At 36.4% G+C, this 144,179-nt stretch overlaps 5 protein-coding genes across 5 annotated transcripts; 2 read left to right on the top strand and 3 right to left on the bottom strand.

The window, feature by feature from the left end:
* The first annotated feature begins 33,535 nt into the window (after positions 1 to 33,535).
* On the top strand, positions 33,536 to 38,188 carry LOC114258307 (GDSL esterase/lipase At5g33370). Its single transcript, XM_082870500.1, has 5 exons — positions 33,536 to 33,898; positions 34,538 to 34,665; positions 34,985 to 35,227; positions 35,799 to 36,051; positions 37,713 to 38,188. Exons 1-5 carry the CDS (start codon positions 33,643 to 33,645, stop codon positions 37,949 to 37,951), a joined length of 1,119 nt encoding a protein of 372 aa, XP_082726626.1. The 5' UTR covers positions 33,536 to 33,642; the 3' UTR covers positions 37,952 to 38,188.
* Positions 38,189 to 39,678: 1,490 nt separating this feature from the next.
* On the bottom strand, positions 39,679 to 97,844 carry PIR121 (transcription activator). Its single transcript, XM_082870496.1, has 30 exons — positions 97,512 to 97,844; positions 96,531 to 96,603; positions 95,770 to 95,834; positions 95,446 to 95,523; positions 93,762 to 93,881; positions 93,600 to 93,670; positions 69,507 to 69,599; positions 68,681 to 68,750; positions 68,463 to 68,527; positions 68,023 to 68,218; positions 67,778 to 67,929; positions 66,639 to 66,732; positions 65,266 to 65,481; positions 64,068 to 64,279; positions 63,453 to 63,600; positions 59,678 to 59,846; positions 59,050 to 59,126; positions 57,097 to 57,267; positions 48,044 to 48,120; positions 47,840 to 47,942; positions 47,073 to 47,192; positions 46,837 to 46,980; positions 45,911 to 46,060; positions 44,531 to 44,674; positions 43,778 to 43,865; positions 43,565 to 43,692; positions 42,797 to 43,004; positions 42,242 to 42,414; positions 41,081 to 41,287; positions 39,679 to 40,068 (listed from the first exon to the last, which is right to left on the bottom strand). The coding sequence occupies exons 1-30, from the start codon at positions 97,563 to 97,565 to the stop codon at positions 39,874 to 39,876; spliced, it is 3,861 nt and encodes a 1,286-aa protein (XP_082726622.1). The 5' UTR covers positions 97,566 to 97,844; the 3' UTR covers positions 39,679 to 39,873.
* Positions 97,845 to 99,811: 1,967 nt separating this feature from the next.
* LOC114258247 (PKS-NRPS hybrid synthetase cheA-like) lies at positions 99,812 to 101,350 on the bottom strand. The gene is made up of 3 exons (XM_082902979.1): positions 101,287 to 101,350; positions 100,573 to 100,815; positions 99,812 to 100,476 (listed from the first exon to the last, which is right to left on the bottom strand). Exons 1-3 carry the CDS (start codon positions 101,348 to 101,350, stop codon positions 99,812 to 99,814), a joined length of 972 nt encoding a protein of 323 aa, XP_082759105.1.
* A 3,493-nt stretch (positions 101,351 to 104,843) lies between these two features.
* Positions 104,844 to 110,014, bottom strand: LOC114258308 (nascent polypeptide-associated complex subunit beta). The gene is made up of 6 exons (XM_028198261.2): positions 109,851 to 110,014; positions 109,302 to 109,369; positions 106,926 to 107,074; positions 106,769 to 106,825; positions 105,280 to 105,318; positions 104,844 to 105,161 (listed from the first exon to the last, which is right to left on the bottom strand). The coding sequence occupies exons 2-6, from the start codon at positions 109,367 to 109,369 to the stop codon at positions 104,998 to 105,000; spliced, it is 477 nt and encodes a 158-aa protein (XP_028054062.1). The 5' UTR covers positions 109,851 to 110,014; the 3' UTR covers positions 104,844 to 104,997.
* Positions 110,015 to 111,484: 1,470 nt separating this feature from the next.
* On the top strand, positions 111,485 to 112,564 carry LOC114258325 (F-box/kelch-repeat protein At3g06240-like). The gene has a single exon (XM_028198278.2). The coding sequence runs from the start codon at positions 111,485 to 111,487 to the stop codon at positions 112,562 to 112,564; it is 1,080 nt and encodes a 359-aa protein (XP_028054079.2).
* The last annotated feature ends 31,615 nt before the right edge of the window (positions 112,565 to 144,179 follow it).

Genomic DNA, 144,179 nt, shown 5'->3' with positions numbered 1-144,179 from the left:
CGAGGCTTTGTGTGCTCGAGCGAGGATTCTTTGTGTGTGGTCGCTCGAGCGACCACTCCTTCGCTCGAGCGAGCTTGGTGTATTTCAGTTCGCAGCAGCTTCTCCTTCTTCACTTTTTCTCCATCTCTTTTGATTCAAACCCTAGAACTGGCTCCCTCTCTCTCTACACACACCTTCTCTCTAGGGTTTCATCTATTTCTCTCTAAGGTCACCTCTCTCCAACTTGTGCCCTAACACAGACATCTATGCATTTTGGGATCTATTCCATCCATCTGAGAGGGCTAACAGGATTGTTGTTCAACAGATCTTGACTGGCTCCACCAACTACATATACCCTATGAACCTCAGCACCATCCTTGCCTTGGACTCCGCCACCTAAAATACCTAGTCTTTTTCTCGGGATTTTCTGCTCCAAATTTCTCAGTCCCCATGTCTCAAAATATTTGCATTGAATTATGTTTCAATATTCTCGCACCTTAGAATTCTCATATGACTCAATTGTTGAGAGTGTTAGGGGTAAGAGACAGAAAATTTAGGAATAGAGGATCCCTGACCCTAATTTTCTATCTTTTGTTTGAATTGTTAGTATAATGTCATAAGTGCTTATATGTGATATTTTAAATAGTGATGTTTGTTTGTTTGTTTGTCGGTCTAAAAGTGATGAAAGTAGAGTGTGATATTTCAATTTTTATGTCTATTTAGTAATTAATTGTTCAATGAGAGTAAGCAATTTGTCATTTTCGAGCCAATAATATATTGATCAGTTTAGTTGTTTTTGACGTTGTGAGTGGACTTGTTTGGCACTATTGATTAAGAATGTGTTTGTGATGGATGATGCATTTTTTAATGAGAAAATTGTCCCATTACTATTCAAGATCGGTATGCATCTCTTTTATTTATTGATGATATCAAGATTATAAATAAAACATCTTAATGTGCATAAATATCTTAATGTGAAAATAAAATCTAATTACGTAACTCAACATAACTCTCTCATATAGGATGTAACTACATGTTGCCCTCCCTTCTAAAACAACAAGTTTATTAAAAAAAAATAAAAAATTACCTAATTATTCTCACTCGCTACTCTCATCTCTTTTCCATTTCCTCTCTAATTCTCTTTCTCTTCTATGCTTCTTGTTCCTTTTCTCTCCTCCGTCTATTTTCCCACTCCACAAAGCTACCGCCTTCTCTCTTCCCCCATTGCACAACAAGGTCCCCATCTTTTTTCCACCATCTCCCTCTCTCTTTTCCCCTCCTTGCAACTCTCATTTTCCTCAAATAGGCCTATATATGAATGGGAAATTGATATGTACCATGAAATCTTATTTTAAAATTTAAAATAAAGTGTATAGTGTAAATTTAAAATTGATAAGATGCCCATATCCCATAATGATTGTGATCGATAGATATATATATATATATATTTTTGAATAATTATTGTTAATATAGATATGATTGGCACTGTTTGATTATTCTAACTACAACAGTAATGGAGAGCTCTAATTTTAGAGCTCTAAAGAGAGTTTTAATGATGTGGTAAGAGAAAAAAAAAAAAAATAGGCACACACATCACATCACATGTGGGCCCCATTTCTTAAAATATCATTAGAATTCCTTTTAAAATTTCAAAATTAAAACTCTCAATCTTTATTCTTCTGACTAGGTACAGACATGATAGGAAAATAAATAATAATGACATATGGTTGAGTTATCGCCATCGTTTTTCAGCCATGTAAAGTGTAGTGAATTTCTGTCTCCAGACAGTTGGAATTTCAATTGCGGAGCCTGAAAATATAGTTGAATGAGTGAGTGAGGTACGGTTGAACAGTTCTTTGCCTACCAAAAAAGTTGTTACTTTATGTCGAGAAGAGAGTCGAATCTAATTTAATATTTATAAAGTAGTTGGTGTTATTATTTTATACAGCTCTTTTATTTATTTTCACTTGCTTTTGCAACATATTAAAAAAAATCGAGGGAAATTGCAATTCCTTTGATTCCTGCAAACCAACAAAAATAATGTAAAACTATTTGATTCTTGAAATTGACAGCAACTATTCAGTGAACTCATACTTTTTTTAAATGCTGTAAATTTGCTTTGGTTTTTAACCGATGAGGATCTTTTGTTATAGATCTCTCCGTAATGATTATTGTTATGATAATTCAGTTGTCTATGTCTTGAATTGATGTAAAATTCTATCATTTTAGGCCATGAGGTTTAAAAAAATACTTAATGTTTTAATATTATTTTACTTTGTTTTAAGCTCAAATCATTGGATTATTTGTTTTGTTGATCTACCTTGCTATGAAAAAAAAAACACAGAAAAATTCATTGCGAAAAAATCATGACAAAAAAATTCTTATCCTAATATATATATATATATATATAGTGGGATTCAATTTTTAATGCTTAGTATAGTTACAAATAAGCCTCCTCCTCCAAAATAAAAAAAAAAAAATACAATTACTTAAGAGACATTATTAGTTAATTCAAAATTTATAATATTTTCCATCAAATTAATTAAAAACAAAGTGCTATTATTTGTTCCACAGTTCGTATGTTAGGACCGAACAAACTTGTTTTTTGTATTGTTCACAAAAAACAAAAACAAAAACAAAAAAAAATAAAAATCATAAAATAATTATTATTTATATTGAAATGTATGTCTGCCATGGGTGGTATGGTATCCTCTCCTTCATAGATTCGCCACTGCCGCCTCTCCTTCAAAATTTAAAATTTGAAGGGTTTGGAAACACTTAAAAAATTTATTTCATTTTTTATTTTTAGTGATTTTTTTTTTTAAATTATGCCAAAATTTTTATTTTTGCATTTTACCTTGGGTAAACGAATTTAAAAAGTAATTTTTTTATAATCCTAAAACAATTGAAAAAGCTAAAAAAACTCCACTATTTTGGGCTTATTTTGTCTTTTCTGATCTTTTTTTAAAAAAAATTCAATTCATCTTATCAAGCTGAATTTAGAAGACTAAAACTCTTTGAAAAATTTATAAAAAAAATCCACTAAAGACAAAAATAAGCATAAAAAAAATTACCCCCAAATACCCACAAAATATTGAGAAAAATTATCTATTTTTTTACCCATAATTGAAATATACAGACAAAAATCTACATTATATTCTTTATTTTTGGATAAAATTTTGATTAATTTTTCATGATAATTAAAATATAGAGAAGCAGTAAAGGATTTGGGGACGCTGCTGCGCGGGGTGCGCAGCAGCATCTGCTGTGCACGGAAATGGGCCCATTTTGATAATCCGAGCCGTTCATATTTTAGAATACACCAAGTAAAACATGCCTGTAAAAAATTAAGTTAATCGGATATCGTTTACCCATTCATCTACTCACATTTCTATCTACAAAAATAAATAATAATTGTGATTTAAAGTATTAAAATAAATATAAATGTGAGTGGATGAATAGGTAAATGATATCCAATTAACTTGATTTTTTGCAGGCATATTCTACTTGATGTATTCTAAAATGTGAACGGTTCGGATTATCAAAATGGACCCTGAAATAATCTCATTTCCGCGCACAGCAGATGCTGCTGCACACCCCGCGCAGCAGCGTCCCCAAATAAACTTAAAAATTAGAACAAGTTTTGAATTATGAGGGTAGAGAGAGAGGGGAGGAAGGGTAGAGAGAGAGAGAGGAGGAGGAGGAAAAAGAAGAAAATTTTGAAGTTTTTAAATGGGCGTAATGTAAAAATAAAATTATTTGTAACCTCTGTACATAAAGCACCAACTTTTTACATAGAAATGTATGAGTTTCAGTATGATCATGCATAGATCAGCAAAAATGAATTAATTACCTTCAACAATTGGCAAAGAATTGTTTTTAAGTAGTTGGCATTGTTAACACACTCATTTATGTTGGTCACATGGCACTTTATTATCAATGCATGATTAACCCTTCCATTTAAGAGACGAACCTAAAATCCATGCAACTTTTATGAATATCAAAGCTTTATTTTAATGGTTAGTGGTTGGCTGTTACACATTTCTTTCTTGTTCAAATTCATATTGGATATACCTGCACCATATGTATTAGCAAAAAACAACAATAATAAATAAATAAATAATTAGTAAAGTCCTTTCATTTAAATTAAAACTAAAATAAGTTGTATTGTAAAGCAAGGTCTTCACAGTAAAAACATTTTTGAGAGATCATCCTTTTAAATGACCATTCCTTTTTTTTTTTTTTTTTTTCCTTTGACATTTTAGGCATTTTTTCCTTCAAACTTTATAAATAAAATCATATTTTTAGAATGTTTTAGTCGAGTTTTATCGAACAAGATTATTATTGAATATGAAAATTATGTATAAACAAAGATTGAGAAAGTTCTTAATTGGGATACTTATTTATAAATTCCTTTTCACCTATTTATATTTCACTTAGTTTAAATTATTTTTTTTATGTTTAAATAAGTCTTATGAGTGTCATACTTACTAAAGTACTCCTAATAATAATATTCACATTAACAGTGTAAATATTCCGTGATGTGAACATTCACACCGTCAATGTGAACATTCACATTGTAAAATATGAATATTTACATCACCAAGTTGCTAAACGTTTAAAAAGTATTTGTAAGGATAAAATTATCCATAAAACACCTTAAATATGATAATTAGAATTTGGTGGATCAAAAGTCTAAATAATAGGATTTATTAAAATATAAATACTAGTAGGCGGCCCGTGCGATGCACATGAATTTATTTTAAAAATACAAAATTAATTTTGAGTCTTAATACTTTATGTGTAAAAAGTTTTAAAAATTCAAAGTCAAATAAAACAGATTTGCTAATGGTTGATGAAAATTTTTGTCATTATATGTGATGTTATGCAAAAGGCACATAATAACAATTTGGATAAATTACAAATACACGCCGTGAGATTTATTTAAATTACAAATTACCTCATGTGGTTCTAGAAATTACATTATGCCCTCTAATGTTTCTAATTTCATAATAAATAGGTCTTTTTATTAATAGATCATCAAGTTAATTAATAGTTTTTAATAATATTAAAATTTTATTTCAATTAATAATTCAGATAATTTTATTATTATATAGGTGAATAGTTAGAAATTTTACTTTTTCAATTAATTTTTTTAAAATAAAAAATTCTGACAGGGAGATATTTATAATTTTCCAAACTATAAAGAACAATTCGTATTTTAAACAAATCTCAAAAATGTATTTGTAACTTACACCATATACTACAATGATAACAAAGTGGGGACTTTTTAAGACCCCTTTATACAATCATAATTTTGAACCACCTAAGTTTGCAATAATCATGGAGGCAATTTTGATGCATTGATCACATGATAATATCATAGGTCGATGATTTCACCCCCCAAAATCAGCACATGATAATATCTGTTGGCTACATATTTTGTATAAGCCAATTACAATTTAACACGTGGCAGGTTAAGGGTAATACGGGAAGACAATTCAAACCTTCGATCGTGATCGTACACGTGGCAATTAATATTGGGTTTCATAAGATCTGCGTAGTACTAGATCAGTAAAGAGATGCAAAGTGATGTGACTTCAAACGGTTACTCACATTTAAATTCAAAATCAGGAGGGAAGCCTAACTGTAGGTATTGGCATAGTGGAGCTAACTATAAGGCAACATGATCAGGGATTATGGAGGAGCAGTTCGACAGTTAGAAGTGCCGTTCGATGGTTATCCTTGAGAAATATAAATAGCAGAGAAGGCCCTAGAAAAAATCTCAGACTCAGATCAAAAAAACCAATTTTATTCTACTTTATTTCCTTTCCAGTTTTACATTTCATGTTCTTTATATTTCTGTACTTTAAAATTCCTGCACTGCACTTTGTTCATAGAAGTAGTTTCAAGTAAATTGTTACTGTAAACCTCTACGAGGCTGAATTGGATCATTGTAAGTCTTTCGTTTTACTTAATGAAATACTGCAATTGTTCTTCATTTAATCATTGTCAGTTTATTCCTCCTAAGTAAAGCCACCAGTAAAAGTCCTCTTCATTGAGGCTGAAATAACTAAAACACAATCGTCTGATAATTGGTTGGCAATTAAATTTCTGTAAGGACTGATTGATCCTTGCTGGCACGCTCAAAATTACTGTAATAACCTTGGAAAGCCAAAAAAGTCAACATATATTTTTGGCACGCCCGGTGGGACCCATTGAAATGGCTAAACGTAGGCGACAAGGAGAAAATGAATGCTTGAAAGAAGGCGTGGAAGGAGAGGTAGAAATGCCTAATCTAGAGGATAATGTGATAACACATCCTGTGGAAACAACTATTTTATCAGAACCTATGGTCGAACAGACTAGTACTTCGGAACAAGTACCACATGTTCATAATATTAGACAAGGCCATGGAATTGGACTATCCACTGTTCCATCTACTCAGCCAATGAATCCATGGGGTGGCCTAGTAGATGCCATGGGACAGCAGTTAATGAACACAATGGAAATGTGGGCAACATCCTTTTTGGATCGAACGAATACCCACCAACGAACAAACACAAGACACGTGGAGGAAATTTCAAATGTCCCTTAGCAAAAATTGGCTAGAAATAAACAGCCTATGCAGAGTAATGGGCATACAAATGGTCAAACTAGTAACTAAAACCATGAAAGACCACCACCTCAGTCTTGGTATGAGCCTCTTTCGATGCTTATGGCAAATCAAAATGCTTCATTATTCAACAATGAAACCATGCAAATTGGTGGGTCTGGCCTAACAAAGGATAATGGTGTAAAGATGGTTCAAAATCCCATGTTCGAAGCCATACCTGGCACGAGGGGGTTCATTAATCTTTTGTTCGAATTTATACCCGGGGGGTTGGAAGGTTTTCCTACAACTGGAAGAGACATAACACCTGTTCCAGCACCTTTCGCAGGTCCTTTTGTAGGACAAGCTCAGAGGGGTCACCCATATCCCCAACAGTAGCCAGCACCACAGGGACAACCAGTCCCAAACATACCACCCTATGGACTAAGAGGACCCCAGGCATAAGGTTGTCTACCCAATCCTGTGTTTGTTCCTCCGGTAATAGTTTAACAAGCACAAAATATGGTCCTTAGGGACCAAATTGTTGATATTATTAGAGAGATATGTGGACCAATGGCTCGGGGGGTTTAAACTCCTGTGTGCATAAAGCCATATCCAGAATGGGTAGATAGGGTACATGAATAGCCAAGGGGGTTTAGAATACCCGACTTTGCTCTTTTTTATAGGAATGGAAACCAGTCAACGGTGGAACATATTGCTAGGTTCGCTGCTCAATTTGGTGAATTTACTAACAACGACTATATGCAGTTAAGATTGTTCCTAAATTCTTTAACTGGGGCGGCCTTCGTATGGTATATTAACCTTACACCTGGCTCTATCCAAACTTGGTAACAAATGGAAGAGGCATTTCATGCCCAATTCTTCTAAATAGAGCCAGAGGTTTCCATGGCTGACTTGGCAAGATTGAGTCAAAGGCCTGATGAGAAGGCTACTCAGTTTATTTCTAGATTTAAAAGAGCACGAAATAAATGTAGGATCATCTTACCAGAGCCTGAATTTGTGAGATTGGCTTAAAATGGTCTAGAGCTTAGGCTTCGAAAGAAGTTTGACTCAACTGAGTTTAGAGACTTAGTGGAATTAACCTATAAGGTGTCCAGGTATGAAGCATTACTAAAAGAAGAACAATATCGAAGTAATGCATTATACAAGACGTATTATAGAGATCCTAATTATGAGATTGATGCAATAGAGATTGTAGGGAAATGACATGTGATCTGTGAAGCATTAATTCATAAAGACACAACAATTGACCAGCAGTTTAAAAAAGAAAGACCTTCATAGGAAATACTCTTTCGATTTAACAAAGGCAGATGACATTTTTAATCGTTTGCTTGCTACGAATTTCCTGAAGTTACCAAAAGGAGTTAAAATTCCATCTCCAGAGGAACTTAAAGGAAAAGTGTATTGTAAATGACATAATTCTTGGTCTCACTCAACTAAAAACTGCATTGTTTTTTGAGACATGATCCAAGAGCAGATTCAAAAAGGGAGTTTAAAATTCCCAGCTAAAGCAGAAAAGACCATGGGGATTGATACTAATCCATTTCCAGAAATTGGAGAGGTGGTAGCCAATGTTATTATGCCAAACTTCCAGAACTTATCTTTGAAAGAATTAGAAGAAGTCAATGTGCAGATGCCTGTTGCCAGCCAGCCAGCTTTCAAGAAAGACACTGGAAATCTACCACCTATTAGACAAGGTTTCTTAGACCAGAGGGAAGACTCTGATGAAAAAACACTGGATGGTGATTCTTTAGAAGCAGCTGTCATGCAAAGAATGTGTCCCAAATGCAGGCTGAGATACAAGTGGTTGAAAGGGCTTCTAATTGATGGGAAACAATATTACAAGGATGTGCAGAGGCGTCCTAAACCAACCAGTGCTTATAACGAAAAGCCATATCCAATTGGTACAAAGCAGCAGCCATTAATGGCTGAGCCAACAGTCACTAGGATGCACTTCAAAGGCAAGAGACCTCTGCATGAATCTAGGTCATCTAACTATTACAGAATTGAAGGCAATCATCTTGAAAGAAGATTTGAAAGGGGTTCAAGTTACGGGATCAAAGCTAAGGATTGGCATCTTAGACTAGTCTTACACAGGACAGAAGGTGGCCATCTTTATCGAAGGCCTGAATTGGGCCCAAAACAGGAAGTCAGGGCCAAGCCGTGGCCTTCACAGCCAGCTTCGAAGATGGCTTCGAAGAAAGAAAGAAACAATTCAACAGCTGGGTCAGTAGGTTCGTGGGTACCTGGAGTTCCAGATTGGTTTGTCATGCAGAACAAACCTAGGGAGATGTCTACCCAAAGAAATGTTGTTAGAAACCAAGGTAGGATGGTCAAACCTCCTTTGGTAGCTCCAAACAATTGGGTATTGCTTAAGCACCCAAAAACAAAATAACCAAATATGGTTCCAGTGATTTCTAGATCCCAAAGAAGGAAGATCCAACGAAGGTACACTCAGTACCAGAAGGATCTGAAAGAAGGTGGAGAAAGCTCTTCATTGGTTTAGCCAAAGAGCCAGACAGAAGGAGAAGAAGATTCAAAGTGAGACCATAATTTAAAATCGACTCTTCTAGACAAAAGGAGTTGTAGCAGGGAGCAGTTGGCCAAAGTTCATTCCAAACTAAAGGCCAAGGAAAGATCCAGCCTGGCAGGATTGGAAAAGGCTTTGATGGAAAGTGATAGTGAGATAGAAGATGAAGTCGTCCCAAGCCAAAGGAAGGGGATGGTTGATGAAAAAATGTTTGAAGCCTTCATGGCTGAACAGACATTTTTGGTCAGGAAAACAACAGAAACAGACCATTCGAAGGAACTTACTTATACAGAAGTGCCAGAATGCAGCATGGAGGACGCTTCTGAAGTAACTGAACAAGTTGACCAAGAGGAAAAGCAGGTACAGCTAGTCGTTCAATTTGGCTCGTTTCCTCCGGTGTCAGTGAATATGGTGCTTATATTACCACAAGAGTTTCAAATTGAAGATGAAAACCAAGGTCAGGAGATTGACCCAATTCTAGTCTCCAGTGAAGACTCCCAAGTAAGTATGGTGCAAGACGAATCCGAAGTAGCCACACCAATGGAAACTGAAGACAAGAGTGAGGAAGAGGTAAGTATTAACCTCTCATACCCTTTTGAGTATCCCACAACGTCTATGACACAGCATGTCAAGCCCTTGTATATCAAGGCCTTCTTCGATGGAATACAGATGAATCGGGTACTGGTGGATAACGGGGCAACAGTAAATCTGCTTCCAAAATCTTCGTTAAAGAAACTAGGAAAGAAGAACCCCAGACTAATCCCAACCAGTACAGCCATTGCTGGTTTCGCTGGAGACAAACAGATGGCCTAAGGTATTTTCCCATCAACCTGAGTGTGGGAACCAGGGACTGCATGACAGCATTCTTCGTTATCGACAGCAATGTTAAGTATAATGCTTTACTTGAAAGAGATTGGATTCACACCAACAAATATGTGCCTTCCTCTTTACATCAAAAAATAATGATGGCTTTGTGCAATGGAGAGACAGAGGAGATCAATGCAAATCCCCAACCCTTCATAGCTTATGCAGATTTTGCAGAAGCCAAATTTTATACTGAAAGAGTAGCACCATTTAGTATACCGAGAAAGCCTGATGGATCAGCCGAAGTGACGGATGAGGAAGAATTAGCACACCTGAAGCACTTAGTCCAGGAAAGTGCTGATGAAGAGTTTGTTGTTAAAGATGACAATGATGCCTAGTTATAGGCAAAGAGATGGAACCCAGAAGGCCAAATCTTTGGCTTTAATTAAGTTTTCAGCATTGAACATACAGTCAATAGTCCAGAAAGTACAAGAACAAGAGAAAGAAGCCATAATAATTGGTTAGAAGCAGGAACAGTAACAGGTCAGATATTTGGCCTTGGATAAATACTATGCTTTGGATATTGAAATAAAAGTCCAAGAGATACAGGAGGAGGATGCCTTGTGGATAGACTTTGTCTATGAGGAGGAGGGCAAGGATGTCGAACCAAAGAAACTGGGAGCATAACAAATCAAGGAGATTGCTTTGAAGTCAGAAAGAATCAAAGAAGGAGCATTAGTAAGTTCTCAGATACAAGACCCCTTGGAAGAAGTGGACTTAGGGGAAGGTTCCATACAGCAGCCCACCTATATAAGTGCTTGTTTGAATGCTCTTGACAGGGACCAATTGTTGGTGGTTTTAAAGAGATACAAAGATTGTTTTGTATGGTTTTATAATGAACTACCAGGGCTGGATAGATCATTAGTGGAACATAGGCTCCCTATGTGGCCTAATTTAAAGCCATACAAGCAAAAACCAAGAAGAATGAGTCCAGAAGTGATTCAGAAAGTTAAGGAGGAAATTCTTAGACTCCTCAGGCCAGCCTTTATCAGAACAGCTAGGTGCGTTGAATGGCTATCCAATATTGTGCCTGTAGTTAAGAAGAATGGTAAAATGAGGGTATGCATTGATTTCAGAAACTTGAATTTAGCAACCCCAAAAGATGAATATCCTATGCCTATAGTGGATTGTTGGTAGACAGTTCAGCAGGGCATCGGGTTTTATCAATGATGGATGGGCATTCGGGTTATAATCAAATCTATATTGCAGAGAAGGATATCCACAAGACAGCATTCAGATGTCTTGGGAATATTAGCACCTTCGAATGGGTTAAAATGCCATTTGGTTTAAAGAATGCTGGGGCTACATATTAAAAGGCTATGAATACTATTTTTCATGACCTTATTGGAGGATATTTAGAGTGTTATATTGATGATATTGTAGTAAAGTCCCAATCCATGAAAGAACATTTATTTCACTTGGAGTGTCACGACCCAAACCTGCCCCTATAGGTTTAGCACCGTAACCGGCCAGTAATCCGTCATTACCGAAGGCCTGCTTAACAGTAATAACAGTAATACAGAGTACAGGGGCTGCTGGAAGCCAAAACAGTAATAAAAGATGTCCAATGAGCTGTGACAGTCTGTATGCAAAAAAAAAAGACTTTTCATACATATTCACATTCAGAACCAAAACAGTATATACATACATATACAATTATCCAGGATAGGGACCTAATCCCTGTTAGAACAGTATAGTATAGGTATAGTCAGTCTATACAAAAACAGAGACAGAAAGGATGAATCTAAAACACCCCAAAAAGCCCTAGCTTGAAGGACTTGAAACCTCTCAGTGAGGCACAGTGGTTGGCTTGACAAAAAGAGAGTTAAACCAAACGCTCCTAGCTTTGATCCGGTGCTTGGACATCTACATGTATATATATAAACAGTGAACTAAAGCTTAGTGAATAACATATGCGTAAAGAGGTTAAGGATGAATGTCCTTTCAGTATTTAAAACAGTCAGTTATAACAGTATATCAGTCATTCAGTCATAGCAGTCATATGTGGTACATCCCATAGCAATAGCAGTAAATTGCTATGGATGCCACGAATACAGTTCGCAAATAGGACAAACATTCATTTAGAAAACAGTACAGTAGGTCTTAACAGACCGAACAGTCAGTTGATGGCCATCATATCAGTAAACAGTAGTGGTTCTAACATGGGAACCGACAGAGATCTCTGTAACAGTAGCAGTAACAGTACAATAGCAGTAAATTGCTATGGATGCCACGAATACAGTTCGCAAATAGGACAAACATTCATTCAGTAAGAAATATCATTTCAGAAAGCAGTATAGTTGGTCATTTAGAAAATATTCATGATTGAATATATCTTTACAACATTGTTACTCACAGAGTTTTGGGCTACAGATAGGCTAGTGAGCGTCCTCGGATGCCAACCCTACACAGTTACAGGATGAACACACACTAAGTTGCACGTTTGGGAAACAATAACTTAGTCCCTATCTTGACTCGGTGTGGTTCTATAGCATTATCCTCATTAAGATGCCTTAAACTAGGCTTAGGAATGCCTAGGATGGAATGAGGATGCAAAGATGCACTTTAAAACACTTTTCAAATTTTTGCTGAAACAGGGGTCCCGCTCGAGCGTGGTTTTATCCGCTTGAGCGAACATGCAGACAAAAGAGCTACGCTCGAGCGTGACTTTCCTCGCTCGAGCGGACTACAAAAGTACTGGATGCATGAAATTCACGCTCGACAGGCGCTCGACCCCCGCTCGAGCGTGCATTCCCTCACTCCAGCGGACTGTAAACACATGCAAAGTACTAGATACACGCATTTCACGATCGAGTGTTACTTTCCCCGCTCGAGCGGACTGCATGAACTCAGAGTGTACGCTCGAGCGTGGATCCAAAATCTAGAATTTTCAGATTTGTCTCCAAGTATGAAACTCAACATTTAAAGCATCAAATTCGATCTTTTTGGGCTAATTTTCTGGAAAACACTTTAAAACTTATTATATGACCTGCTTCAAAGATCAATTTGCAAAATCAAAGCCCAAAGGTAGTTCAATTGAACCCATTTCCAAACAAAACTTCAAGAACATGATGTACACGCAACATGCATGAATTTAATCAACTTCAAAGCTTCTAATACAAGACCAAATGAGTCAATCCTTCCAAAAACATGCTGAATTCATGGACCAAAGCTAGAATATGGACATGCATGTGAGGATTTCCATGAAAACAACCTCAAAACTCACCAATGTGTACCAGCATGCATGAATTCCTACTGAATTCAACATATTAAGCTAATTCATGCCTTAAATCACTAACCTTACCATGAATCATGCAACAACAACTCAAACTCACAATTAAAAGGGTGAGTCACCTACCTCAAGTCTCCAATTCAAGGTATAAAAGCTCAAATTTTGCAAGTTCCTTCAAATCTTCCAATTCTCCAAGTAATCTCTTAGTTGAAACCAATTCTCCCTATTCTCGCTCTCTCTCTCGAAATGGCCTCAATACGGCTGAAGAGTGATGTGTGATCAAGTGTAATAAAGCTTCAACATTGTCTTAGGTAGTGGCCCACTAAGTGACAAAATGATAAATAAGTCTAACTAATGTAATTTAGCTTATTTAATCCAATTTAATCATACCAAATCAAATTTCAACTAAATTTACCATAAAATCACATTAATTCTAATTAACACAAAACACTAATCAGTTCCGGATTCGGCCGCCGATAAGGCCTTCAATTTGTAGTTTAAAACATGAACAGATCATTAGCAGTCAAATAGATAGACACGCATTCAAACTAATATACTCAAGCAATCAGTCACAATTTCAGTCAATCGGTCACTTAACATGCTTAATCATAGATTAGCATTAATCAGTGGTGAGGGTTGTCACAGTCTCCCCTCCTTACAAAGAGTTTGGTCCTCCAAACTTGAATTACCTTCATTTTGGAAGAACACTGAATCCAGAGGGAACAGTTCAGGATATCTCTTGATCATATCGTCTTCCCTTTCCCAAGTGGCATATACGCTACCATTGTTTTGCCAATCAACTTTCACTAATGGAATCTCTTTGCTCCTCAACTTCTTGATCCGTCTGTTTACAATCTGAATAGGCCATTCTTCATAAGTGTAGTCATCACTTAGCACTACATGGGTAGGCTCAATAACATGAAAGGGATCCCGAAGATAATCCCTCAACATTGAAATATAGAAGACATTATGCATATGGAGGAAGCGCTACTTGATACGCCACCGGATTGATTTTCTCAATAATCTCATACGGTCTGACATATCTCGGCGCTAGCTTGCCCTTGACTCCAAAACGAGTTTGGCCTTTCATCGGTGTCACTTTAACAAAAACATGATCACCTACTTCATATTCTCTGTCTCGCCTTCGGACATCCGCATGACTTTTCTGCCAGCTCTGTGCGGTTTTCAATCTCTGTTGAATCAGTTTCACTTTTTCAGTAGTTTCATGTACAATCTCGGGCCCAAGCAAAGGCCCATCTCTAACTTTTGCCCAGCAAATTGGAGATCGACATTTCCTGCCATACAATGCCTCGAAAGGCGCCATACCAATGCTTGAATGAAAACTGCTGTTGTAGGCGAATTCAGCCAACGGTAAGTGGCTTTCCCAATTTTCCTAAAAATCAAGGACACACATTCTCAGTAAATCCTCCAGAGTCTGGATGGTTCTTTCTGACTGGCCATCTGTCTGAGGATGGTATGCACTACTCAGTCTCAGTTCAGTACCAAATGCTGTCTATAGGCTTTGCCAGAATCTCGATGTAAACTTCGAGTCCCTATCAGAAACAATGGACACAGGCACTCCATGCAATCTAACAATCTCATCGATATAGAGTATAGCCAATTTGTTCGCATTATAAATTGTTTTGACAGGTAAGAAGTGAGCAGATTTAGTCAGTCTATCAACAATAACCCAAATTGAGTCCATACCTTTACTGGAGCGAGGTAAACCAATAATAAAATCCATAGTGATATGTTCCCATTTCCACTCCAGTATCGGCAAGGGTTGCAGTAAGCCTGCGAGTCGTTGATGTTCGACTTTAACTTGTTGGCAATGAAGACATTTCGACACAAAGTCAGCAATCTCTTTCTTTATTCCCAGCCACCATAAATTTAGTTTCAAGTCTTGGTACATCTTCGTATTTCCTGGATGGATAGACAATTTTGAATTGTGGCCCTCTTGCAGAATTCTTCTTTTCAGTTCAGAATCACTCGGTACACATAACCTTCCCTGAAATTTCAGTACATTGTTTTCAAATTTGAAACCCAGCCTCGGTCTAGATTCCCGTTCCTCGATGACCTTTTTCAAAAAGTCATCCTGTTGCTGTTTCTCTTTAATCTCTTCGATAAGTGCCGGTTGAGCAGAAATAGCAGCTAAGGTTCCACCTTGTTTATGCAAAACGATCTTAACTTCAAGTCTTTCAAGGTCACATAGCAACTCTTTCTGTCCGGTGAGTAAACAGGCTAAATTTTCGATCGATTTCCGACGCAATGCATCGGCAACAGTGTTAGCTTTCCCCAGATGGTACAAAATTTGTAAATCATAATCCTTTATCAGTTCTAACCATCTCCGCTGCCTCATGTTCAGTTCTTTCTGTGTAAAGAAGTACTTCAAACTCTTGTGGTCTGTATACACCTCACATGTTGCCCCATAAAGGTAGTGACGCCAGATTTTCAATGCAAACACTACTGCAGCAAGTTCCAAATCATGGGTCGGGTAGTTCTTTTCATGCGGTCTCAGTTATCGGGAAGCATATGCAATAACTTTACCATTCTGCATTAAAACACATCCCAAACCCTTATAAGAAGCATCACTAAATATAGTATAACCATCCGTACCTGAGGGTAGGGTAAGAATTGGTGTAGTCACAAGTCAAGTCTTTAACTCTTGAAAGGCTGATTCTCTCTGATCGGTCCAGTCAAATGATATCCCATTTTGAGTCAATTGAGTCAGTGGTAGGGCAATTTTGGAGAAGTCTTTGACAAACCTTCTGTAATACCCGGTTAAGCCTAGAAAACTTCGGACTTCGATAACATTTGTCGGTCTAGGCCAATTTACTATTGCTTCAATTTTCTGCAGATCAACTGAAATTCCATCGTTACTAATTACATGTCCCAAAAACATAACATTGTCAAGCTAAAATTCACATTTTGTCAGTTTAGCATACAGTTTCTATTCTCTTAGGGTCTGTAGGGCAGTTCTCAAATGATGTTCATGTTCTTCCGTGCTTTTGGAATAAATTAAAATGTCATCTATGAAAACAACTACAAATTCATCGAGGAATGGCTTGAAAATTCTATTCATAAGGTCCATAAATGAGGCAGGTGCATTGGTAACTCTGAAAGGCATAACAAGGAACTCGTAATGTCCATACCTCGTTCGAAAGACAGTCTTTTCAATGTCCTCTGGTTTGACTTTCAACTGGTGATATCCATATCTAAGGTCAATTTTTAAGAAAACTTAGGCACCCTGTAACTGGTCAAACAAATCGTCAATTCGAGGCAATGGATATTTGTTTTTCACTGTTACCTTGTTCAGCTCACGGTAGTCAATGCAGAGTTTCAAAGAGCCGTCTTTCTTTTTTACAAATAAAACTGGAACGCCCCACGGTGAAGTACTGGGCCTGATGAACTTCTTATCTAACAGTTCCTGTAGCTGAACTTTCAGTTCTTTCAATTCAGTAGGTGTCATTCTGTAAGGAGCTTTGGAAGCTGGCTGTGTACCCAGAATCACATCAATGGTGAACTCTATCTCCCTGTCAATCAAATCCCCTGGCAAATCATCTGGAAAAACATTTGAGAATTCTCTGACTATAGGAATACTTTCCACATTAGCTTTAGTATCAATAGGTACAGCCAATATACAACATAGATACCCTTTACATCCATTCTTAATCAGTTTAAACGCTTTTATGGATGAAATTAGGTATGGGGGAGGTACTACACCAATTCCACTAAACACAAATTTCGGCAGTCCAGGTGGACGGAAAATAACTTATTTTGTTACACAGTCTATGGTAGCATGATATTTTGTTAACCAATCCATTCCCAATATCACATCGAAATGATCGATATTCAAAGGCAGTAAATCAATAGACAAATGCATATCCCCAACAATAATTTCACATGTAGGGTACATATAAACACAAGTCATGGATCCTCCAACAAGTGAAGATACAGCTAACAGATAGTTCACAGGTTCCAGTGGTCTATTTAATTTTCACGAAAAAGTATGCGATACATATGAATGTGTAAACCCTGAATCAATCAGAACATAAGCATTTTGAGCACAAATTGAGAGTATACCCGACACAACGGTCTCGGTATTCTGTACATCTCCCGGTACCAGTGCAAACACTCGGCCTTGTCTCAAAGGCTTTTTTCTGGTAGCTTTCGGATTTGGTTTCAGTGCAACAGTCAATGCTGCGACGCTGGCTGCAGCTTTACTATTGCCTTGAAGAGTAGAAGGGCAATTTTTGACCATGTGGCCCACCTTGCCACACCTGTAACAAGCACCTGAAATTTTATAACAAATCCCTTTATGCCTCTTACCACATTCAGAACAGGGCGGTATGGAACTATTTCTTTAACTGGAACTTGTTGTTGACCCCGTATTTTGCTTTTTGTTCAATGGGCTGTTCCGGCCTTTCTTAAATTTAAAACCCCATCTCTTACCGTGCCATTCAGTCGCTGGTGTTTTAGTTTGTTTTAGTGCCTTGATGTTCGACTCAGCCATTATTGCTCAGTCAAGAACATCTACATATTTCAATAGTTTCAGAACATTGATTCTGTCAAGGATTTCAACATTAAGGCCGCCTTCAAACTTCCTCACCTTTTTGTAATCGGTATCCACCATGTGTGGTGCATATCTGGCGAGTTCAGTGAATTTCGATTCGTACTCAGTTACGGACATAGTGCCTTGTTTCAGTTGTTCAAATTCAGTCACTTTTTGGTCCCTGACACACTGTGGAAAGTATTTCTCAAAGAAGGCTCCCTTAAACTGAGCCCAAGTCATAGCAGTATTGGTGTCACGGACAAGCATCCACCACCTTCTGGCCTCTTCTTGTAAGGTGAAGGTAGCCAATAGCACTTTGTGTGCTTCAAAACACGGAAAGACTTCAAACAATTTCTTGGTCTCTAGGACCCATGCTTCGGCCTTTAGCAGTTCGAGGCCTCCTTGGAATGACGGTGGTTTCATTGTACTGAACTTCTGTGTTAGAGCAATTATGTCATCATTCACATTTGGTTCCGGCTGTACCGGAGGAGGTGGGGGCAGTTGGTTCTGTTGTTGCCTTAAGGCCTCAGTCAGCAGTTCAATTGTTCTTTCTAATCTCGTCATTCTGGCGTCAGATGATTCAGTTTCATCAATAGTTCTTGCATTCTCCATTTCACTACAGGCAATTATGGCAATAATAAACATAGGCATTTGCATAGTTTAAACATATTAACACATTAGCACATATATTCATGTCATGGCCACACATACTTTTTCAATGCTCATAAAATGCCCTATTCACTTTTCTAGGACATCCTATAGCTCATTTGGACACGTGTGTGCGGTATAACTCGTGGTTTGATATCGATCTGATACCACTCTGTCACAACCTAAACCCGTCCCTATGGGTTTAGCACCGTAACCGGCCAGTAATCTCTGATTACCGAAGGCCTGCTTAACAGTAATAACAGTAATATAGAGTACAGGGGCTGCTGGAAGCCAAAACAGTAATAAAAGATGTCCAATGAGCTGTGACAGTCTATATGCAAAAAAAAGACTTTTCATACATATTCATATTCAGAACCAAAACAGTATATACATACATATACAATCATCCGGGACAGGGACCTAATCCCTATTAGAAAAGTACAATACAGGTACAGTCAGTTTATACAAAACAGAGACAGAAAGGATGAATCTAAAACACCCCCAAAAGCCCTAGCTTGAAGGACTTGGAACCTCTCAGTAAGGCACAGTGGTTGGCTTGACAAAAAGGGAGTTAAACCCAACGCTCCTAGCTTCGATCCGATACCTGGACACCTACATATATATATAAATGGTGAGTTAAAGCCCAGCGAATAACATATACGTAAAGAGGTTAAGGATGAATGTCCTTTCAGTATTTAAAACAAACAGTCATAACAGTATATCAGTCATTCAGTCATAGCAGTCATATGTGGTACATCCCATAGCAAAACAGTACAGTAGGTCTTAACAGACCGAACAGTCAGTTGATGGCCATCATATCAGTAAACAGTAGTGGTTCTAACATGGGAACCAACAGAGATCTTTGTAATAGTAGCAGTAACAGTAAATTGCTATGGATGCCACGAATACAGTTCGCAAATAGGACAAACATTCATTCAGTAAGAAATATCATTTTAGAAAGCAGTACAGTTGGTCATTCAGAAAATATTCATGATTGAATATATCTTTATAACATTGTTACTCACAGAGTTTTGGGCTACAGATAGGCTAGTGAGCATCCTCGGATGCCAACCCTACACAGTTACAGGATGAACATACACTAAGTTGCACGTTTGGGAAACAATAACTTAGTCCCTATCTTGACTCGGTGTGGTTCTACAGCATTATCCTCATTAAGATGCCTTAAACTAGGCCTAGGAATGCCTAAGATGGAATGAGAATGCAAAGATGCACTTTAAAATATTTTTCAAATTTTTGTTGAAACAGGGGTCCCGCTCGAGCATGGCTTTATCCGCTCGAGCGGACATACAGACAAAAGAGCTACGCTCGAGCGTGACTTTCCTCGCTCGAGCGGACTGCAAAAGTACTGGATGCATGAAATTCACACTCGACGGATGTTCGACCCCCGCTCGAGCGTGAGACACAAGTCCTCGCTCGAGCATGCATTCCCTCGCTCGAGCGGACTGTAAACACATGCAAAGTACTAGATACACGCATTTCATGCTCGAGCGTTACCCGCTCGAGCGGACTACATGAACTCAGAGTGTACGCTCGAGCGTGGAGTTCCCCACTTGAGCGTGGATCCAAAATCTGGAATTTCTAGATTTGTCTCCAAGCATGAAACTCAACATTTAAAGCATCAAATTCGATCCTTTTGGGCTAATTTTCTGGAAAACACTTTAAAACTCATAATATGACATGTTTCAAAGATCAATTTGCAAAATCAAAGCCCAAAGGTAGTTCAATTGAACCCATTTCCAAACAAAACTTCAAGAACATGATGTACATTCAACATGCATGAATTTAATCAACTTCAAAGCTTCTAATACAAGAACAAATGAGTCAATCCTTTCAAAAACATGCTGAATTCATGGACCAAAGCTAGAATATGGACATGCATGTGAGGATTTCCATGAAAACAACCTCAAAACTCACCAATGTATACATGCATGCATGAATTCCTACTCAATTCAACATATTAAGCTAATTCATGCCTTAAATCACTAACCTTACCATGAATCATGCAAGAACAACTCAAACTCACAATTAAAAGGGTGAGTCTCCTACCTCAAGTCTCCAATTCAAGGTATAGAAGCTCAAATTTTGCAAGTTCCTTCAAATCTTCCAATTCTCCAAGTAATCTCCTAGTTGAAACCAATTCTCCCTATTCTCACTCTTTCTCTCGAAATGGCCTCAATACGGCTGAAGAGTGATGTGTGATCAAGTGTAATAAAGCTTCAACATTGTCTTAGGTAGTGGCCTACTAAGTGGCAAAATGGTAGATAAGTCCAACTAATGTAATTTAGTTTATTTAATCCAATTTAATCATACCGAATCAAATTTCAACTAAATTTACCATAAATTCACATTAATTCTAATTAACACAAAACACTAATCAGTTCTGGATTCGGCCGCCAATAAGGCCTTCAATTTGCAGTTTAAAACATAAAACATGAACAGATCATTAGCAGTCAAATAGATAGACACGCATTCAAACTAATACACTCAATCAATCAGTCAGAATTTCAATCAATCAGTCACTTAACAAGCTTAATCATAGATTAGCACTAATCAGTGGTGAGGGTTGTCCCATGGAGGCAACCTTTGAAAGAATGAGAAGGTTCAAGTTGAAACTTAATCCTCTCAAATGTGCTTTTGATGTATCAGTTGAAAACTTCTTGGGCTACGTAGTACACAAGAAGGGAATACAGATTGATCAGAATAAAGCCAAAGCCATCATTGAAGCCAAACCTCCATCAAGTAAGAAAGAATTACAAAAGTTCCTTGGGCAGGTTAATTTTCTTTGAAGATTCATTTCTAATACTGCAAGGAAAACTAAAGTTTTTACTTCTTTATAAATGCTGAAAGATGAATAGGAGTTTGTGTGGACAGCAGAGTATCAAACTACTTTCGAAGGAATCAAAGCCTACTTGGCCAACCCTCCAGTGTTGATGCCATCAAGGGGTGTTAAGCCCTTGAAGTTGTACATACCTGCAGCAGAGGATTCATTGGGAGTTTTCTTAGCCTAAGACAATGAAGAAGGCAAGGAGCAAGCTATTTATTGCCTTAGTAGGTTTTTAAATTCTTGTGAATGTAAATACTCAGTTGTAGAAAAGTTGTGTCTTGCATTATATTTCGCTGCAATGAAATTAAGATACTATCTTTTGCCTACAACTGTCTTGGTAATTGCAACCACAGATTGGTTAAGTATATGTTATCTAGACCTATGTTGAGGGGAATAATTGACAAATAGATATTAGCCTTATCAGAATTTCATTTAGAATATGTTCCCCAAAAGCCAGTAAAATGACAAGTTTTGGCTAATTTTTTGGCAGACCATCCATCTCAAACAGAAAGCCAATGGATAATGGAACTTGGTATGGCTAGTGTTGAACCATAGCAAATGTGGTTCGACGGGTCAAAAGCCAATGGTTTAATTGGAATTGGTATAGTAATTAAGTCACCACAAGGAGTAGAAACCACACATGGTTTTAGAGTGGATGAAATTACTTGTTCCAATAATCAGGCTGAATATGAAGCCTTAATAATGGGATTGGAAATACTTATTGGATTACAGACTCATGCAGTTGATATATTTGGGGATTCTCAATTGGTAGTTAACCAGGTAAAAGGGATTTTCAAATATCAAAGTATAAGCATGTTGCCATACTATGTTGTTGCATTACATCTGCTTTCTCAATTTCAGATAGCAAATGTAACCCATGTTCCAAGATTCTTGAATAATAAAGCTAATGATGTGGCTCAGAAAGCTTCGAATTTCAAGAGAAGGGATAATACCCAAGGGAACGTAAGCCAAACATCATATCAGAAAGTAATACCACCCTTGAATAAAAAGAATGTGGTCTTGGAAGTCAATCATAATGACTTACAACAACAAGATTGGAGGCATCCAATAATGCAGTATCTAGCTGGCCCATCTTCGAAAGCTAGTAGAAAAATTAAATTGTAGTCCATGCAATACATAATGTATGGTAATACTCTTTACAAAGGAGGGGAGATGGGTTATTATTGGAATGTTTAGGCCCAAAGGAAGCATTGACAGCTATGGCTGAGGTTCATGAAGGCATCTGTGGTGCTCATCAGCCTGGTGTGAAGATGAGATGGCTGCTTCGAAGGCATTCCTACTATTGGCCAACTATCCTTAAAGACAGCATAGAATATGCAAAAGGTTGCCAGGCATACCAAAAGTATGGCACAATAAAGCATTTGCCCATAATTGACTTGCATGCAGTTGTGAAGCCTTGGCCATTTAGAGGATGGGCCATGGATATGATAGGAAAAATACACCCACCCTCTTCGAAGCATCATTGTTTCATCTTAGTGGCCACTGATTACTTCACTAAGTGGGTCGAAGCTAAGCCATATAAGGCTGTAGACCAGACTGAAGTCATTGGATTCATTAAGGATTTAATCCATAGATTTGGTGTCCCATAGACTATAACTGTTGATAATGGGACTGTATTTGATGGGAAAATGCTAAAGTCTTTTGTGGTAGAGTTTGGAATTAGCCTTGTTAATTCCACTCCTTATTATGCACAAGCTAATGGTCAAGCTGAATCATCCAATAAGTCTTTGAAAAAAGGAATAGAGAAAGTTGTGGAAGACAATCCTAGAGATTAGCATAACTTATTGTTGGATATATTGTGTGCTTATAGGACTTCTCCAAGATCAAGTACATGAATCACTCCATATGCCTTAGTGTATGGGCATGATGCAGGGCTACCTGTGAAAATTAATGTTAAGTCCTTGAGGGTGAGATGCCAAGACCAGTTAGATCTTGAGCAATACCATCAAAGTATGTGCTTGGAATTAGAAAATATAGATGAAGCCAAGATTCTGGCATTAAATAGCATTCTTTTCCAAAAGAAGAAAGCAGCCAAAAACTATAATAAGAAAGTCAAGCACATTGGCTTTGATGAAGGTGATTTGGTGTGGAAGACAATACTCCCAATAGGGATTAAAAGCCATAAATTTGGCAAATGGTCACCTAACTGAGAAGGACCATATCAAGTTCATAGAGTTCTGTCTTTTGGAGCATACCATTTGAGAAATTTGAATGGATATGTACATCCTAAAAAGATTAATGGAAGATATTTGAAGCCTTATTATCCAACTGTGTGGGAAACACAAGGAATAGAATAAGTGCTAAATAAAAGAACATGAGAACACTTTAATGATAAATAAGAATTTATTTCATAAAGAGTCAAATAAATGTAGCCATAGATTGGCCCAAAAGTCAGTACAGTGCTTAAATTGTTCTTTTACAATAGATGCTCTATTCTTGAGGGATGGAAACAATTGAATGGCTGTAGTCATCTCTTACTTTTGATCAGCTAGCTCTTGATTAGTGATTTGCAGCTTGGCAGTAGTCCGATCCAAAGCTTGGTTAACTGCTGATAATTCTTCCTCAAGTTGAGCCTTCTTTTCCAACAGTTGAGCTCGAAATTGGGAGATAGAGGAATGTTGTTCTTTTAGTTCTGACATTTCAGCATAAACTTTAGAAACAAAACTCTGATCTCTCAGCACCTTCTCCTCTGCAGCTTTAGTAGCATGACAAATGCTGATGTAAAAATCAATGGTGGCTGCCGCTTGAGAAAAATGACCTGAGACAGCCATGCCGGATTGCTCAACAATTTTGCAGCACTGGAGGAAGCCATTTCTTATTATAGGACTCTGTAAGGCTTCGAAAGGGATCCTCGAGAAGGATGTCAGCAGCTCTAGACAGCTGTCCAAGTTTATCGGAGGCAAGGAAGTCTTACTACTAGTGGAAGAGCTCTCAAAAAATTCTAGCAGAGAATCAGCCAGAACTAATGGCTCAGTCTCAATGCTAGCTATTGGAGAAGTGGAAGGTATGTCGAAGACACTAGCTAGTCAAGCTTCGAAGATGTCCACCTCATCCATGGACATGAGAGGTGCAGAAAGAGCTTTGCTAGAAGGAAGAAATGACTGCATAGGAATCAAAGAAGAAGATGGAGTATCCTTAGCAGTCTCTATGGTTTTTGCTACCAGTTGGTCAAGAGAAAAATGACTAGAGTTGGGTAGAGATAATGGATCATGAGTTGGAGAGCTACCAATACCTTCTCTACAGGAATCAGCTACCATAAAAAATGAAGTGTCAGCTGGAATTTCCTTAGGAGGGGGAAGAGAAGTAAGGCTCGAAAGAGAACCAAATTGAGTAAAATCAAAGGACAAATAAGGGAGGTATGGAGTTAAGCCAAAAGAAAGAGAAGCAGGAATACTTTGCCTCAAGAATGGTATGAGGAATATAGGCATAGAAAGTGGGAGCATTATCTGAATAGACTTCACATTTTGCAATTGATCAACTTCAACCGAAACTGAGGGAGTCCTTATTGGGAGAATAGGTATAATAGTTGTTGCTGCAAAAGAAAAAATACAAAGCAATGTTAAGTCTCAATATCAATAATTTGGGAAAAGAAAGTGGAGACATAAAAGGAAATTACTGGTTTTAGAGGTGGTGGTAATGACAGGAGAATTACGGAGGGAATAATACTCGGCAGTGTGTTGCATTCTCATTGTTTCCCTTTGGATTGCATCAGTAGTAGCTGTTTCATCCCTTAGTAATTGTTGCTGTCGCCTTTTCTCAACTCTTTGAAAAACAATTATTTCTTTGGAATGTTCCTCCTCTACTACTTTGGCAGTTGCCTCATGAGTGGGGTCTTCGACCAAATCAAAAGGAGAGACAGTCATCTTTTTTCTTTTTTTTCTCTATATTGGTATTTCCTGCTCTTTCTCAATCTCTCTCTCTCTTCAATTTGAGATTCAAACTTTTCAGGATTGAGTTCCTCCTCTACTACTTTGGCATTTGCCTCATGAGTAGGATCTTTGACCAAATCAGAAGGGGAGACAGTCATCTTCTTTCTCTTTTTTCTCTGTAATGGTATTTCCTATTCTTTCTCAATCTCTCTCTCTTCCATTTGAGATTCAGACTCTTCAGGAGTAAGTATTAGCTTCCTTTTCTTTTTTCTGGTGATGTTTGTCTTTGAGAGTAACTAGAGCTTCAGCTCTCTTAGGAGATCCTTCTTGTGGAGATCCTACACCAGGAAGTATGAATGTAAAGAAAACAAGCAGAAAAGTCTAAAAGAAAAAAAACCTCAAAATACATACCCTTTTTCAAAGCAGCTCTGGTAACTCTAACAGGAGGGAGTAAGGCTTCGGGAACAGTCTTGGTAGCTGTGGAAAGAGAGGGAATGTTCTCAACTGCTGTTGGTTTAGCCTTAGAAGACACTCCTAGCCCTATCAGTAAACCATGAGGGTGTATTGCTAGGCGCACTTCTATATTGACTGTCCACCAGTTTTGAAATCTTTTCAAAGCCAAGCCAGAGGGAAGGAAGGGGACAAATTTGAACTCACTCAAATCTTTCAACAGTTTAAATGTTGTCTCTTCTAGTTTTGGTTTGGGTACTCTCAGGTCTCTGGCTGTAAGATGGACATTCGAGAGGCTGCATAGTGGAATGGGAATCCTTTGAGTAAACCCGAATTGCTTGGCGAACTGAGAGGGGCAGTATATCTCAGATATACACTTATAAGCTCGAGGGTTTAAAGTACCAATAAACAGCTCCCTCGGTAACAAAATAGAAACCCACATATCCTTGTGTGGTGGGGTGGAACACTCTTTATTAGCCAAGAATGTTTGTAGCTAAGCTGGTCCTTTATTGGCATCAAAGGGGCAGAAGAAGGTGGCAGATGGAGAAATAGGAAGTTGATGAAAAAAGATGAGGTAATAGGCAAAAGAAGCAGGATAAAGAGTAACTCTAGCATACTTTTCTCCGTAAGTACTAGGGTCTTGAACTAAAAACTTCAAGCACTTAGGATGCAGGTCAGTAAAGTATGGAAAGAGCCAGAGTTGAAGCACCCAGAGAGGGCCTCCCTGATTGATGTCGAGAGGTCTTTCACAAAATTAGGAGCAGGCTCTATAGACATGGCCTAAAAGGTAAGGGGCCAAGGCTATGCGTTTCTTCAAAACAAGGGCTTTTGCAAGTGGGGCGAATCATGCATGATCCGCTGAGATGATGTATAAAAGAGAAATTTACACAACCAGTATAAGATAAAGAAAAAGAGTTCTCAATCTCTCACGGGGCCTTCCCTTTTATTTTCAACCTTCACAAAATCACTGAAGGAGGAATTTAAGGGTGGAAATGAGAACTTAACAGAAAGGTCTGGGTAGTTGGGTGTAAAAAGGGTACCAAGTGGTGAAAGCCCTAAGAGATGGCAGATATCAAGAACGGTGGGGGCCATCATGCCACACCGAAACTGAAAAAAATTAAAAGCCATGTTCCAAAAGCAAAGAGCAGCAAGAATCAAAAAAAGGTCTTCAGGGATGATAAACCTGGAAAGATGAAGGGCGTCGAGAATACAGAGCTCTTGCAGGTCACATTCTCTTGCAGGCACAACTCTGTCATACCATTCCTTCCACTCAGCCCTCAATGTCGACCAGTAACGGTGAGGTCGGTTCATTCTCCAATTTCCCCAGTCAAGCCCCCCTTCATAGAGAAGAAAGTGATCCTCCAAGTGAGGGTATAAAGCTGGAAGTTGAGCAGGAGCTTCTCGAAAGATGGGACCTGGGACATATTCTTGTTTGTCGCTATGGCGAGGAACAAAGAGGCGTCCGTCTATGGCGCTTGACCCATTAACTGTAAATTTGGCGATCACTTCCTCAATACATCTCTTCAAAGCCATTGTTGGACTTATATGATCGCCAGTTGGTGCTTTCAGAGAAGAAGAATCCATTGGTGGCAAGCAGCAAGGAAGAGAGGGTTAATAGAGGGGAAGGGTTTGTGTGTTGAGCAAACGAGTGAATTCAGAGCACGAAATAAAAGGGTTTTAAAACCTTTGTGTCTGAAAAATATATCGTGGAATTCGTAAAGAGATACTAAAAGTACGGATGCGAAGAGCTTCCCTCAAATATTGATAATTTCTGGAGGGAAACACATCTCAAATACTAATGTCAGCTTCGAAATAAAATATTTGGCTTCGAAGCCAATTTTTGGCGCCAAAATGAAATGACAAACGGCTTTGAATATTGAAAGCTTACTTAGAAGCACATTTCATGCCTCACGGTGAAAGAGTGTTTAGATAAGGATTAAAGAACCTATTTTATGGTTTCTTAGCGAGAATAAATCCTTCGAAGCAAAACTTGAGATCCCTTAAGGATGGAAATTGTTGTTCGAAGTATCAAAACCAATAGTTGGTTTGATAATATACAGAAGAGATTGCTCTTTTGAATTAGAACAGCGCAGCCATTGAGAGGGGCTTCCATATTTTTGAAAGTATGGACTGTTGTTCAAAGTAAAAATGGTCAATTTAAAACTGATTGATCGTACTAACAATATGACCATATGTTGGATATGATTAAAACAAGCTTTAAAGGGCAAGATTATTAAATTCGAAGCACTGATTCTAAGCAGTAAAAGTTGTTAACTGTATTCCATGAATTGGAAAAGTTCATGTTGGTTTTTCAGTGTTTCATTTGAGATGATTGAATCTAGATTCGAAGGATAAGATTGTTGAGTTCGAAGCCCTAAATTTGCTTGTAAAGACAAACGGAGATAAAGTCAAACCAAGCCAAACAAAGAGAAAAGTCTTAGCTGTATTGAAACAAAAACAATTACATCAAAAGGTCCTCTTTGGGTACAAATTCGAGTTCATAAAAATAAGGAATAGAATAAATAACAAGATCATGGAATTTGGTCCAGCTATGGTCAATAAGTTTCTGTTCCTTTTTTATTTTATTCTCTATTTTCTCCAGGCTTGGCTGTTGAAGTTGATGTGCTCTTACTTGATAAAAGAGTTCTTCAGCCTTTATTTCAAACGTTGTTTCTTTTAACCCTTGTTCTAGCTCATCCATATCCAAGTCATCCCAGTACGCAGAGTCTTTATTCTTGAAGTCATCATATTCTTCGATGAGGTTCTCTACTTCGTACTAAGTATGAACTCGAAGGGATGAAAGTTGGCTCAAAGATTAGGTGGTGGCCACAGAAGTTCGGTGCCAATGAAGAAGCAACGGGAGTTGGTCCAAAAACATTTGTAGTTCTGCTTGGGCGATGGAGTTGAGAACGTGACCCCGAGTCATAACATCACAAGCCCATCGAAGGTTCTTGAGAGGAACATCATCTTCAAGAACATTGAAAGGCAAGTGAAAAAAGGCCGCAAGCAGAAGTTGGGCTTGTTTTCGCTGAGCTGGAGTAGGGGAAGGTAGAGGCTTATAGGGGGGAAAAACCTTGTCTGTAGAAAAGGTAAGCCTCAGTCTCTCTATCTAGCGGGGATTTTGTGGAGGAGGAGGTATAGAAGCTTCTATTTCGAAAGAAGGAGGAAACTGAGGGGCATTAACACAATCAAGCCAGTCAGAAGAACAAAGCCTCACCTTCTAGGCTAAGAACGATGGGTTATACCCTTGTGCCTCTTCTGAGCGTCGGGTAGCTTGTACTATCTTTGTAGGCATGGAGGATGTATACCATGCTACAAGCAGATTGTCCTCTAAACTGTGTCGACGGTCGATACCAGCTTCTCTAACCAAAAGCCCCAGAGGAAGAAGAAGCCACAGCCTCATCCCATACAGAAGATTGTGGATTAGAAGAAGAACTTCCCATGTTCATATTTGCAAATTTCTAAATCAAACGATTGTGGACAGTGTGTTCATAATCCAAAGGTTGATAATTTGCAAAAGCTTCCATGACTTGAATATAGGAAGGTGGGTAAAGGTGGCTAATTAATGCATGAAGATTCTTTCGAGGACGAACAATATTATCAAACAACTCTTCGTATACTTGACCGAGATAAGAAAAGGTCTGTTTATACCCTTGTGCCTCTTCTGAGCGTCGGGTAGCTTGTACTATCTTTGTAGGCATGGAGGATGTATACCATGCTACAAGCAGATTGTCCTCTAAACTGTGTCGACGGTCGATACCAGCTTCTCTAACCAAAAGCCCCAGAGGAAGAAGAAGCCACAGCCTCATCCCATGCAGAAGATTGTGGATTAGAAGAAGAACTTCCCATGTTCATATTTGCAAATTTCTAAATCAAACGATTGTGGACAGTGTGTTCATAATCCAAAGGTTGATAATTTGCAAAAGCTTCCATGACTTGAATATAGGAAGGTGGGTAAAGGTGGCTAATTAATGCATGAAGATTCTTTCGAGGACGAACGATACTATCAAACAACTCTTCGTATACTTGACCGAGATAAGAAAAGGTCTGTTTATCCATTGAATTGGACTTTTCGAATACTGAGATAGTGGGAGTGTTCAAGGGTTAGACGAGAATTTAATGCAAATGATGAATGACAGTTGCATTTTTTAGAAATGCAAAAGCCCATGCACGTTCTAAGACGTGGGAAAATACCTTGATCCACTAATATCACCAAGTATTGGGTATATTAGTGTGGGGGTGATGTTGGCTACATATTTTGTATAAGCCAATTATAATTCAACACGTGGCAGGTTGAGGGTAATACGGGAAGACAATTCAAACCTTCGATCGTGATCGTACACGTGGCAGTTAATATTGGGTTTCATAAGATCTGCGTAGTACTAGATCAGTAAAGAGATGCAAAGTGATGTGGCTTCAAACGGTTACTCACATTTAAATTCAAAATCATGAGGGAAGCCTAACTGCAAGTATTGACATAGTGGAGCTAACTATAAGGCAACATGATCAGCGATTATAGAGGAGCAGTTCGACGGTTAGAAGTGTCATTCGATGGTTATCCTTGAGAAGTATAAATAGCAGAGAATGTCCCAGAAAAAATCCCCGACTCAGATAAAAAAAACCAATTTTATTTTACTTTATTTCCTTTCCAGTTTTACATTTCCTGTTCTTTGTATTTCTGTACTTTAAAATTCCTGCAATGCACTTCGTTCATAAGAGTAGTTTCAAGTAAATTGTTGCTGTAAACCTCTACGAGGCTGAATTGGATCATTATAAGTCTTTCGTTTTACTTAATGAAATACTGCAATTTTTCTTCATTTAATCATTGTCAGTTTATTCCTCCTAAGTAAAGCTACCAGTAAAAGTCTTCTTCATTGAGGTTGAAAGAACTAAAACACAATCGTCTGATAATTGGTTGGCAATTAAATTTCTGTAAAGACTGATTGATCATTGTTGGCACGCTCAAAATTACTGTAATAACTTTCGAAATCCAAAAAAGCCAACAATATCATAACCAATAATTAACTAAAATATATTTTATAGGTTTGTAATGTGCTTCTATAATATTATAAATAAATTGGCGATAAGTCTATTTTGATGAAACTTATGTCATTAACTTCAATGATTGATCTGTTTTAGTTTTAAAGATATGGTTAATAAAATATATTGGTGAGAAATATAAATCATTGTTTTAAAGGACTTAATATTTTTTTATCCTTGTATTTTTTTTCTATCTTTACTTTCTCTCTCTATTTGTACGCACTACTATCAATTGTCGTGATAGCCTATGGTGGCGACTAGTTGAAAAAGTCGCATGCGACCGACAATGGACAAATAGACAGATAAATAAAGATAATATAGTCTTTTAAATTGAATAAAAAAAAATAAGAGGAAAAGAAAAAAATGGTGATTAGCATAAACATGATCATATTTATTATCAAATTTGCTTACCACTATATACAAAAAGTCACTCATCCCACATTTGTAATGTGAAATTTATTAATTTTGATAATAATAAATATTTTTATACGTTTCATTTTCAGGGATAAATTGGATGGTTCCTTATGCATTAAATCACATGGGGTTTGGTAGAGCAGTTTACCAGCCTCACTTGACCACATATAATCACTTAGCCTGGACTTAAATACGGTTACCAATAAACAATTAATGCAATGGAATCCTGAAAATTGATTTTTTAATTCCTAAAGAAATTCTATTTACACTACAATTTTATCTCTTAATATCTATTTTCTCATTACACTATTAAAAAATAATTAAAATTCTCATTACACTTTTTATAATACCAATGTTAACCATAAATTAAACCATTTTTGAAATCCCTACAGGTTTTTCTTATTACACCTTTTCCTTTTAAATTACTCCTATGTTACTAAACAAATAATATTTGTCCAGCTATCTATTGTTGTTTGTTCAAAAAAAAAAAAAAAAAAAAAACTATCTATTGCTACACATTTACAAATTCACTTTCCTTAAAACATTTTTTCCCTAAGTTTATTATGGGTCTGTTTGGTTATACATTGTCAAATAGTTTGGATTATTCTGGTGTCATGTTGCCAAATAAACTAGATTTTTCCAGCCATCTGTTGTCGCATGTTTACTATAAATTCACTTTTCTTAAAATATCAAACATCCATAAAAACATAAAGTGTACAAACATTCATAAAAATATTCATAAATTTTTTCAATACATATATCTTCAAATTTGTCAATACAAAAATTTATTAAAAAAAAAAATACTGAGATGTTGTCACAATTCATCTATATTTATAGTTTAGGTAGTTACTATATTAGGACTGACAAACGCGCGGAATTTATCAATACGAACAATATATGTTTTCTCCCATCCATTAACACACAGGTGATGAAAACAAATCTAATTACTTGCTTTCGAAGTACTGGATGACCAGGAAACAGATAAATCTAACAAACAATTAACAATGTATAACTAGCCTTACTGCAATGAACAGAAATATAATCATTCAAAGCAAAAAAAATAAAAATGTCAGAAAAATGAAACTGAAAATGTTTAGTAGTGAGTTACCAGACATGCATTTTTTATTCGGCAGTGGATTACTGAATAAGTATTTTTTGTTCAGCAATGGGTTACTGAAAAAGTATTTTTTGTTCAGCTATGGTTACCTGATATGTATTTTTTGTTTGACAGTGTGATTCCAGACTATCTGATTTTATTCTGTTCTGGCACAATGAACAAAAGTCAAACAACCCTCTTCAAAAATGAAACGAAAACATAAAAAATAAAAATAAAAACTTACCATTTTACTTTTTTTGCTAATCCTTCAGCACTATTTCTTCGTCCATTACTTTCCTTATTGATCAAAACACTATGATTCTTACTTTTTGAAAGTAGATGTATAGTATAAAAGAAGAAATGAGAAAAGAAGAAAAGAAGTAGGGATTGAAGTGTGATGGGTGTAAAGAGATAATCAAATCTATTTAATTTTTATTTTTTGTCCTTAAAGGTAATTTCACACATGAGTAAAATTGAATATATATATATATATATATATCAAATGAAGAGTGTAAAGAGATAAATGTGTTGTGTAAATAGAATTTTTCATTCCCAAATTGTTCATAAATCTAAAGCATCATTGTCCATTCTTATTGTTCTGCCAAAATAATCTAAAATTTTTGTTCATTATTAATTTTAGGAAGTCCTTTGTGAAATTGATACTAGTAATTTTTAATTTCATTTCATATTGTAGGTAATCATAATATACTCTCTTCTGTTTTTTAACAATTTATTCATGAGGGCGATTTTGATATAAGTCAATTTAATGACATGCCACCTTAGCGAAGAGGGAAAGATGTAATAATAAACAACACCTTAAGCAGTGTAGTTAGTGCCCTCCTTGGCCTTTTCTCTGTATTTAAAATTTTTAGGGAGTTTTTAGGTTGTTGAATTTATTTAATAAAAATAAAAATAAAAAAAAGAAGAAAAAAAAGGGGGCAGAAATACTAGAGTGTACGAAAAAGTTATCCGGAAATTTGTCACAAAATGAAGTGCAAGTTGTAGATTCAAGCTCAGTGTGATGTGCTATGATGAATTTGGTCTACACTGTTCATTTTCTGACAATTTTTTTGAGTTTCTTAATTTTGCTAAGGAGAGAGGGAGAGAGAGAGAAAAGAAAGTATCTTCATTTTCAAATGCTACTATTTTTTTTTGGGGAACTTAAATTAGGCTTCACATTATAAGCTAGTAATAGTATATGCTAGAGATCTCCCATAAACAACTGGCCAAATTGAATTAACATTTACTGTAGTACTAGCAAAACTTTGTTGTATCTTTTGTGGTCTTTCTTTAATAGGCACAACTGTGGTTGAATTGGCCATTAATTTATACTAGTCTATGTGTCCGTACACTACAAATATATAAAGCCCTCTCTTGCTCTCCAAACACACCACACCCTTTAGTTGTGTTAGCCCAAAAAAAAAAAAAAGAAAAACAGCATAAGAGCTAGCTACTTGTTCATATTTAGGCTGTTTCAATTGCCATTGTCATGGCTAGCTCATCTTCATCATCATCAATTCCATGTTTCTGGATCATTTTAGGGTTTATATTGGCAATGGGACTGGTTGTCCGTCAAGCAGAGGCTCGTGCATTCTTTGTGTTTGGAGACTCTCTAGTGGACAATGGCAACAACGACTACTTAGCCACCACCGCCCGTGCCGACTCCCCTCCTTACGGCATAGATTATCCTACACACCGCCCTACCGGCCGCTTCTCTAATGGCCTTAACATCCCTGATTTTATCAGTTGAGTACTAAATTTCACTACACATTAATACTTGTCTACATTGTGTTTTGACATGTTGATCATCATATGCATGCATGAGTGAGCCAGTAATAATAGACCTTGGGAAATTTCACAATTTGATAATCAGGCCTTTTTGTTTCTTCTTGATTTTATTTCATTTTTGAATTTATGAAAATGGCGCTATTTTATTAGTCTTGTTAGAGACTTTTAAAATATTACATTTAAATTCAGCTACAATAATGTGGTAGAGAATTGTGTCAAGTGTTTAATTCATACACGAATCAACACCTAACCTAGTAAATTAAGAAGTGAGATTTTAGAAATCTCAATGTGTGGTTTGAAGAAGAATATCATTATCAAGGTTTACACGTCTTAAATATGAACCTTATAATGTGGAGAAGTGATAGTGATAGACTACACATATGGACAACCACTCCTACCTATAAAACTCACTTTCCTTGTCTAGAAATACTATATATTAAAAAAAAAGGGTCAGAAAATAACCAAAATTTGAATGCATGGTTTAAATTTAAATTTGATATGGCGTGAGTTGCATCGAAATAAAAATTTGTTCAAACATTGATTGATATGCATATCCATGCATTTTGGTTAATTAATTTTGTAATTTTAATTATCAGGTCAGCATCTCGGAGCAGAATCCACATTACCATACCTAAGTCCGCAGCTCACCGGGCAAAAACTACTTGTTGGTGCCAACTTTGCTTCTGCTGGAGTCGGAATACTTAATGACACTGGAGCTCAGTTTGTAAGTTTCATTTAATAATTTATTTAACCAAATAAATAATTTTCATTAATTTACTAATAAATAAAGTTCTAATTAAGAATATAATTCTTAATAGAGCGAAATGACGAATAACTATGTATATGGTGTGGTACTAATTAATATAATTGCATTACATCACTAATTGAACTAGGCCTAGTTGGTACTGATATTAAAAACCGAAATCACTAAATATGCTGATGTAATATTGATGGATTAAAATGTCTTTTATTACAACATTGCAATATTGGTGGATTAAATATTGACAAGAAAAAAAAAAAAACAACATTGTATGTGTATATAGGTGAACATACTAAGAATAACACAACAGATGCAATACTTCCAACAATACCAGCAAAGAGTGAGTGCACTGATAGGAAGTGCAAGGGCAAAACAACTTGTAAACCAAGCACTTGTTCTGATAACGTTGGGAGGCAACGACTTCGTCAACAACTACTACTTGGTTCCCTTCTCTGCTCGCTCTCGTCAGTATTCTCTCCCGGATTACGTTCGCTTTCTCATCTCTGAGTATCAGAAAGTTTTACAGGTATTTTTGTTAATGTGTCGAATTTTTAATGTAATTTTGTATTTCTTAATTTTAGCATGGAGATGAGTCTGTCTGTGAGAGTGAAGTGTGTACTAGCAAAGCAAAGTGGTAGTTTAAATGGACACGAGAGTCAACATGAAAGCGGGTGCAAAGGCAGAGTCCAGATCCTCTACTTGTATTTTTTTCTTGCCTCCCTACTTACAATGGTAGAGATGTATTTTAAAATGATCCAACGGTCTAAATTTGACTATTTAAAAAAAAAAAACAATTTAAAAATAATTTTTTTTTTAAATAGTCAAATGTAAAAAAACATTTATAGAGCTAAAGTATTAACAACACTATCATCATTTTTTCTACCACCATTTCTATCGTTACAATTAATGAAAAAGTCAAAAATTCAGTACAAAAAATTTAATTATTCCGTCTATTTTTTACATGACTTTTGATTTTAAAAAAATAAAAAAATTACAAAAAAAATAAATTTGTAAAATAATCCAAAGTGTAAAATTAAGAGTATATACGTCATTACTGCATCATAATCATGTATAGTTGAAAATCGAATGAATGGCAGAGACTGTACGATTTGGGGGCGCGGAGGGTGATAGTGACCGGTACGGGACCATTAGGATGTGTACCGGCGGAATTGGCAATGCGCAGTCGAAACGGAGAATGCGCCGCGGAACTGCAGAGAGCAGCAGAGTTGTTCAACCCTCAACTCATCCAAATGACCAACGGACTCAACGCCAGGATCGGCACCAGCGTCTTCGTCACTGCAAATACTCAACTCATGAACAGGGATTTCATCAGTGATCCTCAAGCTTATGGTATATTTTTCTTTTCCATCAATTTTACTCTTTATCTTTCACTATTTCTTCACTTTGGCCTGTCATGGTTGTTTTTTTTTTTTTTTTTTTTTTTCACATTCCATGTTTTAAGTTTTTCTTTATTTGCTTCTAAAGCTAATTGTCATGCGATTTTGCACTAAAATAGCTATTAAAGATAAATAAATTAAAATAGTCAATAAGATAAAATGTTACATTTAAATCATAATTATTTTAATTTTTCTCTCACAACTATTAAATCAATTACAAAAAAAAAAAAAACCAACTAACTTCTCAAACTCAACTTTTTTAGGCTTGGTTTGGGAAGTAGGTTGGCTTTTTGGCTTTTTTGGCTATTTTAGCCTGGGTTAAAAAGCTTGGTTTGGGAAGGGCTTTTTGGCTTTTTGGCTTTTTTGACTTTTTTTGTGAGAGAAGAATGTAATGATTATAGGTTGGATGTGATGTTTTGTTTGTTATGGCTAAAATAGCCTATTTTGTTTTTTGTGACTAAAATAGCCCAAAAAGCCTGAAAATCAACTTGCCAAACAGAGGCTTAATCAGGTTAAAATAGTCACAAAAAAAAAAAAAACTAACTAAAATAGTTAACTTTTCAAACAAACGCTTCTTTTGGGAAGTTAGTTGGAATTAATTTAGCCCATTAAAAAATAAAATAGATTAAAAAATTAATAAAATAAAATGTCACATTAAAATTATAATCATTTCAATTTTTCTCTCACAATATTACAAAAAAAAGTCAAAATTTCTTTCCAAACGTAACTTTTTTAGTCAGGTTAAAATAGTCAACAAGTCAAAAAATAAGGTAAATTTTTTTTTTTCCAAACGAATCAGTATTATATTAGGATTTAAGTTTGTGTGAGAAATGTTAATTATATATAATAAAATATTAGATAAATTACAAATATATCCATTGATCGCCCCTGTAAATTGAAAAATTATGAATACCACCTTGTTATAATATTTTATTTAACTAAATTAACTAAAAAAATAAAACTCATATCTTTTCTCCTATACAATGATAAAATTATCTAAATTATTAATTGAAATAAATTTATGACATTATTAAAACTATTAATTGACTTGATGATTTAATAATAAAAAATAATTAGTGTACTAACTAGTATATCAATTGATGATGCGGTATAATTTAAGAGATTTTTGAAATTTGTAATGTAATTAATGAGTAGGGTCAATAATAATGTCATAACTAGTGTTGGTACACTAGTTAGTACATTAATTAGTGCATGTAGCACCACCGATTAATAAAATAGGTCATTTGTTATGAAATTAAAAATTTCAAGTGATTGGATGAAATTTTCAGAACTACAGGAGACAAATCGTATTTTAAACAAATATCGGGGAGTATTTTTAATTTACCCTAAAATATTTTTATGTTTTGTGACTGTCCATATATCATTTTTAATTTTGTTTAAAATTCGACAAAAAAGCTTTTTACGTGACATACAAATATATTATATTAAAATTTGAATTTGTCTCACTGGTGTGAGTTATATATTTATATTGCATAACTGTCAATGTATCATTTTTTTATCTAATTTTGGACATAAAGTAGACTTTTACCCTTTTTCTTTTAGCATATGCAAATGTTAATGTAACAATGACTTAGGGCTGTGTTTGGGTGGCAGGTTTTGTAACATCAAAGGTAGCATGTTGTGGGCAAGGACCTTACAATGGACTAGGACTTTGCACAGCAGCATCAAACTTGTGCCCAAACAGGGACATATATGCATTTTGGGATGCATTCCATCCATCTGAGAAAGCCAACAAGATTATAGTGCAGCGGATTGTTTCTGGCTCCAGAGTTTACATGAACCCAATGAATCTCAGCACCATCATGGCCTTAGATTCTAATTCCATGGTTTAATCTCCAATGCTTTTGTGTTCTCTCTTTGTTCCTCTTAATTGTTCCAAACTTGTTTAAGTCTGTGTTTTTCTTGTTTATTTTTTTCATCAATAATTAGTAGATAAATATTTATTTATATATAGCAGAGAAACTGAGCAGCAATCCTCAATGCTCTCAAAATGTTGTTCTCTAGCTGGTTTGTTTGTCAATAAATAGATCTTTAATTTAATGGTGCAATCTTATTTTATTTTATTTTAATTTTTTGTAGTTTTGTTGGTGGTTTTCTTGTCATTTTGCAAATCATGAGTAACACCTAGCAATATCATAATGAATTTAAATATTTTCAATATACAAAGTAAACATTCAATTACCAATTTTGTGCAAATTAATCATTTTATCCTACAATGTCTCAATTGAATCAAATGGACATGAAAAATCTATCAAACCCCCAACTCATCATATTACAACCTAATATTGGACCAATTGATGGTTGACCTGGATTGAGACGGGTTGGTTGAGTATGAATGGCACATAAAGATCCCCATTTGGTCTTAGAATATAAAGGGTATTGGCACATTATGTCAGAAAAATAGATCGTCTTGTGAAGACCTAATTGATCGAAATTTCCTTCCTCATATTGATTATCATGCACAAAGAAAATTACCCTTAGGTTTAGATTAACATCAAAAACGGTATGAAAAGAGTCTCTTTACCTTAATCGTTTAGACATTTAAGTAAGTGTAAACAAAAAGGCTTTGTTATAATTTTATACAATAAAATGATTTGTGAGAATGACACACCCATAAATAGGTAAGATTAGTAGCAAAAGATTTTTCACTCCAAAAAAAAAAAAAAAAAGGCATAGATTACAAAACAACGTCCTCAAAATATTTACACAGAAAATTACCTAAAATTTGAAATGTGTGGATTGCATTTATCTCTAGTGTGGTCCACACCACACAAAATTTAAATCTACATCATAACATTTGTCTTACGAAAAAACATTATCTTATAGCTAAATGTTAATGTCATTTCATTTTAGGTACTAACTTTAAAACAACAAACATGCATCCACTATATATTATGTCACCACATGACTAGTATTATATAAAGGATTTGGCTCGTCTGTAGATGAAAGTTGAACTGGACCAAACAGTTGAGGTTTTTGACTGGTAAAAATCATTAAACGGAAGACTTTTACTATTAAGAATTTATAAAAATATGGCCTAGTTAAATTTTTTCGAAGACTTTTACCGATAAAGAGTTTTTCGTCTAATGACTCTTACCGGTTAGAATCTTCTGTTTAATGATTCTTACTGGATAGAGACCTCAACTATTTGATCCAGTTCAATTTTCAACTTGAGACAAGTCAATCCCTTATAGTGAATTGAAAAGCAAAAGATGAAGCATTATCAACTCTAAGCTGTATCACGTAAGGTAACAAGATTTCATACCAAGTTGAATAACTAGCAGTTGACACTCAAAATGTACAACTAAATCTCAGCATCCATAGTAGCAGCCTGGATATCAATCATTAGTGGTCTACCAGTACAAGACAAATATGCATATGGAACAAGATCTGTGGCGTAGGAGAGGTAGTTTTATAGCCAACCTCATGTAATCCTCTCATTATACATTCATCGATACAATGTACTAAAATCTTGAGTGTTGACAAGGTTTTCAAGCACCTGATTTGCAAACTTCATAAAAAAAGAACTTTGTTTCACACTTCATTCAATAATGGTGAATTTTGAGGCTCAATTCTAGCGTCTTAATATTAATGCCGGATTTTGTTAATTGTGATGTTTTGATTATTACATCAGACGTGAAGAAGAGCTTCAATGCCAACAATCTTTGGCACCATGAACAAGCAGATATATACTATACAAAAAGAAGATAAAATAAAAATAAAAAAGGCAACAGAGATTGAAGGAAGAATCAACTTAAGAACCTTTCTGCGGCAACGTTTCAAATGCAGAGACTGTGTTTTCAAACTTGATGCGATGTAGCGGGGCACCACTTTGCTTAATGGCGCATGCCTGTTTGTCTTCCAGCGGGCAGCGGGCTTTCAGCATCGAAAACACATGATTATTCAACCTCCTTGCTTTCTTCATTGCTTCTAGTAGGGCTTCCCACCCCTTTTTTGGAAAGTAGAATTCAGTCAGAAACAAAAACAAAAAAAAGTCAAATGCAACAAAAGCATTAATTATCATTTTACTGGAATCAGTTTTACATGATGGTCAAGAGTTAAAATTCGTTTCAAAGATGACTCAACTGCTCATGTTTGGACAGCTAGATGAATAGTATTTAGTTTATAATTTCCTAAAAATAAAAGAACATCAATATTACAGCAGGAGATTTTAAGAATATGCTGCTTTATGCAACGATTTTCATATTAGTTCTGTAATTCCGATTTCATAAATATATATATAAGAAAGAGTAATGATAGTCACATTCCACTCTTAATCATCCTGCACTCTCTGCACTCCTTTTTTACTTAATCCCCTCGTCAACCTATTATTTTGAATGTCTCAAATACGCACTAACTGCGAATGCCACACATTATATGAAGTTAGCACATATATAGGCTTTGTACTCATCAACTGTCCCTTAAATCTCTATTTCTATAGCAAGCACCAAAATGAATGCCCATTAGCCAAGTCAATGAAACATTATTTTGATACTACATATCTTGGCATCTCATCTAGATTAATCGAGACAATAGGCTACTGCTAATGAAGATAAGCTAAAGCCTTTGCTGTATTACACCTAGATTGACATTCCACACCTGAAATTCCAGCAAACAGAAAATTTCAAAAGTACACCTAAATGGACATCTTTTCTGGCTAATCACATGAAATAGAATGAGAGTCCTTGAAGCAGTAAATGACAGTTAGGGCTGCAACACTGGTACACTTGGTGACTACTCAAACTAGGGCAATGATCCCCCCACCTATAAGAACAGTTAGAGGAACCATTGAGATGGAAATACAAGCTACAACACAATAAAAGAGGTTGACATTATAAATAGACTGGCATTCAAAGTATACGCGGTAATATCACGAGGTAACAATCAACAAGAATACAAGAAAATCAACAATTAACTATGTAATTGAGGATGTAATTATAAATAAAAGGCAATCTTTATACCTGCACAGAATGAGCATACTTCTGAGTATGCATAATTGGTGCAGCTTCCACTTCTGCAACATTGAGGACTTGATATGAAAAATCAAACAGTTCAAAGTGCAGTTGCTGGCCAAGTAGGTATATTATAGTACAACCACCCCAGGCTACTGAATCACCTAGCACTTCATGATTGCTTGGTGATATTTGAACAGATCCCTCCAGATACTCCTGTAGTTAAACGAGCCTCATCAGATTAGAAACACAAGAAGATATCTATTATGTTTTATCTTACTACAAAACGAGGTACACAAACATGAAACAATCAAATTGCTAGTTACTGAAAACGTTCAAAAAATTTCGTATGGTACAACTATAAGAGCAATGTATATTTTCAACCAAAATACACAACCAAAGATTATTTTAATGTAATTGTCAATACTATTTATGAAATAAATAATGAAGTTGTATTTGTTTATCAGCTTAAGCATTTTCCTGTTCCATTTCCTGCTCTCTTCCTCAACCAAACCTAACCAGATTTTCTTTTCTCAATCAAGAAAAAAAGCCACCATAGGAAATGAACATGCATGAGGAACTCATCCTACAACTGGACATAGTCACCTCAAACATAGTTACATAGACCAGTTACACCAAGCACACCCAAACTTTGAGGCCACCATTGACCTCTAAACCTTATTTCTCACATTAATAACTCTGTAACCACTTCTCAAGGAGGCCCTTTTTTATGAGTAGAATATTATTGACAAAGCACCAAACAAAGGTAAACTTTATACACTCAAAAAAGTTTGGATCCTGTAGGCTATACATACATGAGCAGTACAAATCTTGAATAACCTTAACTGAAGACAACTGATAATGGAAAACCATTTCTTATCCAGAAAAACAGAAAGGAGCAAAGACTGTTTCAAACTACGTATGGGTAGCATAAGTGAAACACTAATGTTCCCAAAGTAGAAAGAAATCAATAAAGAAATAGTATGCCTGCTACTATGGTGAACACCACGAACATAAGAGCATCTGAGCTTATTATAGTGCAAAGCTATGTCAATAAAGTATATCACACTATTGCCTGGATAGACATGGGATACTTTTCAAGTGTAGATTTATTAAACAAAATATTATACTAGCGGAAAACAAAGAAGGAATTTGAAAGGTTTTACTTACAATTTGGAGGCCACTAAATATGCGATAGAAGTCTTTAGAAGTTGTAATGTCAATGAATCCAGTCTTTGGAGCTGCACTCCATTTGGTACAATATTTATCCAATGCTGCACTTGTAAAAGCAAGGGCATATTCCAGCACACTTCCAGTATTCATGTTAGCTTTGTACAACAGATCTACAATAAAAGCAAGATGCTTAATCCCGTAAGATTGACGAATATATGAATTAAAAAATAATGGAAAACAAAAGGAAATAGTGAAGGATATTGACTATATTGAGACAAATGACTTATAGAGAGGTTCAGATTAGTCGAAAAGTATACAGTTAGCACTAAGCTTCAAGAAATGAAAAAATATCCATGTTGAGTACGCAAATAAAATATTGTCTTTTTAACTGTCAAATATCCACTAGATTTCATTCGGTAGTTGATATCCAAACAAAAAAATAATGTGAACTTAGAAAAACATGTGTGCATAAATGAAGCTCCCCAATAAATCATTCATTCAAGGAGAGATGGTAATAAATAATTCATTCAAGGAGAGATGGTAGCTATGCACCAGCAGCTTCTGCCTGTTTTGATATGGTGTAGAATGCTGTTGGATTTGAGAACCCTGGGTTTGACACAGCTGCAGAAGTAGCTGATTTGAAGAGAGTGACGATAGGGCTATCTCCCCCATCTTGGGACTGCAATATTTGCCCATCTGCACCAGGAATCAAGCCTAACCATGGGGCTGTTTGCATGAAATGCGTGATATCTACTTCTCTCTGTTGCACATGTGAGACAAGAACTGTGAGAAGCTTGCAGTTAAAAATTTGATACACTACATTATTACAAATCAACCTAGTAAGCTCTGATCTAGACTCTTCTATCAAATAACGTAGCTATTAATGACACATTTGAGATCGTTATAATTGACCTGATAGGGAGAGATGCAATTGATCATTATAACTTAAGTCTTTACAGATTAAGCAATCATATCTCTCCCTATCAATCTATAAAGAGTAAATTGCATTACAAAGAAAAAATAGTTTTTCATGTCATCAACAAACTTTTGTATGAGAGTAGAGTGCAGAAACTTTTAACTTAAGCTCTTTGCTTAATTGTTCTACTGTGTACCTATCAAGAGACATTTATACTATATTTTCATTTAATTGGATTCAATATTTTACCGAATTATCTCATTTACAAATTCAACAAATACACTTGGTCGTCCGACATTTGCCTGTTCACTAATTTAATATATATGTTAGTGCAATGAAATTTACTTCCCACCCTCTTATGAGGTTTTTAAAGGTATAATGAAAAAATAATGCATGAAACTCACCAGAACAATATCAAGAAGCCCCATCCAGTATAATACGCTTCCAATCTCCTTTATTCCACGAAGAACCTCTGCTTTGAGTTCTGATTTTGACCCCCAGTTAAGATGTTCTTTGACAAGCCTCAAACAACCTGATGCACATACAAATAAACTTAAATCCAAGGAAAAGATACGACTTAAATATTTTAGGCAAAATTATATTCTACTCTGAGCTACCTGTTACTCCTCCATCAAAAGGAAGAAGTCCAATTGATTTTGGCAATGCATCTTGCAGTCCTGTAATCATTGGTTCAAGGGTAGTTATCTGAAACAGATCAGCCAGAGAAAGTTAGAGAAAACCACAACTAGATACCTTTGATGGAATCCAGACAAGAGCAATAAATAATCCATTGCATATAAGAGGATAAAATCCTTTCAAAACACCGTAGTTTTAGGGGTTTGGTAATTGTTGATGGTATTTAAGTCAAAGTAATGCCGTACTCATTTCAATATATAGCTAACCCTATAGGTTAAACTCTCTCATTCTTCTGATAATATTTCTCTCTACTTTAACATCATATCAAAGCTCAGTTGAGAGACTTCTTCAGTTCAAGTTTCTCCTCTGGCATTTGGTATTCGGTCCCCGTTTGGTTTCTTCTTCTTTGTTTGGTTGTCTGCTTCTCTTTCTATTTGGTTCTTTGTTTACATCTCTATGTGCAAGATGAGATTGCACGTGAGGGTGGGTATTGGATAGCTTGATATACATTGTTGGGCTCATTTCCTAACAGCTTAAGCTTTTAGGACAATTGGTGACTTAACAAGAGATAGCTAATGAAATCATAAGTTTGCTGTTAATCAGTTGTTTACAAGACAATTCATAACAAATAAAACAAATTCAATAAAGGATTTAAGGGATGCATCAAGATAATTATTCAAGCTAATAACCACCATCATTCACCAAATATACAAAAACTGCATAACATTACATACCTTATTCGATACATGATCCAGTAGGGCACGGATAAGCCAAGGCAATGATCTAGACCCTAGAAGCCTGACGATGGAAAACATGTGAGGTATTCCAAAGAATCCACTGTGTAACCGAGCAAAGCTTTGGTGTGCAGAATTTAGATCCTATCATAACAATAAAAATGGGTGGGAAAATGAAATTTCAGCCATTTAATAAAATTAAGATCGCAACACAGTTGCTCAGGTTTATTCAATTACAATAAAATATGTATAAGACAGAACCCAGAAATATAATTTCTGTTCATTCTTTTTCAGTTCATACTAAAGATTTGGGTATTTATGATGTGTGAATGTTGACACACCCTTAAGCTTTTAAAGTGCTAGGTACAGTACAAATATGATTAACTAACTGACATGAGACATAAGATTACATGAGATGATGATACATAAGATGAGAAAAAAAATGGCAAGATTCTTAAGGTTTCTTCCTTTATATACCTGGTTTTGGCACTTTGGCGGGTTGCCTGCAATTTAAGAAACCCTACAGCCAGCTACACGTGCTCTCTATTCCCTTTCCTTATCATCGTATTGCCCTTCTCCTTTTGTTTTTTCTTCTCCCATACTCATCCCTCTTTTCTTTCCTAACCAAGGTTAGGTTGTGCTTCACTCATGGATGCCCACACTTTGCCACAAATGAGAATTAACCAAACATTCATTATTCTACTACCTTCTCCCCCTTCCTCCGCATCTCTCTACTATCAAATCGTGGCTATTTTAAAGACCGATATATTCTGAAGCTCCTATCTCATCAGACTCAACTAATCCATTGTAGGTTTGGCGTCTTTTTTCTTTATCAGCAACAACCAAAAGAATTTTATTACGTACAAAGAGGGTTACAAGAAACCGGAAAACAAGGAATCCTCCAAAGGAAAACTAAAACGGCAAAAAAAATCTCAATCTACACATCACAAACTGCCCTCCAATCACTAAAAAGAGATGAATCCCCCTAAAAGGAGAAGAAACTGATGCCCAAAAAGATAGGGAAAAAAAACACAAACTCCATCCCATAAGAAATCAATATCCTCCATCTTGTCTTTGTAAAATATTGAGTTATGTTTTAACCCAATGACCTAAAAAATTGCAGAAAAAGAACAGTCCCATAACACTTTGACCTTCTTATTGCATCCAAAACCCCCAAAATCCATCAGAATGACATGAAGTAGACTATATAGAACGACATGAAGTATGAACCATGTATAGTTTAACAGTTAGACAACAAGAAATAAGTCAATGGACAAAAAATATCAACAAAAGAAAAGAACCATTTCATTCATTCTGTAAAGACAATGCAGTATTGAAAACATTCACTTCAGTGATGGTGCTGAATTGATGATGTTCTACCTGAGTACCACAGTAGAAATTCGCTTTAGCATAAGGAATTGAAGGCTTCTGAACAGGAGCAAGGGGTACTTTCGATGATCGAACAAATCGCTGAGTAGTATTGCATAGCGTGAAGTTTGGTAAAAAATCATTTTGCATCTCTGTCCAAATCTACAAGATAAAAAAAAACTTGGTCATGGAATTTATCAACAAACAAAAAAAAAAAACTTGGTTATGGAAAAATAATAATCATTAACAACTCAAGCCACAAAATTATATCGCTATGTTCCAAAATAAGGAAATACACTTAAAAAAATAAATAAATAAATAAAAGGATATCATAAGTTGGGTCAAGTTATACATGTAAAAAAATCTAGCCAATGAGATTACACCATCGGTCAAGTCGGGTAGAATGATTCCAAACCCAACACCCAATTGCACCCACCCAATTTTCTAATCCCCCAAAACCCACTTCCAATTCATTATTTGACACTGACCATAAGTTGCTATTTCAGGTCAATTTGCACTGGTTGGGCTGCTGGATTGGTTCTCTATATAGGCCTACGCTCTCTGGTGTCTGATGTCTTTCTTCACTCTCCAATGAACCTCTGATCATCCAATCTACACTTATACAGTTTCCATTCCAAGTAAGAGTGCTCTTTAAAATCATTGTGGTCAAGGACCACAAGGTCCATGTCCCTACCATCCCAAGGAGTTTGCAACACAAAGACAAGAAAGACCTATTGCTATCAATTTTCACAAAGATTTGTCAAAGCAGAATTTAGTATCATTTTTAAACTGGTCAAGCATTTTCAGAGAGAACATATACTAATTTTTTTGTGTCATAACAGATAACATTACCATGTACGCAGATCAGCTTGAGTGCAAACATAAATATGAAGAGAGGGAAAATATTCAAGGCAACAAGAAAAGCTACTTTTCCAGACCTGAGAAGCAAGTCGACTGGAATAAGAAACAAGAGATATATTCTCTTGCATCTCACTCAACATGAGATTGAATGAGTCGATTGAAAGATCTCTAGATAACAATTCATGAGCAAGCTGCAAGATGTTCAGAAGTTTATCCAATTCCTGAAACCAAAACATCATTTTCAAAAATAAAAATAAGAGATAACAAAGTTTACTTGTTCGTTACAAGAACCAAATAGAGAAAAGTCACTTACCACAATAGCACATAGATCCTGAGACTCAAACCGATCAAACAAAAATTCAATGTTCTCCCTGAAGACTTTGTTCATCCTCTCAGCAATCAAACTTCTTAAATTAATTGCCCTTCCCAATAACTATACATGCATCAAATCCACAATCAATGAGAAACGGAATTGAGGAACGGGGTGAGAAGGTCAAAAACATAGCTGAAAGACAAGAAAAAATAAAAGATTTGGCTGAACAATAAAACTCAAGTGCTGATCAAGAATTAGAAATCCATGGCAATTTTCATTCTACAACCATGAAAAAGTATATCACAAATTTTGCAATTCTCTCCTCGAAGCCCTCAGTATAGAGGGATGAAAAGAAACTAGCAAACAAACATTGACAAAAAGAAAGTGTGATCCGTTTGGCGTAATCCAACGATTCATGTTCAAAAGCAAACCTTTGTAATAGACAAGAAGGGTCAAAACCCTAATCTCGTAAAATGGCCACAGCCTTAAAACAGTCTCAATATCATTAATTCAAAGCTAGCTATTACGAAGAAACCACTTAATAATTATAGACTAGAAACCCTAATTTAAAATAGAAAACTAGATCCTATTCTTATTTAGAACTGAATCCCTAAAAATAAGAATCCAAATATTGCTAAGATCCTAATGAACTATAAATAAAAATAAATAAGTAAAGTATTAAAGACGTAAATAAAATTATAAAATTGTAAATAAAGTCTCCATAAGCCTCCATGAATTTTCTGGATCAATAATAAGTATCTCCTCACCTTAACTCGAGTCATCTTTAGTAGTGCAGTGAATCTCATAGGTTGGACAGAAAACTTTTCCCCATTATCCAGGGCAAAAAGGAATGAGGGATCAAGTAGCTCACTGCAGAATTTCATAACCCAAAAAAACAAAAAAGAAAGAAAGAAATAGTAAGATAAAACAATTTTAATAGGACAGGTGCAAACCACAGAGCAAGAGCATACCTTGCTGCCCAACTTTTGTAATATGTAAAAATCGTCTCACACAGCTTTGAAACAAATATATCAAAACAATGATCCACCTAGAAAAGAAAACAAAATATTCACAACTGAATAAAATACACGTCATTGAGACACTTGTAGAAATTTAATGTATAAAGAGAAATAGAGTATTGTATTATTGATTCTTGTATTGATATCTATTACAATGATTCATGATTCCTATATATAGAAGAGGGTGAGTGTGTAGTAGGTAAGGAGTAGGTGAAGTGGAGGTGGTAGTGGTGTAGTGGGTTAGGTTTAGTGGAGTAGGTGAGGTGGTAGTGGTGTAGTGGGTTAGGTTTAGTGGAGTAGGTTTAAGTGGGTGAAGTAGGTGGAGAGTAGGTGGATTTTAACAGCCCCCCGCAAACTCAAGGGGGATAGGAACTAACCAACTTGAGTTTGGAGAGAGTAACAAAACAAGAAAATACATAAAAATAAAAGAGGATAAGAGACACTGTATGGTCGTGTCAGACCATTGGTGAAGACACTGGATGGTGGTGTCATAACGTTGTAGAGGACACTGTATGGGGGTGTCATAACCATGCAGAGGACACTGTATGGTGGTGTCATAACGGTGTAGAGGACACTGGATGGCGGTGTCAGACCGATGTAGAAGACAGTTTATGGGGTCATGTCGGACCGTTGTAGCAGACAATGTTGTGACAGTTGTGGTGACAGTTTACAGAGTCTTGCTGGACCCTTGTAGAAACTAACCGGAATCAATGTCGGGACAGTTTACAGAGTCTTGTCGGACCCTTAAAAAGTCGCACCCTCAAAAGGTGTGCCCAATCTTTCAAAAGGTGTGCCATCAAAAGGCGTGCCCAATCCATAAAAAGGCGTGCCATCAAAAGGCGTGCCATCAAAAGACGCGCCCACTTCATCAAAAGACGTGCCCGACAGAAAGCGTCGAGCCATCAAAAGGGGCGCCTGACACGCGGCGATGCACGTGATTGACAGAGCGCGTGTCGGCCTCGTCGTCTCTGTCTTTATAAACCAAAGCGAAGTCTGAGGCTTGGAAGCATAACAAACCAGTTGAAACCTCTTCGTTCTCTGTAACATTCTGTAACCAACCCTTCTCTGAAACACTCAGCAACCCAAAAACATGGCTTCTTCTTCCCGTTCAGCTACCCAGAACATAGCCTCTTCTTCCCGTGGTCTGCTCACTCTCTTTCCCGACCTCAACGAGTCAACAAGAGAGATAACTGGTGCGGTGGCCTGTGAACCTCAACCAAACACCTCTGGTTTTGCTCCGTTGAACTTTCCGATGCGGTCGGTGGAGCAAAAAATGGCAGTGCAAACGGATATTGAAGCTAATCAGTATACATTGAAGTCCTGTGTTGAAACTATGACTGCGGTCACAAACTTGTCGCACCGGCTGCAGAGTAGGACAAATGAGGTGCAGCAGTTAAACGCCCAACTGGCTCTGCTCCAACGCATGTATAAGGATGCGCGAGCAGAGATAAGTGTGCTAAAGGCAGAAAATAAGGAGCTGAAGCGGAAGGCCACCGTTATGTTCCGATTTGGAGGTCCGCCATATGCTGTAGTGGAGGAGCAGGGTGGAGTGATCGTGCCCAGTGGAGTGGGAAACACGGAGGCAACACCGTCAAGGGCCGCCCAGGACGGAGGCAAGAAGAAAAGACCGGCGGAATAGGCGAAAAAGTGAGGTCGGTGGGTGGCCGTCTGCAGAAAAGAAAACAAATCTTGTGGTGTTGTGGTTTGTGTTGTTGTGGTGGTGGTTTGTTTGTTTGTTTGTTTTTTTTTTTTTTTTTTTTTTTGTTAAAATTGTGATCGGGGTTGATCCCTGAGATGAATAAAAGATGGTTTGGTGTGCAAAGCTATATGGTATGAATGGAATTTGAAAAAGATTAAAAAATAATGTGAAAGAAAAATAAAGAAAGAAATAATAAAAATATATTTCAAATCAAAATGAAAGATGGGGGAAATAAGGAAAGTGGTTTGGAGAAAATAAATAAAAATAATGGATTTTGAAATCAAACGGAGGAGAGAGAGGGGACAAGCCCATGTGAGAGAAAGAGGGGAAAAATGATAGCCGATGCACCCAAAAATAATCTAGCTGCTATCCACAGGCGCTTAGGGGAAGGAAATGGTAGCAACAGACGGCCAACACCATATATGGCTATAGCAAAGAAATGGAGTATCAAGCTCAATAGGCTAGGATTTAGACCAGAGAGTAAAGCCACTGGTCCTGTTGAACACACACCTCCAAGGCTCAAATAATCAAAACATGCTTCACGCATTTCCTTCCTTGCTTGATCAGGAGATGCACAAAACACCTTATACAGGGCTCCAGTCATTCCTCCACCAGTTAAAGGATGACGCATGTTGAAAGCATCACCTATTAATAGTGCTCCAGGAGTAGGGTAAGGAGCAGCTGGCATACTTCTATTGGGCATTGTTCTAATACTTCCCTTATCAATTGCAGCTATAAATGAATCATGCAGCTCAGGTGGAACCTGGGGAGCCACCAGAGGGAAGCAAAGCCGAAGGCTGTAAAAGCGAAAAAGGAAAAGAAGGCTCCGGCTAAGACAAAAGCTGCTGCGCCAAAAGCTAAAGCCGCTGTGAAGCCCAAGCCAGCGGCAAAGGCCAAGCCAGCTGCGAAGCCAAAAGCTGCTGTGAAACCGAAGGCTGCTGTGAAGCTGAAAGCTGCAGTGAAGCTCAAGACTGTGGCGAAGCCCAAACCAAAGCCGAAGGCGAAGGATCCTAACAAGAGGCAAATGAGCATGGAGGAGAAGCATAGATTGAGTGTTGGGTTGCAGAGTTTGCCCTAGGAAAAGATGCCACAGTTAGTGCAGATTATGAAGAAGAGGAATTCACATTGGCCTCAAGAGAGAGGATTTAGGCAGTGATGGGAAGGTATGTGTAGAAAATAAGCGGAATAGGTTGAGGTCCGGCGGGCGGCCAAGGCGAGGTTGCCGCCCGCCGGTGAAACGAAAAATACTAAGTGCTTAACCTTGCTCTGATACCATGTAGAAATTTAATGTATAAAGAGAAATAGAGAATTGTATTATTGATTCTTGTATTGATATCTATTACAATGATTCATGATTCCTATATATAGAAGAGGGTGAGTGTGTAGTAGGTAAGGAGTAGGTGAAGTGGAGGTGGTAGTGGTGTAGTGGGTTAGGTTTAGTGGAGTAGGTGAGGTGGTAGTGGTGTAGTGGGTTAGGTTTAGTGGAGTAGGTTTAAGTGGGTGAAGTAGGTGGAGAGTAGGTGGATTTTAACAACACTCATAGTGAGTTAGAAGCTCGGAGTGGAGATTTTTTGTTCTTACAAGCACTTTCTTCTTCTTTTTCTTATCTACAACAAATAGAACCTGTCATACATTTTCTAGAGGCAAACTCCATATCCCCAAATAAATCCTTTAAACTTTTGTTTATTAAATTCAAAATTTATTTGACCTTTGTTGAACATCGTTCTTAACCTTTAGCCATTACCGAAAGACCTCGAACGTGTTCATTTAATCAATTGTTGATCTTATACACACACACACATATATATATATATATAAATATGTGTGTGTGGATGGGTTTTAAAGTTTGTTTCCAAACATTTCATTGCATTTTCTAAAGTTTTTTTTTTTTTTTTTCCTTTCCCTTATGATTCAAAACTTTTCTGAAACTTTTCCATTTCAAAGCTGACCAAATGAAACACCAAAACAAAACTTCAATCCTTGCTCACCTCCATTAAATATTAGCTCTGATGCTGGAAGTTCACCAAAAAGTTTCAGATTGTATGACAAGGGAAAACATATTACTTAGAAAATATGAGGAAGAAGAACTCCGAAAATATGAGGAAGAAGGAATATATTTCTGTTATATTCAAAACTTCTTATCTTACAAGACCAAATGACACTCCTTATATAGGAGATATTACAAACATCATTATAACCCATTATATGCCACTTACCTATTATATATTACCACTATCTACCACTATCATACTATATACATGCCACTATCTTCCACCAACACCACTATCATATTCTATACATGCCACTATATGCCACCAACACCACTATCATATTATATACATGCCACTATCTTCCACCAACACCACTATCATATTCTATACATGCCACTATATGCCACCAACACCACTATCATATGCCACTATCTTATTAACACAAATTTCCAGCACTCCCCCTCAAGCTGGTTTGAAGATATCTTCCATAGCCAGCTTGCTAGTCAGCTTATCAAATTGCTTCTTGTGTAATCCCTTCGTTAGCACATCAGCTAATTGTTCACCTGTTGGAAGGTAGGTCATACAGATTATGCCAGCATTGATTTTCTCCTTGATGAAATGTTTATCCACTTCTATATGTTTTGTGCGATCATGTAGAACTGGATTATGAGCTATAGATATAGCTGCTTTGTTGTCACAATAGACCTTCATAGGTGTCGGGTGAGAAAGCTTTAATTCTTCAAGAATTCTTTTAATCCACATTACTTCACAGATTCCATGGGCAACAGCTCTGAACTCTGCTTCTGCACTACTTCTAGCTACCACATTCTGTTTTTTACTCCGCCATGTAACTAGGTTTCCACCTACAAAGGAGCAGTATCCGGATGTTGATCTCCTGTCTGTAACACTTCCTGCCCAGTCTGCATCTGTGTATACTTCAACTTGAAGATGTCCATGTTTCTTGAACAGTAAGCCTCTCCCTGGAGTTCCTTTCAAATATCTTAAGATCTTATAAACGGCCTCAAAGTGCTCTGCCCCTGGTGAGTGCATGAACTGACTTACCATGCTGACTGCAAAGGCAATATCAGGCCGCGTATGAGACAAGTAAATCAATTTCCCTACAAGTCGCTGATATTGTTCCCTCTCTTTGACTTGTTCAGCCTTAGCAGCTTGTAACTTCAAGTTAGGCTCGATCGGAGTCTCCACCATCTTACAACCAAGCATACCTGTTTCTCCAAGGAGATCAAGAACATATTTTCTCTGATTAACGAATATACCTTCCTTGGATCTTGCAAATTCCATTCCGAGGAAATACTTGAGGGCTCCCAGATCCTTAATGTGAAATTCTTTTGCGAGTTTCTTTTTGAGGCCTGCTAACTCTGCTTCATCATTACCAGTTAAAATGATGTCATCAACATAAACAATCAAAATTGCAATTTTACTGTTTTTTGAATGTTTATAAAATATTGTGTGATCTGCTTGACTTTGCGAGAAGCCACAACTGATAACTGCCTTCCCAAAGCGTTCAAACCACGCTCTTGGTGATTGTTTGAGTCCGTATAATGACTTGTTCAATCTGCATACTCTGTCGCTTCCAAGTCTCTGCTCAAATCCCGGCGGTAGGCTCATGAACACCTCCTCTTCAAGATCACCATTGAGAAATGCATTTTTAATGTCAAGTTGATGTAGAGGCCAATCTGAATTTACTGCAAGAGATAACAGTACTCTGATGGAATTTATTTTAGCAACAGGAGCAAACGTCTCCTGATAGTCGATCCCATAAGTTTGAGTGAAGCCTTTAGCCACCAGTCTTGCCTTGTATCTCTCAACGCTTCCATCTGCGTTACATTTTATCGTAAACACCCATTTACACCCAACTGTTTTCTTGTCTTTGGGTAGATCAACTATCTCCCAAGTACCACTTCTCCTTAAAGCATTCATCTCCTCCATGACTGCTAATTTCCAATTCGGATCATCCAATGCTTCCTGTATATTCCTTGGAACAAACAAGTGTGAAATCCTAGATGTGAAAGCTCTATGATTTTTAGACAGTCTTTGATAGGAGAGGTAATTTGCAATAGGATGTTTAATGCAATTTCGGACACCTTTCCTAATTGCTATAGGAACATCAAGGTCGGAAATAGAAGGAATAGGATTACCTAAAATTTCGATGCCAGAACTCGGGTGGACATTCGGGTCATTAGGATGAACATTCGGGTCATTATTCCTCAGATGAAATCGCTTCCTAGTATAAACCTGAAGCTCAGGATTTAGATCATGTTGTAGTACTTCTCCCCCTAAACAAGAATCTTCATGACTAGGCACCATAGAACTTGGTTCTCCTAAGTGATCATTATCAGACAGATGTGGTTTTTGTGTAGGATAAATGACATTGGGGAGCGGGATAGAAATATCCCAAAAACGGTCTTCTACTCCACTTGTCTCCCCCTGAAGAGAAGTGTTGGGGAAATAGGATTTTGTTTCCACAAATGACACATCCATACTCACATGAAATTTCTTGGTTTGAGGATCGAAACACTTATACCCCTTTTTGTTTGAGGAATAACCCAAAAAAACACATGTTATAGCACGGGGGTCAAGTTTTGAACGAAATTGACTGGGAACATGAACATAGGCAATACATCCAAAAACTTTGGCAGGTAAATCAGAAAACAACCTCGTGTCAGGAAAAAAAGCTTTGAGACAATCAAAAGGTGTTTTGTATGTTAACACCTTTGTAGGCATCCTATTTATCAAATAAGAGGCTGTTAAAATTGCTTCACCCCATAAATATTTAGGAACATGCATGTAAAACATTATAGCACGTGCTACTTCAAGTAGATGTTTATTTTTTCGTTCTGCAATGCCATTTTGTTGAGGGGTATCCCGACATGTAGATTGATGAAAAATCCCCTTTTTTTCCAAAAACTCACCCAACTGCTCATTGAAATATTCTGTTCCATTATCAGAATGTAAAATACCAATTTTGGTTTGAAATTGGTTTTCAATCATATTGTAAAAATTTGTGAATAAATTTTTCACGTCAGATTTTTTATTCATCAAATAAATCCAACATAAGCGGGTATGGTCATCAATAAATGTAACAAACCATTTTTTACCAGAAAGAGTAGTGATTTTAGAAGGGCCCCAAACATCACTATGAATCAAATAAAAAGGTTTGGAAGCCTGGTAAGGTTTTGGCAAATAAGTAGAGCGATGAAATTTTGCAAAAATGCAACTTTCACAATGAAAAGAAGAACAATCAATCCCTTTAAATAATGCTGGAAATAAATGTTTCAGATAAAGAAAACTAGGATGCCCTAGCCTATAGTGCCATAGCATTATGTTTTCTCGAACAGAGATTGAACTAGTACTATTAAAGCTCTGAGCTTTTTTATTACTAACAGGTACTTCATCAAAGTAGTAAAGACCTTCAAGCATCCTAGCACGCCCAATCATCATCCCCGAGTTCTGGTCCTGAAATTCACAATGGGATTCAAAAAATGTAACACGACAATTAGAATCCTTAGATAGTTTACTGACAGACAAAAGGTTACAGGCTAAGTTGGGGACGTGAAGAACAGCATTGAGATTAATTTTCTCAGTTAGTTTAATAAATCCTTTTCCTGCAATAGGTGAAAAACTACCATCGGCTATTCTGATTTTGTCATGACCAGAACAAGGGAAATAGGTACTAAATAAATGGGAAAAACTAGTCATGTGATCGGAGGCACCGGAATCTATGATCCACGGAGAGAAGTTTAGGCAAGAGAAGGCTTTAGGATTTCTACCTGTTTGTGCCAACAAAACACTAGGAGTACCGGATGAGGAGTTGGATTTTATCAGCTTTAAGAGTTGATCAATCTGCTCTTTGTTGAAGGGACCTGAATCGGCTTCATTAGCGGTAGGAAAGCCACGATTCTTCTCTCCTTGTTTGCTGCTTTTCCAGTTGACAGGTTTGCCATGGATCTTCCAACACGTTTCGCGTGTATGGCGAGGCTTGTTGCAAAAATCACACCAGACCCGTGGCTTATCATCAAACCTGCGCTGGTAATTTGCAGCCTTGTTGGCCGCAGCATCGCTAATTAAAGCAGAAATTTCAATTGATTCACCAGTACCTTTTTTCTTAAGCATAACGCTCCTTCGGCTCTCTTCCCTTCTGACTTCGGCAAATACTTCGCCAATGGATGGGAGAGGAGGTCTGCCAATAATTCTTCCTCGCACTTCATCGAACTCAATGTTGAGGCCGGCAAGAAATTTGTAAATACGGCTGTCTTCCACAGTTTTCTTGTGGTGGTTGCAGTCGTCAACCGATTTCCATTCATATGTGTTGAAGATGTCAAGATCCTGCCACAACCTTTTCAACGAATTGAAATATTTGGTGACGGAATCATCTCCTTGACGAATCTCTCCCAACTTCAAAGTTAATTCGAAAACTTGAGATTGATTTCCTAGGTCAGAATACATCTGACTAACATTATCCCACAATTCTTGTGCAGTAGTATAGCACATGTAATTAGAGCTTATATCCTCCTCCATGGAATTGACCAACCATGTCATAACCATGGAGTTTTCAGCGTCCCAACTATCGAACAGCGGATCATTAACAGCAGGAGCCTTCTTGTCACCAGTGATGTAACCGATCTTTCCTTGCCCACGGATATACATCCGGACAGATTGTGACCAGCGGAGAAAATTATCACCATTTAGGCGGATGGTGGTGATTTGGACAGAGTGAGAGTTGGACGTTTTCACTGGAATGACTTCCGACATGCCTATGACGGTTTTAGAGCTGCTGTGTTTTTTGTTGCTCTGATACCAACTTAGAAAATATGAGGAAGAAGAACTCCGAAAATATGAGGAAGAAGGAATATATTTCTGTTATATTCAAAACTTCTTATCTTACAAGACCAAATGACACTCCTTATATAGGAGATATTACAAACATCATTATAACCCATTATATGCCACTTACCTATTATATATTACCACTATCTACCACTATCATACTATATACATGCCACTATCTTCCACCAACACCACTATCATATTCTATACATGCCACTATATGCCACCAACACCACTATCATATTATATACATGCCACTATCTTCCACCAACACCACTATCATATTCTATACATGCCACTATATGCCACCAACACCACTATCATATGCCACTATCTTATTAACACAAATTTCCAGCAATATTATATGCAGATTTTCCATGCACAAGAAAAACTTCCACAAAATAGACAAAAATCATCAAAGAATCTTCACAAGAAAAACTTCACTTTGTTCAATTTTATTCAATCACCTCAGCTTCAATTTCATCATAGAGAAAGCGTTGCTTGAGAATAACTAATGCTTGCTGAGCAGAATCATTATAGATGTCAAATGGCATTAAAACACTCTCCAGAAGACCTGCATTTTGCGACTCAATCATATGATCCACCAGCATCCAGGGAAGAGAGCATTCAACAGGAAACTGCACATGCACAACATACAAGTTTCTGTCAATCACATGGAGAGAAAGCATATCCAGATAACATGGAGGATACACACACACACTTTTTATGAAGTAATTTTATTCAACATGCCAGATGGGGCATACACCAACAAAAGAAAAAAAAAATTATATAAATAAATAAATAAAATAAACTATAAACCCTCTCCAAAAGAAAGCTCTCCCAAAAAATCTAAAAGAGCGAAAGATGTTTCACAAATTTTCCTCTAAACCAAAAGTGAAACTACGATATAAAGTGGCCTTTAACCTATGTACTGATATTTCACCCTCTTGAAAAGTAAGTGATGCAGTGCCACAAAGAATAGTAGAGGAGGAGGAGAAGAAGAATACAATAATAGAAGGAAACAAGAGAAGAAAAGAGAAGTCTGCCCGAAGAGAGAAACATACCCAAACATCAAGTGAACAAACAAGATTAAGAGACTCATGAGTGGACGCTAAAACATAATATCAAGAGAATGCTCAGAATCAGACAAAGAGATAGGAGTGACAGACTTGCAAGTAACATCATCATCTGTTGAATTAATGATTGAACAAAAATCAAATTCTGACACTTCATTAGATTGGGATTCAATCTTAAACTCTAAATTCTTGGCCATTTGAGAAAAATGAGCAGACACAACATGATCATCATTCAAGTAATCATGATATTTGTAAGAGACACTAGTCAAAGGCAAGAGAGGACTATTGTTAACCTGATCAACATTTTCGTTCTAATGAAACCACATGCTTAGGGGATGCAACACTAATAAGACAGAGAGAAAGTGTAGTAACAGTTAATTGTGTAACCCTACTAGGCATCATGGAAGAGAATGGTTTATAGCAACGAGTTTTTCTTGTTAGATAATGTTCAACCTCTAAAGTATCTTCATAAGTATCCTCTAAATTGGCTTTGACACCAAATGTCATAGAACAAAAAAGAGAAGGAAAAAAAAAAAAATAGAAGAGAAAGAATAAGAGAGAAGAAGACGAAGAGAGAAAAGATCTGCAGAGAGAAAAGTTGAGTTTCAATCACGCAAATGGAAGTTCTTCTCTGAAAACACTCTCTCTATATATATATGTATAGCTACTTACTACCCAATAAGAAAATAAGAAAAAATCCTTAAATAGGTGGAGACAATCATAATAAATCTAAATTCCTAATTGCTAATTGCTAATCAAATCCCTCATTTCTTGGATTCCTTTTGCACCTAAAGTATGTGTGCAATCCTCTCCCCTGATCCCCATCAACAATACTACTCTAGAGCACCATTGAATTATAGTTCTAGAGTAACTAAAACTCAGCCACAAATCAGATTAGACAATGTAAGTATAAGGAGGGGTTTTTTCGATAAATACAATGTAAATATAGGCTTATTTGTCTCACCAACACAATTCCAGCTGTAATCCTACTGCACACAACTCTAGCCAAGTCAAACTTCCAGAGAAAAATAACACACTTGGTAGTTCAACTACCAAGCAAGCATCACGTTTTAGGGGGAACTGCTAGTTACTACTTCATGAATGGCCTTTGTTTACATACTAATATATAAGGTGGACATGAGCAAAGTTGCTTTAATCAGTCATAATATACCACAAATGCTCTGATTGTAAAAAACTTGAATCAATCCTAATGCTATATCTATTCGTCATGACAAAGAACCATATCACCTAAACAACCATGTATGTATCATCTGCCTGTAATTGTTACATAAAACTGACACTTAATATGAGAAAAGATACTACCACTTTTCTTATTTTCTTCACCTGGATTACGCGAGAAGATTCCAAATAAAATTCTCTGAACCACAAAAAACCAAGATCTGTCAGAGTTGCAACAGTTTCTGCAGACACCATAAAACCAATGTTAACTTAAACAATATGTGAATGTATAGAAATCCAAAAAAATAACAATTTGGCAAATTAGTTTATTTTCCACCCTGCTATTGCAGGAATCTTTACATCTGAGTAGAAATTTATCACCACTTATATTCCTGAGTTCACAGTAATCCACTTCTGTGTAGGATATAATCCAGGTCAATGTACCCTTCTCAATTCAAAAGTTACTGCATGAACCCTCCTCACTGATACAGCATTTATCATGTTTAATAGATGAATAAATTTTGATGGTATAAGTGCCACACACAAAAAAATAAAAATAAAAATAAAAATAAATGGTCAAAACAAAAGAAAATTTTGAAAAATGCAAAAGAAAACATGAATTCTAACACAATCAATTGTACATGAAGATGAAATATCATATTTTTAACAAAATTGAATGATCCTATTGTTATACATACAAAGAGAAAAACTTTTCAAATATCAAAATGCCATACAAGGAATATCACATATTATAACATGCATTAAACCTAAAGAAAGAGTGAGATAGAAGAACCTGTATAGTCTAATATATGCAAGAAAAAGCTAAGCTTGTAGAAGAAAGTTTCCAATTGTTTCAAATCATTAACAGGAATTTCAGAGCCGCTATTCCCAAAAAGCCCCCCAGGCTTCCTCAGATTACCACCTGATACCACCTCATATATCAGGAACTGCAAGCAGTGCACCTGTAAAAAATAAATAAATAATTAAGCAAATAATAATTTAATGTTTTTTATCCCAACCCCTGCAAACATATCCACACACCAACGTTACACTAAATTGTATCAAGAAGCACATGTGGTAAACTAGACAACAATAAAATAGTTTACAAATTCTCAGCACAAATTACAACATTTTGATGTGACAAAATTACTCAAACCAGCAATAAAGAAAGAAGAAAGCAGTGATGAATAATAAAAGTTCATCCAGTTCAAAACTGAATAACAAGCATCATGTAAAGAGCATGAGCAAAGTTAATGTTAAAATCCACCTACTCTCCACCTACTTTACCCACTTAAACCTACTCCACTACACCACTACCACCTCACCTACTCCACTAAACCTAACCCACTACACCACTACCACCTCCACTTCACCTACTCCTTACCTACTACACACTCACCCTCTTCTATATATAGGAATCATGAATCATTGTAATAGATATCAATATAAATCAATCAATAATACAATTCTCTATTTCTCTTTATACATTAAATTTCTACATGGTATCAGAGCAAGGTTAAGCACTTAGTATTTTTCGTTTCACCGGCGGGCGGCAACCTCGCCTTGGCCGCCCGCCGGACCTCAACCTATTCCGCTTATTTTCTACACATACCTTCCCATCACTGCCTAAATCCTCTCTCTTGAGGCCAATGTGAATTCCTCTTCTTCATAATCTGCACTAACTGTGGCATCTTTTCCTGGGGCAAACTCTGCAACCCAACACTCAATCTATGCTTCTCCTCCATGCTCATTTGCCTCTTGTTAGGATCCTTCGCCTTCGGCTTTGGTTTGGGCTTCGCCACAGCCTTGAGCTTCACTGCAGCTTTCAGCTTCACGGCAGCCTTCGGTTTCACAGTAGCTTTTGGCTTCGCAGCTGGCTTGGCCTTTGCCGCTGGCTTGGGCTTCACAGCGGCTTTAGCTTTTGGCGCAGCAGCTTTTGTCTTAGCCGGAGCCTTCTTTTCCTTTTTCGCTTTTACAGCCTTCGGCTTTGCTTCCCTCTGGTGGCTCCCCAGGTTCCACCTGAGCTGCATGATTCATTTCTAGCTGCAATTGATAAGGGAAGTATTAGAACAATGCCCAATAGAAGTATGCCAGCTGCTCCTTACCCTACTCCTGGAGCACTATTAATAGGTGATGCTTTCAATATGCGTCATCCTTTAACTGGTGGAGGAATGACTGGAGCCCTGTATAAGGTGTTTTGTGCATCTCCTGATCAAGCAAGGAAGGAAATGCGTGAAGCATGTTTTGATTATTTGAGCCTTGGAGGTGTGTGTTCAACAGGACCAGTGGCTTTACTCTCTGGTCATGGCGTACTCCCTAAGCGCCTGTGGATAGCAGCTAGATTATTTTTGGGTGCATCGGCTATCATTTTTCCCCTCTTTCTCTCACATGGGCTTGTCCCCTCTCTCTCCTCCGTTTGATTTCAAAATCCATTATTTTTATTTATTTTCTCCAAACCACTTTCCTTATTTCCCCCATCTTTCATTTTGATTTCAAATATATTTTTATTATTTATTTCTTTATTTTTCTTTCACATTATTTTTTAATCTTTTTCAAATTCCATTCATACCATATAGCTTTGCACACCAAACCATCTTTTATTCATCTCAGGGATCAACCCCGATCACAATTTTAACACAAAAAAAAAAAAAAAAAAAAAAAAACAACCACAACAACACAAAACCCAAACAACCACATCCACAGGCAGAATTTTTCTTCTCTACTCTGCCGCCGGTCTCTTCTTCTTGCCTCCGTCCTGGGCGGCCCTTGACGGTGTTGCCTCCGTGTTTCCCACTCCACTGGGCACGATCACTACTCTCTGCTCCTCCACTGCAGCATATGGCGGCCCTCCAAATCGGAACATAACGGTGGCCTTCCGCTTCAGCTCCTTATTTTCCGCCTTTAGCACACTTATCTCTGCTCGCGCATCCTTATACATGCGTTGGAGCAGAGCCAGTTGGGCGTTTAACTGCTGCACCTCATTTGTCCTACTCTGCAGCCGGTGCGACAAGTTTGTGACCGCAGTCATAGTTTCAACACAGGACTTCAATGTATACTGATTAGCTTCAATATCCGTTTGCACTGCCATTTTTTGCTCCACCGACCGCATCGGAAAGTTCAACGGAGCAAAACCAGAGGTGTTTGGTTGAGGTTCACAGGCCACCGCACCAGTTATCTCTCTTGTTGACTCGTTGAGGTCGGGAAAGAGAGTGAGCAGACCACGGGAAGAAGAGGCTATGTTCTGGGTAGCTGAACGGGAAGAAGAAGCCATGTTTTTGGGTTGCTGAGTGTTTCAGAGAAGGGTTGGTTACAGAATGTTACAGAGAACGAAGAGGTTTCAACTGGCTTGTTATGCTTCCAAGCCTCAGACTTCGCTTTGGTTTATAAAGACAGAGACGACGAGGCCGACACGCGCTCTGTCAATCACGTGCATCGCCGCGTGTCAGGCGCCCCTTTTGATGGCTCGACGCTTTCTGTCGGGCACATCTTTTGATGAAGTGGGCGCGCCTTTTGAGGGCGCAACTTTTGATAGCACGCCTTTTTATGGATTGGGCACGCATTTTGATGGCACGCCTTTTTATGGATTGGGAACGCATTTTGATGGCACGTCTTTTTATGGATTGGGCACGCCTTTTGATGGCACGCCTTTTGAAAGATTGGGCACACCTTTTGAGGGTGCGACTTTTTAAGGGTCCGACAAGACTCTGTAAACTGTCCCGACATTGATTCCGGTTAGCTCCTTCAAGGGTCCGACAAGACTCAGTAAACTGTCCCGACATTGATTCCGGTTCGCTCCTTCAAAGGGTCCGACAAGACTCTGTAAACTGTCCCGACATTGATTCCGGTTAGTTTCTACAAAGGTCCAGCAAGACTCCGTAAACTGTCACAACAACTGTCACAACAGTGTCTGTTACACCGGTCCGACATGACCCCGTAAACTGTCTTCTACATCGGTCCGACATGACCCCATAAACTGTCTTCTATATCGGTCTGACACGACCACACAGTGTCTGCTACAACGGTCCGACATGACCCCATAAACTGTCTTCTACATCGGTCTGACACCGCCATCCAGTGTCCTCTACACCGTTATGACACCACCATACAGTGTCCTCTACATGGTTATGACACCCCCATACAGTGTCCTCTACAACGTTATGACACCACCATCCAGTGTCTTCACCAATGGTCTGACACGACCATACAGTGTCTCCTATCCTCTTTTATTTTTATGTATTTTCTTGTTTTGTTACTCTCTCCAAACTCAAGTTGGTTAGTTCCTATCACCCTTGAGTTTGCGGGGGGCTGTTAAAATCCACCTACTCTCCACCTACTTTACCCACTTAAACCTACTCCACTACACCACTACCACCTCACCTACTCCACTAAACCTAACCCACTACACCACTACCACCTCCACTTCACCTACTCCTTACCTACTACACACTCACCCTCTTCTATATATAGGAATCATGAATCATTGTAATAGATATCAATATAAATCAATCAATAATACAATTCTCTATTTCTCTTTATACATTAAATTTCTACAGTTAATGACGTTAAACCTGTGCAGCAGTTGGCGCAACTGGCCTTGGATAAAAGAAGTTCCCTTTACTTTCTTCACCTCCATGCTGTAATGGTTGTAACTCAGATTCAGGTTTGCTCGTATTTGCCATCCAGTCTGCTGAAAGTGTACGCATATCGGAAAGAATCCTGAAATTTAGCAGTCAAATACAAACAAGCAATTGGGAGACATCAACAAACAGATCCTATATAGTTTAAACAGTCACAAATTTTATTGTCAGACAACAACATATAAGGACCAACTATTGTTTACTTTCTCTACTAAGCAACATCTAGAGATTTCAAAAAACGAATAGACAGAGAGGGTAACCTTTGGATTCAAATATTGATTTCGTTGCATCTTGACACACAATATTACGACCAAAAGAATATTATGACCAAAACCACATGCTCCAATCCTACCAAAAAATAAAATCAACTTCACAGCATTTTTAAGACCAATAAAAATCATATGGTCCTAAAGCAGCATCTGAATAGACCATATTTTACTTTTTAATAAAAAAAAATTGTCAAAAATGGAATCATATGGAGGTTGAATATGGTGGAGAAACTCTAACAAGGAGTTCAAACATCATGATATGAAAGCAAATATCCACCTAGATAGGTCCTTCTTCTTTCGAAAGGTTGTCCGCAACATAGTTGCTAATGTATTTTGCACAAAATCCTGAACTTCGCCATGGATTGTTTCCCATAATGCATCAGCTACCAATGTGTCACACCGCTGCATCAAGGATCCAATGCTCTTAATGTAGCTAACAAGTTCAACCAAAGCTTTCCTTTCATCTGGACTGTAATTATACCGTACAACCTACCAGACATTTCAACAAATTTGTCATGATATATTATAAGAAAAATAAGAATAATAAAGACAACCTGTTACACAACAATAATAGGTAAATTCATTTATTAGGTCCAATAAACTTATGTAGAAGTTTTGACGATACACTAATGTATGTGAGTACAACTAAATAATAGAAGAACATGAAATGAACAACTATTACCAACTGATGCCCAAGAAACCACATATACATTCATAGAGTCTATTTAGAACTGTCAAAAATTGATTGTTAATCCAAGTTTTAATATCCCTGCTTGACGTAAGGAGTGCCTACGTGAACCAATCAAAAGTATAACCTGCTTCATTATGTTTGTTTCTTTCATGAGTTACTGGTTACAGTCAAGTCTGATCAACACCATACCTCCTCCTGGAAACACTCCATGTAAAACCCACTTCAGTATCCCTTACCAACCCAAAGGTCTCCCTCATCTAAAGCAACTATACTTAACTTCCTTACTCTATATAAAAGGATGGTAGTGGACTCTTATTAACAAATTATCTCCAAGGCCTAGTGATGCAGACCTAACCTAACTTCCCCCAAAAGGGCACCTGCCACCCTTAGATACCAATACCACAACAGAATTGAACCCGCTTTTCTTCATAGAGGCACTAAGGCCATCTCATTTCAAAAGGAACACAAGACGAATATTGGCCTCATACTTTATTTTCCCGTAGTCTCATAATCACATTTTACTTTCAAGAAAAGTGAACCTTGGATGCAGGATATGAAGTAAATGCATAAACTAATCACATGTATAGGCAAAATTTGAGGCAAATACAAACGACATGTCTCCCGGTGAGGGTAAAAGAGAGGGATGGAACGAAGAATACAAGTCAGAGGAGTAAAAGAAGTCAGCTTGCAATTAAAGTATAACATGCACCAACGGATTTACTAGCTTAGCAGGAAAAGGCAAAGCATCATAAACTGAAAAAGTAAAAGAAGTCAAAAAGAAAACCTTCTCGTAGTCCGAAAATGATGCTGATGTATCATGTGACTCTGTAGGAACTGGATCCTTGCAGGGACGAGAGAATTTCCATGCACATTGCTCCCAAATGCGAGCGGTCCACCTGCTTAAGAGTTGAAAACCTTCAACAACCATATCATATATGTTTCCTTTGACTTCCTTGCACCACTCAATATCTACACCATCTATTGATTTCAATAACACTAGCTGCACAACGAAAAACAAGGGCACATGCATTAGAAACTTGATAAGCCAAGCTAATAAAAACAAAAAGAAAAAATGGAAAGAAAAAAAAAAAGCATGCTATCCAAACAATTTATTAGACAATGGAGAAAAAATTATGAATTCGACAACCAAATACATTAAGGATGTTCCAATTCATAGTTTTCATTTTTTATGTTGTATATGTCAGGCATATAAATATTGATGTCAAGGGACACCCTATGCTGGATGATATGAAGTTTGGGTCGAGTGGCCATTCTCAAAAGAGGAGATCTAAGAAGCACATATACAAACACAAGACATGGTTACATTACGACACAATATGGACACATCAACACAGAAATTTTCAAAAAAATCAGGACATGATGCTAACAAATAAAAATATATTAATACAGATATGCATGAAAATAATGAACTTCTTTAATTTTTATGTTACAAATGCATCTTTTTTCTTTTCTGTCCCTTTCAGTTTTTTTCTGGATTTTTCAGGCAATGTGTACTTTAGAATAATAGGTAACATCGGCTGCTATTCAATGATGCCATTTAATCAATACCTTTTTTATAATGAAAAGGATAGAAAATACACTTCCATAATCCAAGAAGCACGGACACTTCTAAGAAAGTGGCGTATCCATGTCATGTCGTGTCTGTGTCGGACACCGACACTCTTCGGACACTTCCCCAACACGTGTCCGACACTCTTCAAAACGTGCCTGGTTTTTAAATTTTTTTTGAAGACCCGGACACTCTTTGGACACTTGGAAGACACGCGTGTTTATCGCTTAAACACACGTCTATCAATTAGACACAGGTAAAACTAATTATAAGTTTGAACAAAACAACTAAAGATACAATAATAAAATAAAAACCATATAAATTTATAAGAATTAGTGTCATATTGTATTTTTCATTATCTTTGAATGATATATTCACATATATAACATATAATAAATATATAGAATTATATATTTTATGCATGTTAAAAAATTGACATGTCGGCGTGACCGTGTTGTATCCGTGTCGTGTCCATGCTTCTTAGTCCATAATACATAAATATATGTATCCATGGTATCAGAGAAGGACACACACACACATGGAGAGAGAGAGAGAGAGAGAGAGAGAGATGCAACTGGAAGGAGCACCTGGTTCATAGCTGAAGCCAAACGAATCGTGAAGTCATCATGTTCAGCACGAATTGCTCCAATGTGATTGATGATCAGATAATGTCGCTGATAAGTGAATTTTATGTTAAGTTATTCACTAAAAATATGTAACAGCTAAAGATTCTACACAAACCTCAGAAGCATTGCAACAGAAGGAAAAAAAAAAAAAAACCTAGAAGTGATATAGCAACCACCAGATAGGGCTTACAAAAATTATCTAGCAGCTAAAGATTCTTCACAAAACATCAGAAACACCCCAACAGACAAAACTAAACTTTATCACATATAGAAACCACAAGATAAGGCTTATACATGTAAGAAGCAAGAAGGTAAACAATTTGTCCTTGTGCACAGGCAGCTATCTTTTAAACATAAAAAAATATAAGTAAAAAATAAAATAGAAGAAGAAAAGATGATCTCCTCATAATCTGAAAGTTGTCATAAAAACATTAACTTGAATGTGTAACATTCTCCTCTCCCTATAAACCATATATAAATTTTCCTCTCCAAAATTCATTCAGCTTCCTTAAGAGAAGCTTAATTTCTATTACTTAGAAGAAGTGTTGAAACGCTTACCACACAAAAATCCACACAATATTCCGACTCCTATGGAGAATTTTTTATTTTATTTATTTTTCATTAGTCTCATGAGAAGAATTTGTTCAAGTTTGACAACTTGTCTAGAACAGCTATGAATAATTGTTTCCGCTTATTCAAGCCTGCCTCGTAGCTCACTATATTCTTTTCTTTTCTTTTCTTTTCATCACCTCACATAACATTTAAAGAAATTGATAAAGGGCCAGATACAGTGTAACAAATCTATCTGATGCTCGGAAACAGTTATTGCACTCATATATTCTCAACAATAATCACAAACTAGAATTAGAAGCCCCCTTTGGTGTGACAATTCTATCTGATGCAATGAAGCAGATATTGCACTCATACATAACCAAGGCAACAATAATGACTAACTAGAATTAGAGAGGCCCTCCAAGTAACAAATGGCATGAAGCAGCAAAAAGTTTGCAAGAGAAAAGAGTGAACACAGCATGAGAATCAACATCAAAAGCTAAAAATAAAAAATAAACAGTTAAAAATGACAAATGTTTAGAGGATATTCTTGAGCTTCACGGGGTGGGAGTTCATGCGGTGATGGAAGAGTGAGGAGACGAGCTTGGGCAGAGAATTTTGGGAAGTACATAGACAACTCTTTCAAGATTGCAGCTGGAGAAAGATGAAGATCTGGGAATGCAGGTATGACCGGATCATTCTGCAAGAAAATAACAATTATTATTGAGAAATAGTCCACGATCTATTAACTTGTCAAACTCAAGTTTTGAGTAAATAGTATGTTGTTATATACCTTGAATATATTGATCAGTCTGTTAATTTTCACCCTCTTATATAGTGATTCACTATCTTTCTCAGATGATGTTGCCAAGACAACAAGAACGGGCAAAACACGAAGAAGAATATGCCGTTCTGGAAACAGAAGTGCAAAATCCAACTCCAGAGACTCAACAGCGAAAACTATGAGGACCTGAAGAATGTCTTCTACACTGTTTCAAGTCAAGGATCTTGGAAGGGATAACCAAATGTGATGTCATTTATACAGGTGTAATTAGCAATGAAAGGAAGATAAATCTATTCCCCCTTCACCCCACCAAAAATTTTAAAAATAAAAAATTCAACACAAGCAGAATACTTTTTACTCTTTTCTGATGAGTAAAATTTTTTGTTTTCTCCTGTTGTCGAATAGAAGTGAATGCGACAGATAATTAAAGTTGTATATATGAGGGATACTTGTTTACACGGAACATCTCAACATGCAAGTTCAACAAAATTGCCCACCTTGTGCTCAAGAAAATCTGCAAAAATAACCAGTATGTAAGGTAAATCAATGAACATATTTAATCAACCTCCTACAATAGAAATAGTCTTTCAACAAATTACAGGAACAATTAAACAATATGTGCATTGTTTGCTACTGTTTTAGGGAGAAGGAAATAAAAGAGACACACCTGTAAATCATCTAACTCTTCCCTCATTGAATCGGTGTCTTGCCACTGAATACTGACTTGAGTGAAGGTCCTGGTAAATTGAGAAACAATAGAAAAATAAAGGTTGAACTTAATGAAAATAGTTAATTTTCTTGTTTGTAGAGGAAGCTGCTAAGACTGGGGCAAGATAAACAAGTTTCACTGGAAATATCATACAGCAGCAAAAGCAATAAGAAGAGCAGATCATGCACAAAAGGATATGCCAAAGTAGTACTAACATGTACAGATGCAGCAGAAACAGTGAAATGGAACTTGCAAGAAAAATATTCTAAAAACTTGGGTAAAACTGATAGGAAGTACAATAAGAAATTTGAAGTAAACTCGATCAAGCCTCATCCAAACTATTTCAAACATCTACGTTGATACGTTGGGTAGTATGATGCATTCAATCTAGAAATCGGATGTATTAGAAAAAGAAAATCCCAAATATAGGGTAGAAGAGCTCAAGCTCTGAAAATTACAATCTCAAATGATCAAAAACTGATTATTAGAAGCCTAAACACCTATTTACACACATGGGACAGCTCACACTAAACAAGCCCAGCTGTAATCTAAGTAAATCTTTCGTGCACAAGACAGGGTTGCATATTTTCATGATTCATGTTCATAAATTTGCTACGAGTTCTACATCAAATGTCTACAATGTCTGCAGATGCTGCAAGAACAGCCCAACTCCATGTTATCCTGACAATAACCCCCTCCCCCCTCTTAAAAAAAGAATAAAAGAAGATTAAGTACAACAACTTTGTGCAACAAGTTGTAAAGCACTGAGAAATAATAGATATACCTCTTATACCAAGAGAAATCATTAGGTATGCTTGCTTTTGCATTTTTAAGATGATCAAGTTGCACCAAAACATCAAGTAACTTCAACATGGACCTGCAGAAAAGTAACAATATAGTGTAAGGCTATATTAGCACCATCAGAAAGCATGACAAAGGATATTGTGAATTATGGAAAATGAGTTAAATTAATAGCACATGATAAGACTAAATTTGTTATGCATGTAATAAGATGATTTGTTATTAGTATTATACAACATGAAACTAATGAGAACGTGAGATTTAAAGAGTGAACAAGCAATCGCTAACTGCATTTCTTTTATAGACTGAATTTTTTTCCACAAATGCACCTTTTTAAAAGGAAAATTCAATTTAACATGCAAACATTGGTAATTTAGTACCATTGAAGAGAACAGGTTCCTTATATAATGCTTAGAACTGCATGAGATGCTCCTGGAAGATGTACAAAATTTAATATGTTCAAGCTGAAAGTTTAAAGAAGACAAAAGGTTGGGGAATGAGTTAGACTCCATTCCCTTTTATATTGATAATACTGAGTACAATATAAGGAAACACAATCACACAATCACTTATTTCCTATTCTACCTTAATTCCTATTCTAACACTCCCCCTCAAGCTGGTGCGAAGATATCTCTCATGCTCAGGTTGTTGAGAATGCCATGAAATGGTTTGCTCCCTAGTCCCTTGGTGAGAACATCGGCTAGTTGGTCTCCAGTCTTCACAAATGGAATACATATGATACCACTAGCGAGTTTTTCCTTGATGAAGTGCCTAACAATCTCCACATCCTTAGTTCTATCATGTTGAACTGAATTATGAGTGTTAAAATCCACCTACTCTCCACCTACTTCACCCACTTAAACCTACTCCACTAAACCTAACCCACTACACCACTACCACCTCACCTACTCCACTAAACCTTCACCCACTTAAACCTACTCCACTAAACCTAACCCACTACACCACTACCACCTCACCTACTCCACTAAACCTAACCCACTACACCACTACCACCTCCACTTCACCTACTCCTTACCTACTACACACTCACCCTCTTCTATATATAGGAATCATGAATCATTGTAATAAATATAACATTAATCAATATTACATCAATAATACAATTCTCTATTTCTCTTTATACATTCAATTTCAACATGGTATCAGAGCAGGTTTAGAACCTAATATTTTCGCTTCACCGGCGGGCGGCAACCTCACCTTAGCCGTCCGCCGGACCTCAACCAAATTCCGCTAAAGTTTTCTACACGCCCTCACTCCGCCGCCGTATTTCACCGCCGCTCATCTTCCTCCGGCCAAATTCCTCTCAAACTCCATGTCTTTGCCACTGCTAGGCAGTCGGTCTATGCTTACATGAGTAAATGATGTCAACACCTCTGTATCAGAAGGAACTTGTGATACTGTCCATACACAAGTAGATTATGACACCACTCTGGAAGACTTAGTTGCTCAGGTGATGGTTCCTGTAAGATCCCCAGCCGTGGCACTTATTGTCACTAATGCCTTGATGTTGCGTATGCCTTTTGAAGCTCTGGCAGAAACATGTGAGGCTGATAGATCTGCTTTCGACATGCCCTTACTGCTATTTGTAGCCCTTGTAGGGGCCACAGTTGGAGGACTGCTTGCAAGACACAGGAGAGGAGAATTGGAACGGCTGAATGAGCAGTTGCGCCAGATCAATGCAGCACTAAGAAGGCAAGCAAAGATAGAGTCTTATGCCCCCACTCTGAGTTATGCTCCTGTTAGTGGTAGAATACAAGAAAATGAAGTAATTGTTGATCCAAGGAAGCATGAATTGATTTCCCATTTGAAATCTGGAAAGAATTTTCTGAGGAATCAAGATCCAGAGAAGGCATTTGTGGAGTTTAACACTGCTGTGTTGTTTTTGAGAAGAGTCAGAAAACTTGCAACGAAATTCCTCTCTCTCACTTTACTTTTTTAAACCCACAGCTCTTTTTTCTTTCACCACATGATCCCCTTTCTTTTCTTTTCTTTATTTTCCACTTTCAAACCCACAATCCTTTTTTTAAATCAACCCACTCAACTTTCTTTTATTTTAATATATATCTATATATATATATGTTTATTATAACATATTGCACAGATTCACAAACCCATTTTCTTTTTTTCTTTTCTTTCTTTATTTATTTCTTTCTTTTCATTCCTTTATTACATCTATACCCATATCCATCATCACACTCTTTCTTTATTTATTTCTTTTAATCACCTTTTGCACCTCCCTCACCGACTCCCTCACCACAAAATAGAATTTTTATTTATTTATCTTACCTTTTTTTGTGTTCCATTTTTCACAATTAAAAAAATAAAAATAAAAATAAAAATAAAAAAAAATATAGCTTTGCACACCAAACCATATTTTATTCATCTCAGGGATCAACCCCGATCACAATTTTACACACAAAAAAAAAAAAACAAAAAAAAAAAAAACACCCAAAGATTTGTTTTCTTTTCTGCCGAGGGCCACCCACCGACCTCACTTCTTCGCCTATTCCGCCGGTCTTTTCTTCTTGCCTCCGTCCTGGGCGGTCCTTGACGGTGTTGCCTCCGTGTTTCCCACTCCACTGGGCACGATCACTCCTCCCTGCTCCTCCACTACAGCATATGGTGGACCTCCAAATCGGAACATCACGGTGGCCTTCCGCTTCAGCTCCTTGTTTTCTGCCTTTAGCACACTTATCTCTGCTCGCGCATCCTTATACATGCGTTGGAGCAGAGCCAGCTGGGAGTTTAACTGTTGCACCTCATTTGTCCTGCTCTGCAGCCGGTGCGACAAGTTTGTGACCGCAGTCATGGTTTCCACACATGACTTCAGAGTATACTGATTGGCCTCAATATCAGTTTGCACCGCCATTTTTTGCTCCACCGACCGCATCGGAAAGTTCAACGGAGCAAAACCAGAGGTGTTTGGTTGAGGTTCACTGGCCACCGCACCAGTTGTCTCTCTTGTTGACTCATTGAGGTCGGGAAAGAGAGTGAGCAGACCACGGGAAGAAGAGGCTATGTTCTGGGTAGCTGAACGGGAAGAAGAAGCCATGTTTTCGGGTTGCTGAGTGTTTCAGAGAAGGGTTGGTTACAGAATGTTACAGAGAACGAAGAGGTTTCAACTGGTTTGTTATGCTTCCAAGCCACAGCCTCCGCATTGGTTTATATCGACACTGACGACGCGGCCGACACGCCACTCTGTCGCTCACGTGCCTCGCCGCGTCTCCGGCTCACCTTTTGATGGCTCGACGCTTTCTGTCGGGCACGCCTTTTGATGAAGTGGGCGCGCCTTTTGAGGGCGCGACTTTTGAGGGCTCACTATATATATCCATATATATATATATATATATTTGGGCAGCCTATATACACCATCATACAGTGTATTTTTTAAGGGTCCGACAAGACTCTGTAAACTGTCCCGATATTGATTCCGGTTAGCTCCTTCATGGGTCCGACAAGACTCTGTAAACTGTCCCGACATTGATTCTGGTTAGCTCCTTCATGGGTCCGACAAGACTCTGTAAACTGTCCCGACATTGATTCCGGTTAGTTCCTTTATGGGTCCGACAAGACTCTGTAAACTGTCCCGACATTGATTCCGGTTAGTTCCTTTATGGGTCCGACAAGACTCTGTAAACTGTCCCGACATTGATTCCGGTTAGTTTCTACAAGGATCCAGCAAGACTCTGTAAACTGTCACAACAACTGTTACAACATTGTCTGCTACAACGGTCCGACATGACCCCATAAACTGTCTTCTACATCGGTCTGACACCGCCATCCAGTGTCCTCTACACCGTTATGACACCACCACACAGTGTCCTCTACATGGTTATGACACCCCCATACAGTGTCCTCTACAACGTTATGACACCACCATCCAGTGTCTTCACCAATGGTCTGACACGACCATACAGTGTCTCTTATCCTCTTTTATTTTTATGTATTTTCTTGTTTTGTTACTCTCTCCAAACTCAAGTTGGTTAGTTCCTATCCCCCTTGAGTTTGCGGGGGCTGTTAAAATCCACCTAGTCTCCACCTACTTCACCCACTTAAACCTACTCCACTAAACCTAACCCACTACACCACTACCACCTCACCTACTCCACTAAACCTAACCCACTACACCACTACCACCTCCACTTCACCTACTCCTTACCTACTACACACTCACCCTCTTCTATATATAGGAATCATGAATCATTGTAATAATATTAATCAATATTACATCAATAATACAATTCTCTATTTCTCTTTATACATTCAATTTCAACAATGAGCTATGTTGATTGTGGCCTTGTTGTCACAGCATAGTCGCATGGAGTCATTCAGATGGATTCCCAAGTCTCCCAACAATAGTTTAATCCATTGTAACTCACAGACACCCTAAGCCATAGTCCTGAATTCTGCCTCAGCACTAGATCTAGCAACCCATTCTATTTCTTACTTCGCCATGTGACTAGGTTGCCAACAAGAAATGTGCAATATCCAAAAGTTGATCGTCTGTTAGTGACGGATCCAGCCCAATCTGTATCAGTAAATGCCTCCACACTAAGAGAGCCATGTTTTGAGAAATAGAGACCCTTTCCAGGAGAAGATTTCAGGTATCTCAAGATTCTCATAACAGCCTCTACGTGGGAAGTTCTCGGAGCATGCATAAACTGACTCACTATACTCACGGCAATGGCAATGTCTGGACGTGAGTAGGATAAATATATGAGCTTTCCCACTAGTTTTTGGTATCTCCCCCTGTCCACAGGATCTCCTCTTGATCTTCACTCAGTTTCTGGCCCGGTTCTAGAGGTGTATCACATGGTCTACCTCCAAGTATTCTAATTTCCTTTAGCAAGTCAAGTACATACTTCCTCTGGCATATGAAGATGCCATCCTTGGACCGAGCTACTTCAATGCTCAAAAAATACTTCAAATAGCCTAAGTCTTTGATTTTAAACTCCTTGGCTAAGTATTCTTTTAAACGGAGAATCTCCTCAACATCATCTCTTGTCAGAACAATATCATCAACATAGACAATAAGAGTTGTGGTCTTACCATGTGAAGAGTGTTTCACAAATAAGGTGTGATCAGCTTGACTTTGCTTAAACCCATATTTTAGCATAGCTTAAGCAAACCTTTCGAACCAAGCCCTAGGAGACTGCTTTAGCCCATAAATTGACTTTTGGAGACTGCATACTTTTCCGTTGGACTTAGCATCTGCAAAACCAGAAGGAATATCCATATAGACCTCTTCTACTAGATCTCCATGAAGGAAGACATTCTTCACATCAAACTGATGAAGTGGCGGCTAATCTAAATTTGCAGCAAGAAAGAGTAAGATTCTCACAGAATTCATCTTAGCAACCGGTGCGAATGTCTCCTAGTAATCCACTCCATAAGTCTGAGTGAAGCTCTTAGTAACCAGTCTTGCTTTGTACCGTTCTATGGACCCATCTGCTTTGTGTTTTACCGTGTACACCCACTTACACCCAACTGAATTTTTTCCTCCTAATAATTCACATCATAAGTTTGAGTAAAGCCCTTAGCAACCAGTCTTGCTTTGTACCATTCTATGGACCCATCTGCTTTGTGTTTTACCGTGTACACCCACTTATACCCAACTAAATTTTTTCCTCTAGGTAACTCCACTAACTCCCAAGTGCCACTCTTGCTGAGAGCTCTCATCTCTTCTATCATGGCATGTTTCCATTCAGGAATAGAGAGAACATCCTAAAAATTGGTAAGTAGACTCACAGAAGACACTTTAGACAAAAAAAATTTATATGACGAAGACAGATTAGAATAAGAGACATGATTAGTAATAAGATGCTGAGTACATGACCTAATCTCCTTCCTATTAGCAATGGGAACATCAAGATCTGAAAAATCAGGAATAGGAGCATTAGAATCAGAAATACTTGGACTCTCAGGAGAAGGGGTTGACTCTGGACACTCATCCGGAGAAGAAGTTGTTAGCAGTAGAGGAAGGAAAATAGTCTCATGCATCCAGGTGACTCGTTGTCTGTCCTTGTCCTGAATATAAACTTTGCCTGCTTCCTTTTCATCAATAGCTGCTGGCTCATCATCCTTTATTTGTTCAACCACGGGCAGAAGTGGAACAGAAATCTCTTTACACCAAGGCTCCCCCTGAAGGGATGACTATGAGACCGGAGAGGTCGGAAAGTAAGGCTGAGACTTAAAGAAAGTAACATTCATGGAGACAAACCATTTGCGAGTGGGAGGATGATAACACTTATAACCCTTTTTTGTGGCAGAATAAGCCAGAAAAACACACTTAAGGGGACCTAGGATCTAATTTACTACAAGTGGGTGAATGATTATAGACAAAGCAAACACAGCCAAAAGTCTTAGGAGAAATGGAGAACCCGAAAGAGGTAGACCCGAACAAAACTTGAAGAGGTATTTGTTTTTGTAGGACTTGGATAAGAAGACGATTAATCAAATAAGCAGCAGTGAGAACCGCTTCCCCCTAATAGGATCGAGGAACCCGCATCTCAAAGGATAGACAATGGGCGACATCAAGGAGATGGCGATTTTTGCATTTGGCAATACCATTTTGCTGAAGGGTATTAGTGCAGGAAGTCTAGTGAATAATGCCACGAGTGGCAAAGTAAGTGGCAAGACCAGAGTCCGTATATCCCCCTCCCCCTTCAAAATTATCAGAACGTAGAATTTGTACTACCGCCCCAAACTGAGTACAAATCATTTTATGAGTTTTGAAACAGAGAAAACACCTCACTTTTATCTTTCATCAAATAGACCCAAGTAGCCCTAGAACAATCATCTATGGAGGAAACAAAACATTTGTGACCAGTTAAAGACACAAAACGGAAGGGACCCCATACATCAGAATGAATCAAAGAAAAAGGAACTGAACTTTTATTAAGTGAAGGAGCAAAAGAGACCCTGTGTTGTTTTCCAAGTTGACAAGACTCACATTGAAAATCGAACACATTATTTTTCTAATAAAAAGGAGGGGTGTCCTAAGCGACGGTGTCACAGCCAAATGTCTTCCTTGGTGGATGGTAACTGAATAGATGAATGAGCCAGCTTGTCTGTCTGATCCAGAATGTAGAGCCCATGTTCCTCTCTACCACTGCCAATCCTCTTCCTCGTGATAAAGTTCTGAAAAAGACAATGATCAGGAAAAAATGTCACGCTACAATTTAAGTCACGGGTAATACGACTCAAAGATAAAAGATTAATACTGAAATTGGGAACATGGAGGACAGAAGACAAAGGAAGGGAAGAGGTGGCATGAATTAAACATTTCCCTGACAAAGACGAAATGGTACCATCAGCAATACGCACTTTTTCCTGGCCTGAGATAGGGTTATACTCTGAAAATAAATTAGAGCCAGGCATATGGTCCGAAGCACCAGAATCAATAATCCATGGTACATGTATGAGATAGCAATGCACATGGGAATGAAGCCACGTTATCTGAATTGGCAAAGGAAGAAGAGGGTGCACCTATAGCAGAATGAGAGGCTCGATGGTCTAGCAAGTGGCAAGGAGCAATCTCAAAATCTGAGGCAAATAACCTCGAAACATCAGCAGCCGGTGAGACAATTGGAGATGAAGGTGGTGGCTTAACCGGGTCGGAAAGATGTGTCCGTGCATTGGCCCCTCGGCCTCTCGACTGACCAAACCAACCCCCGCGAGTACCAGGACGGTCTTCTCAGCCACCAGAAGGGGTGCCATGCAGCTTCCAACAAGTTTCTCTGGTGTGGCAAGATCTACGGCAGTAGTTACAGTAAAGTTGAACCTTCTCAGAGGAGGGAGAACCACGAGGCACACCATCTTAAGGAGGGGCAGAAACTAAGGCAGAGCGATCACTAGTGACAGGAGGAAGCATTGCAGAGCGGCGACTTTCTTCATTTTGCACAAAAGCAAAGGCTTCCTGGAGAGAGGGAGGCACATCCATGCCAAGGACTCGGCTCCAAACAGGATCATACTTTATATTCAGGCCATGCAAGAACTTGAAGACCCACTCTTGTGCTACAAATGTCCGGCAACCAGTAGAATCAATGGGATATATAGGCTTGTAATCCTAAAGTTGATCAAAGCGCTTCCATCCATTACTAAGGAAGGTAAAATACTGGAGGATAGTCATCTCACCTTGCACCGACCTCTCAATGGAGTGATATAACTCAAAAGCTTGTGAGAAGTTCCCTTTCCTGGAATAAGTAGTAGCTATGGCCTCCCAAATATCCTTGGCAGTGTCCACAGACAAGTAACCCTCTCAAATCTCTAGAACCATAGAATGGATTAGCCAACCCATAATTAGAGAATTGGTGATCTCCCACTGGTTATAATGAGGGTTAGTAATACTGGGTACCTGAACCCTCCCATCCACATATCCCATCTTCCCTCTGTTCTTCAGAAAAATAGTCAGACTCTGCAACCACGCGAGGAAATTCTGACCATTAAATAGAGAGGTGGTGATTTTAAGGCTAGGGTTGAGGTTATTAGTCATAGGAGAAGCGATAACCGAACTCACGTCCTAAGATGGCTGAGAGAGATGTAGTAGACTCACTAGTCAAATCTGCCATGGAGACTCTACTCACTAGTCCTCAATCACAAAGCCAATCACAAACCCGAAAGATGAGAGTGGAGGAACCAGGACAAGAACTAGAAAAACATAAAGAATTTAAGAAATCAATTTTTTTTTTTTTTTAAAAGAATTAAAAGAGAAGGAAAGGGTGTTGACTTACCCCACCCAGACAGACGATCAAACCAAGACAGACGAAGACGAAGGCAGAAGAAGACCCAAAGATGCCGACCGAGTCACGTATACCAAAGACGCTGTCGACAAGGACCACGAAGGCCAAGGGGATTGCCGACAAGCCCCTAGATAGTCAGAGGGACTACCAAGGGGCCCTTAGGGACTCAAAGCTGCCAACTAAGCCTAATAGGCTGTCGGGAAGCCCAGGTGAACTGTCGAAGGTCTGGGCAAGGCTGGTGAAGGTGGAGTTTGGGCTGTTAGAGGGTCGACGGTGGCTATCTAAGGGTCTACAGTGGCTGTCGGGTCTCCTGGACTCAAGACAGGATTGCCAATAGAGGTAAGGAGGGATGGGCTAGGGTTGTGGCTTTGATACCATAAAAGTTTAGAGAAGACAAAAGGTTAGGGAATGAGTTAAACTCCATTCCCTTTTATATTGATAATACTGAGTATAGTATAAGGAAACACGATCACACAATTACTTATTGTTAAAACCTATCACCTACTTCACCCAACCTATCACCTACTTCACCCACTTAAACCTACTCCACTAAACCTAACCCACTACACCACTACCACCTCACCTACTCCACTAAACCTAACCCACTACACCACTACCACCTCCACTTCACCTACTCCTTACCTACTACACACTCACCCTCTTCTATATATAGGAATCATGAATCATTGTAATAAATATAACATTAATCAATATTACATCAATAATACAATTCTCTATTTCTCTTTATACATTCAATTTCAATATGGTATCAGAGCAGGTTTAGAACCTAATATTTTCGCTTCACCGGCGGGTGGCAACCTCACCTTAGCCGTCCGCCGGACCTCAACCAAATTCCGCTAAAGTTTTCTACACGCCCTCACTCCGCCGCCGTATTTCACCGCCGCTCATCTTCCTCCGGCCAAATTCCTCTCAAACTCCATGTCTTTGCCACTGCTAGGCAGTCGGTCTATGCTTACAGGAGTAAATGATGTCAACACCTCTGTATCAGAAGGAACTTGTGATACTGTCCATACACAAATAGATTATGACACCACTCTGGAAGACTTAGTTGCTCAGGTGATGGTTCCTGTAAGATCCCCAGCCGTGGCACTTATTGTCACTAATGCCTTGATGTTGCGTATGCCTTTTGAAGCTCTGGTAGAAACATGTGAGGCTGATAGATCTGCTTTCGACATGCCCTTACTGCTATTTGTAGCCCTTGTAGGGGCCACAGTTGGAGGACTGCTTGCAAGACACAGGAGAGGAGAATTGGAACAGCTGAATGAGCAGTTGCGCCAGATCAATGCAGCACTAAGAAGGCAAGCAAAGATCGAGTCTTATGCCCCCACTCTGAGTTATGCTCCTGTTAGTGGTAGAATACAAGAAAATGAAGTAATTGTTGATCCAAGGAAGCATGAATTGATTTCCCATTTGAAATCTGGAAAGAATTTTCTGAGGAATCAAGATCCAGAGAAGGCATTTGTGGAGTTTAACACTGCTGTGTTGTTTTTGAGAAGAGTCAGAAAACTTGCAACGAAATTCCTCTCTCTCACTTTACTTTTTCAAACCCACAGCTCTTTTTTCTTTCACCACATGATCCCCTTTCTTTCTTTTCTTTATTTTCCACTTTCAAACCCACAATCCTTTTTTTAAATCAACCCACTCAACTTTCTTTTATTTTAATATATATCTATATATATATATATATGTTTATTATAACATATTGCACAGATTTACAAACCCATTTTCTTTTCTTCTTTTCTTTCTTTATTTATTTCTTTCTTTTCGTTCCTTTATTACATCTATACCCATATCCATCATCACACTCTTTCTTTATTTATTTCTTTTAATCACCTTTTGCACCTCCCTCACCGACTCCCTCACCACAAAATAGAATTTTTATTTATTTATCTTATCTTTTTTTTTTTGTGTTCCATTTTTCACAATAAAAATATATATATATATATATATAGCTTTGCACACCAAACCATATTTTATTCATCTCAGGGATCAACCCCGACCACAATTTTACACACAAAAAAAAAAAAAAAAAAAAAAAAACAAAAACAAAAAAAAAACCAACACACAAACACCCAAAGATTTGTTTTCTTTTCTGCCGACGGCCACCCACCGACCTCACTTCTTCGCCTATTCCGCCGGTCTTTTCTTCTTGCCTTCGTCCTGGGCGGTCCTTGACGGTGTTGCCTCCGTGTTTCCCACTCCACTGGGCACGATCACTCCTCCCTGCTCCTCCACTACAGCATATGGTGGACCTCCAAATCGGAACATCACGGTGGCCTTCCGCTTCAGCTCCTTGTTTTCTGCCTTTAGCACACTTATCTCTGCTCGCGCATCCTTATACATGCGTTGGAGCAGAGCCAGCTGGGAGTTTAACTGTTGCACCTCATTTGTCCTGCTCTGCAGCCGGTGCGACAAGTTTGTGACCGCAGTCATGGTTTCCACACATGACTTCAGAGTATACTGATTGGCCTCAATATCAGTTTGCACCGCCATTTTTTGCTCCACCGACCGCATCGGAAAGTTCAACGGAGCAAAACCAGAGGTGTTTGGTTGAGGTTCACTGGCCACCGCACCAGTTGTCTCTCTTGTTGACTCATTGAGGTCTGGAAAGAGAGTGAGCAGACTCCGAGAAGAAGAGGCCATTTTCTGGGCTATAAAGTGTTACAAAGTTTCTCTTTCCGAAAACGCAGAGTTTTTTAGAGAAGGGTTGGATCTAGAGTATTTTCAGAGTGTTGCAGTCTGACAAAGTTCAGAGGTTTCAGCCTGGTTTGGTTTCCACAGCCTCCGCATTGGTTTATATCGACACTGACGACGCGGCCGACACGCCACTCTGTCGCTCACGTGCCTCGCCGCGTCTCCGGCTCACCTTTTGATGGCTCGACGCTTTCTGTCGGGCACGACTTTTGATGAAGTGGGGGCGCCTTTTGAGGGCGCAACTTTTGATGGCACGCCTTTTTATGGATTGGGCACGCCTTTTGATGGCACGCCTTTTGAAAGATTGGGCACACCTTTTGAGAGTGCGATTTTTTAAGGGTCCGACAAGACTCTGTAAACTGTCCCGACATTGATTCCGGTTAGCTCCTTCATGGGTCCGACAAGACTCTGTAAACTGTCCCGACATTGATTCCGGTTAGTTTCTACAAGGGTCCAGCAAGACTCCGTAAACTGTCACAACATTGTCTGCTACAACGGTCCGACATGACCCCGTAAACTGTCTTCTACACCGGTCCGACATGACCCCATAAACTGTCTTCTACAACGGTCCGACATGACCCATAAACTGTCTTCTTGTAACAACCCTCATACTGTTTACCGATTAATGACTGCTTGATTACCGATAATCACCGATTACTGCTAAACGGAACTGATAATGACTGATAACTGACTGAAATTGGAAACCGAATTGATTGAGTATATGTTAGTTAAATTGCATTCTATCTGTTTGCCTGTATGATTATCTGTTCATGCTTATATGTTTAAACTGCTAATTGAAGGCCTTATCGGCGACCAAATTAGAAACCGATTGATGTTCCATGACCCTCATAATTAATGTGATTTTATGGTATATTTATCTGAAAACTGATTAGGTATGATTAAATTAGATTAAATTAAGCTAATTAAAGAGTTTGCCATATTTACCATTTTACCACATGAGTGGCCCACTCAATACACTACTTGAGTCATCTTTGATTCTCATTACACTCACATAACACATTTTCATCAGTCCTTGTGTTGCCTCTAACCGACCTAGAAGAGAGTTAGAGAGAGAGAGAATTGTTCTTGTTGTTTTAGCTTGAGAATCTTGAAGAATTGAAGGAGTTTTTGTACATTTGAGCTTCCCTATCCTAAATACAAGACTAAAGGTAGCTCCATTGTCTTCTTGTTCATGTTTTGAGTTGATTCTTGCATGGTTCATGTTAATTTGTAGAGCTAAGTCCTGATTTGGTTCATTAATGGTGGATTGAAGCTCAATCTTTGCATGCATGTTAGTATTGTTGGATTTTGAGTTGAGTTCATGGCAAAATGTTACATGCATGTTCATGTCTTGAGTGTAGTCCATGATTTCATCATGTTTTGAAAAGAATTGGCTCTTTAGAGCATCAAATCGAAGCTTTGAAATGGTTTGAATTCATGCATGTTTGCATGTTCATCGTGTGCTTGGAAAAAAATGGTTTAAATTGAGTTTGAATTAAACGCCCTTGGGCTTTGATTTCTTAAAATTGAGCTTTGAAACATGATATTCTATGTGTTTATAAATGTTTTCCAGAAAATGGGCCCAAGAGGATTGGTTTTGATGCTTTTGAGCTTGGTTTTGAACCTGGAGCTCGAATCTGAGATTTCCAGATTTCAGTAGTCCGCTCGAGCGGGGGAAGTGCCGCTCGAGCGGGAAAATCGAGCTCCCAGCATCTTGCACTGTTTTACAGTCTGCTCGAGCGGAGGATTGGGCGCTCGAGCGGAGTCATGTCCCAAGCTCGAGCGGGCGTCGAGCGGGGATTTCACCCATCCAGTACTTTTACAGTACGCTCGAGCGGGAAAGTTTACGCTCGAGCGTGTACCTTTGTTTGCCTGTACGCTCGAGCGGGGAAACCTACGCTCGAGCGGGACTCTGTTTCTCTGAAAATCCTGAAAATGTTTTCTAAGTGTATTTTTGCATCCTCATCCCATCCTAGGCATTCTTAGGCCTAGTTTAAGACATTTAGATGAGGATATCGTTGTAGAACACACCAAGGCAAATTAGGGATTAAGTTATGATATTTCCCAACTGTGTAGCTTAGTGTGTGTTCAATCTGTTAACTGTGTAGGGTTGGCAACTGGGGAGACACGCTCTAGCATACTGTAGCCCAGAACTCTGTGAGTAACGATTGTGTAAAGATATGTTCACAAATGATTATTTTCTGAACAACTGAACTGTACTATTTTCTGAACTGATTACTGTTAACTGAATGAATGTATGTCCTTTATTTCTGAACTGTACTGTGGCATCCTTAGCACCTACTGTTTACTGTTACTGTTACTGTTACAGAGATCTCTGTCGGTTCCCTCGTGGAACCACTACTGTTTACTGACTGATGGCCATCATTACTGTTCGGTCTTTCAAGACCTACTGTTACTGTTATGCTAATGGATGTACCACATATGACTGTTTACTGTACTGAACGACTGAAATACTGATTGAATTGAACTGTTTTCATTACTGTAAGGACATTCATTCTAAACCCCTTTACGCTTTATGTTATTCACTGGACTTTAGCTCACTGCTCATATATATATGTAGGTGTTCAGGCACCAGACCGCAGCTAGAGGCGTCAGGGTTACTCCAGTTTTGTCAAGCCAGCCTTTGTGCCTCACTGCGAGGTTCCGAGTTGCCATGCTATGGCTTGGGGGTGTTTTGTTTGTTTTTCCCCCCTTCTGTACTGTTTTACTATTCTGTATAGACCGAGTGTTACTGTACTGTCATCTAGGGTCGAGTCCCTACTCTGAATGATTGTAAATATTGTGTATACTGTTCTGTACTGTTTATGTATAAATGTATGAAAAATCTTTTTGGCATACAGACTGTCACAGCTCAATGGACACTATTTATTTACTGTATTGGCTTCCGCCAGGCCCTGTACTCTGTTTTACTGTATTACTGTTCTACAGGCCTTCGGTAATCTCGGATTACTGGCCGGTTACGGTGCTAAACCCATAGGGCCGGGTTTGGGTCGTGACAGAGTGGTATCAGAGCGATACTTACCACGAGTTATACCGCACACACGTGTCCAAATGAGCTATAGGGTGTCCTAGAAAAGTTATTAGGGCATCTCATGAGCATGATAGGTGTGTGGTTATGTTATGACTGAATACATGCTAATGTGTTAAACTGTTAAACAAATGACTGCTCATGTTTAAAACTGTTATAACTGCTTATAGTGAAATGGACAATACAAATGAACCTGAATCCTCGTCTACCGAGGCAAGAATGGAAAGAATGGAAAGAATGATAGAACTGATAACTGCTAGACTGGAACAACAACAGAACCAACAGCCCCCACCTCCTCCTCCTCCTCCTCCGGTACAGCCGGAACCTAATGTGAATGTGGATGATGGGGATATTATTGCTCTCACCCATAAATTCAGCAAGATGAAACCGCCATCCTTTCAGGGAGGCCTCGAACCGTTAAAGGCTGAAGCTTGGGTGCTTGAAACAGAAAAATTGTTTGAAGTGTTTCCGTGCTCGGAAGCGAATAAGGTATTGTTAGCTACCTTCACCCTACAAGAAGAAGCTAGAAGGTGGTGGATGTTGATCCGCGATACAAATACTGTTATGACTTGGGCTCAGTTCAAGGAGTCCTTCTTTGAAAAGTACTTCCCACAGTGTGTCAGGGATAGGAAAGTAACTGAGTTTGAACAACTGAAACAGGGCACCACGTCGGTTGCCGAATATGAAACAAAATTTACTGGACTTGCCCGTTATGCACCGCACATGGTGGATACTGAGTATAAGAAGGCCAGGAAATTTGAGGGCGGCCTTAATGTTGCAATTCTTGATCGAATAAACGTTTTGAAACTACCAACTTTTGTGGGTGTTCTCGACCGGGCATTGATGGCCGAGTCAAACATTGCAGCAGTGAAACAATCTGAGACACCAACAACTGAATGGCATGGTAAAAGGCAGGGTTTCAAATTCAAGAAAGGCAAGCACAACCCAGCCAACAAGAAACAGAATACGGGGTCGACAACTAGCCCCAGTCAAGGGAGTGGGTTCATACCACCCTGTTCTGAATGTGGCAAGAAGCACAAAGGGGTCTGTTACAAACTATCTGGAGCCTGTTACAGGTGTGGCAAGGTGGGCCACATGGTTAAAGACTGCCCCTCTGCTCCACAAGCCAGTGGTAAAGCTGCACCAAGCGCAGCAGCATCAAACGCTCCACCAAAACCGAACCCCAGAGCTACCGGGAAAGAGCCTATGAGGCAAGGCCGAGTGTTCGCACTAGTGCCGGGAGACGTGCAAAACACTGAGACCGTTGTGTCAGGTATCCTCTCTATCTGTATGCAAAATGCATATGTATTGATTGATTCGGGGTCTACGCATTCTTATGTATCGCATGCTTTTTCGCGGAAATTGAATAGACCCTTAGAACCTATGAACTATCTGCTAGCCGTATCATCACCCGTAGGGGGATCCATGACATGTGCTTATATGTACCCCGCATGTGAAATTATTGTTGGGGATATGCATCTGTTTATTGATTTACTGCCATTGAACATTGATCATTTTGATGTAATATTGGGGATGGATTGGTTACAAAAATATCATGCCACTATTGATTGTGTGACCAAGCAAGTTGTTTTTCGTCCACCTGGTTTGCCTGAATTTGTGTTTAATGGGAGTGGAGTAGTACCTCCTCCGTATTTGATTTCGTCAGTGAAAGCTGTTAAATTAATTAGAAAGGGGTGTAAAGGATATCTGTGTTCTGTACTGACTGTGTCTACTGATGATAGTATTAAAACTGATGTGAATTGTATCCCTATAGTCAGAGAATTTCCAGATGTTTTTCCAGATAATCTTCCAGGAGATTTGACTGACAGGGAGATTGAATTTACCGTTGATGTGATTCCCGGAACACAACCAGTTTCTAAAGCTCCTTACCGAATGGCTCCAACTGAACTGAAAGAGCTAAAAGTGCAACTGCAAGAATTGTTAGACAAAAAGTTCATCAGACCTAGCACTTCGCCATGGGGTGCTCCTGTTTTGTTTGTCAAGAAGAAAGATGGCTCACTGAGACTGTGCATTAACTACCGTGAACTGAACAAGGTAACTGTGAAGAATAAATACCCATTACCGCGCATTGATGATTTATTTGATCAGTTACAGGGTGCACAAGTGTTTTCCAAGATTGATCTCAGATCAGGATACCATCGACTGAAGGTTAAACCGGACGACATTGATAAAACTGCTTTTAGAACGAGGTATGGACATTACGAATTTTTGGTTATGCCTTTTGGAGTCACGAATGCCCCTGCTACTTTTATGGACCTCATGAACAGAATTTTTAAACCCTACCTTGATGACTTCATTGTAGTATTTATCGATGACATATTAATTTACTCCAAGGGTATAGAAGAACATGAACATCATCTGAGACTTGCCCTGCAAACCTTAAGAGAACAGAAACTGTATGCTAAGCTGTCTAAATGTGAATTTTGGCTTGACCATGTTATGTTTTTGGGGCATGTTGTTAGCAAAAATGGAATTTCTGTTGATCCGCAGAAAATTGAAGCTGTAGTGAACTGGCCTAGACCAACAAATGTGACTGAAGTCCGAAGCTTTTTGGGATTGGCTGGATATTACAGAAGATTTGTCAAAGATTTCTCCAAAATTGCCCTACCATTGACTCAGTTAACTCAGAAGGGGACATCATTTGACTGGACTGACCAAAGAGAATCCGCCTTCCAGGAGTTGAAAGCTCGATTAGTGACTGCACCAGTTCTTACCTTACCTTCAGGTACAGATGGTTATACTGTATTTAGTGATGCTTCTCATAAAGGTTTGGGATGTGTTTTAATGCAGAATGGGAGAGTTATTGCTTATGCTTCCCGACAGTTGAGACCACATGAAAAGAACTACCCGACCCATGACCTGGAACTTGCTGCAGTGGTGTTTGCACTGAAAATTTGGCGTCACTATCTGTATGGGGTGACATGTGAAGTATACACCGACCACAAGAGTTTAAAGTATTTCTTCACACAAAAAGAACTGAATATGAGACAGCGGAGATGGCTGGAACTGATTAAAGACTATGACCTACAGATATTGTACCATCCGGGAAAAGCCAATACCGTTGCCGATGCATTGAGCCGGAAATCGATTGGAAACTTAGCCTGTTTGCTTACAGGACAGAAAGAGTTGCTTTGTGACCTTGAAAAATCTGAAATTGAAATTGTTTTACGGGAACAAGGTGGAACCTTAGCTGCTATTTCTGCTCAACCGGCACTGATTGAAGAAATTAAAGAGAAACAGCAACTGGATGACTTCTTGAAGAAGATCATCGAAGAAAGAGAATCTAAGCCGAGACCGGGATTCAAATTTGAGAATAATGTACTGAAATTTCAAGGAAGACTGTGTGTACCGAATGACACTGAACTGAAAAGAAGAGTTCTGCAAGAAGGCCACAATTCGAAATTTTCTATCCACCCGGGGAATACGAAAATGTATCAAGATCTGAAACAGAATTTCTGGTGGCCGGGAATGAAGGAAGAAATTGCTGATTTTGTATCCAAATGTCTTCATTGCCAACAGGTCAAAGCTGAACATCAACGACCTGCCGGGCTATTGCAACCCCTACCCATACCAGAGTGGAAATGGGAGCATATCACGATGGATTTTATCGTTGGATTACCTCGCTCCAGAAAAGGTATGGATTCAATTTGGGTTATTGTTGATAGACTAACCAAATCTGCTCACTTCTTACCTGTCAAGACGATTTATAATGCGGACAAATTGGCTGTTATCTATATTGATGAAATTGTAAGACTGCATGGAGTGCCTGTGTCTATTGTTTCTGACAGGGATTCGAAGTTTACATCGAGGTTTTGGCAAAGCCTACAAACTGCACTGGGTACTGAACTGAGACTGAGTAGTGCCTATCATCCTCAGACAGATGGCCAATCAGAAAGGACCATCCAAACTCTGGAGGATTTACTGAGAATGTGTGTCCTTGATTTTCAGGGAGACTGGGAAAGTCATCTGCCATTAGTTGAATTCGCCTACAACAACAGCTACCATTCGAGTATTGGAATGGCGCCTTTTGAGGCATTGTATGGCAGAAAATGTAGATCTCCAATCTGCTGGGCAGAAGTTGGAGATGGGCCTTTGCTTGGACCCGAGATTGTGTATGAAACAACGAAAAAGGCGAAACTGATACAGCAAAGACTAAAAACTGCACAGAGTAGACAGAAAAGTTATGCAGATGTCAGAAGACGGGACAGAGAGTATGAAGTGGGTGATCACGTTTTTGTGAAAGCGACACCAATGAAAGGCCAGACTCGTTTTGGAGTCAAAGGCAAGTTAGCACCGAGATACGTCGGACCATACGAGATCATTGAGAAAATCAATCCGGTGGCGTATCAAGTTGCGCTTCCTCCTGAAATGGAGCATATGCATAACGTCTTCCACATTTCTATGTTAAGAGATTATCTCCGGGATCCCTTCCATGTGATTGAGCCTACTCGGATAGTGTTGAGTGATGACTACACTTACGAGGAACGGCCCATACAGATTGTAAACCGACGAATCAAGAAACTGAGGAACAAGGAGATCCCGTTAGTGAAAGTTGACTGGCAAAACCATGGTGGCGTGTATGCCACTTGGGAAAGGGAAGATGACATGGCCAAAAGATACCCTGAACTGTTTCCACTGAATCCTGTTTTCTTCTAGAATGAAGGTAACTCGAGTTTAGAGGACTAAACTCTTTATAAGGAGGGGAGACTGTAACAACCCTCATACTGTTTACCGATTAATGACTGCTTGATTACCGATAATCACCGATTACTGCTAAACGGAACTGATAATGACTGATAACTGACTGAAATTGGAAACCGAATTGATTGAGTATATGTTAGTTAAATTGCATTCTATCTGTTTGCCTGTATGATTATCTGTTCATGCTTATATGTTTAAACTGCTAATTGAAGGCCTTATCGGCGACCAAATTAGAAACCGATTGATGTTCCATGACCCTCATAATTAATGTGATTTTATGGTATATTTATCTGAAAACTGATTAGGTATGATTAAATTAGATTAAATTAAGCTAATTAAAGAGTTTGCCATATTTACCATTTTACCACATGAGTGGCCCACTCAATACACTACTTGAGTCATCTTTGATTCTCATTACACTCACATAACACATTTTCATCAGTCCTTGTGTTGCCTCTAACCGACCTAGAAGAGAGTTAGAGAGAGAGAGAGAATTGTTCTTGTTGTTTTAGCTTGAGAATCTTGAAGAATTGAAGGAGTTTTTGTACATTTGAGCTTCCCTATCCTAAATACAAGACTAAAGGTAGCTCCATTGTCTTCTTGTTCATGTTTTGAGTTGATTCTTGCATGGTTCATGTTAATTTGTAGAGCTAAGTCCTGATTTGGTTCATTAATGGTGGATTGAAGCTCAATCTTTGCATGCATGTTAGTATTGTTGGATTTTGAGTTGAGTTCATGGCAAAATGTTACATGCATGTTCATGTCTTGAGTGTAGTCCATGATTTCATCATGTTTTGAAAAGAATTGGCTCTTTAGAGCATCAAATCGAAGCTTTGAAATGGTTTGAATTCATGCATGTTTGCATGTTCATCGTGTGCTTGGAAAAAAATGGTTTAAATTGAGTTTGAATTAAACGCCCTTGGGCTTTGATTTCTTAAAATTGAGCTTTGAAACGTGATATTCTATGTGTTTATAAATGTTTTCCAGAAAATGGGCCCAAGAGGATTGGTTTTGATGCTTTTGAGCTTGGTTTTGAACCTGGAGCTCGAATCTGAGATTTCCAGATTTCAGTAGTCCGCTCGAGCGGGGGAAGTGCCGCTCGAGCGGGAAAATCGAGCTCCCAGCATCTTGCACTGTTTTACAGTCTGCTCGAGCGGAGGATTGGGCGCTCGAGCGGAGTCATGTCCCAAGCTCGAGCGGGCGTCGAGCGGGGATTTCACCCATCCAGTACTTTTACAGTACGCTCGAGCGGGAAAGTTTACGCTCGAGCGTGTACCTTTGTTTGCCTGTACGCTCGAGCGGGGAAACCTACGCTCGAGCGGGACTCTGTTTCTCTGAAAATCCTGAAAATGTTTTCTAAGTGTATTTTTGCATCCTCATCCCATCCTAGGCATTCTTAGGCCTAGTTTAAGACATTTAGATGAGGATATCGTTGTAGAACACACCAAGGCAAATTAGGGATTAAGTTATGATATTTCCCAACTGTGTAGCTTAGTGTGTGTTCAATCTGTTAACTGTGTAGGGTTGGCAACTGGGGAGACACGCTCTAGCATACTGTAGCCCAGAACTCTGTGAGTAACGATTGTGTAAAGATATGTTCACAAATGATTATTTTCTGAACAACTGAACTGTACTATTTTCTGAACTGATTACTGTTAACTGAATGAATGTATGTCCTTTATTTCTGAACTGTACTGTGGCATCCTTAGCACCTACTGTTTACTGTTACTGTTACTGTTACAGAGATCTCTGTCGGTTCCCTCGTGGAACCACTACTGTTTACTGACTGATGGCCATCATTACTGTTCGGTCTTTCAAGACCTACTGTTACTGTTATGCTAATGGATGTACCACATATGACTGTTTACTGTACTGAACGACTGAAATACTGATTGAATTGAACTGTTTTCATTACTGTAAGGACATTCATTCTAAACCCCTTTACGCTTTATGTTATTCACTGGGCTTTAGCTCACTGCTCATATATATATGTAGGTGTTCAGGCACCAGACCGCAGCTAGAGGCGTCAGGGTTACTCCAGTTTTGTCAAGCCAGCCTTTGTGCCTCACTGCGAGGTTCTGAGTTGCCATGCTATGGCTTGGGGGTGTTTTGTTTGTTTTTCCCCCCTTCTGTACTGTTTTACTATTCTGTATAGACCGAGTGTTACTGTACTGTCATCTAGGGTCGAGTCCCTACTCTGAATGATTGTAAATATTGTGTATACTGTTCTGTACTGTTTATGTATAAATGTATGAAAAATCTTTTTGGCATACAGACTGTCACAGCTCAATGGACACTATTTATTTACTGTATTGGCTTCCGCCAGGCCCTGTACTCTGTTTTACTGTATTACTGTTCTACAGGCCTTCGGTAATCTCGGATTACTGGCCGGTTACGGTGCTAAACCCATAGGGCCGGGTTTGGGTCGTGACACTTCTACATCGGTCCGACATGACCCCATAAACTGTCTTCTACAACGGTCTGACACGACCACACAGTGTCTGCTACATCGGTCCGACATGACCTCATAAACTGTCTCGACATTGATCCCGGTCAGCTTCTACAACGGTCCGACATGACCCCATAAACTGTCTTCTACATCGGTCTGACACCGCCATCCAGTGTCCTCTACACCGTTATGACACCACCATACAGTGTCCTCTACATGGTTATGACACCCCCATACAGTGTCCTCTACAACGTTATGACACCACCATCCAGTGTCTTCACCAATGGTCTGACACGACCATACAGTGTCTCTTATCCTCTTTTATTTTTATGTATTTTCTTGTTTTGTTACTCTCTCCAAACTCAAGTTGGCTAGTTCCTATCCCCCTTGAGTTTGCGGGGGGCTGTTAAAACCTATCACCTACTTCACCCAACCTATCACCTACTTCACCCACTTAAACCTACTCCACTAAACCTAACCCACTACACCACTACCACCTCACCTACTCCACTCAACCTAACCCACTACACCACTACCACCTCACCTACTCCACTAAACCTAACCCACTACACCACTACCACCTCCACTTCACCTACTCCTTACCTACTATACACTCACCCTCTTCTATATATAGGAATCATGAATCATTGTAATAAATATAACATTAATCAATATTACATCAATAATACAATTCTCTATTTCTCTTTATACATTCAATTTCAACACTTATTTCCTATTCTACCTTAATTCCTATTCTAATATAATTCCTATTCTAACACAAGCCAACTCAAAATTTGGAAAACGAGTGAAGGGATATCATATCACTCTACAAAAGCAATTGTCAATCCTTGATTAAGAAATAAGGATGCAATTATAATTAGGATGATGTCATCCTGATGTAAATGCCCAATAGTTTGAACAAAACATCACACATACGGTCTATCAGGGCAAAATAAAATGTTTAAAAACAGTTCAGGGGCAATATGCCAGCATTGCACCTGCCATAGCATGTGACATGACAAGCCTTTGATACATTAATGAGTTGAATGATAATTGTACTAGAAAACAGAAGGAAATTTTGGGCAATTCATGAGATTTTGGTAGGGGGATCTTGTGGGAGAAGATTTACTTCATGTTTCCCATTAAAGCAAGAAGGTTAAAAATTGGTCTATTGCATGACAAAATAGTGGGTGCATTTTTTTGTTGCTGATAAAAAAATAAAAATAAAAATAAAAGAGAGATTACTGGGTGCATTTTCATTAGGGGTGCAACTCAGGCGGGTTCGAGCAGGTTGGGAGGCTGTCCAAGCGTACCCCAAGTTGTACTGAGACCTGCCCAGGCCCGCCCAAACCCGAATTGTAACCCGAGATTGCCTGCCCAAGCCCAACCTGAGTTAAACCTGAATTGCCCAAATTATAAATGAATTTCAAATTTTTTTTTTTTGTGTGTGCAGCTGCATTATTAAATTATTAAAATTTGATTCTATTTACATTTTTTTTTAATAGAAAATCATTAATACCATCAAAACAAATAATTTATATAATGTAAGAGGGATGCCGCTATAGTAGTCTTTACAATTTATAAATGAAAATTTAAAAAAATACGATTTTATGTTATTTGTATATATAATATATATTCAATATGATTTAATAATCTAAATTACTTTAATATCATGTAATGGTTAATAATTTATATATATATTTTATATTTTATATATCTATATATGTATAATTCGGGTTTCGGGTTGCTCGGATTGTTTGACTTCTTTGCCCAAGCCCGTCCAAATTTAATTCGGACTTCTGAATTTTTGCCCAAACCCGTACTGAATTTGAAAATATCTTGTCCAAGCCCTAAAAAAATTCGGTCTGGGTTCGGGTTGCTCGGGTTGGGCCCGCCCAAGTTGCACCCCTAATTTTCATAACCATGCAGCAAAAGTCCCATGGACCAAAAGATTCACATACAGCCCACTGATAACACCCTGACTATACTAGTACTCCACCCTTTCATAGAGCTTCCTGAGGTTCAAAATGTTCATGGTAATTGAAATACCAACTTTTCATATCTTGAAATCCTACTCCTAATAAAAATAGGGAAACCTAGCAGCATACAAACACTTAAAAGAGTTTTTCTGAGGTTCAGAATTTTCTTTAAGTTGTATTGTTTCTTTTATTCCTTTTTTCATCTATGTTTAAAGCTATTTATGTAGATTGGTTATTTTTATTTTGGCTAGTTGAGTGAGCAAACATGGCAGATTTCTGTATGTCAGATCAGTGATTCATATTTTGGTCAAGTTCAATAGTCAGTGAACTTTTTTTGCTCAAATTGTAGACATAGTTACCTTATAACAAACTATGTCAAATAAAGAAAGTAGCAACGCACCAGAGATGAGTTACAGTAGGGCCATTGATACGTCGCTCAGGCCTAGAAAAGCGTTGCATATCAGCTGCTAGCTGCATTAGAGTAGTTTGTCCTGGTGAGAACTTAAAGACAGGTTTGAACATTGACAACAGATAATGGAAATAAAGAAATAAGAGCTTGTACTTTAGATGCAGCTGATACTTGCCAACGCTGAATGTCACGCAGTCGACTCATTTCCAGGTCTAGAACTCGATAAGTTTCTAGATATAAGTCAGCCTGGCTTTGCTTCATGGAATCTGGAAGCTGCCACGTTATGTATACTCTTATATTCACAAATTTACATAACAAAAGAGAACGTAAAAAAAAAAAACTTAGGGGCAGTAAATTTTCCTTATCTCATAAATTAAGTTCATGTAATTTGCAACATTAGTAACCATCCACATATATATGATTTTCAAAAAGCTTAATCAAAAGCCTACAACCACAAAACAAAACAAAACAAAAAAAAATAAAAGAAAGAATATCACAAAGTCTTTCACACACCACATCCACTTATAGTATCAATTCACCAAACAAATGGGAGTAGATTTGACTCAATTTACAAGCAGAAATAACTAATCCCGACAAAGTGCGCACACAGTATGATATTTCACGTTGATGTGGGAAAATCCAAACCTGCAGTAATGCTTAAATCATTCATTTAACATTGTTTGTGAAAGTACACCTTCCAATATTCCTTCTTGTCAGAGTGCAAGAGCATCATGTTTACAAGTCTCATATTCCAAGCAAATATCAGGAGCAAGGATATTAAAGCAGCAAAATTGATGATGCCGCAGGGAGCAAGCCTTGGCAAATCTACCGTCAGTTAAGTCCTAAAGACCTTCAAGTCCAAGCACAAACATTGCGTTTGCCACTACAAACTACATTAAGGCAATCGGTCCATGCCATCAAACATGAGAACATGGAATAAGAAAATTTTGTATAGCAGGAATCAGTCCAGACAAGATGTTGCCAACTAAAAAAAGGTTGTCGGTTTAGGTTTTATATAAGGTTACTGGAATTTTAAGAGTCGAGCTGCTGGAATTTCTGGGCAGTAACTTTTTTCGTGTAATTGTGCATTAGGGAGAACACTTATAGCTTAGAGAGAGGGTTCAACTTAGGGCTAGATTATGGATATGCAGGCTTAGAGATTCAAAAACTAGATAACATACCAGCTGATTGAGATTAAAACTAAATTCTGAGAGAAAATAATCAAAAGAAAAAAGAAGAAATAGTAAAACCAAAGAATCTGAGATTTTCAATGAATTTGTTTAGAAAGAATTAAGAGTTCTTTCTTCCACCCTCTTTCTTTATAAACAAAGAAAAATGCATTGTTCCAAAACAGGGCAAACGAAGAAATAACCAGGACTTCTTTACCAGGAGTTGATTTCTGAGTTGTGGGAAAAGCAATCAGAAATGGACATTTTAGTTTTTTAATTTGTCAACAACCAAACCCCACTCTTGATGATTGATAACAGGAAGATGCTCAATAACTAGTGTGGCATGCAACAAAAGTGCAAGAGATGGTGGACCGTTTACATGTGTAAAGCTATATACCTATTTAAAGAGTATAATATCAACAACTTAAGCATTGCACCACAAGATGAAAACAAAACAACGCCCAATTAGTACACATTAATTTGTTTTTGGGAGGAGAAAGATCGGGTACACACCTAACCATTGGCATAGTGCACAAAGTGGTTGCCCCGAGACTTGAACCCATAACCTCAAAGAGGTTGCACCACAAGATGAAACTTGAAAAAAAATAAACCAAATGACAAAATAATGCCCTAAAATTGGAGATTGGCATAGCTAAAGCTGGATTAACCTGAGGAAGTGCTTTGACACAACTTCGGTATGTATAGAGCACTGATGTCATATCCTTCCCCTCTTGAATAAGGGTGTTCTGCACAGGGTTCCAGTGTTAAACCATTAAAATAAATAACTAAATTATAAAGCAAGTAAATAAAATCAAATGTAATAAATTTTAGGAAAAACCAATAAATGTTTTCATATATTCAAAAAAAGAAAATCAAAACCCAATTTATATAATATATAATGTCTGCAATTGAGGAGAAATAGCTACTCAAGGAAATGGTCTCATATTTTAGAGTAGGGGAGAGCACAAGATATAAAAGGGAGAATCTCATACCAGCTGATTTAGAGCCTTTGTATCTTCTGATAAAGATAGGCGGTATGCGGAAACATCAGTATATTCTACAAAAGAAAGGCATACCTAATATTATCAAATGTGTTTTGAGAGAGGGAGAGAGGACCAATATCAACCTTCAACCTCATAACCACAGCTTGAATTTATTTAGTTGACTAGAAGTACACGTGTCATTCAAATGGTTGCAAAGATTCTATTCTGTTATATAATTAGATCTTGTTATATGATTGCATTGGAATCAAGAAGAAAAAAGAAAACTTTTTTACCATAAAAAATTTTAAATTGTATGACTACATTATTCATATTGGACTGTACAGGTTGGAGATGAATAACGATAGGATGGGGAAACCAATCCCAAAAGTGCATATTGCTCAAAGAATCCACATTTCCCTTACCCTTTGAGTGATTGCCATCAGTATCAATGACTAACATCGCAACTACCCCAAACATTTTTATATTCCAGAAACACGCTTCCAAAAAGAAAGAAAATAAACAAACAAACAAAGATTAAAACAAAAGAATATTATAAGACCGTCATAAGTAGCTCAACGTTCAAATGAATTTCTGTTCATATTTTCAGCAAATAGTTCAGTTATCATGAACAGGCAGAGGATGCTCAATAAAAAATAAACATAATAAAGTTACATATACATACAATTAGTGAAGTGCAGAGCCTGCAAGATTGATGAATAAATGTGTCTCACAATCAAAATTGATCCCAATATACATGAACAAATGCATACCAATTGGACTATTCGTTGAACCTCTTTCAGTTGACACCCAAACTCCTGGACCTTGAACTTCAGGTTGTTCATCCTACAAATTTTTAAGCAAAAAATATAAATTTAAGTATACAATGCTTCAAAATACAAAGAAAACTTAATAGACAGAAACCAAATCCTTCTTAATGTTACAAAAATAAATTCCACTGGCATTCTCATAATTAAGCACTATATATGCAAAAGAATGCTCTACCTTTTGACTTATAATTCTAAAAATTTAGGTTGGTTGAGCAACAAGACAAAAAAATTGACATGTGTACTTTCTGAGTTAGAAAAGGCAAGTACATATTTATCACTCACTTTGAAAGAGTAGTAGTGAACAAAGGGGCAATGAAACTAGTGCTCAATTTTCTTAGGTCTTCGGTTCAAGACTGAAATTTTAGCCTAGTTGACACTGTGTTACACGGTATTAACACCTATGGGCTTTTTCGCACTTTGGACTCATTTAGTATAATCAAGAGTTATTGAGAGAGAAGAGAACCCCAATTAATTCTCTCTACTCTTTTGCCAGCACAATGTTGTTCTCTTCTCTTTTCTCCTTTAATTTTGTTTCTTCTTCTTCTATAAATCTAACTTGGTACCATAGCTAAGGTAGGGGGAGGTCTTGGGTTCAAATCTCTCCAATTGCATTCTTTTATCACTCCTTTTCATTCTCTCTTGAAAAACCCAATTTGAACACCCATGTAAAACCACAATGAATTGACCCAGTACAGCAGATTACAAACGCACATAACATGATTATGTATGAACATAAATGTAAATCTATTGTGAAGGCACACTACTATTAAGACATTACTCATATGAATATCATTTAAAGAAGAGAAAACAAAAACAAAAAAACCCAAAATTTGAATCCTATAAACCACAATGGGTTGATCCTGTAAAGAGAATTACAAAGATATATGAGGTCCTGTGTTAATTGTCAATAGATCTTGAATTTACCTCCAACGAGAAAGTAGATAAAGCTGCAATAGCTTCTTCAACAGGAACAGCCATTGAAATCGCTCTACTTCAAAGTTGTCCCCAATTCAATCTGTTGAGAGTGTGAACCATCAATCTTCAGTGCTTTTAGTTGAAATTCAAACAACGCTGTATTTGCATTACGAGTTCCATGAACGATTACACAAACTCTCTTCGAAGTTCAAAGAAAATGGAGAGACAGAGATAGATCCGAAGATTACATTGAGCTGTGCTTTCGAAAATGTTCATATAGCTGTTGTATTCAATTATTCCGGTTTTTTCTCCGGTTTTTCTTAACTTTATTTTCACTACTTCTCTTCTTTTTCTTTTTCTTTTTCTTTTTTTGAAAAAAAAAAAAAAAAAGACCAAAGAGTCCACCTTTTTTTTTTGTCTTATTTTGTTTTTTTTGTTTTTTCTCAACATTTAAATTACATTACTTGACTTAAATTCAGTTTTTGAATTTATCAAACAATTAAAAATATGTATATATATCAAATATTTCATTATGAATCAACATAGTTTTTTCTCCCTTTTTTTTCTTTTATTAGATGCTAAGTTATCGGCCATCATAATATATTTATAGAGTTTTAAGTTTTTAAATTATAGGGCAAATCACTTTATTTTTGTGATGTACGTTAGAAGCAATTTATCTCTTAATATTTAAAAATAATCACATAATTCTTTATAATTTTTTGACCAAAGAGTACTGTCAATATTTTTATCTAAGTTAACGAAATGTAAGGGGAGGCTCTATTTACACACCACTTTCTCTCTCAAGGCAAATCACTTCTAAAGACACATCAAAAATAATTTACAAAAATAAATATTTTTCTCATCACACATCACAAATTTATATATTTACCCTTACTCACACACCAACCCACAACAATATACACACAAAGTTCCATCTTTGCCCCCACACAGCCACACACCCCACACCCACGATATTCCCTCCATTCTCTATTCACACCGGTGAACACCATTGCTGAAAACACTTATCAAGACGTCGTCGGTGGTGTTGCTCAACACAGTTGGAACTTCACATTGGAGATTTATTAGGTGAGTTATTATTTATTTTAGGGTTTTATGCACTTATCTCCATTGGCATGAAGTTTGTATTTGAGTGAATCGTATTTGAGTGAATCATTCGACACTGGTTGTTCGGAGCCTAAATTCGTTCGGCAGTTGATATTCGGACAACACAATTTTGTACGGGTGTTGACTGTTGAACATGTTCGGTTGTAGATTGCCGAACATGTGCATTATGTTCGAACAGATACTGACGAACATTTTTTTTTTTTCTTTCCTGTTTGATTTGTCATGTCTATAAACATTGTGTATAAGTGTTGGTTAGAAGTTAGGTCAAGATGCGTGGCCCCTAACAGGCACTGATAAAAACATCATATACGAGTTGGCTTTGTTGCATCAGTTTTGACATAATTGCGTATACGTGTATGTTGTATAAGTTGCTTAATTTGTGTTATGCTTTTTTTTATTTATGTTAGATTGGGGATTTTAAGATCTGGGTGTCAGATTTATGAGTTTGATATGAGATTGTTTTGGGTCTTAGTTTTTAGTGTGAATTTAAGTGTTATGGTCAAGAAAACTTTTGCTTAATTAGCGTCTTTGTGTAGTTTTTGTCTCCGCAATCTCAAGTGGTATTGGACGACCCTGCCGGATGTAATCCACAATCTCATGGCACACGGTAACCCGTGTGTTTGTCGAACAACACATCCACATACTGAAGCATCAATGCCAACATCATTCGCTCGCTTACTCTCCGCTAAGACATGATCTAATGCAGTAATAGAGATATTGCCTCAGAGCTCTCTAAAATAAGATGGTTTGAACTGGTGTTGTACAATGGTTAAACTCTTCTCAAACGATGCCTTAATATCAACATGCTGCAACTCAAGCAAACTATGGATCTTGGTCCAAGAACACTCAAAATTTACTTGGTTAGAACCAAGTTGCCGTTTTCAATTTTGCATGTGCACTTTTAGCCCTGTGTACAATGGAAACAATTAAAATAATCAAGTTTAAATAATCAAAGTCATAATGCGTAATAGTGTAAGGTAGACAAATATATATTACTTATTGGTTGTAACATTCCCGAAGTGCATACAACTATCTGTCCATACGGCAACAAACTTATCCTTATATGGAATTAACCAACTTTGTGACACATATTGCACTGCCTCGGGATATGTATCAAAATCTGCAAATAGCCTAGCAAGATGTTCATTGTATTCAAGCTCAGTTGAGGAGAGTACTAAGAAATTTCATAAAGAGATAAACTTGTCCCATTCCTCCTTACTCTTAAACATTTTCTTGCATTTCGCCAGTACATTTCTACTAATATGCCATCTGCATAGTAAATGTCGAGATGTAGAAAATACCCTATCAGTAGCATTCATCAAAACAAGCTCCCTGTCCGTGACAATCACCTCAGGAATAGCAATGTCATCCAAGAGACTACGCAATGTAGTTAACACCCAAACGTGGTTATCAATCCGCTCAAATTGGAGATACGCACAGGCTACGGAGAATGACATATCAGTGGATGTCACTCCAACTATCTTAAGAAGAGGAAGACGATATCGATTTGTCTTATATGTGCAGTCTATGATCAACACCTTTGGAAATGAACGGAGCAAATCTAAACTGACAGGATGTGCCCAAAACAAGTCTGTGACAGTCATCGTGTTATTGGCACACCTATGTCGCTCAATGTAATTATGCTTTTCTAACTCACGCAACAAATGTTGCATTTGTGATCTCCCAGCTTTCTCAATAACATTATTCTTATGAAGTACATTGTAAATGGTTTTCATAGTGGTTACATTCAAAGCATCTTTTCGTTTCAATGTAACCAAAATCTCTTTCGGTCTAACCATGCTTTTGGACATATCCACTAATAATGATGTTTCCTCTTCAGATAATCTCCCTGCAAATGAATGTCCTTCAAAATGTTTAGCAGGAGCATGGTTATGCATTCAAAATGCTACATCTACCATCCAATCATTATCAGCCATCAACTTACGAGCCCTTAACTCAAAGGGACACCCGCATTTCTTTGTACTCGTTATCTTCACAATTTTTTTGCTCGAATCACCTCCTTCTAATTTCTTATGAGCACGGTATTGACCACTTCTCTCACAGGCAAGAAAGATCCTTGGTGTCCTATGACCACTACCATAGTCTGATGTCTTGATGACAATTACAAACCCATTTTTCCTTCCAACATCCCGTACCCAACCAAGTAATTCTTCTTTGCTCTTGAAACCTACAAGTCAAATTCAACAAAGTCATTAAACATCCGAAAAGAAAAAGAAAAAAATACTAATTTTCGACATGAGACTACCTTATTAGTAATAAATTGACTCGTGTAGTCAACAAGACCCCCAGATCCAACATTACTGCATTCCACGGATGCACCGTTCTGAAAAAAAAAATAAAAAAATAAAAAAAAATTATAAATGTTTAGCAGTACAAAGTTGAATTAAATGAAATTACTCGATTTTTGTTAACCGAATATACGAATAAAGTTCGACTGTAGTATATTGAACAAAGGCATTTTGTTCGATCATAGTATGTTGAACAAATGCATTTTGTTCAATGCTTGATTGTAGTTAGACGAACAAATACAAATTGCCCAGTTGTAATAAGTCGAACAAATACAAATTGTCCAGTTGTAATAAGTTGAACAATGATATAATATCCACCTCTGGTTAACCGAACTGTACCAACTATTTACCACTCAGCAAGTAGACGAAAACGAAAACAAAAACAACAAAAAAATAATCCCTTCCTTGCTCCATTGTTGCGAATCAAAGTTGCCATATGCATCCTTCATTGAATCCATTCAAAATTTTCAATAATACTATATTTTTGATTATTTGTTGAAGAGTTTTTCGTTTTAGTATTGGTTTTAGGGTTTTTGTATTCTTGACAAAGAAGATACGTAAGGAACAAATTTAAAATTGATGATTTATATTATATTCATTATTGTCATTTATGGTAAATACACAAATGGTGTGTATCATAACGTATCCTCTATAGTCATTTCACTTAAGGTTAAAATTTTAATAAAAAAAAATCAATTAATAATTTACCTTGAGAAAAAAATTGGTGCGTAAATAGAGCCACCCAAATGTGAGACCCACACGTCTAAAAAAAAGAGAGTATGTGAATTTTTATCCCTCATTCACCTTCAAATTTACAAAAAAAAATACCATTATTCTCTCTTCTACTTTCTTTCTTTTGTTTCTCTCTCTATCCACTCTCCCTTATCTTTCCCATAACGTCCCTTTCCTCGTCCTTTTACCTCGTCAAACCTACCTCGCCCACTCTCCCCAACCTAAACTGCTGATCCACGCAAATTTGCCATCAAGAGTAACATATATACAATCTGTATATATATATATATATTCTTGGGCTACACCTCCAAATGCATATATATAATTTGTATTTTTATTTTCACACATTTTTTAACATAATCTCATATTAACTAGTTAAATTACATATTAATTCAAATATCCCTAATTTATAATCTAATGTATAAATTTTTAACATAATTACTTGTTTAATTTCATTTATAATTACAAATATATACCTGTTATATATCAGGCTTTAACAAATGGTGGTGATTAAAAATATATATAAACATATACGTAATAGATAGGGCCATCAATGAGATTGTTTCTAGGGGCTTTTCTCAAAATAAGTTAAAATAGCAACTTATTTTCTAAACTAGGCCTAGTTTTGACGGAATTCTCAAAATAAGCTAAAACATTATTACAAATCACGCTTTCACCATATTTCTGCCCCTGTTTTCTAAACTAAGCTAAAACGTTTTCTAAACTAGGCTTAGTTTGGACGGAAATGTGTTTTGAGTCTGAAATAGAAGACGATCGGAGGAGGTGTTGGGTGTAAGGGTGGCTGGGATGCAGTGTGTATATATGTTTGCAGGTTTAATTTAAAATAGAGGGGAGAAAGAAGACGAGAGCATTAAAGTTGATTTATATACTGTTTTTGGTCTAGAAATCACAAGGAGTTATATGATTATTTTTAAATGTCAATGAATAAACCGTACTTGACTCAAACTATCGGAAATAAATTGAAGTTTGCTCTAAATTATATTATTGTATTTATATTATTTTTTTAAGTAACATAATTTTTTTTTATGTTATCTAAAAATACATAGATCAATACTAAAAGGTCAATAAAAAAAATAACAAAAAGTTTCCTAACAACGCCCTAATGCCTACCCATCCTACTTAAATATATAGTGCCGTTTTGGCAACCTTCCCAAAACGCAGCTTTTTGAGAGCTTTCTCAAAACGCCAAACACACACAAAACGCAAAAAATCCCATTTGGGAAGACCCAAGAACGCAGCACCCAAATTTACCAAATTACTCTCTTGAACATTTTAATTAATTAATTCAAAAATAAAAAAGTAAGGATATTTTGGTCATTTTAGAGTGATGTGGCACTTTTAAAAAATATTAAACCAAAAAATAAAAAAGTCAATTTTTTACCAACTTAAAGTCAAAATGCTTGGTAAAAAGCCACTTTTAATTTGTTAAATGGAACACTGATTTTGTTCATTCATATTTTAAAATATGAATTTTAAATTTAAATTTATCATCTAAAAATTAAAAAAAAAAATTAAATATATATTTAAGAAGGAAGAAAAAATTGTACCGACGGATGTGTGCGCCACCCCCATGTTTGTAGAAAGTTGACTTTACTGAGAAAATATAGAAAGAAAAAGCGTTATTGCAATGGATTTTGCGACCAGTGGACCTCATGATTGCTTGAACCATAATGACACCAATTAAAATGGTTTGATAACTTCTTCTTAAAGATCAATCTTGAATAACTTTTGTCTGCAAACATCACCAATTAATTGGGTATGTAAGAACTTTTGTGCTTTTAATATCTTTAACATTGCTGAATTCAATAATTATTGATCAAATGCCCTTTCCCAACCAGAAAATTATGTGGATTTTTCAATCTCACAACTACATTATTTTGGGCACTAATTTAAGAAAATAATTAAGTAAATATCATTACTCTAATTTAATTTGAAAAAGTAAAATTCTTTTCATACCCATCACAAACATTGAAGACATAACGTATAAAGAAATCTGTGTACTTTTGAGAGAGAAATGTGAAAAGAATGGAAGTCCAAACTCAGAAACTCTCAATATAGTCTAAGTAGGTAGCTCATATTCTTTTTTTTTATTCAAAAAAATAGATATACAGATAGACTACTTCAACATATCCGTTAAGGAATATTGCTTTTTAGTACTTAACCCAACTGCACCTATGTCAAGAGTAAAACTTAGGCCCACTGCAACTACGTCGAGATTGAAACTTAGACTTATTTTGAGAAGATAGTAAAAAATAACTTTTTGACTTTTAACCAAGCTTTTAACTTTTTTAGACAAATGATTTGAAAAGTTAATAAAAAGTTACTTATGACTTTTTTTTTAAATATTTGTTTATGATGTCAAAGCATAATAAAATGACCAAACTATTCCCATTTATTTAAAATATTTACTTCACTTCCCATTTATTTAAAATATTTACAACTTCACTCATGTAACACATTTTTGACACATGAGAGGTAAAATTGTAATTTTATCATTGGCTAAATAACAACTTCCCAAATGAAAAAAAAGACAAAAAAACCAACTTTTAACTTTTGCTACTAACCTAAAAAAGTGGCCAAAAGCCATGTTGCCAAAACACCCCTTAGCCACCTACATACTCCAGGCGCTAAAGAATATGTTTAATCCCAACAAGAGGCTATGGAAACTCGAACACAAACCTTGAGCAAAGAATTCAAAACTCTTACCTACTAAACCAAAGGTAGTTCATATTCAACAGAACAATGAACCCATTAAAAGAAAGACCTCTGGAAGCTATCAGGCTTCTCGTGGAGCCAACCACGCGATCAGGTTTGGAAGAATTGTAACATCAATTTCAATTGTATTTCAACATAGCGCGGAGACAACCATGTGATCAGGTTTGGAAGATGAGACAACTACATTACATTTTCCGGGTTGGGCACGACAGCTATTCTTTTCTGCCAACCTGGGAAAAAAATGATGTTATGGCGGCTTAAAACCAATCGAATCTTTGATCCGGCCGGCTTGTTGGAACGGATCATAACGTCAATTTCGATTTTATTTCAACATTGCGTCCAAGGCAATACAATCAGGTTTGGATGTTGTGATTTGATCATGATATTGGGCCAATCGATTAGGGTTTCACAATCAGAATTGACAGCCGATGCCTGCTAATTTTTCAATCTAAAAGTTTTTATCGATCAAAACATCAAACTAACTTTATAGTATGTCACAAGAAATATCAAATTGAACACTTTTAACTAAAAAGACAACAGATTCAAAAATCACATGAAAATATTAGGGAATTGCACAAAATTCATAAAGATCCCTAAGACGTATGGCTCTCCTCTGCAGCTGCTTCAAAGGTCTCACCAGCCACAAGGTCCGGAACCTGGTCGTCGTCATCTTCTTGCGCAGCAGTTGCACCGGCACCAGGTGCCTGCTTCTGGAACTGCTCTGCCAGCTTCCTCAAGTTGTCCAAGTTATCGGGCCCTGAAAGGAGGAAATCCAGTGAGTAAACACATTAAGGAGAATCTTTTCAGTGTTAAGAATAATCAGATCCATTTAATATAAAAGAAAATGATATTATAAGAAAGACAACTGCACATACCCAATTGGTTAATAATTCCAGGGAGAATGTCTTGCAACTCTGGGGAGAAGGAAAAAAATAAAGGTTCAATTAGAATCCAGTTAGTCTAATAATTGAGAACTAGAAGAGATAATTGAATAGCTCAAGGACAAGCAATAATATATGCCTCTACTAGCAAACATAACCAGGTGGAAGGGTCAAAAGAGAGGAGAAACAAATATATTGAATTTTCAGTTCATCCCAAGGATGTCAAATTTAAAGAATTTGCAGGCCCTTCTTAAGGTGCTGGACATTTCTATCTTTTCCTGGCCCAGATACTTGATGTGGACTCTTCAGATTGGTGGGGCTTTAAGCTTTGATTCTTCAAATGGAGGGATAACCTAAACCCTTTGTAACTCAAATATAATCTAAAGCTTCCAGTGCAGTCAAGACTCTTGCTCAGGCAATTACATTTCAGAGTACCAACATTCGTGAGATGCTTAACAAAAATGCAGACAATACGTATCACAGGCTGTTTTCTACGAGCAAGGATCCTCTAGAGTTTTTTTTCCCTAAAGTTTCCTAAAGTGGTGCATTGTGTGGTTGAGATTTAATGACAAGTCACATCAATTTTTCAGCATTAAATCTCAACCACACAATACACCACTTTAGGAAACTTTAGGAAAAAAACACTTTAGAGGATCCTTGGTGGTTTTCTACATATATGTAGGCAGGCCCACTGAACCAATCAAGTAGTTATTTATCACTTTTCCAGGCAACCCCAACCCCAATTCCCACACCGCCTTCCCTCCCTGCAGGCTAAAAAACAAAAGGAAAGAAAGGAAGGAATGCATTAACACGCAGCTATATCAATTCAGTTTGCCCCTCAAGTTTTGCAACCAAGGCAATGTTAGAAGTAGTTTTCACTGGATCATGTTTTCCTGCTTTATGATGCACTACTTGGGAACAAAGTACAGAAGACCTTATTTTCAAAAATGTTTTATTATAAATTTATAATCTATATTGCATGGACCCTTCTAAATGTGTGAGGTACCCATGTTAGGCACTCGACCTAAGATAAGCATCCAACATGTTTACTTGGTCATATGCACCTAAGAAGTATGCATTTACTATGTAACTATGCATAAGTCTCCTATTTTGTGCCATTGTGCATAAAACGCTCTATGTTAGTTTGTAAACACCAATTTGTTGTAAAAAAAAAATAAAAAATTAAAGTATTTAAGAAATATGAAATCTAGAAATACAATAGAAAACCACCACATTTACAGCTTGTCCTCTAAAATTCATTATTACCAAGCAGAGTACTTCCTTGGTTGGAAATCAAAGCTTTTATCCACAAACAAACAAACAAACCAAAGGGAAAGAGGAGAGAGATAAAAAGAGAGAAAAACTAACACTAGTGCACCAAGTTTGCCAAATTCTAATAATTGGAGAAGGGAGAGCTATCATAATTATATTCATGTAGAGAATAGTATTTCATTTTAACGACTAGACAGGGAGGAAAATATACTCTTTGTTTGAGGAGAACCACTAACAACCCAAGTGTTGGCTGCAATAGAAGCTTGAACTGAAATAAACAGCAAAGAAAAACAAAACCTATTAGTTACCTAGAAAAATAAGAAATGAAAAGACAAAATAAAAGGATTTACAACCATGGTTGGTGTTACCTTTGGGATTTATGAATTGGATAACCACATCATCCTTAAATATGTTGACTTCCTCAATTGCTGGTATGGCATTCACCCCTATTCTCTTCAGAGTGCTTTGAAGCCTTTTGTCATCTGTGGTGGTTGTCTTGTGGACAGCCTTCTTCTTCCTGTAATTGAAGACTTATGCGTTAAACCATTTAAAGAAAATAATAGGAAGCCCAGTGTCACCACATGATATGCCTAACATAAATGTAGGCTACAGTCCACCACAAGAGAGATTTTATCAAACATCCACAGGTCAGCCGAAAATATCAGCCATATTAAAAGGTACGGTAACAATACTTCTCTACACATCGCAAGCAATATCATCCACCACAGTCGACAATATATAAAAGAATCATCATAAAATTATGTGATCTGATTTGATGCGTGGTCCACACTCACATGCCTCAAACCAGTGATTAACATGAAATGTATATGATCAATAACCCATACAAAATGTGCCAGAGTATTGATGAGCAACTGTCAGAAAACCACCCCAATCAGGAATCAAAAACCTTAACCTTAGTTGTTGTGCCATCTGACTAAATATATAGGGCCTTTTGGTATTGTTTTCATTTTCAGTGTTTTTAGTTTTTGCTTACGTTTTCCATGTTTTTGGGAAACAAAAATTAATGAAAAGTTCAAAAAAACCCCAATATTTTTCATATCGTCTTATTGTTTGCATGAAGAGTGTGTTAGAAATTCAGAAAACAACTTAAAAGTGATTCCTAAAAAGGGTTTTTAAGGTAAATTATCCCGATAATAGTTTTGGATATAATTTGCCAAACAAGTTTTCAGTGTTGATACCAAATGTGGCCAGGGGCGGAGGCACTCAAGGGCCAGCGGGGCCACGTTCCCCCCTGGGTTTTTGGAATTTTTTTTTTTCAAACATAAAGAAAATATTTTAAATAAAAAAATTTATAAAAATATTATTTAAAGTGAAATGTCAATGACATTTTTAAAATTATGAGAATAATAATGGTTATTTTGATTGAAAGTAAAGAGAAGAGACTATGATAGGTTATATTATTATTTATAAAAATTTCAATATAATGGTGATGTCTATAATTATTGACATGCAAACATAATTAACCTCAATGAAGATATATGAAATTTATTGGATTATTACGTATATTTGACATGTAGAGTTTGTCCTCCATATGTTTTTTTCCATTGATAAGTAAAATGACCACTATATAAATTATAATCAAGTAACATATTTTCAATTATAAAAAAAAATAAAAAATTACAATACGTCATAACTAATATCAAAATGAGTCATAACTAGTATTAGCCAAAATAACAACCACAAGAAGTTATAACTAAATTATATCTAACACTATAATGTGTCATAACTAAAGACCACGAAGATCATAATTACGACATATGACACTTTTTTTTTATGGTGTTTTATAGAATTTCTCTACTAAAATATATTATTTCTATCTCAACTTATCTTCTTTTTTAATTTTCCAATTTACCTATAAATAGTTACTCCCCAATATTTATATAAAATTTAATCTCAAATCCTATAATTTAAAATTCACATTTATCCAAATGGACTCTTAATATTTAAGTTTAGTAATATCTCATTGTTGTTTGTTATAAAATTAAAAAAAAAAATTGCTTGGTTAGAGTTTTCTAAAAATACTTTTCAGAAAATCCTACTTTCTAGTTTTTCGTTTTTTTTTAAAATTTATTTTTACTGAATTTTTTTAATATTTTAAGTAATTTTTTTTTAAATTTTTAGACATATCTAACATAAATATACCTAAAAAGTAAAAAATTTGTGAAAAAATCTTTTAAAAATTCACTAAATACCAAAATACAAAAAAATATATGAAAATTTTGTACATTATTTGTATTTTTATGTATTTATTAATTTTTTAAAATATTTTTTTACAATTTTTTTACTTTTTAAATACATCTAAGTAAAATGCATCTAAAAAAGTAAAAAAAAAAAAATTTTAAATTTTAAAAATATTCACTAAAAACAAAAAAACACGAAAACCAAAAAATTCAATTCTCAAAAAACTCAAACTAAACAAACTGATGTTATCATTAATTTGTGCCCCCTATCATTAATTTGTGCCCCCTCTCCATCAAATTCCTGGCTACACCACTGAATGTGACTATAATGTTTTATCAAGTGCCAAACGAACTGTAAAAGTGCAGAATAGATCACTTGTTGCAGATACAACTGAGCTGAGCATGTACTAATTTTTTACATTTTTAAATCTAATTTAAGTTGAAATATAATGTAGATATTGAAGGCTCAATGCAAATTTTTAACCCTTCAATAAGTTGCTCAAATAAGAAAGAATCAACAATAAATTGAACACATAAACAAACCTTCTCATGCTACCCTTGCCACCGGTGCGGACAGCACCGGCCATCTTCATAAGCTTCTCTACATTCATCTGCCATAAATAAAGAACACTAAGAAATAAGAAGTGGATAACAATCTCTACACTCAAATCATCAGCCTTTTAACTTTGCCACATTCAACAGTATCAAGTCACAACCCAATTCATAAATTAAAATATTCTATTCTATTCTAATAGACAACAAATGGGTGAAACAAATATTATTAGCTGAATGTTTTTGTTTTTTGTTTTGTTAGATGACAACTGAAGCAAAATACACTAGTTCTGCTCTCAGTATGGCCACATATGAGTAGTAGACAAACTATACATCTATATATCTAAATATATACAGAAATCCATATAAAAACCTCAAATTCTTGTTCATCTATATGTGATAGAACCCATGTCTTGAAACATCAGATCTGATCTAACACTCAAGCACAATCAGACCATCACATACATATATACACCAAACATAGAGAGAGAGAGAGAGAGAGAGGGAGAGAGAGAGAGAGGGAGGGTTAAAGGTATTTACCTCTTGGGAGCTTTCGAGTAGAGCTATGGAGGCAAAGAGAAGAGGGTGAGAGACCCGTGGGTTGCAACAAATGGATAACGTACAAACCCTAGTTCAGCCTCCATTTTATAGTAGGAGTATGCGGTGGACAAAATTAACTAGGCAGTAGTGTGTTGGTAATTCACACTAAGGTTTTAGGGATTTTAGGTTGGTTTCTCAATTATACATTTTAATTAAAAAGTTAAAAAAATTATCATAATTTGTCATATTATTCTTTTTATTTTTTTGTATATTTTTTTATAAAAAATTATTAAAATAATTCGTTCCCAAACGAGACCTTAGTACTATTATATGTGTATATTAGGCGGGTCAGGTCAGTTTTATCTTATCAGGTACTACTATTTTACTAGATCGTGCCCGATAGTTTTTTTTTAATACTTTTTTTCGAGTTTAGGAATAGGATATTTTAATAATTTTTTTTTTGTTAAAATAAGAGATAAAAAAGTAGTATATTTGGGATTTTTTTGGAAAAAAAAGGGTTAAAAATAGAGAAAAAATAAAATCTTTAACTTTTTTGTATGACTTTTTGACTTTTTATGTAAATAAATAATGGAAAAATGACAAATCAGTTGAAAGATAAAAAAAATTGTAAAGTCATAAAAAAATTTATCCGTTTAATTATTAAAGTTGGTAAGCTTTACCACTAATTTGAAATTTATTTTGAGAATATGCACTGAATTGCAATTTCCCCATAAATAATACCTCTGATACAAAGGTGTATTTATATGTATTTTATTATTATTTTTTTATAGCTATTACCTGTATTTTTTTAATATAAATGTTATATAATTTTTTAATAGTGTTATGTTAATTTGTGATTCAAAAATTAAATTATATAGTTTTTTATAACATTACGTATTTTTTTTAATAATGTTACACATAAAAAAATAATAATAAATTTGGACAACTGTAATTGCAAACAACTGTTTAATTCCTCATTATCTATCAGAATATTTTAGGCTCTCAATGATAGTCTTACACATTTTTTTTTTTTTAAGATTTGATTCATATAAGATATTATAATAAAATTTAATGAATTACACTCATAATAGTGAAAATCAAATACCATATAAATTTTTACAAATAACCTTCCAAAGTGGGAGAGATAGCCCGATTAATACATGAGGTATATAACCTACATACAAGTGGAGAGATTCAAACTACTAACCTCCTAGTGAGGTGCAGGTAATTTAGTGTTTGGTACTATATAATTAATATGCTTTTATGAAATGATATAATGAATGATAATTTAATTTACAATTAATACATTTTTCACATATTTTTTTGTAGGGAACCAAACATAAGAATTAATATTATGATATAATAATTATCATTTCATTTCAGGTTTTTCAAGTGTGTGGATTGATTTTCATAGCCTCAAATTTTTTTTAGGAAGTAGTGGACTGGTTTTGGATGGCCTAAAGTCTTTTTCTTTTTTTGGAGAGTTTGGCCTTCAGTCTTTAATGGCTGTTATTGATGGTTCGTTTTCTTCCATTGTTATTGCTGTCAAGGTTATCAAATAACACAAAACAATACCCAGTTGAGAAAATGTTCAAACAATGAGGAGAATAAAAGAGAAAACATAAACAAAATTGATGAATCTTCCCGAAGATGTATTGTTTGAAATTTTATTAAGGCTGCCAGTGAAATCACTATTGAGATTCAAAGCTGTCTGCAAATCATTCTACATTATCATCACAAATTTTGCTTTTATTTCCAAACACCTCAACAACAAAGGAATCCCCCGCCTCCTCGTTTGCCATCGTGACAACCACTCCAATAAACGACTCGTCTCATTGTTCACCAATGACAATCTAGCCGAGCCTATGAGCCTCGATGTACCTCCATTTTTTAACAACAATTTTGGTCACGTACGACTCATTGGTCCATGTAATGGCATTGTTTGTTTGTATGGATTTCCTGATAACATTGCTTTATGGAACCCCGCAACTAGAGACTTCAAGTCTCTCCCGGTGTCCCAAATATCACGCCCACATGATGCCAAAGTCCTTGGTGGTGATCTTGCTTTTGGCTTCGATTCCAAAGCTAATGATTACAAGGTAGTGCAAATATTGTTTTGCTCTTCTAAACAACTCGGGGTTGCTTATCAAGTCGAGGTATACAATTTGAGTACAAATTCATGGAGAAAATACCATGCAATCGTGCCAGCAAATATCATGTTTCTTAACATTTGGAGTATGCTATATAAATCAGAAACTTTTTGTTGGTGGGCAAAAGATGGTAACATTGAGGTAATCCTTTCATTTGATATGTCCAATGAGAAATTTCACAAAATTCCACTACCATTTGATATTGGAGATCTGGGGGGAGAGAACAAAGTTATTCGGTCTATTGTGCCTATGAACGAATCCATAGCCCTAATTGTTTATCGTATGAAACAAGTTGAGAAATTTTTCGATTTATGGGTATTGAACGAATTTGGTGTTGATGAGTCTTGGACCAAATTGTCAACGATTGGACCTCTTTCAAGAGTCGAAAGGCCATTGGGTTTTTGGAAGAACGACGAGTTTGTTCTGGAAAATAGTTGTGGAATGTTGGTTATGTTCAACTCTCATACCCGGAAAATTAAAAACCTTGGACTTCAGGGTAAAAGAGACAGATTAGAGGTGCTTATTTACAAAGAAAGCTTAGTTTCACTCAATAATGGGAGTTGAGTTCAATGGGGAACAAATCTTTTAGTGATTGTAATTTTTCTGCTAGATAACATTTTTATTAATTTCTTTGTAAATTGCCTGTATGAAAGCCATATCGAATAGATTGTGGAGTTCAGTATTTTTATGATGACATACACTTATGTCTTGTGTAGAATTGAGGAACAAATTTATATGTGATGGTATTACAGTTGCTACTCCCAGTTTCTCAATGATAGTCTCAATATGTTAATGGAGTGTACAGTCATGTGTTGTTAGACTAGTTTATGCTATTTTTTTTATTTGATTTGCAAAAATTGAGACATATCATTTGATATAATTTTCATTTGATTTGTTACTCTTAAAATTCCAGCGTGTTTTGAATAATTTTATCAATTACAAACATTTTTTTTCTGGTTCAAAAAAAAAAATTACAAACATTTTTATGAAAGATTAAGCCTAAAATGTGCGCAACTTCAGTTTCTTTGTTCTCTTTTTATTGATTGTTACTTTTTTTTTAAAATTATTTTGATTGTTAATTTTTGTGGGAACAAAATTATGTGGGCAATGCAACATAGCAAAATTTTGTTGGAATCAAAATGCAATAAAAAGTTAAACTTTTGGACCATTGTGTATATTTAACTATTTGATCATTTTGTTTATTTATGTATAGCTTTCATGTAAAATTGCAAAAATACCTCAACTTCCATTAATCAAATTATACGAAATGAGGATAAAGCATGGAGGCCTTGTTTGGTTTGTTTTTGGGAGAATAATTTTGGAGAAAATTTTTTAAAATTTTGTTTGGTTTAGTGATTTTGGAAAAAAATTTCCAAAATCACTTTCTCTCTTCTATATATTAATCAATCACTTTTTTTTTTCTCATCTTTCATTCTCAATCACTTTTTCTCTCACATATATCTACTCAACTACAACAAAATGAGTCCAAATCCTCTGAAACCCTTTCCTGCAACCTTTTCCTGCAGTGCCCCAAAACGAACGACCTTGTTTTGGGGCAAAACTTAAAAGAAAAATACAACCAGTAGCAGCAAATAAACTCTCCATTGTCTTCTCTCTTCTGGTTTACACAGATTTTCGTCTTCTTCCTTCTAGATTTCTCTCTCAGTTCTTTCAATTTCACACATACATCTTATTGATAATCTGATTTAGATTCACACATACAATGTTTAGATATAATTTTTGTAGTTGATGATGATGCAAATCACCATCCTTCCATGTGTTTGTAATTGCAATATCTTGTATTGTCTTGTAGATCCTATCATAAATTCCAACTTCCATGAAATAATTACTCCCCCTCCTCCTTCTGCTTCTCTAAAAACTACAAAGCAATCCCACTTCTCTAATTAAACCCACTTCTCTCTCTAACTTTTAAACCCACAAAACAAACCCACATTAAACCCACTTTTTAGTTGTAGTCACCATGTAAAGCAAACTCATCTTTTTCTCTCTCAACTAAACCCACTTCTGTGATTTCAATTTTTTTTTGGGTAAAATCATTTGTATATTTGTTTGTTTTGATAGATATATATATATATATATATCCTCTCTATGTTTTGTCTAGATCTAGAAGGAAAAGAAAAAAAGAAAGGAAGAGGAAAAGGAAGGAGGAGAGGTGCGGCGGGGAAGGACCGCTGGAAGAAGAGAGGTTATGTTTTATCTGCTGATGCTGGTTGTATATTTTTTTTGAAAGTTTTATCCCAAAACGACGTAGTTTGGGGCACTGCAGGAAAGAGTTGCAGGAAAGGGTTACAGATGATCTTGACTCCAACAAAATATCAAATCATCCCAAATTTCCATACTCCAAAACTATTTCCAAAATATACAACCAAACAAATTAAAAAAATTTCTAAACTTTCTCTCCAAAATATTTTTTGAAAATTTATCCCTCAAAACCAAACTAAACACACCCTGAAACTCTATTTAGTATTTTGATGACTAAATTGAAAAAATTTAAGGGTTTGTTTGGTTTGTATCTCAAGATATTTAAGAAAAAATTTCAAAATTTTGTTTAGTTCAAATTTTTTGAAAAAAAAATTCAAAATCACTTTCTCTCTCCTATACATCAATCAATCACTTTTTTTCTCTCATCTCTCCCTTTTCCTTCTCGATCACTTTTTCTCTCTTCTTTCTCTCTTACTCAACTACAACAAAATATCAAATCATCCCCAACTCCCAAACTATTTTTAAATATACAACCAAACAAATAAACAAAAAAATTTAAACTCTCTCCCCCAATTTTTTTTTGAATATTTATCTCAAAACACAAACTAAACACACCCTAAAAGATCAAAAACTAATGTACAATAAAAAAATAATTTAGAGATTTTTGATGTAATTAATCAAAATTAAGATATTTTCAGAAGTTTACAAAAAAAAAAAATCAACAAAATCAAATGGATCAAATAGACCAATGTTTACAAACCCGGACCGGCACAGTTGGTCGAACCAACTGGATTAGATCGAGCCTTGTTCTGGTTCGGAAAAACCTCTAAACTCGGACTAGGATAAAAACCAGTGTACAATGCAAGAACCGGATGGACCACCAGTTGAACTGGCAAAACCGGTGACCTAGACTGGGTTATTATGAATCGGTCGGGTTTGTTGAACTATATTTGTGTTTTTATTTGATAAATAGGTAATATTAATTGCTTTTAGTATAATGTTTTTATTACTTTCATTATTATGATTATATTTATAATATGTTCTATATTCTAACTTTGATATATGTGTAGATTGTGCGGTGAATTTTGCTTGTCAAAAGTGTTGCGCAACCCATTTAGAGAAAGGTCTTCAACAAATAAAAATAAGATATGTCACATTATTATTGCAAATCATAATTTCATTGTGAGTGATATTTGAAATTATATTATTTTGTTGAATTTAATTATTTTTTTTCATTTTTACACTTATGTTTTTAATATATATATATATATATGATGTAATTATGACGTCACGGTTCGACCGTTTCGATCCAGCGGTTGAACTAGTGACCCGTTTACCCAGTCCCTTCTCTGGTTCACTCACCGGTCCGGTTTTCAAAACATTGAAATAGACACATGATCCTTAGAGTCATAATTTTATTTTATTATCACTAAAATATGAACATTTTTATATTTTGATCCATAATTTTTTTAAATTTTATTGCATTTTTTTGGGATAAAATTATGAAAAATAACCCTGGAGATGATAAATTGATAAAATAAAAAAAATTAAAATGTGAAATGCAATAAAACACAAGTTTCAAGGATTAGTAGTAGAGAAAATTAGTAAAAAATTCACCATAACAATTGTTTAAGGTATTAGGTCCAATATTTATTTTATTTTATTTTATTCTTTTTTTTTAGTGAGAGATACACACTTTGTGAAATAGTTTTGTGAGAAGTACTAGAGAACATTTTATTTACAATTTTACCTCTTAACTTTTTTTATCTGTTTGACTTTTCGTTAATTATCTGTTCAAATTTATATCTATCTGTTCAAATTTTTTGTCTATTTGTTTTTTTTTGTCTGCCTAAATTTTATTATCTGTTCAAATTTTTTTTATATATCGATTCAAATTTGTTGTCTATCTGTTCAAATATATGTCCAAGTTTTATTACTAGTTCAATTTTTTTTTTGAATTTTATATGTGAAAATTCTATATGTTCAAATTTTTTTTTACCAAATATTATCTGTTGAAATACAAAGCCAAACCAATCCCTATCTGTTACAATACAGAGCCAAACAAAACCCTATCTGTTACAATACAAAGGCAAACAAAACCCTAAATGTTGCAATACAGAGTCAAACAAAACCCTATTTGTTTAATTTTATAAAACTTGGTGTAATTTGATCATTAGATCATCAGCCGTCAAACACGCGTGACTATAGAGGCTGTTGTGGCAACAGCAGCCGAAAAAATTAAGCACAGTTTGATAGGGATTTCATGAACACTATTTTTTTTTCTGAATAAAAAAAACATACAAAATTACTTTTGAAACACAATCCATACAATTATAAAACAAATAATTTAGATTTCAAAATAAAAAATTAATCAATTAAACCAAGAAACCAATCTATCAAGTGATTTCAATCCAAATTAGTTGATTCAAATGTGATTCAATTTGTGACACCCCCAAAATAATACAATAAATACAACCCAGACATTGTCAACAGCTGCATAAATCAGAGTAAATAGTCCTTTCATTACACGAACTTAATGACACAAAAAGGTTTAACATAAGTAAATGCCCTACCAGCTTACACATTTTCAAGCCTTGACTTGGTTATAACAAAAGAGAGACTAGCTCTTACAAATAAAACCCTTGGCTATACAAAAATATACAATCAAAACAAAGAAGCTCGTGCTCCCAAAAGTCCCTCCAAGCTATTGTCTTGGTGAAGGCATGCCATCAATACCTGAAAATATTTTTCCCAAATAGGGTGAGCCACAGCCCAATATGAACAATCTAATACAGTATATGAGGTTTAACGAAGATATAAGTGCAGTATGCATATACAATGACAAATGTTAAACATTCACATTTTTATATAGTCATAAAAATACTAAGACCTTATTCCATTTCATCCTCTTTCAACTCATTTCAATACATAAGCCAATTCCATTATTTTTCAATAACCTAAAGAGATTATAACTCAAAGGTTCAACAATTTCACAATCAACATACAACCACTTCCAATTATCATTTTATGGATATTTCGTTCACGGGATTGGCACCCATGTATAGTTTCAATTTGCCATTTTACGGATATTTCGTCCACGGGATCGGCACACATGTATAGTTTCGGGACTTTCACCCAGGACACTTCGGCCAACTTAATTATAATGGAGTCCATCCCCTTTCTTCTCCCAAACAATAGAGTCCATTCTCTTTCTCCTCCCACACAATCATACATATGCAATGTATTCACAACATGATCATATTCAATGATACTCAACCATGGATTAGTTTCAATTCACCTAATCCACATGTAATTTCTACAACAAACAAAGCTATTCTCCACCGATAGCCTAATACAAATATTTCTAAACAGATATGCAATCACAAGACAAATAACTTAACCAAATTTCCAAGGGGTGAAGCATCATATACTCAATTCCATGTTTGCAACACCAATTTCAACTATTTGTACAAAATAGATATGATAATCAATTTAGGGCAAAAATCCATCTTTCCAAAATACCAGTCCAAATACCCAAAATCACCAATTTGACATAACATGACTTCATATTTTTTTTCCCAAATCACCCTTTAAGGTACACCCAAATAATAAATAAATAAATAATCTCAAATTATACCACTTTGAAAAACCTTTTAAAAAATCATTAAACAGATTTCTCATTACATCTATTCTTTCTATTCACATATAGATTTCTCAGTATCAATTAAATTCATCACCATTAACTATACATAATTTGATATTTATTGTTCTATGCTGTTTCAATTGAAATTTTCCCGAGAAAAAAAAGAAGAAAAAAAATTGTTGTGTATTAGTATATATAAAAATTCTATGATGTGCTGATTGATGCTTTGAGGGTAGTGTTAGAGTTGAGCAAAAAAATTTGAATTTGGGTATGTTTATAGAAAAAATTATTTCAATAATTTGGGTATTCTCTCTCTCTCTAATGAATATGATGATTATTGTCATCGCTTTTAGTCTTACAAGCATCTCTAGTCGCTTGATGATAATCGACACTTCATTCTTATTTGATTCTCATTCCATCTTCTCCAATTTTCCTCAAATTTGGTTTTCACTTCTTTTTTTTTTTTTTTTTTTTTTCATACTCCTTTATGTATAGGAGTACAATTAATCACAAACAATTAATAAAATAGATTTAGCCTTATTTCTTGATATTAATTATTTTCTGTGTTTGAATTTACTTGATGATCGTCTAAATGAAGATAAAAAGATGAAATAATGATTTTTTGATGATTATGTTCATAATTTTGAAGATGAAGAGAGTTGGATATGAATAATACGTATAAGTAGTTTGGGTGTATTATGAGAAAAAAATAATATTTTATTTTAAGATTTAATGTATATTGTCTTTATTAATAAATTTATATCAGGATATAATAAGAACTAAACTTTCAAAATTTTAATTGGGCGTACTGAGTTATTATTTGGATGCAAATAGAATCACCCAGGGAATGGGGTTCCTAGCACAGAAGGCTGCTATGAGGCCCGTTGAGGGCTTGTCTAGGGTCTTTTTCGATAATCCGAATTGTTCATATTATAGAGTCCGTCGAGTAAATCATCCATGCAAAAAATTAAGTAAATTTGACATATGTAACTCCATAATAAGAGCACATTTGTTTTTTAAAAAATAAATGGTTAATTTGATTTTAATAATTTTTGAGTAAATTGCAAATACACCCTTGAAATTTGCTTAAAATACAAATTGTCTCATTTGGTTTAAAAAATTACAAATACTCCACTGTCATAATTTTTTATTTAACATAATTAATTAAAAAAATAAAATTTCTAACTACTCTCCTATATAATAATAAAATTACTTAAATTATTAATTGAAATAAAATTTTGATATCATTAAAAAAATTTAATTGACTTGATTATTTATTGATAAAAGGGCCAATTATTATGAAATTTGAAACATCAAAGAGCGGATTGTAATTTCCAAAATCACATGGAGCAATTCATATTTTAAGCTAACTTCAGGAGTGTATTTATAATTTATCTATAATTTTTTAAAGATTAAATTACACCGACATCCCCTCTATTCTCTTGAAATAACATTGTCACCCCTTTATTCTTTAAAATATCATTAACCTCCCTTACTTTAGAATTTTATGTAACATATGCACCCATGTCAATTGTGAGTTGACTCAACAAACTTTGTTGATTTCATTGGTTTAATATTTTAAAATGTCAAAATTTTACTCTTATTAATTTTCTTCCCAAGATTAGAGTTGACCCATCTGTTATTGATTTTGCTCTTACATACAAATCATAATAGTTATTTGTGTCCACCCTTGCGTTTTCAATTAGAATACTTCCATGTGTCCATCAAATTGCGTCCACCCATTGATTGGTTGGGTAGTTTTCTTCCCAAGATTAGACTACCCCCTCACAACCAAATGTTCTTATTTTATTAATGTTCTTATTTCCAAACACCATCTATTTTTCTTATTACCTCCGTCTATAAACAATAACAAACACTCACTGTGCAGTTTCTCTCTTTCCCTCATATCTCTTCTTCTTTGTTGATACAAGTTTATCTTACAATGAGAGTAGCATATATACAAATTGTAAAACAAGTATTAACGCAGCGGGTAAAAAATTCAAATCATACCTTAGGTGATAGGAACGAAGACTCTTGTGGGTAAATCACGTGCTTCTATAAATGCAAATAACGAACTCCCAGTAGTGGAGTGATACCACAATATGAGTATCACCCACACAAGTCACAGTGAAGAGGTTGGATTGTTTCCATATGGAAGAGAATCAGAGAGAGAAAGTCTGGGGAAAAAGTTACGGGTAAAAACCCATAACGTATCTGATATCCATATATTAGATAAATATATAATCAGATATATAACATCCATATCAGTTGATATGATAGATATAGATATCATGAGCGGTTATCCAAATAAGTTTTGAATTCAAATTCAAACTTACATGGATAAGGTTCAAAAGGTTCATTGGTCATGCCACATGGGCGCCCAATTTCTAACATCTCCCACTCGCACATGAGTTGACATGATACAGTCACATCTCTATCTCAATCTCCCCAAATATTAAACAATCACATACTAGCCAGTGAACCGTGCGACCACTGAGAAACACCTGCATGTGGGAGCTCTATACTAGAAACTCAAAATGAGCCAGCATAAAGACATCAACTCAAAAAATAAAAATAGTGTCTCATATACCCCAGACCCATCTAATTACACCGGTCAAAAAAAAAAAAACATCTCTAATCCCTCAAAAAGAGCATATTTGACCCTCTCAATTATTGCAATATATTCACACTCAATCCACTTCTCATACAGAGCGATGTGAGTTGCCGGCAATGAATATACAACAGTGGTGTAATACTAGATGATCTTCCCTTTGCCCTCATGCCATTTAGTTTAGGATTGATCGTTTTCCCAGTGATGTCCCTTAAGGTCGAATCATACATGACCGCAGGCAACATACCAAAGTAGCAGAACATCAACCCCTCACCTTATGACATAGTCAAAAGTCACAAAAGGGTACATAAATGAAAGTCATATCAATAATGACATGTAAGACTCACACGGTGAGGAAACAGGGATCCATTCTCTCACCTCATTACTCAGTCACCAAGCACATATAGTATGAATACATGTTACGGTGGAGTAACTCTTCCAAAAGAGTGACGTTATACTCGATACACCGCACAGATCTTAGTCTAGTCGCTTTCTAGCACCTAACCCGAATTCTCTATTTGCTCGCCTTCCAGGCGCCAAATGAGATCTTGTATCTGGCTAATCATAACAGGCACAACATGGAAAGTGGGTACTAACATCCATGTTTGGTCTTTAACATGACCTCATCTTGGTTGTAACCAAAGCGACATACATAGTAGATAATTTAAGCCTCTCTTGGCTCTAAATAAAAATAAACCACTTGTCTTATCCTTACTCGCTCCTAAGCGCCAAGGGCGATTGCTCATGTGAGTGAGTCAATCTTGCCTGCTGACATCATCATTTGCTAATCATTATGACACAAACCATAATAGTGTCAACATCCCATCATCTCACAACAAATAAGTGATCGATCTAAAAAAAAACATGACCACAGCTTGTGCAATTCTAGATTCCAAACGTAAGCCTTATCAGCCCCTCTTGCGATAAGTATATACAACGAAATCCACCATGTGCGTCTTACATGAAGTGATTCAAGATCACTACCTCTTGCGCAATAACCTCTCTAAAGATATTTTGGTGACCAATTCACATTCATTCTGAATGCGCCCAACTAGCGCAGATGCGCCCAATTAGCACATTGAATCTTACAAGGGGCAAATTTATATACTACTAGTAAAGCATTCTATTCACAGTCTAATGAGCAAGATCAATGTCTAAACAACTCAGTTGATCATTTACCAAAGATAACACTTATCATGCCGAATACGCCCACATAGCATACTTCAGGCTCCCACAAAAAAAAAAAAAAAATCAAGGAATATAGGTCATCTGTTTCTCCCAAAGACAATCCGAGGATTCACTCAAAAGCTAAGGCTCTGGCTTTTACCGATAGGTAAGTCAATGGGTTTGCAATTTTGCATCTAGAATCATTCTAGGATATTCCTTATGTAAGTCATCAAAGACAAACCGAGAATTCTCTCAAAACAATCCCTAAGAATCGTACATCTGAGCATATAAATTACATTACCCATGTCCATCATATCTAAAACGGAGGACTGCCCATCCTATGTGGCGACAACCTTATAAATTCCTGGCTCATAATGACTAAGTAAGGAAAAACTTCTTTTGGACCATTGATCATGCCTCAGTGGTCTTCATCGATCATCGTTGGCCTATCATGGCTTGACGAAATCTAAGAACCACTATTTGGATAACTATTTTAGGCTGTAAAAGATTTATTGGAACTAGTAACCTTTTTAAGCTCCTAACTTTTCACCATAAAAGTAGAAGGTAAATCCCTACGGATCTACTTATCCAATTCTCCAACGAGAAGTTGAGTCATAATGTCCACAAATCAATGTTCTGAACTTATGTCAATCACAGCCTAAGTTAAAATAACCTCACTCCCGAGAAGGAAGTCTTCTCATGGTCTATACTTTTCTCAATGGTGCGACTTTTCGGTATCTAGCGAGCCTTATGCCTCAACAATGACTATCCAAAATGCGCATATCTTTAGAATAGTTTCGCATCATAATGGAAAGTCAACCAAATTATAGAAATGGTTAATCCTTAAAGACTTTGTCTTAAGTTGCGCAACATTGATCCACTTTCTAAAAACAGAGGACTAAAGTCTTTGGCATTAACCTAGGCTCTTTATCATATTGCGGAGCAATCATGAATGTTTCCCTTTCAATCATCCAGTGATGACGTGGAAAATTTTTACATTCGCTACCACGCAACTAAGAATGTAGAGTATTTTTCTCTAATGGAATAATCCATTAGTAGGCACATCGCTCCCACTATCCCTAGGATATTGAAAATTTCTTTTTATTCTCAACTAGGCTACATAAAGTGCTATACTTAGATTTCTCTATCTTATAGAGTTCCAAAACTCTATTCACGTCACCTTTACTAAGAAAACTTTGCGTGACTTGGTTACACTACCACAAAGTTGCTTACCTGTATGCACATGACCTAGAGGGTTTACATGACAGCATACAATAATGCGCCACCTGACCCTATATGTTTACAAGACAACATACAATAATGCGCTATAGAACCCTAGGTCTTAACTTTGCAATCTTATGAGAAGTAAAATAAAGATAAGCTGCTTAACGGTTACAGATCGCCCATAGATGGCTCTCCGCTAACCCATTACTCAAATGGAGTGTAAAATCTGATATTGAGGGCACTTAGTCAGGGATATAGGCAACAAACTATAGTGCAATTCCCAAATGGGAAACATTTTGCGCCATCATCCACCTAACATTAACAATACTTAATTCATCTTCTTTACTACACCATTGTGTTGTTGAGTACTAGAAATAATCAATTTTCTAAGCATCCATTTCTCTTCATAGAGTTTTCTAAAAAATAACTCAAATAGATACTCGTCACCTTGGTCAAAACTAAAAGCACGAAAGCTGTTATCTAATTGATCTCGACCTTATATGTGCAATGTCAAAAATCATTTCAAAACTTTTTGACTTATGGGAGATTAAATAGTCTTGACTAAGATGCGTATTGTAATCTATAAATGTGTCGAGATTGAGGCTTAGCTATCATACCCTTACACATATCTAGTCACAAATATCATAGTGGACTAAATGCACCAATACAGATGCCCTGCTACGGCTTTCCTACTTACTTGTGTGCAACCATTGCGAACAAAGTTACACATTCACATGAGAGCAGGATGTCACAAGCGAGTAGGCCCGAGAGGGCCTACTCAAACCATCCTGTCATCATCTCATTAATGTGATTAAGTATAATAAGCCATTGGTTCATGACCAACGTCATAAACTAATTCCAATCATCCTAATATGTGAGTTCTTGAAGATAAGTTTTAAAGGTTTAGGCCCAACTAGGTAATGACTCACGACTAATTCATATTCACTAGATCATAAAAGGATGTCATGGAGATATCAAGTGCACCTAAGTCATAAATTTAACTAGTAAGTGCTAATCCCCTGCACCTTCAAGTCAATTTTATTCTCCATACACTTTACTGCATCTAGTTGAAAAATGATGATACTCCTCTTGCCATTTCTATTTCTCGCTTCATAGTTACTTGCAATTAATTCTACTATCCACAAGAATGAGAGAATAAGCTATCAATCTATGAAAACTCTTGAAGTAACTTAAGCGCGAATTAGGCTAAAGAGTCTATTCAACACAATGCTCTCACAAGCGATGCGTCAAACTCTTAGAGTCATAACAACCTTGTCGGCCTTGACCTTTTCATTACTATACTGCAACGTTTGCGCTTAGTGATAAACGTTATTCAAAAAAAAAAAAATGTTAGCCTAGCTAAGGAATCATATAAAGAAGCACCTCCTCATGTCTCACACTTAAGTGTGGAAACAGTAAGTGTCCAGACTTAGACAAGTTGACAATGTTAATAGATTTTGCAGCCACTTGGCGCTAATCTTTTCACTTAGTGTTAATAGATTTTTCTGCTACTAAGCGCTAATCTTTTAACTTCAAGTGATACGTTAATGCACACTATTATAGTGCGTGAAATTTTGCTCCATCCACTCCCAATAATTGGATAGAGAGCAAAACACTGCTCATACTGGCTACTCGTCTTACACTTAATGACTAACTCATTTAAGCTCGCATTTCTTAGATGGCGTGACTCTTGAATGTTACTTCATCCAATGATGCAACATCATTACAAGTCAAATTACAAAGTCAATCCGCTCAGCTCAATAGTCAAGATCATATACAGATCTATTAAGGGCTTACTAATTTCACAACTTCAAAACTCGCCAATCAAAGCTACGTAGCGTGCCGCTAACCATAGCTCACACATCAGTTTTCATTGTGCCAAACAAGGCAACAAAACTACGGCGACTTTGAGTCATGTTTCTTTACTTTGGATCAATTAAGGTCTGACCTAAAGTCTCCAAGACTTTTGCTCATCTAAAGAATAAGATTTCATTGTTCACATTTGAACATCTCTACTAAGTCTAGGTCAACCAAATTAACTTCCATAAGCTAAGTCAATTTAGAAAGAAATTCGCATTAGGATTAATTTGATTAGGATAATATAATTTTGCTGCAAAAATCTAAATTAAATAGTGACAAAATTACGCAAGGCGCAAGATCGAAAATCCACTATGCTCGTAATCATCTCTTGCGCCATAGGTGACAATTATCCAAAATTTAGTTTAATTTATGCACAAAATATTAGTTTTCGGGAGTAAATCTACAAAGATTTCTCTCAACCGAACAATCTCTCACTGACTATGTGGCATGTCTAAAAAGTATGATAAAATATTCTAATTCCATACAATAGCATCATAGTGTAGATTCACAATCAACTCATGCTATATTACAATTAATAATGGAATTTAAATAAAAAAAAATTAATCATGTTGTTCTAATTACAACATATTAGAAATTCTAGGAAAAAAATAACAATATGCTGTATTTAATATTCAGATTATGCCATAACATAAAGTATATCACTTCTAAAATTTTCTAGAATTTTCTGGTATTTTTGTAGAATTTTAAATAATTAATAAACACACACAAAATCATAAATAAATATTCCAGAATCTGGGAAAATGCAACAACCATATCAGTAAATAGCAAACCATTATAGTGGTCTGCAGTAAAAAATTCCGTTCCAGAAACTTAATCATTCAACACTAGAAGCATTTTAAAGCAAAAATAATGAATTATTATTTCAGGAAAAATATTTTTTATTTTCATAAAATTTTACAAAAGATAAAAAATTTAATTATGAGTCTAACAGTACCAACCACGCTTAAAACAAAGCTATAACGAATTACTTATGACCATTTAACACAATTCTGAATTTTAAAGAAAACAAACAGACCCTTACCCCCAGCCGTCGAACTAGCCAAGCCGGTGCGGAAAAACGGCGTGGCTCGGCTCGGCGAGCGGCTTAGCGCACGGCTTGCGCGTGGCAGCGCACGTAGCGCAGTTCGAAGCGGCGCGGCTAACGCGCACGTGGAAGGGCGCAAGTTGCGCGCGTGGACGACGCGACAGCGCGTGGAAGTGCATGGCAGCGCGTGCCCCGCCGGTGACGGCGTCATCTGGCCCGTGCCACTCACGCGCCGCCTTCCAGGGTGTTTTCTGGTCCAATTTCAGTACTGTTGGACTCCATTTTTCAAAATCAAAACATTTAGGATGTGTTTGGTAACGTTTACGTTTTCAGTTTATATTTACAAAAAATTTATAAACTGGTTTTTGTTTATTTTTTGTTTATTTTTAGAAAAACATAAACTACAAACGCGTTTGGTAATTGACAAAATATTTAAAAAAATTTAAAAATATAAAAAGAGTGAGAAATGGCAAGTAGTGGCAAGTGGCGGTGGGAGACGGTGGTGGAAAGTGGTGGCGGGTGGGTGGTGGTGATGGGTGGGTGAATGGGTGACGGTGGCGGGTGGTGGGTGGTAGCGAATGGGTGGTGGTGATGGTGGCGGGTGGTGGGTGGTGGTGGCAGGTGGGTGGCAGATGGCGGGTGTTGGTGGGTGGTGGCGGGTGGGTGGTGGTGGTGGTGGCGGTTAGGTGGCTGGTGGTGGTGGTAGGTGGGTGGGTAGGTGATGATGGCGGGTGTTAGGTGATAACGAGTGGGTGGTGGTGGTGGTGGTGGTGGTGGTGACGGGTGGTGGGTGGCGGCGGCAGGTGGGTGGGTGGTGGCGTGTGGGTGGGTGGGTGACGGTGGCAGGTGGTGGGTGGTAGCGAGTGGGTGGTGGTGGTGGTGGGTAGTGGTGGCAGGTGGGTGGTGGTGGTGGTGGGTAGTGGCGGCAGGTGGGTGGCAGGTGGTGGTGGTGGCGGCAGGTGGGTGGGTGACGGTAACGGGTGGTAGGTGGTAGTGGGTGAGTGGTAGTGGTGGTGGTGGTGGGTGGTGGGTGGTGGGTGGTGGTGGCAGGTGGGTGGTGGGTGGGTAGTTGGTGGTGGTGGCGGGTAGGTGGCAGGTAGCTGGTGGCTGGCTGGTGGTGGCAGGTCGGTGGTGAGTGGTAGTGACAAGTAGGTGGCGAGTGGTAGTGGTAGGCGGTGGATGGTAGTGGCGGGTGGTGGGTGGTGGCGGGTGGATGACAGGTGGGTGGTGGGTGGTGGTGGTGGTGGTAGTGGCGAGGGGTGGGTAGTGGTGGTGAGTGGGTGACAGGTGGGTGGTGGTGGCCAGTGGTGGGTGGTGGTGGCAGGTGGTGGTGGGGGGTGGGTGGTGGTGGCGGAAGACGGTGGTGGAAAATGGTGGCGGGTGGTGGCTAGTGTTGGGTGGTAAAAAAAAAAAAAAACTGAAAACTCAAATGGAAACACATTTTTTGTGTTTTCATTTTTTGGCCAAATTTATAAACTGAGACCACTGATTTATAAATCAAAAATTTTACCAAATAAGTTTTTATTTGAGTTTTTTAAATTTTTGTAAATATAAACAGAAAACTGAAAACGTAAGTGTTACCAAACGACATGTCTCAAAAATAACGTTTAATGACCATAAAAATAAGGTGTTTTACACTCTCAATCTAATAAGAGTGAAAGTGCAGAAACCCTGCACTTCATCTTCCTCCTTCATTAATTTTCATGCATATAATGTGTATATATTTATATAAAATTATACACATGATTAAAGAAAATACGAAAATACCCATAAATGCTCTGATACCAATGCAAAACAAGTATTAACGCAGCGGGAAAAAAATTCAGATCATACCTTAGGTGATAGAAACGAAAAATCTTGTGGGTAAATCATGTGCTTCCATAAATGCAAACAACGAACTCCCAACAGTGGAGTGATACCACAATATGAGTATCACCCACACAAGTCATAGTGCAGAGGCTGGATTGTTCTCATATGGGAGAGAGTTAGAGAGAGAAAGTCCGCGGAAAAGGTTATGGGTAAAAACCAATAACGTATCTGATATCCATATATTAGATAAATATATAATCAGATATATAACCATATATATCAATCTATCCATATCAGTTGGTATGATAGCTATAGATATCATGATTGGTTATCCAAATAAGTTTTGAATTCAAATTCAAACTCAAACTTACATAGATAAGGTTCAAAAGGTTCATGGGTCATGCCACATGGGCGCCCAATTTCTAACACAAATCATAATAGTTGTTTGTGTCCACTCTTGCGTTTCCAATTAAAATAGTTCCATGTGTCGATCAAATTACGTTCACCCATTGATTGGTTAAATGTTCATATTGTATTAAATGATGAGTTTATTCCTAGTTTCTTGGTCTAAAAACACTCAATAAAACCCAATTTCAAGAAATCCTATACAAATTTGTCATAATGGTAGAGAGAAACAAAGAGAAGACAGAGATTCAGTGGAGCAAAGCACAATGGTTTTTCAATTGTTTATATATACTATTGGTTGGACAGGTGCGTTGCACGTGACACATGATTTTTCATCAACTGTTAATTCTGTAATTATGTGTGTCTCTTAAATTGGTATGTGAGATGTATACAAAGTATGCAGGCTTTTATGAGTAAATTGATCTATATTCAAAATAGAACTAAGCAAGAAATGAATACATACTCGGCTAAAGCAGTTAAATGATAAATGAGAAACTTTATGTAACGCCCTCAAAATAATATACAATCCTAACATTTAACAGTTCTATATTCATGATAGCTAATCACATTTCCATACATATATCAGAGTTAATATTACAAAAGGGTATTTCATATAAGTTCCAAATGTTTACAAAAATAATAGAATGCCCTGTGGCTTACACCTTTCCAAGTTGTTACTTGGTTACACAAAAGAAGAGTTCTAACTCTTTTACAAGTAAAGCCCTCGGCTTAGATTTACATTTTAGTACAAATAAAGACAAAACAACAAAATGAAGCCTTCAGCTCCAAAAACCTCCCAAGCTATACTCTTGGAGGTGGCATATCGCCTGTACCTAAAAATGGTGTCTCAAGTAGGGTGAGCCAAAGCCCAGTAGAGATATGCTAAACCAAATATGAGAAATAACTAAAACATTAGCATCTAATAAATGTTCAACACATGCACATCAATTTATACCATTTCTATAACCCATCAACATTGATATTCATCTTTCAACCTGGTTTCATTTCTATTTGCAAATCACTTTATTGACATGGTTCATTTATTTAAGTAATTCAAATGAGATTACAACTCATAAAGACAACATTTCAATTCATCAACAATTCAAAATGAGACTGCAACTCATATTATCAACACTTTAATCATCAACATCATTTAGATGCATATAAGGTTTCAGGACTTTCACCCTGGACACTCCGGCCAACTTAATTATCAATGGAGTCCATCCCCTATCTTCTCCCAAACAATATACATATGCAATATATTTAAACACTTTATCATATACAATGATCAATTAAAGCACATATTCAATGTGTTAATCCAACCGTCATATTCAATGACATATTCCAATTGATTAGTTCCAATTGACCTAATCATCATGCAATTCTACAACAACCATGGCTATCCTCCACCGATAGCCCAAACAGTTATTTCTAAACAGATAAATTAATACATTTCCCATAGGTAAGTGATTTTCAATCCAACTATACTAAATAATTACATTTTCCCCCAATTTCATCATTTCCAACTCCATTATGCATTCCCATAATTAATTTCATTATTTTGACAAATAATTCATTTAATCCCAATTAGGGCATTTTTCTTTCTTTCTCAAATAACACTTCTAAGGCTCAATTTCATCAATTGTACACCCGTAATCCCATTTCAAAACCTCACATTTACAATAGAGTCCAAAACCAAGAAACCCCTCTTTTATAATCCCAAATCAAACCCTAACTTTCCAAAATCCCTACATTTATACAAATGCCCAACATTTATGTTAAAACTCATAAAAAGGAGTAGATTATCCCTACCTCAAAAGAAGAAGCCCAAAGGAGACGAAGAGGAAGACTCGAGATGCTCCAAATCCAAGTATTTTCGGATTAAAACGAAGCCGACTCAATACTCTAGCTTTCTTACAAAGGGATTAGGGTAGAAAACTCCTAGAAAATAGAGTATTTGTAGAGAGAGAGTGTGTCGGATCTAGGGTTTGGATGACAAAGAAGATGAAAAAGTGATGTATATCACGCTGCTGCCAATTGATATATTCGAACCTCGCTCGAGCGAAGAAGTGGTCGCTCGAGCGACCAGACACAAAAGAACCTCGCTCGAGTGCAAGAAGCGTCGCTCGAGCGAACAATGTGAAGCTTCAAGTCTGCAACCCAGAAGCACGCTCGAGCGCAAGAGTTCTCGCTCGAGCAAAGAAACACAAAACATAGAGCTCGCTCGCTCGAGCGACGACATTCAGGTCCAATCTAGACGCTGACGCACGCTCGAGCGCAAGAGCGCTCGCTCGAGCAAAGAGACACACCACACAAAGCTCGCTTGAGCGCAGGAACCCTCGCTCAAGCTAAGAAGCTAAAACCCAAGGCTCGCTCGAGCGACAAAAGTCTCACTCGAACGAAGAAACTAAAATTTGGACAGCAACCATTTGTTCCAACACCCAACCAACCCGTTCCAATCTTACCCAACACATCCCAAAACTCAAATACAAGGAATTAAAGGATGGAAACAAGAATAAGACAACAACAACAACCACTAGACCCGAGTTCGAAATACAATACATGACGGGAAAAACTGGGATCGCTATACTTTATAAACATGAATATTAATTTATAGCTATATTATTGAGATTACAATCTTATCTTAAACAATAAACAATAAACAAGTCCTTTAAATATATAATATTACACAAATATTTTTCTATCAACTTCCCACTTCAATTTCCCATAATCCGTACTTATAATATAATTGAATGCATGAAATTAATTGTACAATTACACAATTTTGTTTAATAGTTCATCTTATAATACCAATTTATTGAACTCACTATTGCATATTATTTGTATACTATTGGTGTAAGAATGCATTAATATCAATATGTAATATATTTTTATACATTAAGAGTTGTTGAGTCTCGTTTACTGTGCCACGAATATTTTGCATGATGAAAAATATAACATTAGTTATTAATATATTTTCATTTGTGTAGAAAATGTGGAATAGTTTTTTTTAAAGAAAATAGAGTGATATTATAGTTTAATATTTCGATCAATATAGGAATTTCATAATTTTTTTCACAACGTTTATAGATCCATGCTTATAAGTATTTGAAGGGTCACTTTCATAAAACTGTCAAGTTACATAATTTATTATGGCATCCGTAAGTAATCAGCATATACCAAAAATTGATTGAAACTTTTTATTTGATTTACTTACTGTATCATTGAGTTGCTGCAATAATATTTGGGCATCATTTGATTTTTTTTCTTCATAATTTGACTAAAATGAGTGCACAAGGTACATTGTTTTTCTTGAATTTCACAACAGATAGAACAATTCCTGTTTTAGCTCGTCTAACTTTGCTTGGATAGTATGTCGCAATAGATCTTCTGTAGTTTTTGTTTCACCATCTATTTGTTTTTCTTCTTGCTCAACATTATAACTTATTGTAATAAAAATTTTTTGATGGGTAAAAGTTTAAGGCGATAACATATTGTATGACATGTATGTATATGTATTGAATATAAGTTGATAGGAGAACAATACACAATTTCGTAAATTTTTCCTTACAAATATAACTATATTACTAAAGTGATACATGTTAAAAAATTAAAGTAGTCGATGGTAATAACGTTACAAATTGACAATGTATGAATACAGCATCAAATATAAATTTACATTTATATATTTTTTTTATGTATTTATATATGTAGACATTGACATATATAAGATATCAAAATTAAATAGTTGGTTATAATGTAGATGTTTAGTATTACATTTTTGTATGTATGCACAATTTTTTAATTAAATTATTAAATTCACATAAAAATCGAAAGAAATTTGTGAATAATTTGTGTAAAATTAAGATTAGTGAAGAAAGATTTAAAAAAAGAGAAGTTTATAGTTTTTGGTTTGTTTTGTTTTTTCAAACTTTTGTTTTGAATTTTTTGGTTTTCATCTTTTTTTGTCTTTGATACTTTTTTTTAATACCTCTTTTATTTTCTTTTTAGATTCAATTAATTTAGTACTTTTTATTTTTTAATTTTACTTTTAGATTTAGATTCACTTAATCTAAATATACTTAGAAAATAATGTGTTGTGTATTCTTTTTGGAAAAAATTATTAATATTAAATAATAATAATAATAATAATAATAATAATAATAAAAACTTTATATAATAATAAAAAATAGTTCATGTTTGAATTTATAAATTTTTTTACCTATATTTTACTTTTTAATTCTATTTAGATTATTAGATATTAGATTTTTATATAAAAGTATAATTTAAATATAAAAATTAAAAAATATATTTAATAAATAAAACCAACGAAAATTGTTCTTATTTAGCATCATAAAATATAATTTAAACAAAAAAGTGTATGAAGATAAGAAAATTTGAGATACAACACAAATTTTGTTTTAAAAACGCATATGTTTTCCTCTGTTTGGATTCAAATGAATGCATATAACTTTAAGATTCAACCAAAATTATTCATAGTAATTTGATCCATGATGGACAATTGTAAATATTATATATATATATATATATATATATCAATATAGAAGCAGAGACACAAAAAATAAGAAAAAGTAATAATTTTTTATTTTTCAATTATCATCAATGTGAAAAATATGGAAATGATTTTTTTTTTTTTTTTTTGATAAGAAGGGAGACCGTTTGTTAATATTTATACTAGTAATAATCCGTGCTATGTACGGCAAAATAGACTATATACATTTTGTGTGATAAATACATTATTTTAATTTTGAATTATGTTTTAATAGTGGCAAGTCATGATATTAGGCCATCCTGGTAGATGTTAACCATAATTAATCCACAAAATTTCACAATAAAATTTGATATGCATAAAAAATTGTTAATTATAAAGATTGTTGAGGATAATAGTATCACAATCACTTGATAACATAAATAACTTGTATCAAACTATAGTATCATGCATAAAATAAAAAATAAAAAAACAAAACAAAAGTATTAAAAGAAGAAATTCTCTAAACTCAGAAAAGTTAACATAAATTTACTTAGACTTTAAATCAGTGGTTTATATTATTATTGTGGGACCAAATTATGAATAAATCTTAATTTTTGATTATAATTTCTAAGTAGTTTTAAAAAAAATTTAATCTAACTTTGTTAACCAACTCATAAAAAAAAACTTCTCAAATAAATCATTAATTGATCATGTTGGCAACTCTCTATCTTTAATTTCTTCTATCAATGATACATGCATATAAATCCTTCTCCATAATCATTTTCTCCATAGCTTGAATAATACTTGCATAGTTCCTACAATATTTAAAAAGCTTAAATCAAGATAAGAATTTCGTATGATTATAAAAACTATATAAGAAAATAGTTTTAATCCATTTTATTTATTAAAAAAATGATGACAAATTATTTGAATTGTTCTTGAAGAAATATAATAAATGATAGCTCTAATCATTATATACTAACAAAAAAATTATATATGTTACTCAATGAAAAAATGATTGAATGCAACTAAAGTCATGGATATGGAATTAAATTATATGGAGTCTAAATTGATAATATAATCTAGCAAATCAACTAATAATAACAGAGAGAATATCAACAAATATGTAGTATTTCCCTACAATTTTTGTATTATGTTTATTAATTTCATATATCATATTAAAGTTTTACTCGTTTCGATCTTTCAATAAAATAAGTATTGAGAAAAAAAATTTGATAAGAAATTGGTTCTAAACTTTATTATTAAGAAAACAAAAATCTCAAAGAGAGAATTTATACATGGGATTGAAGAAATACTATAATAAATGACAGCCTTATAAAAAAAAAATGATCTAATAGAAATTATTTTTAACAATTAAGAGAAAGAACATCAAATTATTACCTTAGATAAATATAGTGACGAAAATTAATTTTATGAAATTTTTGTACTGTCTCCTCCCATGCAGCCTTCATTATTTCTTTATTAGTACTCTTCTCATTTAGAGCCAACTATTTATTTTATATCTTTATCACTTGGTAGATAATAACGAATAATACAAATTAAGAAAAAAGGTTAAGAATTTAATAGGAGATAAAAGTTATAGATAATGATATTTCATAAGATAAAAAATTCAAAATAAAAAAAGGATAATATGTGATAGAAGGAGAAAAAAATATAAGTAAATCAAAATAAAGATTTAGATAGACATGTTTTTGATAGATACAGATTAACAAATCATATCTTTTTTTTTTAAAATTTTATTGTTTTAATTTTTTGTAAATCAATTATTTAATCTTTATCTTTATCTATAGACCACAAAATTAATTTTTATGAATTTTTTTATATGTTTATTTATCTATAAGTCATGAAATCAATTTTTTAAATAATTCTTTTAATTTTTATCTTTATCTATAGGTCATGAAATAATTTTTCATAAATTATTTATGAATTTTTATATGTTTATCTATAATGAAATTAATTAAAGTACAAAATGAAGGGCAAAAAAAAGGAGTAATTTCATTTTTTTAAATCAATTTTTTAACCTTTATCTGTATTTGTAGATCATGAAATTAATTTTTATAAGTTATTTATCAATTTTTATAAGTTCATTTATGGGATGAAATTTTAAATTATCTATAAGTTATGAAAATAATTTTTTAAAATTAATTATTTAATTTTTATCTTTATCTGTAGACCATGAAATTAATTTTCATAAATTATTTATCAATTTTTATATGTTTATCTATAGGAGGAATTTTGAAATTCAAATCTTTATCCATAAACCATGAAATTAATTTTCATTTTAATTAATCAAACAAATAGAAAATGGAGGAGAATAGAAAACATGAAAGACAATCAAAGAGGGTTGAAAACATGAAAGACAATCAAAGAGGGTTGCCACGTAGGAAAGAGAGAACTTTAAAATTATGAGAATTTAGGAATGAATATTTGGAGACTTTTACCAATACAGCTACATTAGTTATATATATAGTGTATATATATATAGGACTCTTAGAAACAGATATATTATTTTGAGTGTTCATCTCCAAAAATAAAGAGATAGTTGGTTTATTAGAACTTTTCATTACTTTTAGAAAATATAGTAGATTTGAGAGGGTAAAATTGTAAGAACCTGAATTTTTAGACAATTAATTAGTTTGTTAATAACAATATTAAGTCAATTAATAGTGATTATTAAATTATTAAATTATAATGTTAATAGCATCATGATTAATACCAATATTAAACTCCTTTAAATAAATTTATTTATCTTTATGTGATTAAATTTCTGTGTCTAAATACAATTGCGAAAACTAAATGATTTACACAAATAATAACTAAGTTAGTTATAGGATAGTAGGGAGTAAAATATCTAGTGACTAGGTTATATATATACATTCATTTTTATTTTTTGTACACACTCAAAAAAAAATGAAAATTCAGATTTTTGGGCAGAGCATTTTGGTTGCCTTTTCTTGCTAAGGAGGCTGCTGTCAAGGCATGCATAGAAACATACTTTAAGCCTATATAGGTAATATTTCCCAAGCCAAGATGAAAAAAATAAAAAATAAAAAATAAAAATAAAAATAGGCCTCTAAACTCCTACAAATAGAACACTATCTCAGCCCTTTCATTTATATACACACGGCTGAGGAAAAAGAAAAGGAGAAAGGAAAAGAAAAGAAAAAGAGAAGAAGAGGAGAGGGTGCTTAGTAGTCACCATTTCAAAACTAATCTTAAGAATAGTTTGTAAAAGCTCTTGAGGTAGGAATTCTCAACCTCTATCCTCCCTTAGATATTTTTTTTTTTTTACTGAATCTATATATTAAAAATATGCAAGAGTGTGCATTGTTAATATACACATAGCAAGCATAGCTGAATGCATGTACACATTTTGATAGAATAATAATTTCATGATTATATGATTTCTATTCCTTCTTGTAAGTATAGATTATATGGTTTAGCTATTGATTTTATCTTCTTAGGTGTTCAAATATTCTCCATTGTTTGAAATAATTTTGCATGGGGTAAAATGAGATAAAGTTGGTTCACTTTTACTCGAAACTTATATTTTCTTCACTGTCTCATATTTTATTAGAGGTAAAATGCTTTAATAAATTGAAAATAACTCGTGTCAAAAATCTGTTGGTACTGGGAGTATATATAGGTGTTCTATACGTGTAAATTTTTATAAAATCATTGAACACCATTTTCTTACCGAAGTAAATATTTACCCATAGTAGAAACAATGATTTCAAACATGTCCCATTTTCTATGCTAATGGTATTTTTCTGCATGACCACTTGGGATAGTTAGATATAAAAGTTATATTTCATTTTCCGACAATTTCACAAAAAATGGATAAGTCTAAAAGGAGAAATTGTAGTTTTACTAAAATGTGATAGAATCTGTCCTATTTTCTTAGAAAAATTATTTGACCATCTTCCATTCGTTTTCAGTCTTCAAACTCTCTGGAAATATGTTCTAAACTCAAATATCTAGCAAGCCGTTCTGACCATGCCTCTTTTTGACACCATTTGATGCCCCTTTTTATTTTTCAAACACAGATCACTTGTGTTAGAAGTTACCTTAACTCACTGTCCCAAAAATCAGTTTTCTTCCAAATTTTATTTCTCCATTTTAAAATCGTTTTTAGCCTTAGTATTCTTCGTGAAATATTTTCCTAATTCAATGAACTAGCACCAGTTAAAATATTGTAATAATTGAACTTCGTTTGATATGGGTTTCATTATTTTTAGTCTGACCATACAGTGTTTAAAAGAAGAAGTGTGAGAGATTTATTGAAATTTTGTGATGTCTCCTAAGACATTCTATAATATTTACCTTGGTTGCTATACATGATTGTGTTGTTCTATATGAACCTTATGTCACTGTGGTTTGCAAACTAAAACTTGTACATGCATCAAAATGTGAATTTGACAAAGTAAAAAAACATGAAATTGAACCGATGCATTAAAGTTTAAAAGTGATGGGGTGAGCTCAGTTTAGAGTCTTGCGCAAGTGAGTTGCGAACCCTAACATGGCACAGGAAGGTATTTCTTCTCTTATTGGTATAGGCGATATAAGGTTGGTGGTGCGGGTGTCACAACATAGACCGTTCCCTTAGGGCAGACCGTGATGTCACGACTCAGGTACGTAACCCTGGTGCGTGGGCATTATTGATAGTTACAGCAAGTAACATTTGAATATTTGACCAAGGGGAGTCAAAATTGCCCGTGGCCATTGCTTAGCAGTTGAGTGGAAATAATGCTCCGCGGGGAGTTACTTAGATTTACCTGATAAACTAAATCTATGTGAATTTAAAAGAAAAGTTGGCATTTTCCTTATGATGAAATACTGCTTTAACTTGCCATTGTTCTTATTATCTATTGTTATTATTTCAACTGATAGCATTCCTGTTATGTTTATTAAACGCTGCTTGTTACTCTGTTACTACACATTATTCATTAATTGTGAGTATTGTTAACGTGGTGGGTATTTTCGGGTTGTAGTATCTTATTGAACTCGTCGCTCATTGGCATTCCCGTTGCCCTGGCATTTTATGCCATGTACTGAAGAAACTGAAGGAAACATCGAGGTCTTGGAAGGCGACATTCAGCCTTAGTTAGCTTGAGGTGTGCCCAAGTTTCATGAACCCTTTTTCTGAATTTATTTTTAGTTTTTCTCTCTCTTTTTTTTTTTTTTTTTTTTTGTATTTGTGTCTTTCTTTCATGTACCAAGACTAAGTCTTAAGTTTTATTGGAGTTGTAATTTAAGAATTTTTAATTTTTGTGTTGTTATTTAATAGATTATGGTAAACTTAGTAGCAACATTGATGAGGAGTTCTTGATTAAGAAAATTGGTTTTAAGTTCTAAACCTTATTATGATGTCCTTAAATTTTGGGGCGTCACAACTTGGTATCAGAGCATAGGTTGAGAAACCCTTGAGACCTTGAGGAACCTTAAGCCTGCTTGTTAAATAACTTATTAGTGGTTATAGTGAGCATTTTTAGTTACTAAGTAAAATTTTGATTTTTGTAGATGGCAAATGAAAATCGAAATGGACGGTTGGAGGAGGAACCTGAGACATTAGAAAAACCTATTGATTGGGAAGAGGATCCAAAAGAAAAGCCAGAAGAGAACTTGGAAAAAGAATTCGGAGTTGGAGCTGACGGTGATTCCGATTCTGAGTCTAACTTTGATCAGGAATTAGGGGAGCCTGATCCTGAATCCTCGATAAAGGATGACCCTAAGGCAGCCTTGAGACATATGAAGGTGCCGCTCGTCCTGCCGTACGAGAAGACAATATTTGTAAGGGTTACCCCCTACTAGGATGTGCTATCGGTGAAGCTCTCCTAGAATGGACATGTTTATCAGGCCAATCCAGATAAGAGAATATCTGGATAATAATTTCTATTGAGTATGGAACCTACCACCACAGTACGTCGTAAACAAGGGTGATGCATTTCTGCTCCAAGATATCCGAACTACCCAACCTCCTTTCGGTCATGTTGTCTAAACCCTAGACCCATTGGTGAATTTATTTATAGAGCTACCACATATCGTGAGATCCCCACTTGCGTGATTAAGCGAATGGTGTGTCAGAATGAGGTGAGGATGGTCCTTGTCCGTTGGGAATGTTATAGACTACTCGATGAGGCATGGAAGTTGGAGGAGACAGTGTGTCAACGTTGTGCCCACTTGCTTGGTTAGGAGATGGCAAGTGTAGAAGTTAGGACAACAACAAATTTTGTAGTACTTAATTGTAATAGTCCTAGTTTCTAACTTAGGATTTTTGGCAAAAATACCGCAATGAGATAGGAAGGGGTGGAATGATTATTTTTATTTTTTTAAATTTTTTTTCCTGAATGTACTGATCTTTTATTATTATTAATGAAATCCTAGTATTTAAAAGTTTGTGTGTTCAACTTGGACTATTTTACATGCATTTTATCTTTAAATAGATAAATAAATAAATAATGATAATAATAATAACAAATAAATAAATAGAGGGTGTAACAACAATATCCTTCGTACAGAAAATGGCAGGAAGAACTAGGGGAAATGGATCCAATGACAACAACAACAACGATAACAACAACAACAACAACAGTGACATCATGAACTTTGTTCGGACAATTACTAATGAACTAAGAAACCAACCCAGGCATGAAAACAACAAAGCAGAATTAATAGCAAAATTTCAAAAACTCAGGCCCCAAAATTTTTTTGGAGAACCCAATCCCAACACAACTGAGGCATGGATAAGGCAAGTGAAGAAAATATTGAATACGCTAGAAATTCATAACGAGCAGCACCAAATGTCCCTCACCTCATTTCTCTTTGACGGGAAGACTGATTTCTGGTGGACAATGATTAAGGAAAGTCGTCAAGTGGCAGAACTATCTTGGAGACAGTTCGAGGAATTGTTTATGGAAAAGTACTTCCCAAACTCGGTAAGGCAGGAGATGATCTAAGAATTTCTCCAACTGAAACAAAGGGGCATGACTGTGACATAGTATACCAATCGATTAGAGGCCCTTTCTCGCCATGCCACAGTTATAGTGGCAAATGAAACAGACAAAGTAAGGCGCTTTGAATGGGGACTTGACTCGAGAATCCGAGACAAGTTGGTTACAGTGCAACTACCTACTTATGCATGTGTAGTAGATAGGGCTCTTACTTTAGAAATAAAGAAGTTGGACATTGCAAGAACTCATGGTCAACAGTCCAGAGCCAACCAGCAAAGAAGTAGAAGACCCTCAAGGAACAATAGGACCCCTGCTGTTTCGGTACCCTATGCTAGGGGGCCACAACAACAGCAAGGGTACAATCTTGAACAATGTAGAAGGGGCTAGAAGATGGTACGAATGTGGCCAAGAAGGGAATTTTAGGAACAACTATCCTCAAAGGTTAGGCTACTATATCAATCAAGGGGGAGCCACTCAACGAAACAAATGCGTGCCAACTTAGGGAACACGAGCTGCTCAAAATTTCCAATCCGACAGAGGTTAGTTGCCAGCTAATCGGAATGTGGGACAATCGAGGACTCAACAACCTAGAGATGCCAATGCAAGGAAATCTTGGGTGCCAAATCAGGGTGCCACCGGAAGAGTCTTTACACTCCAAGAAAGAAAAGACACTGGAAATCCTATGGTGATTCAAGGTATACTCATCCTTATGAACTCTTGTGTACAAGTCTTGTTTGATTCTGGAGCATCACACTCTTTCATATCTGCTTTATGTGTTACAACTTTGGGATTAGAGCCTGAACGTGTAGGAACACCTATGAGTGTAGCTTCACCACTAGGAGGTCAAACTCGAATAGATCTCGTATTCAAATCATGTGAACTAGAAGTCTCCAGTTTGCGTTTAACTTGCAACCTACGAGTCATGGAAATGTCAAACTTTGACGTTATCCTTGGAATGGATGGTTATCAGCCCATAGAGCCACCATTGATTGCTATCGAAAGACAGTGACTACTTACCCTCAAGACGAAACGTGATTCCAATTTAAAGGGGATAAACATGATTCTCTATCATCGACACTTTGAAAGTCAAAATGACACAATCACCTGGCTAGATGGCTAGCCAGCTTAGTTCTGGAAGATAAAGATCGTATGGAACTGGGGCTACCTTGTGTGGTGTGTAAGTATGTTGATGTATTTCTAGAGGAACTACCAGAACTACCCCCAAAGCGAGAAGTAGACTTTACCATTGAACTACAACCTGATACATCACCGATCTCAATGGCACCACATCGTATGGCACCAGTTGAACTGAGAGAGCTAAAGACACAGTTGCAAGAATTATTGGACAAGGAATTTATAAGGCCAAGCACGTCCCCGTAAGGAGCATCAGCCTTATATGCTAAAAAGATAGATGGAACACTTAGGTTGTGCATTGATTATTGACAACTCAATGGAATCACCATTAAGAATCGGTATCCACTTCCTAGGATTGATGACCTCTTCGATTAGCTTAGAGGGGCAAAGTATTTCTCAAAGATAGACCTCAGGCCTGGGTATCACCAATTGCGTATTTGGGAAGAAGATATTCTTAAGACTGCATTTCGAACCTGTTACGGCCACTATGAGTTCGTAGTGATGCCATTCGGCCTAACCAATGCACCAAGCATGTTCATGAGCTTAATGAACAAAATATTCACATCTTACTTAGATCAATTTGTGGTAGTTTTTATTAATGATATTTTGGTGTAAGAAGACCATGAACAACATTTGAGAATAGTATTTCTAACCTTAAGGGAGAACCAGCTATATGCTAAGGCTAGTAAATGTGAGTTCTGGATGGAGGAAGTAAAGTTTTTGGGTCACGTGGTGTCTGAAAGGGGAATATCAATGGACTCAACTAAAGTAGAAGCAGTTATAGAATGGAAGCAACCTAAGAGCACATTCGAGATTCGTAGTTTCTTAGGATTGGCTAGTTATTATCGAAGATTCATTCAAGACTTCTCAAAATTGGCCAAACCAATGGCCAAACTAATGACACATTTGACTTGAAAAGGAGTTAAGTTTGGATGGAATGAGTCTTGTGAAAATTCATTCCAAGAACTCAAGAAAAGATTGACGAGTGCCCCTATTCTCGTTGTACCAGAACAAGACGTTGGGTACAATGTGTATTGTGATGCTTCCAAAGAAGGTCTAGGGTACGTATTGATGCAAAATAGCAAGGTGGTGGCATATGGATCAAGGCAATTAAAGAACCATGAGAAGAATTATCTCACTCATGACTTGGAGTTAGCAGCTACAGTTCACGCCCTCAAAATTTGGAGACACTACCTGTATGGTGAAAAGTTTGAGATATTCACCGATCATAAAAGCTTCAAGTATTTGTTCAGCCAAAAGGATTTGAACATACGTCAGAGACGCTGGATGAAATATCTTGAGGATCACCAATTTACCCTTTCCTATCATCCCGGCAAGGCTAACGTGGTGGCAGATGTGCTAAGTCGCAAGAATAGAGGGATTGTTTCTAGTTTAGCACTTAGAGAATGAAATATGGTTGGAACGCTCAATGAATTTGGGGTACAAATAGGAGGTTCATGATGAAAAGGCTTACCTTGGTGCTCTGATTGCTATGTCTAAAATTTTGAGCGAGATATTAGAATCACAAAAGTACGATCAGAAGGTAGCATTCATCAAGGCACGAATGGAGTCTAGTGAAACCATGCCTGGTTGGGAAATTCACACAAATGGGACTTTGAAATATCAAGGTCGAATGTCCGTGCCAAGCGACGACTCACTCAGGGAAAATATACTTAAGGAATTCCACCATTCAGTATTCGTAGTACATCTAGGAGGTATTAAGATATACCAAGACTTAAAACGCCAATATTGGTGGGGCGGAATGAAAAGGGATATAGCAAAGTTTGTGTCTCAGTGCCTAACATATCAACAAGTAAAAACTGAACACCAAAGACCGGCAAGAACACTTCAACCCTTACTAATCCTGGAGTGGAAATAGAAACACATAACCATGGATTTCGTGATGAGTTTGCCTCGATCACCACAGGGACATGACGGCGTGTGGGTAGTGGTAGATCGACTAACTATAAAATAGCTCAATTCTTACCTGTCGAGTCATCAGATACGTTAGATTCATTCAATAGATTTTTCATTAAAGAAGTGATCAGATTACACGGAATACCAGATAGCATCGTGTCAGATCGTGATCCTTGATTCACTTCTCAATTTTAGCAGAGCTTGCAGAAGACAATGGGAATGAACCTATGATTTAGTACGACATTTCATCCACAAACAGATAGGTAGTCTGAAAAGACGATACAAATCTTGGAGGATATGCTTCGAGCTTGCGTTGTGGATCTTAAGGGAAGTTGGGAGAAACAACTACCTCTCGTTGAGTTCGCTTACAACAATAGTTTCCAGGCTAGTATTGGAATGGCACCGTATGAAGCACTTTATGAGCGACCTTATCGATCACCAGTCTATTGGACTGAAGTAGGGGAAGCAACCTTGTTAGGACCAGACTTGGTTCAAGAGACCACTGAGAAGATAAAACTGATCAGACAACAACTAATCACAGGCCAAAGTCGACAAAAGAGCTATTGGGATCAAAGGAGATGACCCTTAATGTTTGAGGTAGGGGATCATGTTTTTCTCAAAGTTCAACCTCGTCGAGGTGCTACACGATTTGGGAAGAAAGGAAAACTTGCACCTCGTTATGTGGGACCCTTTGAAATTCTAAGCAAGGTAGGAGAGGTAGCATATCGTTTAGCACTACCACCACAGCTTGTAGCGGTGCACAATGTTTTTCACATCTCAATGTTATGGAAGTATGAGCCACACCTTTCCCATGTTATCAACTAGGGAGATATTGATCTCAATGAAGATGCAAGTTTTGAGCAAAGGCCTATAAAGATTATAGATCGACGAGAAAAGAACTTGAGAGGTAAAGTCATCCACTTGGTGCAAGTGTTGTGGCAGCATCGAGGAGTGGAGGAGTCTACTTGGGAAGTAGAGGATGCAATACGAGCCAACTACCCTCAGTTGTTTGAAGATAAAGGTACGCGTTAAAATTTCGAGAACGAAATTATTTAAGGGGGATAGGTTGTAAGAACCTGAATTTTCAAACAACGAATTAGTTTGTTAATGACAATATTAAGTCAATTAATAGTGATTATTAAATTATTAAATTATAATGTTAATATCATCATGATTAATACCAATATTAAATTCCTTTAAATAAATTTATTTATCTTTATGTGATTACATTTTTGTGTCTAAATACAGTTGTGGAAACTAAATGATTTAAACAAATAATAACTAAGTTAGTTAGAGGATAGTAGGGAGCAAAATATCTAGTGACTAGGTTATATATATACATTGATTTTTATTTCTTGTACACACTAAAAAAAAATTAAAATTTAGATTTTTGGGCAGAGCATTTCGGCTGCCTTTTCTTCCCAAGGAGGCTGCTGTCAAGGCATGCCAAGGCAAGCATAAAAACATACTGTAAGCCTATACAAGTAGGTAATATTTCTCAAGCCAAGAGGAAAAAAAATTAAAATAAAATAAAATAAAATAAAAATAGGCCTCTAAAATCCTACAAATAGAACACTATCTCAACCCTTTCATTTCTATACACACGGTTGAGGAAAAAGAAAAAGAGAGGAGAAAAGAAAAGAAAAAGAGAGAAAGAGGAGAGGGTGGTTGGTGGTCA

The sequence above is a fragment of the Camellia sinensis genome, chromosome 1 (assembly GCF_055761805.1).
Source record: "Camellia sinensis isolate YWXY chromosome 1, ASM5576180v1, whole genome shotgun sequence".
Classification (NCBI taxonomy): domain Eukaryota; kingdom Viridiplantae; phylum Streptophyta; class Magnoliopsida; order Ericales; family Theaceae; genus Camellia; species Camellia sinensis.
The sequence above is the reverse complement of the archived record's forward strand: the minus strand, read 5'-3'. Positions and strand labels throughout refer to the sequence as shown.

Excerpts from the sequence above, each read along its gene's own strand:
- LOC114258308 (XM_028198261.2), bottom strand. The coding sequence starts at position 109,369 with ATGAATGTAGAGAAGCTTATGAAGATGGCCGGTGCTGTCCGCACCGGT. Across the intron at positions 107,075-109,301 it reads GGCAAGGGTAGCATGAGAAG|GAAGAAGAAGGCTGTCCACA; the intron begins GTTTGTTTATGT and ends CTTCAATTACAG. Across the intron at positions 105,319-106,768 it reads TGGTTCTCCTCAAACAAAGA|AGTTGCAAGACATTCTCCCT; the intron begins GTATATTTTCCT and ends CCTTCTCCCCAG.
- PIR121 (XM_082870496.1), bottom strand. The coding sequence starts at position 97,565 with ATGGCTGTTCCTGTTGAAGAAGCTATTGCAGCTTTATCTACTTTCTCG. Across the intron at positions 64,280-65,265 it reads CATTTTCGGACTACGAGAAG|GTTGTACGGTATAATTACAG; the intron begins GTTTTCTTTTTG and ends AATGTCTGGTAG. Across the intron at positions 46,061-46,836 it reads CCAGTCGACTTGCTTCTCAG|ATTTGGACAGAGATGCAAAA; the intron begins GTCTGGAAAAGT and ends TTTATCTTGTAG.
- LOC114258325 (XM_028198278.2), top strand. The coding sequence starts at position 111,485 with ATGAATCTTCCCGAAGATGTATTGTTTGAAATTTTATTAAGGCTGCCA.
- LOC114258307 (XM_082870500.1), top strand. The coding sequence starts at position 33,643 with ATGGCTAGCTCATCTTCATCATCATCAATTCCATGTTTCTGGATCATT. Across the intron at positions 34,666-34,984 it reads ATGACACTGGAGCTCAGTTT|GTGAACATACTAAGAATAAC; the intron begins GTAAGTTTCATT and ends ATGTGTATATAG. Across the intron at positions 35,228-35,798 it reads AGTATCAGAAAGTTTTACAG|AGACTGTACGATTTGGGGGC; the intron begins GTATTTTTGTTA and ends AATGAATGGCAG.
- LOC114258247 (XM_082902979.1), bottom strand. The coding sequence starts at position 101,350 with ATGGAGCAAGGAAGGGATTATTTTTTTGTTGTTTTTGTTTTCGTTTTC. Across the intron at positions 100,816-101,286 it reads TTTCGTCTACTTGCTGAGTG|GTTTCAAGAGCAAAGAAGAA; the intron begins GTAAATAGTTGG and ends TTTGACTTGTAG. Across the intron at positions 100,477-100,572 it reads TCCCTTTGAGTTAAGGGCTC|GGAGATTATCTGAAGAGGAA; the intron begins GTAAGTTGATGG and ends ATTCATTTGCAG.